This window comes from Dipodomys merriami, unplaced genomic scaffold, assembly GCF_024711535.1.
Source record: "Dipodomys merriami isolate MVZ:Mamm:240054 unplaced genomic scaffold, mDipMer1.0.p SCAF_53, whole genome shotgun sequence".
NCBI lineage: Eukaryota > Metazoa > Chordata > Mammalia > Rodentia > Heteromyidae > Dipodomys > Dipodomys merriami.
In genome coordinates this window covers 7396787-7540965 of record NW_027206102.1, presented here as the reverse complement: position 1 = coordinate 7540965, position 144179 = coordinate 7396787, and the positions used below count along the sequence as shown (strand labels likewise).

The following is a 144179-nucleotide window of genomic DNA, read 5'->3' as shown; positions in this document are numbered from 1 at the left end:
AAGAAAGGGAAGAAGAGAAGAAGGAGGAGAAAGCAGGAGGAAGAAAAGAGATGTGAAGAGGGGAGAGGAGAAGAGGAGAAGGAGGAGGAGGAGGTGGAGGAAGAGGAGGAGGAGGAGGAGCAGGAGGAGGAAGAGGAGGAGGAGGAGGAGGAGGAACCTTAACAAGCACACTATAAGATAGAGGACAAATGTAGATCTGAGCCAATCTTCCCATGTCTTGATGTTTCAGCCAGTGACCAGAATTTTTGTGAATGTCCCCCAAGCCTCTAAGTGTGAGGAGAGCCACAATTATGCCATGTCCCCTCATCCAGCCATGTAGCCCTGGGTGCTCTCTTTCTCAGAAACCTTGTGACACACTACACACATTGGCAGATCTGTAGAGCACACTGTAGAGCACACCATCTCCACCCTGTCCCCAACCGTCACAGCCTAGAGATCATAGCAAGTCCAATGTGAAGCTTCTGGTAGCTCCAGAGTGCCCCCCTCTCGGGCCTGCTCTGAGCCCCCTCCTCTCCTCCACCTCGCCCCTCCCCATACAGCCTCAGGTCCTTGAGCTTGCTCTCACAGACAGTGTGGGTCTGCTTTCCAATGCTGTGACAAGATCTAAGGAATTGAACTCGAAGGAAGAAAGGTTTCTTTGGGCTTGTCTCCATCTGTGGTTGGCTGGAGCTATAGCTTTGAGCTGAGGTAGGCAGCACATGTGGCAGCAGAAACACAAGGTGGAGAAAGGAGAGGGGAATGGGCTGGGAAAAGTTACTCCATTCAAGGTCACATCCCCCACCCTGTGGAGGCATTAATCCATAGATGAAGGTAGCAACCTTGGAATCCAATCCCCTCTCAAGGCCCCACCTCCTGATAGCTCACTCAGCTATGAGGTCATCAGTGGATGAGCCCGTTGCTAGAGCCAGAACCCCATGATCCAATCACCACTCAAGGTCCCGCCTCCTGACAGCCCATTCAGCTATGATATCATCAATGGATGCCCAATGGTGGAGCCAGATACTTCCTGAGGAGATCCAATCACCTCTCAAGGCCCCGCCTCCTGACAGCCCACTCAGCTATGAGGTCATCAGTGGATGAGCCCATTGGTAGAGGCAGAGCCCTCAGGATCCAGTCACTTCTCACTATGGCCACCAGCTGGGGAGCAAGCCTTCAACTCAGGAGCTTTTGGGGATATTTCAAGTACAAACCATACCAGAGGGCATCATTGTTCAAGTACCCCAAAATCCTCCACCCCACCTGGTACCCTCCTACAGTGGGGCACCCTAAATGGAACACAGTGTGCCACTGTGGATAGCTGAACACAGGATCCAGGACTCCCTTACTGGAATGTTACATTTGCATAAAAACAGTCTGAGGCCTTATTATGGTTGTTGACAATCATTGTGTTTGTCTAATTGAGCTTGTAAGAACCAAGAGGTTCCCCCAAATCCTGACCAGCTGCTCTGATGGATTTTAAAGCAGGAGCTCTTCTTGATATTCAATATAAAGAGACCATATTTCCTCTCCAGGGAGACACTAATGACAGAGAAATGTGATTTCCTGCTGCAAACTTACCAATCCTACTCCACCTCCACCAAGCCATGTGTTAAACCCTTGGTCCCAACAGTGCTCTTTCCCCTTCACCACAGTAACTACTTGCAGAAAACATCGTCCTCCATCCAGCTGTTTATATTTTTGCAATATCAATTTGTGATACTGATTGATATTCAGCTTTGGGTAAGGAGAAAGCACAGAGAACCCCTAGGATAGGAGTGTGGCTCTGTCACAAGTCAGCTCTGTGTTTTCTGCCAGTCACTTGACCTTGACTTGGACCTTCCCTCTCAATGAGAGAGGTTCCTCATCTGTAGACTAGAGATAACAAAAGCACACATTGTGGCTGTGAAATTCAAGGGCAAAGTGCATATAAACTATTTGGCATGGGTGTCATACATCTGGTGGGTGCTCAGCTGACCATTTGGTCCAATTACTTGGTGGTAATTGAAAAGGTGGTCCAATTACTTGGTAGTAATTGAAAAGGGGAAAGGGGACATTATTTCAAAGTCTTGAGATCCGTGGCCTGAACCAGGCCCCTCTATCTTGCTTCTCCTCTGACCCTCATTTCCCACTCCGCTAATGCAAGGTAACAGCAACAATATTCTGGAAGTATTGAGTGACTTCTATGACAACCAAATAAAATGTCCAACCATAAAACATACCTTCTTCGGTGGGTTACTTTTATGGCTCCCCACTCAGAGTTCATCTCCTCTGTGGCCTGTCCCTTCTATCATAGGTAATGGTGAAATAATTCTTCTCTCGGCTTCATCTCCATGTCCCACCAGTCTGTAACTGAGGAAAAAGGAGTTGCCACATGATGAGAATCAATCTGACTCCATTTTCGGTTCTAGATGATGAATATAAATGATTGGAAAATTAAAAAACCATTAGGCTATTAAAAATAACTTCCAAGAACCATCTCTCAATAAATTATTTTCAGTCTTAAAAAACACACCTGCAAAGAATATAAATGGTAATGCCAAACATCTGAGAAGTCAGTAATCAGATATAATGGTAAATTTCTCTGATATTATTGTCTAATTAAGCAATTTGGCTTTCGTGGAGATTGTATGGAATTGAGTCAGTATAGTCTAAAAGGGATGTAGAACCGATTTCTTTTGAGCTAAAGACAAAAAAAAGTATATTAAAACTTTAGTACAAGGAAGAATAGGTTACAATTTATGTTTTCTGCTCAATTGGCTGCTTTTCCAAAGCATAATTCAAGAGTTAAAAAGAAGCCTGACAGATGAACTGTGAGGGGAGCGGGACTCCATGTAGAGACCCCGACCCTGGGTAGGTACCAGTGCTCTGCATGGAGGACAGGTCTTGAAGCCAGTCTCAAGCAGATACCAAAGGGGCCTGACATTCATTCAGAAGTATGGCTGTAACCAGGAGAGGAAAATTGAGACAGACTTCAGTCAGCTCCGTGAGCCTCAGAGTGATATAACAGAAATGATTTTAAATAACAGCACTTCCGTTGTCACTTTTCTTTCTTGGATACTTCTCCTTTTGCACCAATGGATTTGTTGCTGCTTCTGCTGCTGCTGTGGAGACAAATACAGGAGACAGAAGTTATTTAAAAGGTACAGAATTTCATCTTAGCTCATGGTTTTGATCCAAGGTTTACCAGTTCGACAACTCTGGGCCTGCACTGAGGCAGAGCATCATGGCAGCACATGAGAACCTGTGCAGGGGGAAGCTGCTCACCTTATGGCCTGGGAGCAGAGAAAGAAAAGGAGGAGGAGCAGGAGGAGGAAGGGGAAAGGGCAGGGAAACAATGAGAGCAATGAAAGCTTTCTCCATCGGCTGCTGGCCCAGGGAGGAGGAGGGAAGAGAAGAAAGGAAACATGTGGTTTAATCCCATTTTGGGTCAGCCATGCTGCTGGCCCCAGGCCAATGAGTTTTACGTCTGACCACATTGAGACAGGTAGAAAGAGGGAGATGAAGAGCTCCAATGGAGACACCACTTGGTGGCTCTCATTTGTGTCAGCTTACAGCAAAATGACTGGGTCCCCCACATGCATAGCCAGAAACTGCAACACTCCCTCTGGCTGGAAAGGACAGTGGGACCACTGGGCCAAGTACAGTTCCCTGCATCCAGGACCTTTAAGGCAGCCTGGAGTGTCCTTCCATGAGGTGTTGGAATGTCTGAGCTAGCTAGCTAGCTGTGTGAGCCTGCAGGAAGGTTACAGCCAGCACCGACAGGTGCTCACTGCTCACTGGCCATTCTGGGGCACCAGCTACACTGGCTTATCCTTGGCCCCATGAAACAAAGACACATGCACTCACCTATTTACACATGAGCAAAGACAGGTACAGAAAGATTCCATATCAGCCTAAGGCTGCAACAACTGGATTCGAACCTGGCTGGATGCCACAAGGAGTGCCTCCTGCTAAAGCCACACCTGCTGAAGTTATACCACTGAGGCCCTACCCCTTGCTGAAGCCACACCCCAGCTGAAGCCACACCTCCTGCTGAAGCCACACTCCTAGCTGAAGCCACACCTCCTGCCGAAGCCATACCTACAGCTGAGACCACACCCCCTGCTGAAGCCACACCCCCAGGTGAATCCATACCTCCTGCTGAGGCTATACCTACAGCTGAGGCCACACCTCCTGTTGAAGCCACACCTTCTGCTGAAGCCACACTTCTACTAATGCCATATTATCCACTGAAGCCACGCCTCTAACAAAGGCCATGCCTTTAGCTCATCTTCAAGCCACCCTAGAACTATGTTGCACAACGGTAAGGTTTGTAGAGGAAAGTACAGCAGTTTCTAAAAGTCTTCCACTTTTTATCCAAACTCACAGTGATCTGCGAAAATGAATTACATGATAATTGGGCAGTATGGGTTTTCTGACTGGTAATTGTTGTAATTAATTCAGCCTCGGTGAAATGCAAGGAGTTAAAAAAATGCCTGTATGAGGGAAACACTCATCTTAATACAAAGTACTTAACCAAATATGACGTCTTCTAATAAATCCTCCTTATGCGTTGCCAGCTGCATACGCAGCTGTCAGCAGAGCAAGAGCACTGCAAAATTGCTCTACATCTCTCTCTAATTTCCTCTTGGTATGGACAGCTCATTTGGCGATAACCCTTCCCTCTGGGCTTGGAGGCAGTATTTCCCAAGAGGGCTCCATGCAAGGCCCAGGGCCACATGCTGCCTCATCGAAGGTTCTAGAAACATCCACTCTGACAGTAGTTTGGGGAGATCTGCCAGGAGAAACACTGTGCTGGTGTTGGGCAGCCACTGGGTTCAAACCTCTGCTCAGTCGCCCAGGACTGATACTCATTCTGCCAAGGAGGCTCCTGACTTTCAGACATAACCACACAGCCCTCTCCCAGGACCACTGCTGGGATTTAGATTTGCTGTTCCAATGCTATTATCAGGGTCTGAACCAAAGACACCCCCAGAGGCTCATGGGACAAAGGCCTGGTTCTGTACGATAGGATTTTGAGAGCTGACTTAGTCATAAGCTCTCATATTTATCCCTGGGTAACACTCATGATTGGACACTGGAACTGAAGCCCTGTTGGAGGAGGGCACAGTCACTGTGGAGTATCCTCCCAGCGTGGGTCTTTTTCCCAGAAACAACTTGTCTGCCTCTACTTCTTGGCAGCCAGGCAGTGCGCAGCTCAGCTTGGCCCCAACGTAGCCCTCATCACAGGCCCAGAAATGAGATAGTAGAGCTTGCCACCAGCGTCCAATTACAGTCACCCCCTGCTTAGCTGCTTTTTGTCCAAAATTTGATCACAATTGGTGAAAACCCAAAGCCACGATAATCTGCTCAGATATACGGCTAAAACAAAAGGCAAAAAACTTTGTGTATTATTATTATTTTTTTAGCATTTCCTTTCCTCCTGAAGACCACTGTTGGCATTTGAATGGGTGAATGAACTGGTCTTGTTGGCCACACAATCATTGACAAGATGGAAACTTCACCCTATAGAAAAAGTCATGAAATCAGACAGCACTGGGCATTTGGCACAAGTAGCCTAGCGAGCTCAAAGACCTGAGTTCAAATCCCAGGCCAAAGAAGAAAGGAAGGAGTGAAAGGGAGAGATAGAAAATTTGGTTTTATCACCTCTTTTGCCTTTTCTGTCCATAAATCCGCATTTAGATGACAAAGGTGTCTAGAAACCTTGAATCCAGAAAATCCACCTTTCTGAGAAGAAATCCCCCTGGATTTGGGAGGAGTGCATGAGGCAGTGGTGAGGTACAGGAGTACCGGGTGCTGAGCTCCTGGGCAGGTCAGCGTTCCTGGTCACAACAGGAGATACACCTGCTCTGTCCACCCCAGTGCTAAGGTTGGTGTCTGCAACCTCACTGACTCTTGACAGAGACTCTGGAGGGTGGGGACAAAGGCCGGTCTTCCATGGCAGGGGAGAGGCTAGGACAAGGGAGAGACCTCTCCAGAGGACCCAGCCCAGTACCAGTGAAAAGTGTACATGGCCAGCAAAGGGCCCATCAAAAGGGAGCCGGGATTCCTGAGGCTACACGGCCTGGTCCCTAGTCCCCTTGGCCAGAGTTACCTGAAGAAGCAGAGCCCCTCACCAGTGTGGGATAGGATGGTGAACTGCAGTGACCCCTAGGCCCCAGTGCAAACACAGGACAGTGACCTACAGTGACCCCTAGGCCTCTTGGTGCCCGGAAGCCTTGGCAGGAGGCCAGTCTAGCTCTACTAACTGCACATGAGCAGTCACAGCAAACTTGGGCATGTGCAGTTGCACACCAGGGGCGTAAGTTCTACCTGTCGATCAAGCTTCCTATCAGTTCACACTCAGTGAGGGACGGTTCACCTGATCCCTACCTGAAAAATCTCAGCCAGGCCCGCGTTCCCTGCAGCCGACTCACTGTCTCTATAATAACCTCTTGAATGTGTTTTTCTCCATCATTTTCCTCACTGCACATAGCAAAGCAGAGCAAGTATGCTAGCCCAAGTCTGTTCTCTCTTTAGAAAGCCAGGAATTCCTTCCTGGGAGCGTCAGGAAGGACCCATCCTCACAACAGCTGCCTCTCATCTCCAGACAAACTAGGAGCACACCACAAACCTCACCCTCCTGCCACCAAGTCAGCAGCTGAGGACTCACCAGATCTGAGCTGGGAGCTCCCTGGCAAGCAGGGAGAGTGGATCAGCGTATTCTTCCCCAGCTGTCTAACTTCCAGCTGACTACAGTTCCCCCACACACACTGGAGTTGTGCGAACACAGCCTGCCTCTGCAGTTGTGGCACACAACAGCACCCAGTGGGCACCAGCTGTCTCCACGGCTTGTGCCAGCCTGGCTGGGGCAGAGAGAATGTGTTTGCCTTCTCTGCCTCCTCCCCCCACCCCGTACCTGGCTACAAGTCACCTCTGTTTCTGATCAAAGATGTTCCAAATTACAGCCTGTCATATCTACAGCACATTAAAAACAAGCTCCTCTCTCTTCCGTATCTATACATTCTCATTCCAATTGTTCGAGAGAGAATGTGCTGGAGTTGCTTCTGCTTCTCTGCATTTGAACATCATCTCTTTTCTCCACATTCCCAAAGGCAGGGTCCTTGGTTAGCATGCTGGTTACCTCTCTCTCCCTGTCTGCACCTACATGATCTAATCTGCCTGGGGCAGGCCGGTTGTTTGGCAATCAAACTTGGTGATCTAACAATTGGAAAGACAGATTAATTAAAGAAGAAAGGATTTTTCTTTCCTCCTTTCTCGCCTTTCAAAGGCTTTTTGAATAAGAATCAACAGAAATCAAAATAAAGGAGTGAGAATACCTCCCCGCCCCTGTCCACCCCCAAGTCCATCCCAGCCCCCCACAAGAGTGTGCTCTTGACATTCATCTGCTTAGCTTCCATCTGACACCAAAAGTCAGCCCTCAGCCCTGGGGAATCAGAGGGACAGGAAGAACTTTGAATGGGATATTTATAAATTCCTCTGATAACAGCACAAAAGAGAAGCCGGACAGCTTTATTGATTTAAACATTAAAATTACATGTGCTTTTTTCTTCATTTTCCCAGAGGTGATAATGTTTCTTATTTTTAATGTAGATTGAAATCTCAGAGACTTTCCACAAGCTCCTTGTGGTGATTACGAAAGATTAGTGATAACACGTCTAATTAGTGTAGAGAGACATAAAAATCAATGGCAGCAGTGTGGAGAGTTAAATTGATGGACTCAGAGTGTCCAAGCCAAGATGGGCCTGCAGGCTGGGCTTTGCCAGGCCCCAGGCATGCTCCTATCCCCAGGCATTGTGGAGGCCTTCCAGGCTCCCAACAGTCCTTCTACTGCTTGCTGGAAATGCAAGGAAGAACAGAGCCCCGTTCATTGCCAGAAAAACACAAGCCAGGCCAGCAAGTGTCCCATGCTCAGAACCACGTGCTAGAGAGACCCAGGTGGTCACCAAGGTCCTCCAGGGGCTGATCCCCCCCACCTTGACCCAGAGGTCAGGAGAGCTAGGGGGATAGAAGAGGCCCAGGGCCTTCTCTGAGAGTGGGGATAGATGTGGACCTGAAAGGCTTGCTCCAAGACAGCTGTGCTCCAACTGTGCCACTTGTGGAAATGGCTGAACCACAAGGGCTATGACACCACTCATGGGGACAGAGCTCTGGCTGGTCCTCAGATGCTCCCCATGGTATCCCTGGGACTTTGGGCCTGCCCAGCCTGAGAGGTGGACGTAAGGTCAACAGCGCCACCGTGTGTCTGTAAAGAGCAACATCAGACTCTGACCAGATCAACATGGTGGTTTTTCAGTGTAAGAGAGATAGGAACTTCAAGAGAGGGATCCTAACTTCCTGAAGGAAAATGTGTTTTAATCAATTGCTTAGGGGAAATGAGAAATAAACTCAAGAATCTGGGTGGTGGTATTTCACACCTGTAATCCTAGCCACTCAGAAGGCTCACATCTGAGTATCGAGGTTCAAATCCAGCCAGGGCAAGAAAGTCCTTGAGACACTTATCTCAAGTGAATCTCCAGAAAACTGCAAGTGGTGCTATGGCACAAGTGGTAGAGTACTCATCTTGAGCTGAAGAGCTAAGGGGCAGTCAAGGCCCATAACTGACAAGAGAGAAAGAGAGAAGAAGGAAGGAAGGAAGGAAGGAAGGAAGGAAGGAAGGAAGGAAGGAAGGAAGGAAGGAAGGAAGGAAGGAAGGAAGGAAGAAAGAAAGGAAGGAAGGAAGGAAGAGAGGAAGGAAGGAAGGAAGGAAGGAAGGGAGGGAGGGAGGGAGGGAGGGAAGGAGGGAGGAAGGAAGGAATTCAACAGAGCTATACCAATAAAACAAATAACTCATAACTGCCATGTGTGCCATTTACCCCTGCTGGCCTCACACTGAAGATCCTCCTGTCTCTACCTTCTGAGTAGCTGAGACTACAGCTATATGTCACCACACCTAGCCCAGAACCTGCGTGTTTGTAAGAGCTTTAAGAAGATAACAAGGAAGAAGTGCGATTTGTACTGTGAGCTCTTCACTACATCGTCCTGTATAATCTGTGCCTAAAGAACAGAGCAATGCAGTGAAGATGGCTGCTGGGTGCTTGTACCTCACACCTGGCATCCCAGCTACTCAGGAGGCTAAGATCTGAGGACCTTGGTTCAAAGCCAGCCCAGGCACTTATCTCCAATTAGCTGTGGCTCAAGTGGTAGAGCACTTGCCTCGGGCAGAGACAGGACCTAGGCTCTGAGTTCACTTTTCTTATTTCCAACCAAAAAGTTTAAAATGTCTGAAGAAAGCTGAGTGAGAAAGCAAGCGTTTGCCTCTGCAGCCAATCCGACTGAAGTGCATCCTGTGTCTCTGCTGACAGGGAGAGAACGATGGCAAACCCAGTCAGTCCTCTGCCTTCTATCTTCTGTTCCCTTCTTTAAGTGGGGGCGCTTCCTAACCTCCGGCACTTCTCCTGAACAAGGATGTGTACTTTTCAGGCTCTGAAGCTTGCCTGCCTGCCTGAATGTGTCCCTGGGAACTGAGCCACAAAAGACACTCGAGGAGCAAATGTTCCTGCCTGTGGCAGGTGGGAACACAGGGACAGGGAGCGCTCTTCTCTGTTGTGTTTTAAAACACAAGAAGTTTGCCATCTTTCAGGACCAGATGCTAATGTGGTTCATGGCCGAGGTTGGCCTGAGCAACCAAGATCTTGGCAGGTTTCAGGATGAGGCTACAAACCAGCATCAGGAGAAAACAGGGCATGGTGTCAGTTTTTAAACAGGCCAGAGGATAAATCTCTTGTGTGTTGTTTTTTTTTTTTTTTATGAAATTGAATATCTTTTAAAAGCATACGCAGGGCTTACCATGGTGACTGACTCACCTGTTATTCCAGCTACTTGGGAAGTGGGAACAAGAGGATCAAATTTCAAGACAAACCAGGACAGAAGAGTCTGAGTCCCCCATCTTGACCAGTGGCTGACTGTGGTGGTGCAAATATGTGTAATCCCAGCCAAAGATGAAGCACAATGGCTAGGCATGGTGGTACACACTAGGCATCCCGAGCAACACAGGCAATACGTGCAGGAGGACAACTCAGGCCAGGCCAAGCCAGGCATAAAGTGAGACCCTACCCGGAAAATAACCAGTGCACAAAGGAGCTGGAGGCCACTGGCTTAAGTGGAAGAACACCACGTGTAGCAAGTGTGAGGCACTGTGAGGCACTGAGTTCAAACCCCAGTGCTGGCACACACACACACACACACACACACACACACACACACACACACACACACACACACACACACACACACACACACACACACACACCCCTACACCTCAAGAATAAGTTCTGGTGTAATTTTGGAATGGAAAGAAAAATAAAAAGGGGGAAAATTCCTAGCCGTTGACTTCAATTTTTCTACAAATTGGTCAAAAAGAATTGCAATTACTGCATATATAGGAACAAATCTTTCCTTTTAATACAGACCCGACCCCCACTGCAGATGCACAATAAAATCTATGTGGAGGCAAAAAAAGCCATCCATTTACATCGCTGTAAATCTCCTGTTTGAGTATTTTTTCCTAAAGGAGACAGGAAGGGAAGGCTCAAGAAAATAAAATTTATTTAGAGATTAATGTGGTTCAAGAGATTTGACATTGTTCATGCTCCACAACATTTGTTCCAGCTAACATCAGTGAACTCAAGTTTCCCCATGCATTTTAGGCTGGCCTTTGCTTGAAGTGTTTGCCCTGCCTCTTTGGGAACACCAAATTTATAGTAAATGCATCTTGTTTCCATTTTTATTTCCTTAGTTGGAAACATATTTTCCCACATCTTGGAAACTGCAAATTACCATTTGTGTCTTTTACCCACTATTTTGACAAAGGTAATCAGCCTTCATCTTATTGATTTGTAAATGCTCTTGATATATTATGATCACACTTGCTTTCTATGATGGATGCTACAAACGGATGACAGCCCAGATCTTGCTAAGCTATTTTTTTGTTTAGTCTATGGTGGTGATTTTCCAAACTAAAAGTTTTTAAACATATTAAGTTGTCAAACTTACCTATCAGGGGTTGAAGGTGTGGCTCCATCGGTAGAATGCCAGTCAATGAGGAAAGTGCCAGGTTCTAGTCTCAGTCTCAGACTTAAAAGAGAAAAAGAAAGTTACCATCCATATTTAAATTTCATGTTGGACTAGAACATAAAAGTAAGCACATATACTGTTCCAAGGTTTGTATGCTTACTCACATATATATATATATATATATATATATATATATATGTGTGTGTGTGTGTGTGTGTGTGTGTGTGTGTGTGTATGTGTGTGTGTATGTGTGTGTGTGTGTATATATATATATATATATATGTGAAGTATATGTACATATATATGAATATATACAAATTAAATATATTAAATATATACAATAGAATTAAATTAAGAATTATATTATGTCTTTCTCAGGGAAACAAGTAGCCTGTGGAGTGAGTCAAGCTCAGAGGACAGATGTGGAAGTTAGATCTAAAATGTGACCATCCCTGAAGGCACACACTGCACTACAAACGCACTTCCACAACCTCACTGCTTACGCAGGGAGGATTTCCATGGTGTGACTCCTCTGAACAATGACCTGACAGTCTTCCAGATGAAAGCTGCAGAGCTGAAATATGTCCTGTCTGAGGGGCTGGGACGAGGGGAGGTGGGCAGACAACGTGAGAGGGAGGGTGAGCCCTGATCATTTTGGAACCCCACTTGCTCCTCAGCCCCAGTCAGCATGTAGAGCCTCTGAGGCCATCCATGCCTCAGTGGATCCTTGAGAGTAAAGGTGGCTGTGGCTGTGGTTGTGGCCATGGAAGTGGCTGTAAGTCCATCAGTCAGGTAGGCTGCTGTACCCACAGGGTTCAGCTCCATCTCCTCCCCAAGCACCAGACAAGGCTGTGGAAAGCCAACCAAGCCTCCCAGTCATTCACCCCTACCTCAAAGCGATGGGAAGTGAAGAGGCCAGAATTACATCCCCATTGTGTTTCCAGGGAGATGAGGAATTCTGCAGGAAGGGTTTCTGTCTGTCTGAAGGAATTGGGGGTGTCCCATCCCAGCATCCCAGAAGCAACATTGCTCACTGCTGTGGAAGATCTGGGGGTCACAGCCTCTTAGACATAAAAGCAAAGAATCTTGGAGCCCCATTCACTTGGGCCTCCCAACCTAGAAGCCAGCCTTGTGGAAGCAGTGGCCAGGACAGGCCAGGACAGGCCAAGCATGGACACGGACTTGGAGGGTCCTTGCACCCCACCATGCCATCGTCCTTCTTGCATGGAGGGTGAAGGTCGTCAGGAAAGCAACGTGGAAGTGCACCTTGTCCCTGTCTCTGCGTCTCATGGCTACAGGACTGGAAAGCTGTATAAACTCAGTGTCAGGCCCTGGCTCAGATTACACTACTGCCATCCCAACTGCTCAGGAGGCTGAGGTCAGAGGATTGCAGTTCAAAATCTGCCTCACCAGAAAAGTCTGAAAAACCGCATCTCCAGGATAACCAGCAAAAAGTGGGGCCAGAGACATGGCTCATGTAGTAGTGTGCCAGCCAAGCAAAAGTAAAATACTGAGTTCCAAGTCCAGCAGCCCCAAAGAAGAAAAAAGAAAAGAAAAAACACCAGGACCATTCAGAGAGTGGTGAAGTACTTTCCCAGAAAGTGAGAGGCCATGAATTCAAACCCAAGGCCTGTCAGGAAGGAAGGAGGGCTGAGTCACATTGGACAGCAGGGATTTCCACTCTCCTGATTGCCTCAAGGTGAACACAGGTGTGGGGGGACGAGGCCACACTTGTCCTGATAATCCCACATCTCATTTTCTGCCCCATTTCCAATGCAAGTTTGCAAGTGTGTGAGTGAGCGGGATGCCTATACTCAGATTTCTGGTCCTATTATGTAGAATGCATGATTCCAAGCCAGAAACAAGGCTTAGAGAAGATGAATGCAGACTTGGGGTTCTCTGAGTCATAAACCTGCTTGGGGGAGTCATGTCCTATGGTTCTGTGCACATTTCCACCTCTCCTCATTTCTCTCCCAATTTCATTATGATTTCCTTTCGGGCCCTGTCCCGTACTGGGCCTTAAACGTCATGCCCAGCTCTCATATTTGTTACTGTGAGTCAACAGCAGAAGGGAGGTGTTGAGTCCCGGCCTTGAACTCATTGGATACAGTCCCCAGAAAAATATCCCTCACTGAGAACGAAGCCTCAAAAGTGTGGGGGGTGTCTCTCTGTCCCCAGGGTGACACTGGCCATTTCCCAGGTCTCTCAGCATCATGTCATCAGGGAACCCAATGGAGAATGTCAGCAAGGCTGCGCTAGGAGGGTGGAGGACCCCAGCCGACAGAGCCATCACCTCAGGCCAACTCACTGACTGATCCACAATCCCGGCTCCGGGGCTGGCTTCTGTCTTTCTGAGCACATGAATCCCAGCTGAGATTTCTTCCTGCAGCATCTCTGTGCTGAGGCTGGGGGGGGAGGGGCGGTCTTCATGCTTGCCAATTCACTTGTTAGATTCACACCAAACACCTCACAATTCAAATTTCCCGCAGATCTCTCCTTCTGGTTGACCCGTGGCCTTGAGAGAAGGAGTTTGGTGTTGGCCAGACACAGTTGGATGAGGCTTCCCTGCATGATAGAGAACAGTATTTTGCTTCTTGTTTTGAGCAGGCTGATCTACCCCAAAATGAAAGACGAGGTGGACCCCTGGGAAGCAAACCCTATTAGTGGTGACAACTTCACTTGTTCCATCTGACCTTGCCTAATACACCCCAAAACACACAGTAGGTCTACTGACCCACCCTTGACTAGCATACCCAGGAGCACACAGTAGGTCTATTGGCCGACATGAACTGAACTTCCCAAGAGCACACAGTGAATATAAAACATTCAAAGACACACAAGGGCATAGTATGCCCAAGCACACACTAGGTCTATTGGCTTATCCCTGATTAATATACCCAAGAGCACACAGTGTGCCTACTTCAACCAAAAACACACCGTAGATGTTCTAACCTGCCATTCACACCCAAAAGCACACACTGGGCCTAGTGACCAAGCCTTTCTTAACACAACCAGGAGCACACAATGGGTCTCAAATGCATAAGAAAGAGTACACAGTGTGTCCAGACTGGAGACCAGCCTTCAAGAATGAAGAACCTACTCCATTCCTGGGCCATGTGTGGATGGGTGTTCGAGGTTTTGAAAACTCAATGTAAGTGCTACTCCAGGGGTGAAAAGAGCCAGGAAATCTCACTTCCTCCAATGCTCAGTGGAGCCACTTCCCTGCTCTGTGTCCAAGGGGAACTCTTCCTCCCGGGGGTCCGGCAAGGAGCAAGCACCACCACCCCACAACCTAACACATACGTTCCCAACCCATAACACCCCAGCCTCCCTAACCATCTCCCCATTTTCCAGCCAACTCCATCCTTGCTCTGATAGCACCACCACACTCCTAAACCATTGCAGGATCCCCAAAACAGAGTTTCCGTTGCCAAAGGATTCCCTAACACCTAGCCATGAATATCCACCCATGAGCCCATTAGAGATTACGAGAAGCCCAGCCATATCCAACTCCACACTGCCCGCTGCACTTGGCAGCATACTTTCCTTTGTCTGTCTGGTTTCACCAGCTGACCCCGGCCACCCCTGTTTGCTGGGACACATGGGTGGAGAGGAGGCCCCCCTAGATTTACAAAGCCAAGATCTGAGGCTCCTGGAGGGCCCTGGGCACATTTGTCATTTATTTCATCCCTGCCCCTCCCCTCCGGGAGCCCAGTTTGGCAGTCCTGGCTGCTGGATGGAGGGTCCCGTTGCCTTGACAACCAGCACCGAGCTGCTATTTCGGGACTTTTTCTCTCCATCCTTGGAGCCCCAGGAAAGCAGGAAATGCCATAAGGCATTTGTCTGAGTGTGTGAAATTTTCAGCAAAGCGACATTAATAATGTCATGGGGTACCTCAACATCTAGGGCTCTCCCAAGATGGGCAAGCAGAGACAGGATGCCAATGGCGACATTTCACCCAGCCTGTCACCTCAAAAGCCACTACTAATGGCGACAGCCAGGCAGTGTAGTGGGAGTTTGTTCCTGAGGGAACCCCCGGCCCCCATCATGCCATGTTCTGTCATAATCAACAGCTGCTATGTGCCTGCTGAGCACTGTACAGCAGCACCATCTAAGCCTGGGGGGGCAGGGGGTTCTTCAGGACCCTCATTATAAGAACATAATTTCCACACAGTCCTTGGGAAGAGAGGCAACTGTGCCTTCCTCCACACACTCAGCCATCACCTGCCAGTCTGGAAGGAGCCCCAGGGCCCCACCAGGAACAACGAGATGCACAAAGCTTTGTCCTGATGACACCCATAGCACTAAAATGGCCCATAGCACTAAAATGGTAAGCTCATGCAGGCGGCAGGGGAGTGGGGGCTTGGGAGGGGGGGGTTGGGCTCACAGGGATCTGTGGGCCAGATGAATAGCAATGGTGACAGATAAGCCATGTTGGTGTTAGAATGGATTTTCATAACGGCTTTTGCATGATCCTGTGATCCTTCTACAATCACTCTGGAGTCCAGCATGCTGTTCTCACCATGTGACGTGTGTTTTCCAGCTAGCTGTGGCTCTGCTACAGACTACCCCAAGATGGAGGGTTGCTATGGCTTGAACAGGTGGGGAGGAGAGGGTGGAGAATGTTGCCTTTTATAGGTGGAGCCTCCTGGATGGTAATTAGCTTATGAGGACCGTCCCTCATGGATGCATTAAGGCTGGCCTTGGAGTAGTGTGGGTCCCAGAAATGGATTTGTTCGCAGCCACCGCTGCCCACTTACTTTGCCCTCAAGTAGTGGATATGGACAAGGCCAGGTCAAAAGGGTGTTCCATTGTGGACACATGGAATGCCTGATGGGCAGCATCTCCTGGACTCCAAGTTGGCACATGCGTTCAACATCACAGAGGTGCTAGCTGTCCTCTGGTGGCTCTGGGTAGAGTGAGGGCCCCAGCTCCTTCCCAACGGGTCCCACAGGCCGCCTGGGCATCCTCATAACATGCAGCCAAGGACATTTGGATGATTTTGATAGCAAGATATAAAAGCTGCCATTGTCTTCAGATTTGGGCCCAGAGGTAGAATATGAAGAATAGACATCGTCTATTCTTCATAAGTTGCCAAGGCTCAGACACATGGGAGCTACCAGAGACCCCCCTCTTTCCATGGGGTTCATCTTTAGTCAGTGTGATCACTTTTAATCTAGGAATCCCCTGGGAGCACTATCACCCACAAGGAACCTTCTCTGAGCTTCTTGCCAGGGTGACACCCATCAACTCATTGTGCCCTGCTCCTCTCACCATGCCAACTGAAGAGCTGAGCTGAGAGTAGTTTTTTAAAAATCCCCAGGGTCACACAGCTAGGAATGGGTGGAGTCGGGATTGGGCTTCCCTGCAAGTGTCCAGGCGAATCCCCTCCTCTCCGTTCCCCATACAAGTCTGTCATGGAGATTATAGCACAGGCTGGTTGCCTGTGCTGACATTTGCTGCCCCCATTTCCCTGCTGACCTCCTGCCCTTCAGTACGCCTTCCCCCGCTCTATCTGTGCCTCTTGAATCTGCCCCAAAGCCTCCCCTTTGCCCTTGATTCTCAGGCCAAACTTCCTCCCAAGTACTCCCAGCATCCTCCCAGCAGGGCCCCTACAAAAACACCCATGGTCCGCCCAGCCATGTGGAGGCCTGGCATACCACCTGCCATGTGGTGGCTCACCATCAATGTCAGCCTGACACCAACACATCTGCCCCAAGCCCTCACCAAAAGCCAACTGTGCTGGCCTTGAATTCAGACTTCTAACCTCCGCCTCATGAAGATCTTTTCTATTGCCCAAGTCAAACTGCCTAGCTGGGCACTTTTCTGTCATGACAGACTGCCCAGGTCCCAGGGTCCCAAGAGATGCCCTCCCCTAGGGAGAGTCAGATATCTTTGCCCTGCAGCCACCACCACACAAAGCTAGCATGAGTTGAACCAAAGGATTTCAAAAATCAATGCCTTTCCTTGATTCTCACTGCATCCCTCTTACAGGAATGTAAAAGCTAAAAATGACTTATGAATGCATTTATGAGAGGTACAAGATGCAGATAAGGAAAGCTATCATATTTACTAAAATCCATAAAGCAAATTCAGGATGTAATATGAGGTCCCCAAATTGTAACAGATAATTTGACACAGTTCTGCTCTCTGTTGATCTGTTTCAACTCTGAAATTGCATGCATATTTTAAACAGTCATTTACTGGGTGCCAGTGGCCCATGCCCATAATCCTAGCTGAGATCATGGCAGCCCAGGTGGAAAAGTCTTTGAGAAGCTACCTCCAAAACAGTCAGCCAAAACCCAGGCTGGAAACATAGCTCCATTAGTAGAGCACCAGCCTAACAAGCAAGCTGAGCAAGTGCAAGTTCTTGTGTTCGAGCCACTTGATAAGGAGAGAAATCAGAATGTGATGCCCTTTGTGTATAAATACTAAATTATGAAAAGATTAGTCACTTAGTTGTAAAATAAATACTGGATTCTTTATAAACTGTTGGGAGACAGTGCATTATCAATCAGAAAATTTTGAAAGAGGAACCTCATCCACTTGTAGGATAAAATCAACATTACATATAGATGAAGACATACATGTAAAGTGAAAAACCACAGGCCTAGTGTAGCAGCACATGCCTACAATCCCAGCTATATGGATGGCAGAGATAAGAGTATCACAGTCCAAGGCTGGTCTCAGACACAAGCATAAGACCCTAGGTGGAAATCAACTAAATCACAAAATGCTGGGGACCTGCCTGGCAAGCACAAAACCCCAAGTTCCAACCCCAGAAAGCCTTTCCAATAAAAGTGTAAAAACCAAAAACTGCAAGAAGATCACAGGTGCCATTAGGGAATTAAACAAACTTTCTAAACAATACTGGAATTCCTCCCACCCTAAAATTAAAGATATACATATATGAATGATTAAAGGAGTGAAGTTGATTGACTTGTCTGCATGAATAACCCCTTGGCATAACTATTTTAAGATAATTTTAATAATTAAATATGTATGCCTACTTAATTATGTAAAAATGTAGAACTTCACCATGTAAGAAGGACCTAAAGGAAGGTGATTTGGGTCTAGGAAGAGCTTTTGTATACAGATGCGGGACACAAGGTGAATAACTAACTTGCAAAGAGCTCTGGGGAATTCACAGGAACTGCTATACTTCAGAGGGTAAACATGGAGTTGGGCAGGAAATGGGCTGGCACATGCCACTAGTGAAAGAGATGTGAATTCCAGTGGAACTCTGTGTCATCAGCACCTGGAATACACTGACACCCACGGGGGAAGAAAGTGCTGCCCCACCTACAAGGTGCTTTTATCTCTGAGAAATGCCACCAAGTGGCATTCATCACAACATTAAAATTAAGTATCTTGAACCCAGGATTTCCACTTTGAGAAGCCATGACACAGAACTGAAAATAGTAATGGATTTCCAGCCACCTTCTTTCTGTGGTGACTTATGCACACACAACAGATTGTGAAATGAGGAAGCAGAACACATAATAGTCCATTCAGAGTGTGAAGTAGTATGCAGTCTCTAAAAAGGTAACATCAGACTCTGTCCAAATGGTTAAAATGTAATGTCTCACACATTTTGTCTAGGTTATACCCACCATGAGATTTTTATCTCAACAGATAATCAAATAGAGCTGATCTTGGAAAGGTCACTGATCATTGAAGACCCAAATAAGGTTTCTTTCCCTTCCCAAAAATATCCTCTCTGTTAAAAAGGGATCTCAATCCAGTCAGAATGACCATCTTCAAGAACACAACAACAAAAAAGGCAATAAAGGGACATAAAAGAGATTCATAGAGGGAAAGAAGAAATCAAACTATCCCATTTGCAGATGATATGAACTTATACCTAAAGGACCCAAAAACTCCATCCCCAAGCTCCTAGAGCTGATCAACTACTTTGGTAAAGTAGCAGTAAACAAAATTAACCCACAAAACATCAGTAGCTTTTCTGTATGCCAAAACAAGGTACAATCTGAAAGGGAAATCATGAAAACAACTTCATTTGTAATAGCCTCAAAGACAAGTACCTAGCAATCAAAGACCTATAAGATCTTTACAATGGAAACTATAAAAATCTGAAGAAAGAGCCAGGTGCAGTTGGCTCACTCCTGTAGTCCTTGATACTCAGGAGGCTAAGCTATAAGAATCATGGTTCAAAGCCAGCCTGAGCAGAAAAGTCTCTGTTGAGACTCTTATCTCTGATAAACCACTCAAAAAAGCCAGAAGTAGTATTGGGGCTCAAGTGGTAGAGAACTACCTTGAGTAAAAAGAGGCTCAGGGACAGTACCCAGTTCCTGAGTTCAAGCCTCAGGACCAGCAAAAAAATTCTGAACAAAGAAATCAAAGAGGACACAAGGAAATGGAAAGATAGTCTATGTTCATGGATAGGTAGAATAAATATTGTGAAAATGGCCATACTACTAAATTCAAAACAATACCCATCAAAATCCCAATGATGTTCTTTACTGAGATAGAGAAAATTATCCAAAAATTCATATGGAACAACAAAAGACCTAAAATAGCCGTAGCAATTTGGGGGGAGATGGAGCAATGTGGTGGTATCACAATACCAGATTTCAAGCTCTACTACAAAGCCAAAAAAACCCAGCTTGGTATTGGCACAAAAATAGATCCAAAGATCAATTGAACAGATTAGAAGACCCAGAAATAAAATCACTATAAAGTCATCTGATATTCAACAAGGGAGCCAAAGACATACAGTGGAAAATACATCACCTCTTCAACAATTGGTATTGGGAAAACTGGGCAGCTATATGAAGAAAACTAAAGTGGATCCCTGCCTTTCACCATGCACTAACATCAGTTCAAAGTGGATCAAAGACCTCAACATCAGACTCAAAAACTGAAACTACTACAAGACAGAGTAGGAGAGACATTAGACTTTCAGGTATAGTCAGGAACTTCCTGAATAGAGTCCTAGGGGCCCAACAGATAGGAGAGAGACTGGACTACATGAAAATAAAAAAAGTTCTGCACAGTTAAGGACAGAATCACCTAGAAATACAGCCAAACAATTGGGAAAAGATCCTTACCAGCAATACATCAGGCAAATGCCTAATATCCAATATATACAAGGAGCTCAAGAAACTAACCCCTCCCCAATCTAGTACACTAATCACTAAATGGGCAAGGGAGCTAAGGACAGATTTCTCAGAAGAGGTGAGAAGCGGGCACCGGTGGCTCACACCTGTAATCCTAGCTACTCAGGAGGCTGAGATTGGAGGATCATGGTTCAAAGCCAGCCCATGTAGGAAAGCCCATGAGACTTTTACCTCCAATTTACCACAAGGAAACTGGAAGTGGTGCTATGGCTTAAGTTGTAGAGTACTTGCCTTGAGCTGAAGGGCAGTGCCCAGGCCCAGAGTTCAAGCCCCATGACAGACAGAAGAATAAGGAGAGGAGATGGGAGGAAGAGGAGAAGGAGGAGGAGGAGGAGGAGGAGGAGGAGAGGGGGGAGGGAAGAGGAGGAAGAGGAGGAGGAAGAAACGAAGAAGAAGAAGAAGAAGAAGAAGAAGAAGAAGAAGAAGAAGAAGAAGAAGAAGAAGAAGAAGAAGAAGAAGAAGAAGAAGAAGAAGAAGAAGAAGAAGAAGAAGAAGAAGAAGAAGAAGAAGAAATGGTAAGCAAAGAAACATAGAGGAAATATTCATCATCCCTGGTCATAAAGTAAATTCAAATAAAAACAACCCTGAGATACTATCTCACCACAGGTAGACTGGCCAACATTTTGCATTCCAACAAGAAATGTTGGGAACAGAACCCTACTGTACTGCTGGTGTGAATGTAAACTAGTACAACCATACTCTGGAAAGCAGTCCCAAGGTTCCTCAAAAAACTAAACACAGATTTCCCTTATGACCCAGCCATCCCCCTCCTGGGCATCTACCCTGAATATCATGAGCCAGGATATGATAAGGACACCTGCACATCCATGTTCATTGCTGCACTATTCACATTAGCCAAAATATGAAACGACTCAGGTGCCCACAATAGATGATGGCATCCAAAAAATATGGTACCTTTTCACAATTGAAATTTACACATCATTAGAAAGAATAAAATAATGTCAGTTGCAGGAAAATGGCTGGAACTAGAACAAATCATGTTAAGTGAGGTAAGCCAAGATCAGAGACAAATGGCCTATGTTCTCCCTAGTATGTGTTTTTAGTTTTTGATGATTCAGTCGTCTTTTCCTTATGTATGGTATATTCACGTGTATGTCTTTGGAAGAGTGTGGGAAGGGCACAGAACTGGAGGGGAAGAAGGTGACAAGTGCAATAGTGGAGGGCACTAGACACTGGTGAACGTGAACTACGCAACTCTCGGGTGGAGACAGAAGAGAGGGACTGGGAGAGAGCAAGGGAATGGAAGACACTGTAGGAAAGGAAATGTACTTGTTACCTGACTCATGTAATCAGAATCCCACTGTAGATCATCTCTAGAAGAACAGTGAAGTAAATTAATGTAAAATAAATAAATGAATTTTAAAAGATGTAGGATTTAGAGGCACTTCCACTGGTCCCAGTGGAATCGGCAAGGCACCGTGACCTGTGAGGAAGGGCGAGGCCAGAAGTTCTTCTGTGTGGGGCTGCGTGGGGCCACAGATGTGGGCCCAGGCCACTCAAACCAAATCTCAGAAAAGTCTCATCTCTATTTTATTTCATTTCTTGTGTGTATGTGGTGTGTGTTCATACTTGCATGCATGTGCATGCACATGTGAACAAGTCCTGGTATTTGCTGTCCCTGAGATTTTTTCACTCAAGGCTGGTGCTCTGTTATTTGAGCCACAGCAGTACTTTGGCTTTTTGGTGGATAATTGGAGAGAGGAGTCTCACAGACTTTCCTGCCCAGGCCAGCTTCAAACCGAGTCCCCAGATATCATCCTCCTGAGTAGTTTGGATTACAGGCATGAGCTTCAGTGCTTGGCTTCATCTTTCTTCTTTGCAGTTTTTCTTCTCACAAGTATTTGTCACAGAAATGGTAACACTCTAACTCGGCTCCATTGTCCCAAGCCCAGTCCAGCACCGAGTCCAAAGCCAAGACCTCAAGAATATTTGTTAACTGACTGGGGGGAGGGTGAGGAGGAGGTCCCAAAGCAAAGCTTTCAAGGGTATCCCTAAAACCAGGCAGGCTGCAGAGCAAGCAGGAGGCACTGTGGACAGTAACTCTTCTGTCTCAGCAGGGCTCTTCCATTCTTCCAAATCAACTTAATAATGAAAATGTCTTTAATGGGGGCAAGATGGTGAAAAGTAATGAACTCTCTAATTGAGATCTAGAACTTTAAAAGTAATTAGTGACAGGGCTAAATTGTCCTTAACAGGAGTGCTGGAATAGACCAGGCAGCGGCTGGGAGGGCAGAGACCAGCTAGGAGGGGATATGTATCATTAGCTTCCCTTAACCTGTGCACAGGTGCCTCCCACCAGGCTGGCACCCTCTTAGAAGGAGCTTTAACAGAAGACCAACACAAAGAAAGAGAGAAGGATGGATTAGCTAGACAAACAGATAAGACAGACAGATAGATGGATTAGAAAGAGAAGATAGATAGATCAGACAGACAGATAAAATAGACTCATTAGATAGGTAGCTAGGTAGCTAGGTAGGTAGCTAGCTAGCTAGGTAGGTTGATAGATAGATAGATAGATAGATAGATAGATAGATAGATAGATAGATAGATAGATAGATAGATAGATAGATAGATAGATAGATAGATAGATAGATAGATAGATAGATAGATAGATAGATAGATAGATAGATAGATAGATAGATAGATAAAGATAGATAGACAAGTGAGCTAGTCAGGCAGACATTTCCTCCACAAGGAGGCCCTGGTTCAGCCCTTGGGTGAAGCCTGCAGGTCTAGGCCTCCGGTCCTCCAGGCCTGTGTTTTGCCCTGGCCCCACAGACACCCCCCACCCAGCAGCCGCAGGAAGTGGTTGTTAAATGGGCGATCAGTGATTACAAGTTAGCTGGCGTCAGATGGCTTCTATATTTAGAGGAGGAATTAATGTGATTGAGAACACATCACAGGCCAAGAAAATGAGTGCAGTGAGGGCTCCAAATGGCTCCCAAAGGGGAAACAAGGGGCAAAGAGAGCCTTCGCTTGTCCTCTATTGTGGCCTGCCATGTCTCCCCAGACCTCTCCTTGTCTCGGTCCTAGCATCCAGGGTGGGTCGGGCTGTGTGTGCACCCCAGGATGAAGATGAGGTCTGGCTTTGCTGGCCAGGGACAGGGAGGGAGACGTGTGTATGGGATCCCAAAGACCAGGAACCTGAGCACCTTCTGTCTCTCCCTCCTGATCCCAGACATCCAATCTCCAGGAGATTCACCACCTTCTCCCTCTCTACCATAGCTGGCAACGGTACCCCTTGCTAACCAGCCCCCACCCACCCCTCCAACCCTCTGCCTCCTGTGCTCCCACTGTTCTAATCACTTCTAAATACCCAGGGCTGGCCCCGACTGCAATCCTCCCACCTACCGCTCCTATATAGCTGGGTGATAGGCATATGCTACACACCTGGCTTGTTTCATTGAAATGAGGTCTCACAAACTTTTTTTTTTGCCTGAACTAGTCTTGACCCATAATGTTCAAACTAAGAAGTATCTGGGAGGCCAAAAGAAAATGTCCAAAGATGGGGGCTGCATCCTGAGGTTGATGCAGGAATCAGATAGCAAGGTGGGGTGCAGGCTCACCCACAACTGCTCAATTCCAAGACCCCAGGATACACTCAGTCTCTGTGTTTGTGTGAAATCATGGCACAGTGGGCCCAGTCAACTCCAGATGCTTCTATTGTGTTCCAGATCCCTAGGAGAAATGAAAAAGCTCTAAGGTCAGTCATTAGTTGAGATGCATCTGTTCTGATTGGTGGAAACTTCTCCCTCACATAAGTGTGCACACACTCACCCAGGCACATATTTGCACACACCCCTGTCTTTTCTTGGGAGAGCTATGTGTCCCATTATTTAGCTTAGGGAAGAGCTATGAGGCTTCAAGTGGAGGATATGAAATTGAGGGGCAAAGGGCCAACACTGGGACGCTGTCAGCTGTCAGCTGCTGCCGATGCAGATTTTACCCCGCCATTGCCAAAAACAAAAGACCACAGCCTGCCACATCTCCATTTGTCAACCTGAACCTCTGATAGAGCCAGAAGGCACCGTCTCTGAATTCTTCATTCTCCAAGAAGCCCAGGCCTGCTCCATCCCAGCGAATGGAGTCATGATCATAGGCTGTGTGGCTCTCCCACTGCCATCTGAAAATGTCCACAGCAGGGAGCAGCAGGCAAGGATTGCTCAGGACGACACATAGAAAATTCCACAAGTCTGGGAGATGACGCTCCTCTACCTGAAAGAGAAAGGAGAGCCTGCAAGTCTAGGAAAGTGCTGGATCCAGGTGGAAGCAGCTCCTATGTGCCCTGCGGAGGCAGTCCCACCACACCCTGAGCAGCCTGGCCTGTGCCCATGGCAGCAGAGCATGGAGATGCACAGTGCCCACCTGTCTCACAGGACCCCGATTTCACTTAAAAGCAGGAGGAGACAGCATTTCCCACAAGGTGTCACTGATAACACAGTCCTCTGTGCAATGGGAATTTTGTTTGTTTGCCTTTGTGCCGGTCCTGGGGCTTGAACTCAGGGCTGGGTGCTGTTCCAAAGCATTTTCATTCACGTTCACAGCTCCACTTCTGGCTTTTGGTTGGCTCCATGGAGATAAATGTCTTGAGGAGTTTCCTACTCATACTGGCTTTGAACCATTATCTCAGCCTTCTGTAGTAGCCGGGATTACATGTGTGAGGCACCAATGCTGAGCCAACATGAATTTCAGATCTCCTCTATCTGACAGACAAAGTGGAAGGGTGGGGTCTCCAATACAACAAACACTTCTGTACCATGGTGCCCTTCCCAGGAGGGGTTCCCAACCCTGAGGTGTGGAAATGGGGGTGCTGACATCGACAACCCCGCTCCCCTCTCCCCTCCCCCGAGCTGTTTTGATCATGAAGACCCTGCAACAGGTTGCTGCATACAGAGCCAGACCCCATAAAGGTTCAATGAATCACAGCTATTACTGCCGTGGCTCTCTTCCCTCATCAAATATGGAAAAGGGCAAGAAAAATAAACAACTCACTTGGAATCTCTCTACAAAAATAAAAACTTTAAATTAAAAGAAGAAGAAGAAGCCTGTGACCTCAGTGCATTGGTAGCGTGCGGCTCGGATGGGGCTTGGGCTCACTGATCGCTGGAGGTCCCTGTCAGGTGCTCGGCAGATGCCACGTGGAGCCCGGTCGCTCAGATTCCCCCCACTAACCCATTGATGTTTTCGCTGCCAGCACAGACACGTGGGAGTGATGGACCCTGAGCCAGTCCACAGACAGGGGGTGGACCCAGGATTAGGAATGGTCTGCCCTCAAACAACATCCCTCATACTACTCCAGCTCCCCATCTATACCAGAGGCAGACTGGACAAATGGAAATCAGTCCTGTATTCTGGCTATGGCTAACAGGAGTCACTAGCTTTCAGGCTAAACCACTCTAGTTTCCTGAAGATGAATTAAAAACTTTATAAGAAATCAGTAAGTAAGCCAGAGAAAATACTCACATCCTTCCATAAAGCAAAACAGACCACAGAACACCTGTAACACCTTCAACAATTGGAATTCACAGCTCATCTTCAGGTAGAGCTTGTTTAATTTCCAACATCTTAGTCAGTTTCTAAAAGCTTGGCAGAATGTCAGAGGGTTCCGAATTACATTAGAACAACCCATAAAACAAGCTCTCAATGGAGGTAGGGATCAGGAGGATTTAAATTCAAGGCCAGCGTAGCAAACAAGAAGATTCCCCATCTCAACCAATAAGCCAAAGGTAACTGCATTCCAGCTCCTCAGCAATCAAAGGAGGGAAGATCTTGCTCTGAGTCCAGCTGTAAGCAAAAACAAGAGATGCAATCTAGAAAAGAAAGCAAAAAAAGCATGGAGGGAGTGGCTCAACTGGTAAAACACTGCCTAGAAGGGAAAGGCCCCGAGTTCAAAACCCCAGCAATAGGCAAAAAAAAAAAAGTCACATCTTGACCTGCTGCCCTTCATAGAATGAGTCGTGACATACAACGAGGTCTTGCCATTCCCACAGTTTTGGAAGGGGACAGTCCTAGTCTGACCATCAAGTCCTGCCCAACATGCCGGTGTTGGTGCTGCACAGCCCTGAAGTTATGGACATGGGTTACCAGACATGACCACCTCTAAGTTCCCGGAAAAGATCGAGGGTCCTTGGACCCTCAAGGCCATTAGTCCTTCATTATTCTGCCGCCTTCGCCCTTTGCCTTCACTTTGTATTAGTAAGCCTGCTCCCACTAGTGTCTCCTCTCCATCTATCCTTAAATTCTTTCTAGAAGCTTCCAGCCCCTCTGACCTGGCAACAGCTACAGCTGCCATACAACAGATCTCTAAAACATTTCCTTAGTCCTCCATCCTCTGCTTTTCCCAGTGTTGTACAGAGCAGTGGAGAATTCCTGGGGCCCATTGTTCCAGAAAGTGTGGACACTGATAAAAGGCCATGGGCTTTGAAGTTCTTAGCCCATGGCAGAGCAACTGAATAAGAGAATTCCTGCTGAGTTTCCTCAGCTTGGAATTGTGTTAGGCAAGAAATAATCCTCAAGCCGGGTGCCAGTAGCTCATGCCTGTAATCCCAGTTACTCCGGAGGCTGAGATCTAACGATCTCAAACCCAACCTAAGCAGGAAAGTACATGAGACTTATATCCAATGAACCACCTAAAAATTGGAAGTAGAGCTGTGGCTTACCATGGTAGAGCATTCGCTCTGAGCAAAAAAATCTCAGAGGAAGTGTTTAGGCCCTGAGTTCAAGCCCCATGACTGACAAAAATAAGAAGAGTCCTTAGTTGGAGGAAGCCACTCAGATTTTTGGAGATGTTTCAACAACTTGTTTAATGATTCCTTTCACATCTGGCTAGGGAATCTCACTTCCTGAATTCACTCCCTGCACACCCTCCCACACGCACTCTGCCCTTTGCACGTGCACTTTTCTCTGGCTATTGGGCCATCAGCAAATATAAACAGAAGCTTGAAAGGTATTTATGCATTGCAGTTTACCCCCCTCTTCCTGGTGAGAAGTCTTCCACCAAGTGAAGACACTTAGATTAGCCAGCCAGCAATCAGGACTAGTGTCAGATCAATGCAAAAAGCCGTATTGGAAAGCTGAGCCTCAAACCAGCTGCCAAGTGAAGTTAGCTTTACGCCCACCTTTGGTCCTCAGCTCCACCCAGCCCTGAGCTACTGTCTGCCCTGGAGTTCCCGCCCTACAGCTGGCCACTCCCTCTCTCCACCCAGACCCACCTGAGCAAACACCCACCTCACTTCCTGCTCCCAGACCCTCCTGCTACCTGAATAGGGACGGATGCCATGTGCTCCCTCTTTGGGGAAATATGGCTTCTCTAATACACCTTGTAGTAATCTTTCTCTTGTGCCTGTTTGCCTTTGGGTGGTCCACTGGGATGGGCATGAAGGATCCTTTCAAGCAGGACACCTGTAGCTCCCCAAACACCCAAAACTTCTGTCCACACAATACATGAGTCAATAAAAGGGATACAAAACCAGCAAAAATAAATAAATAAATAATTTTAAAAAATAAATAAACAAAGAAGAAGAAGAAGAAGAAGAAGAAGAAGAAGAAGAAGAAGAAGAAGAAGAAGAAGAAGAAGAAGAAGAAGGAAAGAAAGAAAGAAAGAAAGAAAGAAAGAAAGAAAGAAAGAAAGAAAGAAAGAAAGAAAGAAAGAAAGAAAGAAAGAAAGAAAGAAAGAGCTGTAGATTGTTGGGAGCCAATAGCAAAGTTTAAAGGTTATCTTGACCCAAATGCTCAATGTGGGGCATGTACAAGAAATTGGCTTACTTAAAGAACACTAGGTGCCTGGGATTTCTTTTTTATGTCTGCAGAGTTTGTTTTACTTTCTAACAGTTGACCTTGTCTTTTTTTTAGTGCACTCTGTTTTTACTGAAATTTTCCTTGTTTTTCTAGACTTTGGTAACCTTATGTTACCTCTTGACTTATATTAGTATATAATAGAGAAAGTTAAAAATAAATGGGGCTGCAGTCTTAAGCTGCAGACCTCCCAACCCCATCCTTTGTCTTATGTCTTTATTTTTCCACATCCTCACCCCCTAATTCAGGATTCCCTTTTGTTGCTGGCAGGCTCTGGCAGGATATAGCTGCCACTTCTCAGTGTTGAGCATTTAAAAATAATTTTTAAAGCAAGGGAGGCAGGCAGGCTGGTGGGAGGGGGAGGGGAAGGAGGGGAAGGAGGGAGGGACGGGTTTTTGGAAGGGCAGACAGCATAGATGGGCCATCAGGAGCTTCTCACCGTGCATCCAGGGTGGCTGCCAGTGCCACCAGGGACCCATCTTCCACTAGAACTAGATGTTGCTACTTGGCGAGGAATCCATGCCTACAGCCTAAAGAGCAGAACAAATTCTTTGTCACCACATGTTTGGTTTTTTTTTATTCCTTCCAAGGGAAAGACATTAACTCTCAAATAACAGCACCACACTGGGCCTCCCCAAACCCACAAGCACAACAAGAGACACCTTCATGGAGATGCAGGGGATGGGGAGGGAACACTGGGGTGGCAGGGGCTCTGACCCTTTGCTCCATCCTAGTCCATCCTTGGTTTCTGACCCCTGGGGCTCTGAGCCAGTAGGGACCCTGGAGAAACGCTGGGGCTGGATGTCCAGTGTAGGGCTGCATGCACCGGCTTCCCAGCACTGTGACCAGATCCCGGTGTGGGATCACTCACCACAAGAGAAGGTTTAGTTTGGTTCACTGCCGCATAGGTTTCCATTTAAGGGCAGCAGTCCCATTGCTGTGGGTTTACCTGTAGCAGAGAAGACTTCTTACCTTCTTACCTCATGGCAGCTAGGAGAGAGAGAGAGAGAGAGAGAGAGAGAGAGAGAGAGAGAGAGAGAGAGAGAGAGAGAGAGAGAGAGAGAGAGAGAGAGAGAGAGAGAGAGAGAGAGAGAGAGAGAGAGAGAGAGAGAGAGAGAGAGAGAGAGAGAGAGAGAGAGAGAGAGAGAGAGAGAGAGAGAGAACAGGGTCCCAAACCTCACTCCTCCTGGAGATGCTTAAATATTAAATCATGTTCTTCTGGCAGCTCCCAGACAGAGGACCAATCTTTCCATGTGTGGGCCTTTGGAGCATCTTCTACACCCAGACCATAGCTGAGAGTCAGCTCACTTGGCCCCATTCCCTTAGAGAGTTCCCCCAGGCCCCTCTCCCACCCTCAGGTAAGAGGGTTGATCACCATCACCTCTGTCCATGATCACGGGGTTTAGTCGAGTTCTGGTCACTGCCTGTGTCCTCAGCATCCACACTCAAAGAACCACCATCCGCTGCCTGGCAGAATGGCTCCCCATCTGCATGTCTCTTTTTGTCTAGGGACCAGGACAAGAATGGACCAGGTAGACCCAGGGACAGACATGGCAGAGCAGGGCATCTGGACTTAGCCTGTCAGTGCGGTGCTCTGCCCACCCTCACAGTTAAGGCCTTTTTATCTGCCCTTGCATGCTGTGGTGCTGTCTACTGCAGTGTCCATGGCCATGTTCCGGGGCTGAGCAGTGTCTCCAGCCATGGCAGAGCCCGCCAGGCCCAAAATCATCACATTCCAGTCTTGGCAGAGAAAAACCGCCCACCTTCCTCCCAGACAGAAGGGAAGCAGACACAAAGGAACCCTGGGGTGCCTGGGTCATGGAAGGCCATAGGGGGAGGTCTTCTTCACCTCCTTGTACCAGGAATACAACACCCCCCCAGACTAGCTGGGCACCAGTGGCTCACACCTTTAACTCCAGCTACTCAAGAGGCTAAGATCTCAGTATCCTAGTCCAAAGCCAGCCTGGGCAGGGAAGTCCATGAGTCTCCAGAGAACCAAGAGGACAGAGGCTGAGCTCTGGTTTAGGGGTTCAAAACACATGGGCAGCCAGGTGCCAGTGGCTCATGCCTGTAAGACTAGCTACTGAGGAGGCTGAGCTCTGAGTATCATGGTTCAAAGCCAGCCTGAGTACGAAAGTCTGTGAGACTCTTATCTCCAATTTTCTGTTGAGAAAACCGGAAGTGATGCTGTGGCTCAAGTAGTATAGTGCTAACCTGTCGTCGGTCATGGGGTTAGAACTGTGGGCCTGGGTTCTGCCCAAAGCTCTTCCGCTCAAAGTTAGCCTCTACTACTTGAGCTGCCCTCAATCAAATTGAAGATCCTCCCATCTTTCCTCCTAAGTACTGGGATTGCAGGCATGTATCCCTGCACCTGACTGCTTTTTTTCTTCTTAGTGAACATACAATATTTGTACTTATTTATGGGGTACTGTACATAAGCCAATACATACACATGATGTGTAATTACCAAACTGTCATTAATCCACATCTCCATCTCCTTAATCCCCTCCATGTTGTGACCCTCCAAACTTTCCCCTCCACTCATTCTGAAAGAGGTGAGAAACTGTCATAGACAACAGATACCAAAATCGACTCCCAAGGATGGAATTGTCAGAAAGTTCTAGAAGAAGTCCATATCCAAGGTAGGAATCTTGAGAATGTTCTGGAAGAAGTCCACATTTACTGATTTGGGGTAGAAGATAAACTCAGGACTGTCAAAGCAGCCATACCCATGAGTGAAAGAAACAAATTAGCCAGAGCCCATTCATAACCAGTCATGCAGAACCTTGAACCCAGTTCCATCCAACAAGATCTGAGTCCCAAGCAGGCACGAGGAGGATGAGCATGAAACCCTGTCCTGTTCACTTGCAGAATACTGTGAGGGCCACAGCAGTGCATCACCAGGAACTCAGCAAATTAATTCCCTCATATTCTAACACACACCTCCAAGCTGGCTTCCTAAATCACGGTGGTGTCCCCTTGCATTACCTCTGCTCAGATAATTCTATTTTATTTCTTGGATTAGCGCGGTCTAAACAAGTTTCATAAGTATTTAAGACAAGAATGGGGAAAGGGAAAACACTGCATAATGCATGAAGAGAGCCAGCTGGCCAAAGCAGAGCTGTCCCTGAAAACTAGCTCTGGAAGCTTCCGAGGCTTTAGTACCCACATTCTGCACATCACAACAGGGAAGATGGGATCATGCCATCCTCTTTTGATTTGTTTTCCATTTTATTGCTAGATTTTTTTTAAGCCACTGCTTGAAATACACTAAGTCCTTTCTGAATTCAGTCTTTATGGTCAGGAGGTTTTTTGTTTTGTTTGTTAAGTAATTTTGTAACTTGGCAATCTGTGGTTTCTTTAGAGAATGTGTGTAATTGTGTGACTAGCTGGTTACCTGCCCAAACCCCATGTCACCCTCATTTTGGTTTCAAGATAAACCTAAGGGGGAAACATGGGAAGCATTTGTCACTGCTCATACAGAGTTATACCCAGCTGGAATGGGAGCTCACACCTGTAATACCAGCTGCTTTGGGGGCTAGGGTAGGAGGATCACAGTTTGATGGAAGCCAAAAAATCTCTTGAGACCCCCCCATATCAGTCAATAAGCCAGTCATGGAGGCTCCTGTCTGTCATTCCAGCTACACAGAAAGTATAAACAGGAGGATCACAGTTCAGAAAGGAAAGAGCAAGGCCATGAAATCCAGTTAAAAAAGAAGAAGGCAAACAGAACCAGGGTTGTGACTCAAGTGGTAGAGCACCTACATAGCAAGCTTGAGCACCTGAGTTCAAACCCCAGGACCCCCACAACAATTTAAATACACAGAATCACCAAGGCAGTGGGGCAGGAGGTGGAGTGAATTTTGAGGAGACATACACATCCTGCAGAGCGTGTTACCAGTGCACTTGCCAGGCTCCAGGCATTTCTACTCTCAGCAGAGTCCATCTGTGGCTCCTTCTAAAGAATCGCTGTGGGGGAAGCACCCCCTCCCTCCCTGTAAACACCTGGCTGGTGAAACCAGCCCTCACCCTCACCTTCCAATCCATTACTCATTTATCAGCTCACTCATGCAGTTCCCAAAACACCCTCAGACCACAAGAAAATGCAATTTCACTTGCAAAGCTGATTGCAAATTATCTTCTGATTACAGATTGATTTTGTTTGTGACAAAATGTTTCCTTCTTGCTGCTAAAATAATCTTGGAGCGGCTCACCGTGGAATACCTCAGTTATTAACCCACTGTAGCTTTCCCTAATCCCTGTTTTCACCTTTTTTATTTATTTTAAACACCTATTTACAACATCATTAATCCTCATTAATATTGTCTAAGTGCTGGTAAGCACCCCAAAGAAAACTACAGTCAGCCAGGCACGGAAGTGCAGCCCTATAATCACAGCGATGAAGAGGCTGAAGCAGGAAGTCAGTAAGTTTGAGACCAGCCTGGGCTATGTACCAGGAAAAGGAAGAAGAAAAAGAAAAGCACAGTGGTTCACACTTACAATCTCAACTACTAAGGAGGCAGAGATCAAGGAGTGTGGTTTGAGGCCAAACCAGGGCAAAAACTTAAATCCACATTTCAACCGACAAGCTGAGCATGATGATGGATAGCTATAATACCAGCTATGGAGGAAGCATAGATAGGAGGATCATGGCCTCTGTGCTCTACACTGGGTGAAATGAAAATGGTTGAGCCAGGTGCCTGTGGCTCACACCTGTAATCATAGTTACTCAGGAAGCTGTGATCTGAGGATCTAGGTTCAAATCCAGCTCAGGCAGTAAAGTCTGTGAGACTCTTATCTCCAATAAACCACTAGAAAACCAAAAGTGGAGCTGTGGCTCAAGTGGTAGAGCACTTGCCTTGAGCTGAAGAGTACAGGGACAGCACTCAAGCCCAGAGTTCAAGCCCCATGTCCGATAAAAAAAAATGGTTGAAACATAAGTTCTTCACAGGGAGTTATCAGTGTGTATATTTGATATTTGATATTATTCTTGTCTTTGTGATTATCCCTGAGATAAACACATTGAAGAAAGAATGGTATCTCCTGCTCACAACCTCAGAGGGCTCCATCCCTGGTTGCTCAGCACCAGGTTCCCAAACATCATGGCAGCTGGGGGGGGGGGAGGACTTCATGTCTTGATAGACAGGAAGTGAGGAGAAGCAGTAACAGGAAGTGGCCAGGCAAGATACAACTCCCAAGGAGACATTCCCAGCCACCCATTTCCTCCACCCAGACCCCATCATTTCCACCAGCTCCCAAGGATCTAATCAAATCCTGAATCCATCAATAATCAGATTCACTGATCACATCATGATCTGATGAATTCACTGATGATCAGATCTACACTGATCACTTCATGATCTGATGTATCCATCCACAATCATCACCCTGATGTGATTGGATCATTTCAAAATCCATCATGGACTTTGGCAGAAGTGAGCCTCCCCAGTCTCCCCCAAGTCTCTCCATCCAGTCAAGTTGACCAATCAGGGCTAGGACTTCTCAAGCCCTATCAATGGGAGAGGAGGGCGGGATGCGGGGGTGGTAATGAAGAGGATGGAGAAGAGGATTTACACAAAATGGTGTTCAGTAGACAGAAGTGGAGGAAAAATCCTAGGAACAATTAAGAATCAGGAGACAAAACCTATAGATTCAGAGCCAAGTCAATGACAGAGTGGTGGGAAGTAAGGGGGCAGAGGGTCTGCAGTTCTGGAATCCCAGGCACGCAGTCCAGAGTGAAACTGCTCTAAGCCTGCCTGAGAAGGATAGGAGAGGAGTTTAGTCTACACAGCTCTCCACCACACTGGAAAACATGAGTTTGAGCAGCTCAGGCAGCCAAAGCCATGTTCCACCCCACTTGAGATGGAGGACTGCCGGGGATCTATGGAGGACTCTTCCAAATGCATCCCCCAAGGCCAGCACGGAAGCTGTGGCACAGCCAGGGCCCCCTGCTAAGCCTTTTCCATAAGAGCTATTGGTCCATTTGGCTGTCCGCAATGTAGTATTCAGTATGTATCGATAGAACAATTGTCAGCCCAGCAGACATTTCCCATTTTAATAGTTCTCATGAGATGCTGTATTATTGAGCTTACAGCACTAAATAAAAAACTCCTTTGTCAAGGGAACACGAAATGGCTTTTAATGCACACAGCCAAACACCTGCTACTAGTTTTGGGAAGAAAAATAACCAGCCTGATAGAGGAGATTTGGAAGTGTGTCGAAATCCTTTGGCTTGGGGATTTTTTGGCTTTTTGATGACACTGAATATTTCTTCTCCAGCTTACTATCCAACGGCTTACTCTCAATGAGAGGAGAAAGAGGAGCCATTGGCCTGAACTTTGCAATGTGCAAGTGGCATGTTTTCTGTGCCTCATCTTCCATAGGTCTCCCCACCTCCCTGACAGCCCCAAATACATGACTCTATCCCCAATAAAAGCAGCTAGGCACTGCAGACATTAACTTCTCACTCAGACAAAATCTGTTAGTGGATGGTTCCAGGATAGGTATTTTCACTCCTTAGGTTTAGAGTTCTGAGTCACCATCTCTGCTGTCCTCTTGATGTGATCAACTGGTCCATTAGGACTGCAACCAGCCATCCCTGCTATCCCGTTATGTCATCTTCTTCACCTGGGAAGCATGAATATGGTCCAAAGGCTCCTGGGTTGAAAGCTTGCTGCAATCTGGAGACAAGAGAGAGGTGATTGGGTCATAGAGGTTCTGACTCCACCAATGGGCTCATCCACCAATGACATCATAGCTGAATGAACTGTCAGGAGGTGGGGCCTTGATAAGTGATTGGATCGTGAGGGCTCTGGCTCTACCAATGAGTTCAGCAATCAAGGACATCACAGCTGGGTGGGATCTAGCTCCTCCTTGAAAGACAGGGATCAGGAGGCTTACAATTTGAAGCTAGCTCAGACATACACACTCCCACACAATTTCAATCAATAAGCAGGTTGTAGTGGCAGCTATGCATGTGGGAGTATCATACAAACAGGAGGTTCACACCAGCCCTGGCAACAACATGAGACCCTATTTCAAAAACAAACACCCCATCCTTAACCTAAGCAGTAAGAACTGGAACAGGGCTCAAGTAGAGCATCTGCCTAGCAGGTGAGGCCCTGAGTTCAAATCCTAGTACCACCAAAATATAATAATAACAATAAGTTAAGGTACCCTTGAAAAGTCTTTATCGATGTATGTTCTTCCTGGACATCTCTACTGGGCTCCTCACTGAGGATAGGGGACAGCTTGATTTCCTGAGAAGGGATTAAGAGTTGTGCAATCTCCCTGGTCTTACTAAAAAAAGACACTGAGCAGATAAATAAATCTCATCATTAACAAGTGGTGGCCATATATTTCCATGATAAATCTCATCATTATAAATTGTTTCTACTCCTTATGGAGCTGTTGAATCATAACTCAGAGCTGAGGCTACATGTGGGACATACATAGGACAACAACGGTCCTCACACCTATTTCCAAATGGAAGAAAACTGACAAGGACTCTGGAACTTTACAAATACAAATAGACCCCCTGAAGCAGGAGAAATGCTGAGACAAGGAAATCATGTCATTTTTAATAAATAATAAAACTGTCAAACTCAGAAATCAGAACAAAAAGTAGTTAGTACCCTTCCACCAACTCCATTTAGATGTCAAATCACAGCCAGGGCATCTGTGACTCACACCTGTAATCCCAGCTACTCAGGAGGCTGAAATGTGAGGATCATGGTTTGAACTTAGCCCAGGCAGGAAAGTCCATGAGATATTTATCTCTAGTTAACCACCAAAAAGCTGAAAGTAGAACTGTGCCTCAAGTGGTAGAGCATCATCCTTGACCAAATTAAAAAAAATAAATAAATAACTAAGGGGCAGCACCCAGGCCTTGAGTTCAAGCACCGGGACTGGCATGAAGAAGGAGAAGGAAGAAGAGAAAGAGGAGAAAGAGCAGAAGGGAGGCGAGGAGGAGGAACAGGAAGAGGAGGACTGAGGGATCCAGTGTAGTTCAGACCATAGGCAGGCTCAGCTGACTCCTTGACATAAGAAGGACCGTTCAGACCTCTTTTTTAATTTAATTTAATTTTATTTGTGAACATACTGTACAGAGGGGTTACACTAAAGCTACCAGCACAACAATGTTTATTGCAGCATTATTTACCATAGCCTCCATCAGAAAGAATGACATTGCCCCATTTGTTAGGAAATGGAAAAACTTGGAAAAAATTATATTAAGTAAAGTCAGCCGTTCAGACTTTTGTAAGTAGCCCAGACTGTCCTAGAACTCTTGATCTTCCTGCCTCAGCCATGCAAGTGCTAGGATTTCCAGTGAGTGCTATTAAGCATAGCCCCAGCCCTCTTCCCTCAGAATGGGTCACCATAAGCAGTGAGACAGGCTGGGCCCATACTAGCATCATCAGCAAGCGGCTCCGTGGAGCGCTGGCTCCCAGGAAGGAGAAAGGATAAAGTGTAAAGGTCATTGTGGACCCTGGATCTCCCACGGTCACACAGTGCTTCAATCAGAGCCAGGGACCCCAAGCCACAGCACCAGATGCCCCACATTCCATTGGGCCACTTGCTCCTCTGAGCCAAATAAAGATGTGTAGCAAAGGACAGAGAAGGGGGTCTGTTACAGGTAATAGATAAGGACAGCTCTTCTGTATTTCTTTGGCTATCTTTGGAGACAGATGTTTGCTTTAGGTTCAACAGGAAGGATGAGGGTGAGAGTAGAGGAGGTGAGCAGAGGGAAAGCAGGGCCTGGTCACCAGTGCATTCAGATCTGGCCAGAGGTGGCTTCTGAAGTGGAAGGACAGTTTGTGGTCTTAGGAGAGGTCAGGTGATGGTCCATGGTCTCAAGAGGGGTCAGGTGACAAGCAGCTGCACCTCACTCTTCAGATGTGGGGAGCCAGAGCCCTGCTGGTCATTGTGAAGGACTATCCCTATCCACTGCAACGGCCACGGTGCTCCAGACTCTATACCCACTGTCACATCATGACCTCACTCTCCCAACTCCCGACCCACTGCCATGGCCAGAGCACTTCTGATTCCCCAACAGGTGACCATCTTCCCTGATGGCTGTTTGCAGCCATCGGCTCTGACCACCAAGTCCACCCCAATCCCAGCCCCCCTGTGGGCCTCTGTTTCCCATCGCCAACCCCTGCACATGGAGTTTCTTCTGGGCAGAGCTCACCCCTTCTCCCCGGGCAGTGGCTCTGAGGACCCCATCTGGACACAATGGATGCACTAAGCAGACACCGAAATGCATGCTCTGGCTTTCCACAGATATCATTTATCCTAGTGGAGCTCTATTATCCATGTTTTAAAAGTGAATACTGCACTATGTATCTGCATTAGCTTGCTGTGAGCAGTGAGCACATGAAGGACATGATCTCAGGGTATAGAAGGAGGAGGAGCAGAGGAAGAAGGAAGCCCACTTGTGGGGGAGGGAGAGGCTCAAAAGAGCGACATAGAAAACTCCTGGGTTTCATTACTCTAACCTCGGGGCCTTAAGGACCTTCTATCCTTACAGGAACTGCCAGTCTCAGCAAATTCTCCAGCTGCTGTTTCTTGAAAGTATATTTTAATACCAAAAATATCTCTTAGCAGGGGTAAGAACACAGAGGCCCACGGGCCTGTTCACTCACCTGCTGGCTTGGGGCTGGGGGGGGTGCTGTTTCATCTCCGCTATTGCATTAAAGAAGGTAGAAAAGAAAAGGGTGGCAAAGAGGGGACCTCTGTTCTATCTAACTGTGTGTGTGTGTGATTGCTCCCACCCATCACTCCAAGCAAAGCCTCATTATTTAGCAGGGATAAAAAAAGAAGCTAGATCAACCTAACAATAGTCTATAATTACTTGGCAAGTGGTTTCACAGAGCAATTATGCCATTAGTCCAAGTGCCTTTGATTTCAAAGATTTCTCTCTGGCTATCCTCCACACTGGGATGTAAAGGTCAATTCTTCCATGGTGGCCATGGGGTGAAAGACAGCTTGGGCACATCTTCAGCTATCTTTGGGGTACAGACATTTGTCTTAAGTTAAATAAGGAGACTTGGCTGGGAATGTGGCTTAGTGGTAGGGTGCTTGCCTAGCATGCATGAAGCCCTGGGTTTGATTCCTCAGTACAAACTACACAGAAAAATAAAAAAAAACAGTACTGTGGTTCAGGTTGTAGTGCACTAGCAAAAGAAGCTCAGGGACAGTTCCCAGGCCCTGAGTTCAAGCCCCAAGACTGGCAAAAATTAAAAAATAAGGAGACTTGAGGACAAAGGTATGCCATGTTAAAATGGCCACCAGTCCCAGTGTGGCCTGGGTGGTGATAATTCTGGTCCTTGTTTCTGGTGGATTCTGGAGAGGCATGATGGCTGTCACAGCTGGTCAGGATCAACATGTCCTGTGTCCTGCGGGGTGAGCTGTCCTGGGGGGCTCTGCCGGCCCTCAGGGGTGGCTTCATCCCTTGTCATTAAGAAGTTATCAATTTGTCTGGTCCTTCCTGAACCCCAAGGTGATTGCAAAGCAATTGCTGGAAAAATGGTTCAGAGCAGAGACACATACAACATGGGTTAGCAGCACGAGACTCTGCCTCCACTTATAGTTTATTTGTGGGCCCAACAAAAGTGGCTTTGAAGCACCTGTCACTTGATGCACAATGGGAATCAGTCATTTTTCTTTCTTTCTTTTTGGCTGGTCCTTGGGCTTAAACTAAGAACCTGGGTGCTGTCCCTTCACATTTTTGCTCAAGGTTAGTGTTCTACCACCTGAGCCACAGCTCCACTTCTGGCTTTTAGGTGATTATTTGGAGATAAGAACCTCATGGATTTACCTGCCCAGCATGGCTTTGAACTTCCATCCTCAGATCTCAGCCTCCTGAATAGCTAGGATTACAGTGCACCAGGGCCAGTAGAATCACACACACACACACACACACACACACACACACACACACACACACATATTTAAATGGGGTTGTCTGAAATGTTTTTGAGGGCCATACTGGGGTTGTACTTAGGGCCTCATGCCACACTCAAGTTCTCCTCACTCCAATTATCTTTGAGATGTGGTCTCAACCAATCAGCTGGCCTGTTATAGTCAGTGGTCCAGCCCATGCAGGCCACCTCCCAAACTCCTTTAAACCTCCTTTAACCCTCCATGGACACTATCTGAGGGCTTCTTAAACAGGGGAAACTGATCCTTTCTCTCTCAGCTGTACATTTGAGTGAACAAGCTGAGCAAGACTGAATTTCCCACAGCCTCATGGAAGGCAGCCTGGGAGACTACTTCCTACCAGTGGCCTCAGGGGGACCCTGAAGCAGCCATGTCCTTTTGGCCACAGCCCCACACAAACCCCTCTGAGAATGTCTCTTTCCCCTCCCTGTCAAACCCCAGGCAGTCCTGGAATCTGAGCTAAATTGCCTGTGCCACTGTGATGATGGACTCATTCTGCAGGAATTGGAAATCAATTCTTGTCATCACCCAAAAGAGTTTCTTTATCAAGCAGTTCCTGATAATGCAACCGACAAGGAGCTGAAGGGACATGGAAATGGGGGGAGGGGCGGGAGGAAACAAGCCTTCATGTGTGTGTGTACATGTGTGTGTGCATGAACTGCATGTATGTTTGTGTCTGTGCACATGTGTATATGGATGTGTATATGCTCATATGTGCATGTGTGCATGCATATGTTTGTGTGTGTTTGCATGTTGCATGTATGTGTGTGTATCCCAAACACTCCCTGATCCAATGCTATCCCACGTGCTCCTCAGCCTCCCATCTGTAACATAACACCTGAGGTAATTGGCCTACAGGATGAAGGGTTTCTTCTTGTTCTTACCCACTTGGCCCTGTTGCTTTGCGTTGTGGAGGGGTAGAACACCGAGGTGGAGATCACCAGGTGGGGCAAAATAGCTTCATCTCGCTGGAGTCAGTCAGAGGAAGAGCAGGGCCAGGCTCCTAACAGCCCCTGCACGGCCACCCTCCAATGACCTCACTTCCTCCCTGTGGATCACGACCCCATTAGCCGTTCTTCTCTAGGCCACACCCCCATGGCCTTACTTTCTTCTCTAGACTCCAATGCTCTTACTTCCTCCCTCTACGCCATGCCCCAAATGCACTGCATCTCTAGGCCACTTTCCCAATACCATCACTTCTGCCTCTAGGCCGTGCCTCTTACAGGTTCCACTGCCTGCCCATGGTGTGGGGCTGCTGGCCAGGCTGTCAGCCCTGCGCCTTTTCAGGACTAGGACTCAGGCCTTGCACAGCCTCCCCAAGTGACACCTGGTTGGTGTGGCCCACGCCCAGCCCACTGCAGAGCTGGTGTCTGGAAGCCACCTGGGCTGCCCAGGCAAGCATCGACGCCCCATGCCCCACTGCTCCTGGGAAGCGGGGCAGGGCCGGACGCCAAATGTCGGGGCCCATATGATCTCAACTACCGGCTGAGAACCCTGAAGCCGAAGGTGAAGGCATCAGCCAAGGTCAGCCAGGATAGGAGCTGCAGGGACAGTGCCCAGGCCCTGAGTTCAAGCCTCAAGACCCGTTCTCCCCCCTCCTCGCCCACAACTAATCTCCCCTAAGGTTCATTAGCTGCTGTACTTGGATAAGTAATTTGTCTCCATTGTGCGTGTCATGCAATCCTGGTGGAGCTGTGTTCATAGTAGGTCTGCAAGGAACGTCCATGACTCAATAAAGAAGAGTCCAGGCTGCAAAAATAAAAATAGCAACACACACAGGGCCAGGGCCAGGGCCAGCCTTGGCTATTCTCCTCCTACACACACACACACACACACACACACACACACACACACACACACACACACACACACACACACACACACACATGGATAAGCCTTCCAGCCTCCTGAAGCAAAATCTGTAACCTAATAATGTCAGTCCCAACAGAGGGAATGAATTTGATCCAGGAAAAATACCATCCCTGGCAACCCTGAAGAATATTAAGGTCTTAACAGCCCTCAGTTTAGAATTTTCTTGAAAGGAGAGCTGGAAATAATTACACACCTGTTACTCAAAACTCAGGAGTAAAAAGGAGTTTACATGAGTGTATAAATTACCTTCCCAGCAATATAAATTAGGATTTGAGGCCTGAATGACAACAGTGCAGGCTGAGATTTCCTAGGAAGCCAAGTGGCTGGGGCCCATCCCCAGGCACCTGAGGACCTCAGCTGAGGAGGGAATCTAAAGGCCACTGTCACCAGCCCTGCTGGAAGGTTCCACGGCTCCACAGACCACCCTTGCAGAGGAGTGCTGGCCCCTCAAAGTCCAGCCTGAGCTTTACAGAGAACAAAGCAGTCTTCCTCCCTCTCCTCCAGGCTCTCCTGGACAGAGATTCTCCCAGGGTTTTTTTTTTTTTTGGGGGGGGGTCCAGTCATGGGCCTGAACTCTGGGCCTGGGCGCTGTCCCTCAGCTCTTCAGCTCAAGGCTAGCGCTCTACCACTTGAGCCACAACACCACTTCTGGCTTTTTTCTTTTTGCTTATGTGGTGCTGAGGAATTGAACCCAGGGCCTCATGCCTGCAAGGCAAGTCTCCCAGGGTTTTTTCCAGCTCTAAGTTCACATTATCTACACTTCCCTTACAGATGTCTGGAGACTGTCTCCTGTGGTTCGAGCTACCATGATGATAGGGTACTTGAGGTGGGCTGGTTTAGAAGACATGGAAGTTTCTTTCTCCAGCATTCAAGGTCAAGGGCAAACTTGCTGCACCAGGCCATGGCAGAAGATGCCAGATCAGAGAGCAGGATGGAGGTGAACCTCAGCCTCAGGAGCCCTCCTGCCATACCTGACCCACTCTGCTCCATGGTAGCAGCATTTAACCACACCACAGAGCCACTCTCCTCACTTGGGATTCAGTTCCCACCTTCAAACCTCAGCCATGACACCAACTGCCTCTGGTCATACTCATGGCAAGCATGGACCAACCAGTTTGGAATCCCAGACAGTCTTTGCAAGAGCTTCGGAGTCTGCAGAGGCATTTCCACTGGCCCTCCTTGGGTCTGTAGGAGACATTCACATTGGTCCTCCTTGGGTCTGCAGGAGAAATGCCCATTGGCCCTCCATGGGTGAGCAAGAGGTATTCCCATTGGCCCACCTTGGGTCTGCAGAGGCATTTTTATTGGCTCCTCTTGGGCACACACCCATCTCCTGCACCAATCACTCTTTTTTTGTTGTTTATTTATGTGGTACTGAGGAATGGAACCCAGGGCCTCATGCAGGCTAGGCAAGTACTCTACCACTTAGCCAATTTCCCAGCCCCCAATCACTCTTTTTTTTTTCATTAAAAACTAATTTTTTATTGTGAAAATACTGTATAGAGGCAAGATACTGTAGATGGGCAACATAATGAGTACATTTCTTATCAAGCATTGTAGCCTCCTCCTTTGTTTCCTCTTCTCATCCCTTCCCATCCTCCCCCTGCCTCCCCACACAATCCTCCCCGCCGCTCACATGCCCCCCACAAAAGTTGTAAAATTCGTTTTCGACATAACGTCTTGTACATCTCATTGTTGCAATAGGTGCACCTGTATCCCTATTTATTTTTTTCCTTTGCTGTAACTTCTTTTTTTTTATTTTTTTATTTTTTATATTTTTTTGTAAACACACTGTACAGAGGGGTTACAATTAAATGAACAGGATAATGCGTACATTTCTTATCAATCATTGCAGCTTCCTGCTTTGTTTACCCTTCACATCCCTTCCCAGCCTCTCCCCCCACCCCCCCACCCAATCCTCCCAGCCTCCCCCCCAAAACAATGTTGTAAAGCTCGTTTTCGCCATGAAAACTTGTACTTCTCATTGTTGCAACAGGTCCACCTGTATCCTTAAACGACTTGTTTTTCCCCATCTCCACTACAAGTTATACTGACATCAAATATAGTGAAAGCAGGGGTTATATTGTGGGAGAGGGACATACAAAGCAACAAAGAGATAATCTTATAAATATGTTAGAAACAAATTCATGAAAGAAAAAAACATTAAAATACATATCTAAGGGTTCATTTTCCTAACATCACATTATCTGACCTTTTCCGCTTTACTCATACATATACTAGATATTGCAAATAAGAAAACCATGGGACCTATGTTTCTTTGGGCCTGTCTTACGTCACTTAATATAATTTTTTTCATGGTTTTCCATTTCCTAACAAATGGGGCAATGTCATTCTTTCTGATGGAGGCGTAGAATTCCAATGGGTTTATATACCACATTTTCTTAATCCATTCATCTACTGAGGGACATCTGGGTTGGTTCCATATCTTAGCTATGGTAAATAATGCTGCAATAAACATAGTTGTGCTTGTAGCTTTAGTGTGGTCTTGTTTGTAAACATTTGGGTAAATGCCCCAAAGTGGGATTGCTGGGTCATAGGGGAGCTCTATGTGAAGTCTTTTGAGGAACCTCCATACTGCTTTCCAAAGTGCTTGAACAAGTTTACATTCCCACCACAATGAAGTAAGGTTCCCTTCTGTCCACATCCCCTCCAATATCTGTTGTTAATAGAGTTCTTGATTTTTGCCATTCTAACTGGAGTATCTCAATGTTGTTTTGATTTGCATTTCTTTTATGGATAGGGAGGTTGAGCATGTCTTCATGTGTCTATTGGCCATCCTTCTTTCTTCTTCAGAGAAGTTTATCTTTAAGTCTTTACCCTACTTACTTATTGGGCAGTTGTTTCTTTGAGGATTTGCTGTTGGGGGATTTAATTTTTTGAGTTCCAAGTGTATTTTAGATCTGAGACCCTTGTCTGTTGTATGGCTAGTGAAGATCTTCTCCCAATCCGTGGGCTTTCTATTGTTCTTGCTAGCTATTTCCTTTGCCATGCAGAAGCTCTGCAACTTCATGCAATCCCATTTGTCCAAACTTTCTTTCATTTGTTGTGTTTCCGGTTCTCTATTCAGAAAGTTTCGGCCTGAGCCAAGGAGACCTAGGGTTTCTCCTATTCCATCCTGTAATGTTTTCAGAGTGTCTGCTTTGAGTTCGAGGTCTTTGATCCATTTATAGTTGATTCTGGTGCAAGGTGATATATAAGCATCTAGCTTTAGTTTTCTACAAGTAGTTAACCAATTTTGGCAGCACCATTTACTGGAGAGGCTGTCTTTCTTCCATTCTATTGTTTTAGCTCCCTTATCAAAGATTAGATGGCTATAGGTCTGTAGGTTCATTTCTGGGTTTTCAATTCTATTCCATTGGTCCTGAGGTCTCTTCTTATGTCAATAACAAGCTGTTTTTATTACTTTGGCTTTATAGTAGAGTTTGAAAATTGGTATTGATATTCCTCCAGCAGTGATCTTTCCATTGAGGAGCGTTTTTGCTATTCGGGGTCTTTTATTGTTCCATATGAATTTTTGGATTGCCTCTTCTATTTCCTTGAAGAATGAGGTTGGAATTTTGATAGGTATCACATTAAATTATTTGTAGATAGCCTTGGGAAGTATTGCCATTTTCACAATGTTAATCTTTCCAACCCAGGAGCATGGGAGGTTTTGCATTTTCTAAGTTATGTTTTAATTTCCTTTTTCAAGATTTTAAAGATTTCATCATAGAAGTCCTTCACTTCTTTGGTTAAGTTAATTCCTAGGTATTTCATTTTTTGTGGGGTTATTACAAATGGAGTTGCTTTCCTAATTTCAGCCACACTTCTCTCATTGTTGGCATACAGAAAAGCCATTGATTTTTAGGAGTTAATTTTATACCCTACTACTTTGCCAAAGTTTTGAATCAGCTTGAGTAATTTGTGAGTGGAGTCTATGGGATTCTTTAAATACAAGATCATGTCATCTGCAAAGTGGGAGAGTTTTATTTCTTCTTTCTATATTTGGATCCCCTTCATGTCTGCATCTTGTCTTATTGCTCTAGCTAGGCATTCTAATACTAGATTGAAGAGAATTGGAGAGAGTGGACATCCTTGTCTTGTTCCTGAGTTAAGAGGAAATGGCTTTAGTTTTTCACCATTAAGTATAATGCTGGGTGTAGGTTTTTCATATACAGCCTTTATTGTATTGAGGAATGTTCCATGGATTACTAATATTTCCAAAACCTTCATCATAAATGAGTGTTGGATCTTGTCAAATGCTTTTTCTGCATCTATTGAGATAACCATGTGGTTCTTATTCTTGCTGTTGTTGATGTGATGAATAATATTAATTGATTTTTGTATATTGAACCAGCTTTGCATCCCTGAAATGAATCCTGTTTGATCGTGGTTTATGATTTTTTGGATGAATTGTTGAAGTCCATTGGCCAAAATTTTATTGAGAAGTTTTGCATCAATGTTCATCACCCCAATCACTCTTGAGAGGGGCTGGAGTGCTGTGATTGTCTGGGCTTATGTCACATGCCCCTCACTGGTGATGCTGGTGATGGGAAGAATCGTTTTGTACCACCACAAAGGTGAAGAAATGGGACAGGACAACACTCAGAGGAAATGGGGCTCGTCCTGAGGCAATGGCCAACCCAGGTGCTCGGAGCATCAGTGAAGAAGGAAGCACAGGCCTCTGCCCTGTGGCAGGTTCCTTTCCCCTGCCATGGCCACAACCTGGGGCCTGCCTGGTCTGAGGCAGCCAGTCTCTTTCCCAGGTATCCTGGTGAGCCAGAGAGTAGCCCTGAGCTTGGGCAGTGGTCTGTGACCTTCAGCAGATCCCCAGGATGCCCCGGGACAGAGCCATGTGGAAGTCCATCCAGTTAAGCCCAAGGTCCTTCATGCATTGCCAGTGGAAGGGCAGACTGTGGTGTGAACTTTCCTGGGAAGCTCTCCACAGAGCTGGGGGCCTGTGAGCTGGGTTGAAAGGGGCAGACTGGACGTCTTACTAGGGGTTACTTACAGAGCAGGAGACAGCTATGAGCCCCTGGCCTGTGCCATCCAGAGACTCATTACCAGGACCCTGGAAGACAGACACCCATATACTACCACCCCCAAATTCTCCTGTCACTCTGTCTTTAACAGAAATCTAGGTCAGAGCACCACCTAGTGTCATGCCCGCAGAGTAGCTGCAGGTGAAATACTGGATGGCCTTCTTGCACCCTGCTAGCTGTCACCCAGGATCCAGCCAAGGGAAGGAGGTCTTGTGTGCTGCAGTTCACCTGGTCCAACAGCTATGTAATGGCTTGCTACAAGATGGCGTTACTCCAACTTCAGCAAGGACCTATCCACCTAGAGATCAGTGCTGTGACCTGGAGCTCAGCAGTCCTCATGGATGAACAAACCCCTGAGGGTTCACCTAGCCTCACAGAATGACCTCTCTGGGAAGAGAAGGCTGGATGGTGAACCCAATTTCAGAGGTGCAAGATAAGCAGAGCTTAGTTAAGGTCATGCCAAGGACATGACTGCAGTGAGACTAGATTCCTTCCTGAAACCCATCTGCAAAACGGGAGAGGAGCTGAGCACATCAGGGAACTCCTGTTATCCCGTTTACAGAGAAGACATAGGTAGAAGGATCTCAGTCGGAGGCTGACACTGGGCAAAATTTCAAGGACTTTCTGAAAAAGTATTTATAGCAGCTGGGCACTGGTGGTTCAAGCATTTCATTCTAGCTAATCAGGAAGCTGAGATCTGAGGATCATGTTTCAAAGCCAGCCCGGGCAGGAAAGTCCATGAGCTCTTAACTCCAATGAACCACTAGGAAGCCAGAAGTGGTGCTGTGGCTCAAGTGGTAGACTGCTCAACTTGAGCTGAATAGCTGAGGGACAGTCCCCAGGCCCAGAGTTCAAGCCCCACAACTGACAATACAAAAAACAAAAAAACTTAATGAAAACTGTTGCTGGTGTTCCAGTGCTTCTCGCCACCATCCCCAGACTTCAGCCCACCAGTCCCTAGAGAGATACCAATTATCTCCCAAGGAGGATGTGAAGTGTTCAACATGCTCTCTCCTAAATGACATGAATCTTTAACATATTATACCTAAAAAATAAATTCATATAGCACTTTTCTGAGAAAAAGAAATGCCCCAAGTTTGAATCGATGGATGGATGGATTGTGTACAGATGGAGAATGAATGGATGGATGAACAGATAGTAAAGAGGGGGATAAGGGATGGAGGGTAGAAAGATGGATGATAGATGAATTGATGAGTGGGTGAATGTATGGATGGGTGGATTGTGGATGGATGAGATGGATGATGGATAGATTATGGGTGGGTGGATGGATGATGTGTAGATAGTGGATGGGTGAATGGATTATGGATGACTGACCAGTAAAGGGGATTGGATTAATGATGAATGCATGGGCGGATGGACAGATGGTGGAGAGATGGATGAGGAATGGATGGTTAGATATATGGATAATGGATGAATTGACGGGAGGTAGATGGAAATATATTTGGTCTTTGCTCCTCCTAGCACAGAACTTCAAAAATCTTCTTCAAGAAGATATTAAATTGAATCATATTTTCAGGATGAGATTCTTGCTAAGCTATCTTGACAGGATTCTTGCTAAATCTAGGTGATGTAAGGATGAGCGAGCTACCTGGAGAGACTTCAGAAAAGCCCCTAAACTTTGGTGCCATTGGGTTATTATGGGGGAGCACTGCCACCTAGTGTCAACAGAGGTGAACAGCAGGAGCCTGAAGAGACCATGAAATGGTCAAAGGAGGGTGGTTGCCAAAATGCAAAAACTCAACAGAGAAACCACAGATCAAAACAGCTGCATAGATCAACTAGACTTAACAGACTTCTACCGAACATTTCACCCAGCAGCATCAGAATACACATTTTTCTCAGCAGCACATGGAACGTTTTCTAAAATAGACCACATTTTAGGCCACAAAGCAAACTTGTCTAAATTCAGAAACATAGAAGTTATACCTTGCATACTCTCTGACCACAAGGGAATAAAATTAGAACTCAACACCAAAAGCCACCAAAGAAAGTCCAGGATCACTGAACAACACACTGCTGAATCATGAGTGGGTCATGGAAGAGATTAGAAAGGAAATTCAAATGTTCATGCTATTCAACAAAAATGAACACACAAATTACCAGCTCCTCTGGGACACAGCAAAGGTAGTACTCAGAGGCAAGTTTATAGCTCTGAGCTCCTACATCAACAAATTGGACAGATCGGAAACTAACAATTTAATGCCACATCTAAACCTCCTTGAAAAAGAGCAGCAAGATAAACCCCAATCCAGTAGATGGAAAGAAATAATCAAAATTAAATCAGAATTAAATGAATTAGAATCCAAAAAAACTATAGAAAGAATCAACAAAACAAAGAGTTGGTTCTTCGAAAAACTTAACAAAATTGACAGACCCTTAGCAAACCTTATCAGAAAAATTAGAGAACACACCCAAATTAATAAACTCAGAGATGAGAATGGAAACATCACCACGGAAACAACCAAGATTCAGAACATAATAAGGGAATACTTCTCCAAAATTTATGCTAATAAGTTTGAGACTTGACAGAAATGGACCTTTTCCTAGCAAATATTGACATGGCAAAACTAAACCAAGATGAGTTAAACTATCTTAACAGGCCCATATCAAGCATTGAAATAGAAACAGCAATAAGAGACCTCCCAGCTAAGAAAAGTCCAGGACCAGATGGTTTGACAGCGGAATTTTACAAGGCCTTCAAAGCAGAGCTCACACCAATACTCCTAACTCTTCAATGAAATGGAAAGAGAAAGCTCACTACCGAACATATTCTATGAAGCCATCATAACCCTCATTCCAAAACCAGGCAGGGACTCATCAAAGAAAGAGAACTATAGACCCATTTGTTTGATGAACATTGATGTAAAACTTCTCAACAAAATTTTGGCCAATCGACTTCAACAACTCATCCAAAAAATCATACACCACTATCAAACAGGATTCATTTCAGGGATGCAAAGCTGGTTCAATATACGCAAATCAATTAATATTATTCATCACATCAACAGGAGCAAGAATAAGAACCACATGCTTATCGCAAAAGATGCAGAAAAAGCATTCGACAAGCTCCAACACCCCTTGATGATGAAGGTTTTGGAAAAATTAGGAATCCATGGAACATTCCTTAATACAATAAAGGCTGTATATGACAAACCTACACCCAGCATTATACTCAGTATTGAAAAACTAAAGCCATTTCCTCTTAACTCAGGAAGAAGACAAGAATGCCCACTCTCTCCAATTCTCTTCAATCTTGTATTAGAATGCCTAGCTACAGCAATAAGACAAGATGCAGACATAAAGGGGATCCAAATATAGAAAGAAGAAATAAAACTCTCCCTCTTTGCAGATGACATGATCTTGTATTTAAAGAATCCCATAGACTCCACTCACAAATTACTCAAGCTTATCCAAAACTTTGGCAAAGTAGCAGGTTATAAAATTAACCCCCAAAGATCAATGGCTTTTCTGTATGCCAAAAATAAAAAAAAGTGTGGCTGAAATTAGGAAAGCAACTCCATTTGTAATAGCCCCACAAAAAATAAAATACCTAGGAATTAACTTAACTAAAGAAGTGAAGGACCTCTATGATGAAAACTTTAAAATCTTGAAAAAGGAAATCAACGCAGAACTAAAAAAATGGCAAAGCCTCCCATGCTCCAGGATTGGAAAGATTAACATCGTGAAAATGGCAATACTTCCCAAGGCGATCTACAAATTCAACGCAATACCTATCAAAATTCCAAATTCATTCTTCAAGGAAATAGAAGAGGCAATTCACAAATTCATATGGAACAATAAAAGACCCCGAATAGCAAAAACGCTCCTCAATGGAAAGAACACTGCTGGAGGAATATCAATACCAAATTTCAAGCTCTACTATAAAGCCATAGTAATCAAAACAGCTTGGTATTGGCATAAGAACAGACCTCAGGACCAATGGAATAGAATTGAAAACCCAGAAATGAACCTACAGACCTATAGCCATCTAATCTTCGAAAAGGGAGCTAAAACAATAGAATGGAAGAAAGACAGCCTCTTCAGTAAATGGTGCTGGCAAAATTGGTTAACTATATGTAGAAAACTAAAGCTAGATCCTTATATATCACCCTGCACCAGAATCAACTCCAAATGGATCAAAGACCTTGAACTCAAAGCAGACACTCTGAAAACATTACAGGATGGAATAGGAGAAACCCTAGGTCTCCTTGGCTCAGGCCGAAACTTTCTGAATAGTGACCCGGAAACACAACAAATCAAAGAAAGGTTGGACAAATGGGATTGCATAAAGTTGCAGAGCTTCTGCAGGGCAAATGACATAGCTAACAAGATCAATAGAAAGCCAACAGATTGAGAGAAGGCCTTTACTAGACATACAACGGACAAGGGTCTCATATCTAAAATATACTTGGAACTCAAAAAATTAAACCCCCCAACAACAAATCCTCAAAGAAACAACTGCCCAATAAATAAGTGGGCAAAAGACTTGAAGAGAAACTTCTCTGAAGAAGAAAGAAGGATGGCCAATAGACACATGAAGAAATGTTCAACATCCCTAGCCATAAAAGAAATGCAAATCAAAACAACATTGAGATATCACCTCACTCCAGTTAGAACGGCAAAAATCAAGAACTCTAACAACAACAGATGCTGGAGGGGATGTGGACAGAAAGGAACCTTATTTCATTGTTGGTGGGAGTGTAAACTTGTTCAACCACTTTGGAAAGCAGTATGGAGGTTCCTCAAAAGACTTCACATAGAACTCCCCTATGACCAAGCAATCCCACTTTTGGGCATTTACCCAAATGTTTACAAACAATACCACACTAAAGCTACCAGCACAACTATGTTTATTGCAACATTATTTACCATAGCTAAGATATGGAACCAACGCAGATGCCCCTCAGTAGATGAATGGATCAAGAAAATGTGGTATATATACACAATGGAATTCTATGCCTCCATCAGAAAGAATGACATTGCCCCATTTGTTAGGAAATGGAAAAACTTGGAAAAAATATATTAAGTGAAGTAAGCCAGGCCCAAATAAACATAGGACCCATGTTTCCCTTATTTGTAATATCTAGTATATGTATGAGTCAAGCAGAAAAGGTCAGATAATGTGATGTCAGGAAAATGAACCCTTAGATATGTATTTTAATGTTTTTTTTCTTTCATGCATGTGTTTCTAATGCATTTATAAGATTATCTCTTTGTTGTTTTGTATGTCCCTCCCCCACAGTATAACCCCTGCTTTCACTATATTTGATGTCAGTATAACTTGTGGAGGAGATGGGGGAAAACCAGTTGTTTAATGATACAGGTGGACCTGTTGCAACAATGAAAAGTACAAATTGTCATGTCCAAAATGAGTTTTACAATGTTGGTCCAGGGGGGGTGGAAGGGGGGGAAGGAGAAGGATTGGGATTGAGGAGGAAGGGGGAGGCTGGGAAGGGATGTGAAGGGTAAACAAAGGAGGAGGCTGCAATGCTTGGTAAGAAATGTACGCATTATCCTGCCCATGTAATTGTAACTCCTCTGTACAGTATGTTCACAAATAAAATAAAATAAAATTAAAAAAAAAATCCAATGAAACACTTCTTGCCATGTTTTTGGGGTGTGTGTGTGTGTGTGTGTGTGTGTGTGTGTGTGTGTGTGTGTGTGTGTGTGTGTGTGTTTGTGTGTTCTGAGACTTGAACTCAGAGCATAGGTGCTCTTCCTGAGCTTTTGTGTTCCAGACTAGTGCTCTATCATTCAGGCCACAGCTCCACTTTCAGCTTCTTTGAGTGGCTAATTGGAGAAGAGTCTCACAGGTGTTCCTGCGCAGGCTGGCTTTGAACCGTGATCCTCAGATCTCGGCATCCTGAGTAGCAAAGATGACAGGAATGAACCATCAATGCCTTGCTTTTGCCACCTTTTAATATTTGCAACTGGTTACATTTTTTTTACTTTGTTAACTTAGAGGTGATATACAGTGAGATTACATTTACATACGCCAGGTAATAAGTGCATTTCCTTTCACAGAGTATCATCTGTTTCCCTCATCCTCTTCCATTCCCTCCCTTCTATCTGCACCCACGAGTTGCATAGTTTGCTTTCATCCATGTTTAGTACACTCCACTGCTGCACTTTTTCACCCTTTTTCCTCAGATTCTATGCCCTCCCCTCCCTTTCCACAGATGTTCATGTGAATACACTATCTATAAGGTAAAGAACACAGAGTCATCATATAAATAAAAAAACTAAGAAAAAAGTTAGTTTTCCATCTCTTTGGAGTTCATTGCAGTATGTGTATTATATAAATAAAAAGAGGTGCTTGGGTAATACACCTTTGTGATTCTCTCCTAAGGCGATCCTCTTTTGGTCTCACTGTATGTGAGTATCTAGAATTCTGTATAATTTGTCATATACCAGTGTGTTTCAGATCTAACCCACATATCAGGGAGAATATGAGCTATTTGTCTCTGTAATCTTGGCTTACCTCACTTAACATAATTTGTTCTAGTTCCATCCATTTCCCTGCAAATGATATTATTTTCTTCTTTCTGATGGTTATGTAAAATTCCATTGTAAACAAGTACCACTTTCGTTGTTGTTGCTGTTGTTGTTGTTGGTGGTGGTGGTCATGGGGCTTGAACTCTGGGGCTAGATGCTGTTCAGCTCAAGGCTAGTACTCTTACCACTTGAGCTACTTCCAGCTTTCTGGTGGTTTATTTGAGATAAGAGTCTCATGGACTTTACTGCCTGGGCTGGCATTTGCCACGCCGACCCCAGTAGAGTCTGCTTAGCATGGGAAACCATCTATCAGACCATGATAGGGGCCTCGAGACCTATCTCTGAGTTTTGGGACTTCACCGAAGTCTATCTCAGAGAATGGGGCTTTACAGAAACCTATCTCCAAGTTTTGGGACTTCACCGAAGTCTACCTCGGAGAATAGGGCTTCTAAGAGGCCTACTCCTGGGAAAAGGCTGGCAAAAACCCCTGGAAAAGATGTGTTTCTGCCTATCTTTTCCTCATAAGAGTGCCTATTAATCTTTTACTGTTTCTACTGCTCATTGTACTTACTCATTGTCAACGTTCCCTTATTCAAAGCTCTTTAAGAGTGTTGACGACTCCAATATCTGATGAGTGTCTTAAAAATATGACTAACTCACCAGAGTTAAGTGCTACCCTGAAACCCCTCTTATGGAGGCTAGTAGACAAGTTATAAGTAAATATAAAAGTATTGGGGGTTTCACAAAGTCACTCCAGCAGAAGGAATTGTAAGAAATTTACAAAAAGTTGTAGGTGCGGCTAGAACAGAAAGAATGTATGGCAATTGCTGAGATAACTACTTAGGAGAAAGAACTTCCTCATTTACTAAGAGACTTGCTAAATCTAAGTCTCCTTGGTGCTTACTATTAAAGAAGAAACAGGAAAGATCTTAATGGGACAGTTAAGGCCTCTATAGAAAAAAGTAGTGGTTAATTGGTGACAATCATCGAAACCCATTGTATTTCTTAAAAATAGAGGTAAATCTGGAAACAAGTGCCTATCAGGCGACCAGTTGGTGACCACCCAAGGACGAAGCCCTGCAGCAAGGTTGTGTAACCTTTTGCCCTTTCAGGCGACCAGCTGGTGACCGCCCAAGAATGAAGCCCTGCAGCAAGATTATGTAACCTTTTGCCCTTTCTTATGGAGACTTTTGCTATAAAAGTTTGTTATCCTCTGCATTAAATCGCACTCAGCACTCAGCATCCACTCCTAATGTGTGTGAGTTGTCTGTTTGCCATCTCCCCGTCCTATTCCAGGTTCCTCCCCTAGGTATCCTCCGTCGTCCCGACAGAACCCGGTCCGCGGCAGGCATTGAACTGTGATCCTCAGATTTCAGCCTCCTGCATAGCTAGGATTACAGGCATGAGCCACCAGCACGCAGCACCACATTTTTTTGATCCATTCATCTATTGTGGAGCATCTGGGCTGTTCCCATATCTTAGCTATTGTGAATAGTGTGGCATTAAACATGGATGTGCAGGTGTCCTAATCATGATGTTCAGGGTAGATGCTGGGTATGGCTGGGTCATAGGGAAGGTCTACATTTAGTTTTTTGAGGAACCTCCAGATTGCTTTCCAGAGTGGTTGTATTAATTTACATTCCCACCAGAAGTACTGTAAGGTTCCTTTTCCCCACATTCCCCGCCCCCCCCCCCCCCGCCTCAGCATTATTTGTTGTCCAAATTCAGAATATTGGCCAGAATAACCAGGGGTGAGATGATATCTTGGTGTTTTTTTTTTTGTTTTTGTTTTTTGGCCAGTCATTGGCTTGAACTCTGGGCTTGAGCACTGTACCTCAGCTCTTCAGTTCAAGCCACAGTGCCACTTCTGCCTTTTTCTGCTTAAGTGGTGCTGAGGAATCGAACCCAAGGCCTCATGCATGCCATTCAAGTACTCTACCACTGATCCACCTTCCCAGCCCATAGGGCGGTTTTGATTTGCATTTCCTTTATGGCAGGAGGTGATGAGCATTTTATCTATGGACAGGGATGATGAGCATTTCTTCCTGTATTTCTTTGCTATTCTTACCTCATCTGAAATTTCCTCTTTTGCTTCCTTGCCCATTTAGTGATTAGTATATTAGGTTTAACAGAGGTTGGTTTCTTGATCTCCTTGTATTTTTTTGGCTATTAAGCCTTTGTCTGATGTATTTCTGGTAAAGATCTTCTCTCAGTCTGCTAGCTGTCTTTCTAGGTGAATAACCATGTGCAGAAACTCTTTTATCTTGATGTAATCCCACTTATCAAGTCTCTCTCCTCTCTGTTGTGCCCCTGGGACTTTATCCAGGAAGTTTCTGCTGTACTTGTAAGTTGTAATATGTTACATTTCTTTAAAGACCCAAGCAAAGTCTTTTAAAAATGCAAACCTTGTTCTTGTTTTCATTTTGTATTTTGAGAGGATGTTTTGTTATGTAGCCCAGGCAGACCTCAAACTCATGATCCTCCTGCCTCAACCTCCCAAGTGTTAGAATTTCAGACGTGTTCACACCTAGCTCCCCAGATATTCCTAGGCAGGACAAGCCAGTGGTTTAGAAGGAGGTCTCTTGATTTGGGTTTGTTTGGTGGTTTCACAAAATATGAAGTCAGGCATGGTGGAGCATGCCTATAATCCCAGGAACCCAGAGGTGGTGGAGGAATTTAAAGCCAGCCTGGGGCTGGTAATGTAGCTCAGTAGGAGAGCACCTGCCTAGCATGCCTGGAGTTCTGGGTTCAATTTCCAGCACTAAAACAAAAAAGATAAAAAAGAGATCTAAGTGTTTGCAAGTAGAATGTGTCTTAAAGTTGTAAAGTGCTAGCTTTGAGCACAAAAGCTCAGGGACAGCACCAGGCCCCAAGTTCAAGCCCCACAACTGACTAAAAATAAATAAAAAATAAATAAAAACAAATCAAGCCAGCTTGGACTAACTGAACATTTCAATCCAGTTTCTATACCCCAGTTGGGACCAAAAGGTTTGTTGTTGTTTTGTTTGTTTTCTTTGTTCATTTGTCTTTACCAGTCCTGGGGCTGGAACTCTGGACCTGGGTTCTATCCATGAGCCTCTCTGTGCTCAAGGCTAGCACTCTACCACTTGAGCCACAACACCACTTCTGGCTTTTCCTTAGTGGCTTATTAGAGATAAGACTCTGAAGGACTTTCCTGCCCAAGCTGGCTTCCAAACATGATCCTCAGATTTCAGCCTCCTAGAGTAGGTAGGATTACAGGCGTGGGCAACTGGCGCTTGGCTTCAAGGATTTTTCGTTTTGTTCAATGAGATTGCATAATATCAAGAGTGGTAGTACATGCCTGAAGTATCAGCAACTCAGGGGACCAAGGTATAGTAATATTTAAACTCAAGAATTCTATGGCCTAGCCTAGACATCATAGGAAGATCCCTTCTCAAAAGAAAGAGCTTCAGGGTGTACCCATGTCTGACACTGGGTATGGAATGAGCCAGGCTGGTGAGCTACATGGATGGTGTATGTCTACTCTTCTAGACTCAGTGCCCCTTCCCCTTCATTTCATCCTGAAATGCATTAGCTAAACTCAAATGCTCCTGACATCACTAACAGCATGTCTAGCAGCAAGGGACCAACTTAGACTCCTAAATACTTTAGGATAGCACCCAAAGAGGAGATCCAAATGCTCAACATCAGAAAGTCCTTTTTTGTGCCAATCTTGGGGCTTGAACTCAGTGCCTGAGTGCTGTCTCTGAACGTTTTTTTTTCTTATGTTTTGGCTGGTGCTCTACCACTTCTGGCTTTATGGTGGTTGATTGAAGAGAAGAGTCTCACTTTGGTTCCCCAGCTGGCTTCAGGCCATGATCCTCAGATCTCAGCCTCCAAAGTAGCTGGAATTCCAGGAGTGACCTGGCAGCTCCAGACTGAGCATCAGCAATTCTTAAGACACTTCCTCTCCTGGGGGACTCCCTCGCCAGATGTTAGCTGTAGCCACAAACCAAACAAGCAAACCCCATTCCTCCCCCTGTATGCGCCTCATAAATATTTTATGGAGCTGTTCAATTGCAGAACGATGTAGACAATTAACCTCCATCCTGGTTTTATTAAGGGAAGATGTTGCAATTGCAAGAACAGAGCGGGTTCAGGAGGCAGGGCCGCCAAGCCCAGGGGACAGGCTGAACAGGTGCACACAGGCTGGTGGCTCGTGGCTAATGGGCTGCTGGCATCTGGCCCTCAGAAGGCTGGCACGCAGCTCTGGCAAAAGTAATGGACAAGCTGGACTGAGCCACCTCCCCACGTAAGATGGGTGAAGGTGAGTTCACCCCCAGTGGGGTTTGAGTCATAAAAGTCTGCCTTGTTGCCATTCTGGCATAAACTCGTGCTGGCACACATCCCTTCCCCCCATGCACATGCAACTTCATGTCAGATGTATCTACAGGGAAGGGGAGGGAGAGGGAGAGAGAGGAGGGGGGAGAAAGGTGGAGAAGTGGAAGGAAGGAGGAGAAAGGAGAAGGAAGGGAAGGGAGAGGAGAGGAAGAGAGGAAAAGAGGGAGAGGAAGAGGGGAAAAAGGAAGAGGGAGACAGGGGAGAGGCAGAGGAGGGAGAGGGAAAAGAGGGAGTGAGAAAAACAAGAGGGAGGGAGTTAAAAGAGAAACAGAGAGAGGGAGAAGGAGATAGAGGAGAGGTAGAGAAGAGAAAGGGAAAGAGGGAGGGAGGGAGAAAGAAGAGAGAAGGGGAAAGAGAGAGAGGAAGAAAGAAGACAGGGAGAGAGGAAAAGGGAGGGAGGGAGAGAGGGAGGGAGAGAGAGGAAGGGAGAGAAAGGGAGGGAGGGAGGGAGGGAAGTAGAGGGAGGGAAGGAGAGAAAGGGAGACAGAGGGAGAGGAGGAGGGAGTAGGCACAAAGGGAGAGAAGAGAGGAAGAGAGAGGGAGCAAGGGAGGGAGGGACGGAAAGAGGGAGGGAGAAGAGGAAAAGAGACGGAGAGAGGGAGAGGGAGAGGGAGAGGAGAGAGGGAGGAAGAGAGAGGAAGAGGACTTGAGTCCCTAGAAAGCTGAGCTCTGAGCCAGGCCAGCTGGGAACCCAGCCCCTCTCGCTGTAATTTGCATAGGTGTCCGTTTTCCTAGCAACAGTCTCTGATTGGCCCCAGCCCTGTCTGTCTGCCCACCGCCCTCCCCTCCCCTAAGGCAGGGCTCATAAGGGTGACTGACAAAGAAACTGGGAGGCCCAGCCCTGCCCCAGAGTCCTGGATGCAATCACCAAGAATCCAGCCAATTCCGCAGGATGCAGCACCTCCTCCTGGCTGTCTCCTTTTGGTCGAGCAAGGGTCTGGATGTGGGGGGAAGGAGGCGCCTCCCTTCCTGCTTGGCCCAGGTTGGAGTGAGGCTTTTTGGGAGGCCCAGCGGGGAAGCTCAGCCAGGGAGGCCAGGCAGGGGAGAGGAAGAAGAGGGGGACTTTGCTGCGGTTCCAGAGGCAGAAGTCGGGGGCCTGGACTCCCACCATGCCCTCGACCTGGGATGAGCAAGTGAGGCAGTGACAAGCAGAACCAGGACCACCGGAACAGGGGCAGTGGAGAAAGAAGGTCCACGTCAAAGCCCCTCTTGAAAACCTCTTCCCATCAAGCCAAGGGCACGAGACACTTCTCCCAGTCCGGGACAACTAGATGGCTATCTGCTATTAGAAGTGTGTTTGTGGGGGGGTGGAATTCCTGGGCCAAGCTTGGTAGCACATGCCTTTAATCCCAGTTACCATTGAGGAAAAGGGTACTAATGCTCCCCAAGCCAAAGCAGGAGACCCTATCTGAGAAAGAATCTCAAATAAAAAATGGCTGGAAGAATGGCTCAAGTGGCAGAGCAACTGCCTAACAAGCAAGACATCCTCAGTTCAAACCAACAAAGCAAAAAAAAAGTCTGTCACATATGATCTCCTGGTTCCACCCTCTTCTTACCCTGTCAACCCTTTCCTGATGCACCCATATAGTTCTGCAGTTCAAGAACACTGCTTCAGCACCCAGAGCAGACACAAAGACACTGGCTGTGTTCAAGGCCAGCTGCCAGGTGCTCATCCAAATCCACACTTTGGAAAGATGACCACAGCCATCGTTCCTCTCCAAAAGTGGCTGTGGGGTTGCTGTCCGCTCAGAACTGTCTGCAGCTTTACAGACCCATGCCACACTTAAGACACAGACCACTGCTTTCCCTTCAGGACTTGATGGCACCTGGCTTTGCTTTTTATTTACCTTGACCAAGACCCAATTCCCAGGCTGGGAATTCAGTCTCTTCCCGTCTCTTCCTCAAAAATTGGTTTGACCTGAAGCTTTGAAAATATTAGAGGAAACACTTCAAGACCACCAGGTAGGTGTGGTGACTTCTGCCTGGAATCCTGGCTACTTGGAGGCTAAGAACAGGAAGACTAGACAGAAAAGTTCAAGATATCCTACCTTAACCCATAGCAGGGTACAGTGGCATATGCCTGTCATCTCAAGCTACATGAGAGGCTGAGATTGGGAGGATCATGGTTCCAGGCCAGTCAAGGCATAAATAAATAAATAAATAAATAAATAAATAAATAAATAAATAAATAAATAAATGCCCTCAAAACTCCATCTGTACAGAGGGAAGTGGAATGGGGCAGCCTGTTCCTGTGGTTCCAACAACAACTAAGCACCTAAAGCCGCCAGGACATGGGGAATGGAAAGCCTGCCCTATAAACAATAAGGAAAAAATAAAGATGGAGGTGTAGCTCAGCAGTATTATGCCAGCTTAGTAAGTATGGATCTCTGAGCTCAAACACAAGCACAGAGGAGGGGGCAAATGTAGGCACAGGCAATAATTTCCTAAGGACTCTCATAGCTCAGGAAATAAAAGCAAGAACTAACCGGGTACCCGGTGGCTCACACCTGTAATCCTAGCTACTCAGGAGGCTGAGATCTGAGGATCATGGTTCAAAGCCAGCCCAGGCAGGAAAGTTCATGAGACTCTTACCTCCAACTAATCACCAGAAAACCAGAAGTGATGCTGTGGCTCAAGTGGTAGAATGCTTGCCTTAAGCTGAAAAGCTCAGGGACTGTGCTCAGGCCCAGTATTGAAGCCCCACCACCTACACACACACCCTCCCTCCAAAAAAGCAAGGACTAACAATTGGGATTGCATCAAATTAAGAAGCCACAGAGCTGGTTTGTTTTTGTACACCTGTAATCCCAGCACACAGACTAAGGAAGTATTGGGTAACCTAGTAAGATCCTGCCTCTAGAAAGAGGTAAGCTTTCAGAGCAAGCAAGGCCTGCTGACACCTGGTTTGAACAAAGAATAAATCTCTGTTATTTAAAGTCACCAAGCCCATGAGAATTGGCTGTGGCAGGCTAGAAAAGTACTACTATCCCCTACCGTCTCCCTCTCCTCGGGTGTCATGCCTTGTTGATTCTCTGTGTCACCTTGACTGGGCCACAGGGTGCGCAGATATGTGGTTTCTGGCCTCCCTACGAGTTTCTGGATGGCATTGGCATTTAACTTGGTGGGCAGAGTACAGCCAGGTTGGGCTATGCAGGTGGACGTCATCCAACCCAAGAATAGAGCACAAAGGTGGAAGAAGCTTGATTCTCTCAGCCTGCCAGCTGGAGCTGACACCTAGCTCTTATCCCCTTGGACTGGGACTGGCACCTCTGGCTCCTACAAGTATCAGAGAATCTGAACTCAGGCTGGAATTCACCCTCTGCCTTTCTCAGGTCTCCAACTGACAGATAGCATACTAGATTTCCATAACTCAGGAACAAATTGCTGACGATAACTCTTACTATAAACAGATGCTCCATGCACAGCCTACACCCCGACTTCCCATAGGGTTACATCCCAAGTCTCCCATCAAACATTTTGACAGACTGTAAGTCAAAGATGCCTTTCATCCACCTCCTCCCAGGCATTGTTGCTTAGCAACACAGCACACCACAGTGGGTCCACTGATTTCCCCGGGGATGTGTAAGCTCACTGTCACCACGCAATGTCCTGGACATCACTAGCCAGGGGACCAAGCAAGACCTGGTGAAAGTGAACTGCTCTTGTCTTTGTCCCATGGTGGGATAGTGCCATTGAGAGTTCAGCCATCATAAATCAAGGACTGTCCACTCACCTACAGATCCATCCTTTGCATCGCCAAGGAAGATGACATAGATCTCATCTAAACAACAAACACAACTGCTACAGCAGGGAGAGGGCCTTCTCTGCTCCCCAGGAGGATGGCTGTGGCTGAGCCAGGTCATGGGGACAGAGGCAAATGAGAGCTTGTGAGCCCCTGGAACAGAGGCCCATGCCATTCCTTAAGGCTCCTCTCAGTTGTTCACTCCCTAATATCACCATTTTGGATTCAATGTCAACAGATAAATTGGGGAAAAGAGAATCTGGAGACCCTGCCTGTGCCTGTCACACTAACCGGTGGCTCTGCACACTGAGGTCAAGGTGGATCTGCAGACACCAGGAAGGCAGGGCTGGATGGAGGTGTCCTAGTGCTACTTGCTGTTTATATTTGAGGGACAGCTTATAGCCGAAGACCTGTGCTTTTATTATTGGTGTGTGTGTGTGTGTGTGTGTGTGTGTGTGTGTGTGTGTGTGTGATTGGTACATGCACACACACTGGTTCCAGAAGCTTGAACTCAGGGACCCACTCAGCTGCTTGGCTTTCTTGCTCAAGACTGGCATTATAGCATTTGGACCACCCCAGGCCCACAGGCAACCCACCAGGCCACACATAGATGGATCCTTTTCCACTGCAGAGATGGGCCTATGCAAGAGGCAGAGGCCCCGTGTACTCCTTCACCCCAAGACAAGGAATGTCTACTCTGTTTCCTACACCAGGCACCTAAGACTTGAGGAACACAAAATGACCTGTGAGGGCTATAAATCCTTTGATGTTCCTCTCCCCTCAACATGTAGTGAGATAAGGCCCCTCCTCTTCTCTCTCTCTCTCTCTCTCTCTCTCTGTCTCTGTTTCTGTCTCTGTCTCTGTCTCTGTCTCTCTGTCTCTGTCTCTGTCTCTCTGTCTCTGTCTCTCTGTCTCTCTGTCTCTCTGTCTCTCTGTCTCTCTGTCTCTCTGTCTCTCTGTCTCTCTGTCTCTCTCTCTCTCTCTCTTTCTCTCTCTCTCTCGTTGGTCATGTGGCTTGAACTCAGGGCCTGGGCACTGTCCCTGACCTCTTGCTCAAGGCTAGCACTCGGCCATTTTGAGCCACCAGCTCCACTTACACTTTTCTGGTGGTTTATTGGAAACAAAGGGACTTTCTTGTCCAGTCTGGCTTTGAACTGTGATCTTCAGATCTCAGACTTCTGAGGATTACAGGTGTGAGCCACCCATACCCAGCTATGTCCCATCCTTTTGATCCTAGGCTAGCTGCAGCACCAGGTCTGTGCAGGGCAAAGCCATGCTGCGATGCACTGCTAACTCCACTTCTCCTCAAGAACATGCATACTGTAGTCCTGTGCTGCCTTGAAGACCATGTGCTGGAAAGAAATACACACACACACACACACACACACACACACACACACACATACACACACACACCCTGCATATGACCTGAGCCAGCACAGCATGGCAGATGGCTCCAGCCGTTCTACATGCCTCCACCTCCACCCCCAGCCAGTTCCAGCCTCTTGGGGCCTGAAGCAGGTGGCAGAACTACGTGAATAAGCACCTCTGGGATCCTGCCCCACACAAGTACATTGGGGTTCCACTGCTCATGTTTGGGGCTAATCTATGCGAGCAATGATGCTCTCTTTGAGTTCCCTCAGTAATTAAACTTGACCTTCTCAGGGTCACAAGCAAGGCAGGAGTTTGCCTCTGTAAAATTCTAGAACCTTTTATATCATTATGGATCATGGGATCATGTGACTCAGAGAGAGAGAGAGAGAGAGAGAGAGAGAGAGAGAGAGAGAGAGAGAGAGAGAGAGAGAGAGAGAGAGAGAGAGAGAGAGAGAGAGAGAGAGAGAGAGAGAGAACCAGTTAAACACAAAGAGAATAAAAATAAGAGCCAGGCACTAGTGGCTCATGCCTGTCATACTAGCTGCAACTAAGGAGGCTAAGATCTGAGGATCAAAGTCTGAAGCCAGCCAAGGCAGGAAAGTCCATGAGACTCATATCTCCAATGAACCAACAAAAAAAAAATGGAAGTAAGGGATGTGACTCAAGTGGTAGAATACCAATAGAATACCAAAGAAAAAGCTAAGAGACAGTGCCCAGGCCCTTAGTTCAAGCTCTAGGACTGACAAGAAGGTGTAAAAGGAAGAGAGAGAAGGAAGGGGAGGGGAGGGGAGGGGGGAAGGGAGGAGGGGGGAGGGAAGAGAAGGAAAGGGAAGGGAAGCTGCAGCTCTGCGGGACAGGGGCAAATGCATCATGCTGACCACAAAGGGCAGGCCTTGGAGGCCAGAGGCAGCCAGAGAATTCTGTGAAGCCTGTCCCAGGAGGGAAGGAGAGGGGAGGGGAGGGAGGGGAAGTGAGGGAGAAAGGAGAGGAGGGGAAAGAAGGGAGAGGAGGAGAGGGGAGAAGAAAGGAAAAGAGAGGGGGAGGAAAGAAGGGGAAGAAGGAAGAAAAGGGAAGGGGAGAAAGAAGGGTTATAGGAGAGGAGAAGGGAGGAAAAGAAGGGAAGAATGTAAAGGGGCAGCGAAAGGGAGAGAAGAAAAGAAGGTAGAACAGAAGGACTGAGTTGCATGAAGGGAGCTGATAGGAGGAAGGAGAGGGTTGGGCTGCAAATGTGGGGTCAGTGACCTTAGAAATAGAGACACAGTTCAGGCATGGTGGCTAGTATCTGTAATCACAGCTGTGTGAGAAGTGTAGGTTTGGAAGATCTCAATCAAGCAGAAGGGTGAAACCCTACCGGAAAGAAAGTAAGAAAGGAAAGGAGGAAGGAAAGAAGGAAGGAAGGAAAGAAGGAAGGAAGGAAGGAAGGAAGGAAGGAAGGAAGGAAGGAAGGAAGGAAGGAAGGAAGGAAAGAAGGAAGAAAGAAAGAAAGAAAGAAACGGGGCTGGGAAGGTGGCTCAGTGGTAGAGTGCTTGCCTTGCATGCCTGAGGCCCTGGGTTCGATTCCTCAGCACCATATTAAGCAAAAAGAAAAAAGCCGGAAGTGGCGCTGTGGCTCAAGTGGTAGAGCGCTAGCCTTGAGCTGAAGAGCTGAGGGACAGCGCCCAGGCCCAGAGTTCAGGCCCCACGACCAGACCCAAAAAAAAATAAAAAAAATAAAAAAAATAAAAAAGAAAGAAAGAAAGAAAGAAAGAAAGAAAGAAAGAAAGAAAGAAAGAAAGAAAGAAAGAAAGAAAGAAAGAGAAACAAAACCTTGTTATGGCTGAGGGGAAGAGGGCTTGGTTCAAGGATGTTCCAATGGCAGCTGTGTTGACCCTGGACTCCGCAGAGTTAGGAGCCATGAGAAGCTAATGTGTTCAGTGCTAAGCCAACCTCTGACCTTGTGACAGGAGCCCCAGCTAAGAGACCCCATCACATGGGGTAGTGCTTCTCCCAGAATCCATTGGGGGGGAGGGCAGGCAGAGGGTAACATGACCCAGAAGGATCTCACAGTGAGGGGGGAAACAGAGCTATGGGCTCTTCTTATCTTCAATCAACCAGCATAAAGCCAGAAGTAGAGCTGTGGCTCAAGTGGTAGAACACCAGCTTTGAGCAAACAAGCTCAAGGACAGCACTCAGGCCCTGAGTTCAAGCCCCAAGACTTGCCCCCCCCAAGAAAAGAGAATAAAAGAATCTATCACAAGAGCTCCAAAATTGACCTGGGCCCCCAAGAGCAGCAGACCCTGGAGTGGGAGGCAGACAAGGCCAGGCTGCCCTCCAGGGCTGCCACTTTGGGACAGGCCCTCCCTGTGCCTGGGGTGGAGGGGAAAAGGCTCCTATGTGCCAAACACATCCATGGTCAGGGATTGCAAATCTGCTTGACATTGTCACTCATCAGTTTTTTTTGGGGGGGAGGGGTTGTTTGTTTTTTTCAGTCCTGGGTCTTGAACCCAGGGCCAGGCCACTGTCCCTGAGGTCTTTTTGTGCAAGGCTAGCACTCTACCATTTTGAGCCAATTCAATTTTCCAGGAGATGTGGTGTCCCATGTATCCCCAGCCCCAGCTCCACTTTGACTCTCTGGGGGTTACTTGGAGATAAGAGTCTCTTGGAAACCCTCAGATCTCAGCCTCCTGAGTAGCTAGGATTCTGGGCAGGCATGAGCCACCAGCACCTGCCTGGCTCCCTCCTCAGCATTTAGCACCAGGAAGCCACATGAGCAGGAACCCAGAGCTAGGGGAGTGCAAAGCAAAGGCAGATCACAGTCCAACACCAGCTCGCATCTTCTTTACATATGGAGGGCTCTGGCAGCCCCTCTTCAGCGTTTTGGGGGCCACCAGCTGTGCCAGCAGGCTGGGCCATAGTCTGGACTTAGCCACACGTGCTGGAATGGACTGAAGGGGACTTGAGCTGCCATTCCAGAGAGGCAGTAGTCTATCAAGTGGCAGATGTTTTCCTAGGGTCTTGATCCAGTATTCTAGCCCCCTGGAGCACAAAGGTACAGGGCCCTGGGAATCAAGCCCTACCCCCAGGTTTAAGCCCCACCCCTGTTCCTCTTAACCAATGACTTTTCAAATTAGCACCTACATCACTGCAAGTTTCGTTGTGACATTTCCACAGGTCTACAGCGCATCTTGATCAATATCTCCATCTGTCTCTCCCATCACTGAGCCCTTCTTAAAGAAATCTCAGGCTCCAGGGTTGTGGGTTTCATCTGTAATTCCAGCTACTCCGGAGACTGAAATCTAAGGATAGAGGTTGGAAGCCAGCTGAGGCAGGAAACTCAAGAGTTTCTTATGTCCCATTATCTTAACAATAGAGCTCCATCCTCAAGCAGAAAAAAACAGAGTTACAGGCCCTGAGTTCAAGCACCAGTATATATAAAAAAGTGGTCTAGGCTCCCAGAAATCATGATCCTATCTCAAAAATAACTATAGCAAAAGTCAGTATACACTGTGGAAAATGAACTGTGTAACTTGCAGGCAGGCTGGGAGGGAGAAACTGAGGAAAAGCAAAGAAAGGAGTGAAATGTATTCATTGTCTGACTTATGAAATAGTAACCCCTTTGTATAACATCTTAATAACTGAAAAAAATAACCACAAGCTGGGCCTGTAATCCTAGCTACTCAGGAGGCTGAGATCTGATGATCATGGTTCAAAGCCAGCCTGGGCAGGAAAGTCTGTGAGGCTCCTCTCTCCAATTAACCACCAGAAACCCAAAGTGGCTCTGTGGCTCAAGTGGTAGAGCACTTGCCTTGAGCTGAAGATCTGAGGGACAGCACCCAGGCCCAAGAGTTCAAGCCCCACGAAGACCACCCCCCCAAAACAAAAATTTTTCCTAGGGGCAGGGAATGTGGCTCAGTGGTAAAGTGCTTGCCTCGCATGCATGAGGCCCTAGGTTCGATTCCTTGGTACCACATAAGATTAATAAAAGAATCGTAAAAAAAGTTTTTCCTAGAGTTACAAGGATTTTCCCTTATGTTTCTCTCTGGATATATGTATTTGATCCTAGGGCATGAACTGGACCTGAATGCTGTCCCTGAGCTCCTTTTGTGCAAGGCTAACACTCTACACTTGAGCCACAGTGCCACCTCCAGCATTTACTGTGATAAATTGGAGATAAGAGTCTTATCTCCAAAGCCCAGGCTGGCTTTGAACTGCAATCCTCAGCTCTCAGCCTTCTCAGCGGCTAGGATTACAGGAGTGAGCTACCAGCACGCGGTTATATTTTATTTTCAGTTTGCCTTTAATTCTGTGATCCATTTTAAGATCACTGATCCAATTGTATAAGCTTGGTTACTGTTGTTGTTGATGATGATTAAGCAGATGTTTCGATGACCTGTTATCTTCTCTTCTGAACTTCCTCTGTCCCTACAGCCACACAGCTGTGCATTTATTTCTAATTGACTAACTTCTAATGCATGAAGAGCAGGATAAAGATTTGCCTGCAAAGATGAAAGGAAGGAGAATTTAGATTCAGAAAATTGTTGAATTTTTTAAACAAATATTCCTTGGGTACCAGTGTCCAAAAAGAAATATAGTCATTACCTGACTTACATAACTGTGACCCCTCTGTACATCACCTTTATAATAATAAAACCATTTATAGGCACCATGGCTCATACATGTAATCCTAGCTATTCAGGAGGCTAAGAACTCAGAATTGCAGTTCGAAGCAGCCTGGACAGGAAAATCTGTGAGACCCTTATCTCTGATAAACTACTCAAAAAAAGCTAGAAGTGGAAGAACGCTAGCCTTGAGCTTGAGCTGAGCAATAGTGCCCAGGCCCAGAGTTCAAGCCCCACAACCACCACCACCAACAACAAAAAATCCACTTCTAGACTCCTTATAGGGCTGAGACGGTGGCTCAGTGATAGAGTGCTTTGCCTTGTGTGCTTGAGGCCCTGGGTTCAATTCTTCAGCACCACATAAGCAGAAAAATCTGGTAGTGGTGCTATGGCTCAAGTGGTAGAGTGCCAGTCTTGAGCTGAAGAGCTCAAAGGACAGTGCCCAGACCCAGAGTTCGGGCCCTAAAACTGAACAACACAAAAAAAGCCAGAAGTGGCACTGTGGCTCAAGTGGTAGAATGCTCACCTTGAACAAAAGACACCTGAAGGAGACAGCACCCAGTCCTTGTCTCCAAGCCTGAGGGCAGACAAAAAAAGCAAAAGAATAAAAAAGAATAATAATTTTCAAAATCCACATATTTCAACCATTATCCTACTGTGGTCATGGGACGGAGATAGGACATTTATCAAGAATGCCCTCCATACCAAGTCCATGGAGAATTATTGGAAAATCTTGGCCAGATGCTGGTGGCTCATGCCTGTAATCCTAACTACTCAGGAGGTTGAGATCTGAGGATCGCAGTTCAAAGCCAGCTTAGGAAAAAAAAAACCCTGAAAGACACTTATCCACAATTAATGAGCAAACTACTGGAAGCAGAGCTGTGGATCAAGTGGTAGAGCACCAGCCTTGAGCAAAAAGGCTCAGTAAGAGCACAAGGCCCCAAGTTAAAGGAGATGGAGGGAAGGAAGAAAGGTAGGAAGGAAAGAAAGACGGAAAGAAGGAAGGAAGGAAGGAAGGAAGGAACTAAGGAACAAAGGAACAAAGGAATGAAGGAAGAAGGAAGGAAGGAAGGCTTATCAAATGTCTTCCTGAACAGAGAGCCAGGCAAGGTGGTGTGTGTCTGTAATCCCAGCAATCAGAAGGCAGAGGCAAGAGAATTATAAGTTCCAGGCCACCTGGAACTCCATAGCAAAACCCTGTTTCAAAGAACAGGAGAGGAAGCCAAGTCCTGGTGGCTCCCATCTATAATCCTTGCTACTCAGGAGACTGAGATCTGAGGATCACAGTTCAAAGCCAGCCAAGGAAGAAAAGTCTGTGACACTCATTTCCAATTAACTAAAAAGCCAAAATGGAGCTCAAGTGGTAGAGTAACAGCCTTGAGTGAAAAAACTCAGGGACAGCACCCAGACTCTGTTCAAGCCCCAGAACAGGCATGAGTGTGCGCATGTACGCTTGCATGCACACATACACACACACACCACCACCACCACCACCACCACCACCACCACCTCCACCACCACCATGATCGCCACCATCCAAGCCTCTCACCAGGCAGACACTTCAGACAGCAAAATGAAGCTGCCATCACTAGTGCTTTCTCTGAAACGCACATTGCTAAGTGGCTGGGTGTATTTTCCAAAGATGGCTACAAGAATAGTTTCACCTACATACTTTTCCTTAGTTTGTTTTGATTTTGAAACAGTGTCTCACTATATAACCCAGACTGGCCTGGAACTTCTGATTCTCCCGATTGCCAGCACATACCACCATACTTGGCTTTGAATATTTTTTACCAAGACCCATATTAAGAAATGGTTAGGCCGGGGACACACCTGTAATCTTAGCTGCTCAGGAGTCTGAGATCTGAGGATCATGATTCAAAGCCACCCCAGGCAAGGAAAGTCCAAGAGACTCTTATCTCCAATTAATCAGCAAAAAGCCAGAAGTGGCGCTGTGGCCCAAGTGGTAGAAAATTTGCCTTGAGCTGAAGAGCGCAGGGACAGAGTCCAGGCCCAGAGTTCAAGCCCCATGACTACCACCAACAACAAAAACACGTTTAGGCTAGGCAATGGTGGCTCCCACCTATAATCCTAGTTACTCAGAAGACTAAGGATCTGAGGATTGTGGTTGGAAACCAGCCCAGGCAGGAAAATCTATGAGACTCTTATCTCCAATTAACCACTAGAAAACTGGAAGTGCAGCTATGGCTTACAAAAAAGAAAGAAAAAGAAAGATGGATGTTTAGGCCAGGTGCTGTTGGCTCACACCTGTAATCCCAGCTACTTAGGAAGCTGAGGTCTGAGGATCAAGGTTCAACACCAGCCCTGGCAGACAAATCTGAGATTCTTCTTTTTTTTTTTTTTTTTTTTGCTGGTCATTGGTCTTTCTTTCGTGTATGTGTGTGCATGTGTGTGTGTGCTGGTAATAGGACTTGAACTAAGAGAATGAGTTTTTGCTTTGAATTTTCTGTTCAAGGCTGGCATAGCACAAATCAAGCCAGAGCTCTACTTCTGGCTTTTTGGTGATTAATTGGAGATAAAAGTCTCAAGGAATTTTCTGCCCTGGCTAGCTTGGAGCTACGAGTCTTACTTCTTACACTTTAGAGTAGCTCAGAAAACAGGCATGAGCCACAGGCACCCAGCTAGCTCCATGATATATTTATCTGGTTGGACAGTTTATGATGTTTCCAGGTTAGTTTTTGTTGTTTTATTTTTTTGCCTTTTAAAAAGGATCTGAAACAGCACAGTTGTAAATCAGTAATGAAAGTACATGCGATTCTTTCTATAGGGTGATTTCTTAGTGGTAGAATTTCTAGGCTAAAGGAGCAAATGCTTTTCTTAAACAAACAAACAAACTTATTTTCTGCCAGGCACCACTATAATCCTAGCTACTCAGGAGGCTGAGATCTGAGGATCACAGTTTGAAGCCAGCCAAAGCAAGAATGTCTGTGATGCTTGTCTCCAATTAACCACCAGAAAACCCGGAGTGGCTCTGTGGCTCAAGTGGTAGAGTGCTAGCCTTGAACTGAAGAGCTGAGGGACAGCACCCAGGCCTAGAGTTCAAGCCCCATGACCGACAAAAAAATTAATAATTCTATACTCTTCAGAAACACACACATATACATATCACTTACAATTTCAAAAGGGTGTTCTCATACTCTGTCACTAGTTCGTTCAATGCTCATGACTCCCCCAGAGAGAGGAGACCATTATGAATCCCAACTTTTCAGAGAATGCAAAGAGGTTTCATTGAGTGAAGCCATTCGCTTAGTGTGACACACACCACCAGCCAGTTGCTGAGTCTGCCTGCCCTTCATGTCACCTGTTCCACACTCCTCCATTCCACCACCTCATGTCCACTCCTCACTTATAACATTCCTGTGACAGAGACCTTCTAGACCCTTCTAGATCCACAATGGTACCTGATCTTGCAACCCCCATGAATGGAGCCAGAACGGTTTCTGTAAGAGCAATGGATCTTGGCCAATTAACTTTTGTAGGATGATGTTCAGGGGCTCCATTCAGCATGAAGTAGATAATTTCTGGGGGTCAGATGGTTCTAGCATTGCTTTCATGGAGCCCAGGTAACGCCCTTTGGTCAATAGATCCTTGTCAGTTCACTAGTATAAATTAAAAATTCCATCATAAGATTTATTTACTGATTTATTTATTTTTCCCCAAAGAAGATCATTGTAATTCTGGTTAAAATGCAAACCTGCACAAAAGGGCACAGAGTCTGACCATTTGCTTACACGCCTCTATCTCCTTCTAGCTTTATTGGTTTCCCGATTGTCAATGCTACAGCACTGGAGCCATAGTACCTGTCATACGTTACTGAAGGCAGTGCAGATGTAGCCCTCAGCAAGGTGCTCACAAGAGTCCCTAAGTACTAAGTAAAACCAGGTTTTCTGGGTGCTGCTTGGTTGTGGTGGCTGCAGGTGAAAGGAGCTGTAGGAGGGTCAGCACCTAAGAAATAGCAGTGCACCTGGGAGGAGCAGCTTGTGGGCCATGTGAGAAGGGATGTGGCCCTGGTAGGAGGTGGGGTTGGTAGAGAGGACAGATGGATGGTAGGGAATTCCAAGTGCTGTTGTCCTGCTGTCTGGAAAACCCATATAGGTGACAGACCAAGGCTGCTTTCCTCTTTCCTTCCCATCTCAGCAGGTGCGGCCCACTCTGGGTGGCCGAGGGAAAGAGGGAAGGAGGAGGAGGAGGAGGAAGGCAATCAGGTTCTGGCTAAGGATGGGTTCACACTCTCCAGGAAACTATAACATGGGCTCTAGAACAGCCTGGTGCAGAATTTGGAGCAATGCGGCCAGGCGGGGCGCATGGCTGTGGATGATAGCAGGCGTGGGTGTTTTATGGCTGTGGTGGTGCAGGTTTGCCGGTTTATATGACTTGACGTTTAATGTTCTGCATCTCAGGCATTGTTTCTGCAGTGCTCTCTCTTTCTCTTTCTCCCTCTCCCTCTCCCTCTCCCTCTCCCACTCCCCCACTCTCTGTCTCTCTGTCTCTCTCTCTCTCTGCTCCTAGTCATCTTCCCTTTGTTTCTGATCTTTGGAAATGCGGAGGCATCACATAGAAGTGCAGAAACAATGCAGTTCCTATGACATGCACCACATGTCTGTACACACAGGTCACCGCTGTGGCCCACGTCATCCTGCAGCTCAAGGATATCCACACATATAGGACCAAGGATCAGGCTTTGTTAAAGCATGAAGCAGGCAACTTGCAACTCAGACTTTGCCCTTCACCCTTCTCTCCTCCAAAGATCTATTAAATGTGCAGACACAGAAATATGTTTATGCTGGCAATGAGGCTTGAACTCTGGACCTCATGCACTTGCTTAGCTTGTTTTGCTCCAGACTAGTGCTTTACCCGCCATTCGACTGACCCCTCCAATTTTGACCTTTTTCTGGTTAATTGGAGAGAAATTTTCCATGGATTTGTCTGCCCTGGCTGGTTTTCAACCCTGAGCCTCAGGTCTCAGCCTCTTCAGTGGCTAGGATTAGAGACATGAGCTATTAGCACTAATGTGAGAAAAAGTCTTTTCTATAAAAGGAGTTTTCTTCATTTCTGTTAATATTGAGAGATTTTCTTTTCTTTTTCCATTTTGTCCACTATGGGTCTTTAACACTGAGCCTGGGCACTGTCTCTGAGCTCTTCAGCTCAAGGTGAGAGCTCTACCACTTGAGCCACAGCGCCACTTCTGGTTTTCTGGTGGTTTATTGGAGATAAAGAGTCTCATGGACTTTCCTGCCCAGGCTGGCTTTGAACTGTGATCCTCAGATCTCAGCCTCCTGAGTAGCTAAGATTACAGGTGTGAGCCACCGGTGCCTGGTGAGAATTGTTTTTCTGAAGGGTTCCTGCTTTGGCCAGGTGGCTCGGCCCTTGTTAAATACACTTTACTTACAAACTTCCTTTTCCTGAGCACCTGAGAAGCTCCTTGAATTTTAATTACATCTACTTCCCTTTCACATTGTGAGCCTGAGCTCAGCCAATGGGAGCAGAGGAGTGGTGCCTGCTGGATCAGGGATAGAAAGGGAACAGCCAGCCAGCCTGCCTGCTCTGTGTGGTTGCTTGCCAACTTTTTGACTGATGGTGGATTCTTCTGTAGAAATAAACTTAGCCTTGGTGAGTTCCTTTTGAGATACCCAGGAACTGAAAATCCACCCTACTGTCCAGATCCTTAACCTACACAACCTGGAAATCTGCATGTACACAGAAGAGTTAGGGCTAGCTGCCTGTCCTGAGCACAGCAGGGTTGCTCTATAACTGACCATAATGCACTTGTACTGAGACAGGAGACAGCATGGGCTAGACTAGAATCTCCATCAGCTCTGTGACCTTGTCTCTATCTCCTGGCTGTTCATTTGCCCATTCAAACAATAGAGTTCATGCTTAGCAATCTCTATGTTCTTCTCCAGTCCCGTTGGCCTTGTCCTCTTGCTTTTCCCAGGCTCCTTCTCTCCTATATATTTAAGACATTTTTTAAATTTGTTTATTCCTGGTGCCAGTTATGGGGCTTGAACTCAGGACCTGGGCAATGTCGTTTATTTTTTACTCACAAAGCTGGTGCTCTACCACTTGAGCTACAGCCTCACTTCTGGCCTTTTTTTTACCCATTAATTGGAGATAAGAATTGCACAGTCTTTTCTGTCCAGACTGGCTTTGGATAGCAAGCCTCAGGTCTCAGCCTCCTGAGTATCTATGATAACATATATGAGATATTAGTGCCCAGGAATCAATTATATCTCTAAATTAAGTGAAACATACATAAAATATTAATTTCAATGTTGGACAATAAAGTGCTATAACGAATCCTCCATATTAGACTGTCTCTTTGTCAAGCATATAACTTTCTACTCTGTCAAGTCCCTTAATAATGGCAGCCCTTATGGCCAAATGGTTCCTAACAGGTCAGAGCCCCCTCCCCCACACCAGGGAGGGATTCGAGGGAGACACATCTTTTGTAAGGCAGACATTCAGACAATGGCACTCATTCATGCCCCTAAACTCATGTCTTTTCTACTTGCAAAACACCTTAACTCACCTGGCACCAGTGGCTCACACTTGTAATCCTAGCTGCTCAGAATGAGATCTGAGGTTCATGGTTCAAAGCCAGCCCAGGCAGGAAAGTCCATGACACTCTTATCTCCAATTAACCACCAGAAAACCAGGAGTGGTGCTGTGGCTTAAGTGATAAAGTGCTTGCCTTGAGCTGAAGAGCTGAGGGACAGTGTCTGGACCTAGAGTTCATGTTCCATGACCAAAAACCCCCCAAGAAAACAAAATAGACACATTAACTTCATCCTAGTATTCCCCATCCCTCCATCCACAAAAAAGTAACCTTCGTCACTTATTCCAGCATTAACTTTAAAGTCTAAAATCCCTAGTATGACCTAAGTCACATACAGACCAGCTTTAAATCACACTTCCTTCTGAGTTTGTATGCCAGTGGAACCCAATGTATAGTTCTAAAACACAAGGGTGGATTGGCATAGAATGGACATCCCCATTTCTAGAGGGCTACATAGAACAAAAGAAAGGACTAGCCATTAAGTCTCCCAAATCCAACAGAGTAAGCAACATTAAATCTCAAGGATGGAGATGGGTCATCTTAATGAAATTCCATTTCGTGGACACTTAAGGCCTCAGGAAGACTTTCCTAGGTGACGCTCAAGTTTCTGCTCATGCTGAAATTTCATGCCTATGATTTCTTTAGATTGAGGCTGTACATTGTAGCTTTGTGCTTGTGTGTGTGTGTGTGTGTGTGTGTGTGTGTGTGTGTAGCCTGGTCTTCAATCAGTCCTCTCAATATTGTCCTAGCAGAGATCTTGATAAGACTCCATTGTCACAGCCTGCTCTCTATAGTAGCTCTGTGATAAAGCGCTTGCCTTGAGCTTAAGTCCTGAGGGACAGTGTCTGGACCTAGAGTTCAAGGCCCATGACCAAAAAAAACCCCCAAGAAAACAAAATAGACACATTAACTTCATCCTAGTATTCCCCATCTCTGCACCCACAAAAATGTAAACGTTGCCACTTATTCCAGCATCAAGTTTGTCTAAAATCCCCAGTATGACCTAAGTCACATACAGACCAGCTTTAAATCATGCTTCCTTCTGAGGCTGTATGCCAGCAGAACCTAATGTATAGTTTTAAATACAATGGCAGACTGGCATAGAATGAACATCCTCGGGCTCGGAAGGTGGCTCAGTGTTAGAGCGCTTGCCTTGCATGCCTGAGGCCCTGGGTTTGATTCCTCAGCACAACATAAGCAAAAAGAAAAAAGCCAGAAGTGGCACTGTGGCTCAAGTGGTAGAGCACTAGCCTTTAGCTGAAGAGCTGAGGGACAGCACACAGGCCCAAAGTTCAGGCCCCATGATTGGACCCTCCCAAAAAAAATTGCACATCCTCATTTCTAGAGGGCTACATAGAACAGAAGAAAGGAATAGCCATTAAGTCTCCAAAATCCAACAGAGTAAGCAACATTAAATCTCAAGGCTGGAGATGGGTCATCTTAATGATATTCCATTTCGTGGACACTCAAGGCCTCAGGAAGACTTTCCTAGGTGATGTTCAAGGTTCCGCTCATGCTGAAATTTCATGCCTATGACTTCTTTAGGCTGATGCTGTACATTGTAGCTCAGTGTTTGTGTGTGTGTGTGTGTGTGTGTGTGTGTGTGTGTGTGTGTGTGTAGCCAGGTCTTTCATCAGTCCTCTCAATATTTTCCTAGCAGAGATCTTGATAAGACTCCAGTGTCACAACCTGCTCTCTATAGCAGCTCTGTCCCTGAAGTCGGACCCTGCCTGGTCTTCAAGGCTTTTGCAAGCATCCTTTGAAATCTGGCCGGAGGAAGCCATGCCCCCATAGCTCCCACCTTCAGATTGCCTGTGGAATTCACTGTTTGTGGACAGTATACAAACAAGGCTTGCATTGTGGTGGCCTGAGGCACATCTTGGCCCTCAGAGCCACACCTGGGGGTGTGGCAGAGAAGTGCTGTGGCAGAATGTAGGGATCAGAAACTAGAACAACTCTGGGCAAGGATCCCCGTAGGTCCCACACGTACTCTGGGCCTGTGAGGGGATGGGTAACCCTAGAAATCTCTGAAATGCCTTCTAGAAGCTTCTTTCTATCCTTTGCTAATCTCCATATGATTACTTGGTCACAACTTTGCTTTTCTGTCCTCAGCACACTTTTTTATGTGTGTGTATGCGTGTGTGTGTATGAGCACACTTGTATGCATGCATGTGTGCATGCTGGTCTTGGGGTTTGAACTCAAGACTTTGTGCTCTCACTTAGCTATTTTGCTCAAGGCTGGTGCTCTCATTTTTGGCTCTTTGCATGGGTACTAGGCCTTGAACTGAGGACTTTGAGCTCTTGCTTAGCTTTTATGCTCAGGGCTGGTGCTCTAACACTTGGGCCACATCTCCATTTTTGGCTTTGCTTTTTGGTTGGTTAGATGAAGATAAGAGTCTCATAGAGTTGTATACCCAGTCTTGGTTTGAACCATGATCATCAGATCTCAGGCTCCCTGAGTAGCTAGGATTACAGGTATGAGCCACTAGTGAACCGTGATCCTAAGATCTCAGCCTCCTTGAGTAACTAGGATTACAGGTATGAGCCACTAGTGCTCAGCTTGGACATGCTTTTTTGACTCTTTACATGGACAGTCTCAGAACTTTCCAGATCTTTCTATGCTCATTCCGTCCTTAGTGTAAATTCTGGGCTTCAGATCATTTGATAATTCCTCTCTTCTTGCATTTTACAAGAAGCTGTTCAGAGAAGCCACATAGATTCCCGAACCTTTGCTGCCTGGAGAGATTTCTCCTGCCTGATTCCAGAGCATCACCCCACACATTCTGCATTCTATAGCATCTGAGGAGAGGGACAGAATTCACCCAGCATCTTTGCAACGTCACAGCAACGCTGGCCTTTCCTCTTGTTTCTTTCTCACACTTTGCTCAGCATGTCTAATTTCAGCTGATTCTAAGTCCTGACTGCAACTGCTGAGAACACAGTTGTTTTCCCTCCCTACCACTTTATTCTCACAGAACCTATTGCCTAATGCTTCCTTTACAAAAAAGCAAGACTCCTCATGGCATTCATCTCCAAACCCTTCTAGCTTGGGCCCTGTATCCAGCTCCAAACCCACTTCCACGTTGTTAGATATTTAGGAGAGCCACCATAGTGTACCACATGGCTCTGGGACTCATCTTTGTCATCTTAGTCCATTGGTATGACTATAACAAAATACCAGAGGCTAGACACTTTATTAACAAGAGAAACTTGTGTTTTATTGCCTTGAAAATGGAGACAAGTTCATGGCCCAGCTGTCAGAGGCTCAATTGTCAGATGATGCTACAGTTGGCTTCCAACATGGTGCTTGGAACACAGCATCTTTGGATGGGGACGGACACTTGCTGAACATGGACACCAGCAGTCAGACTCCCCTTAGATTCCTTTCTGATAGCATTAATCTCTCCACAAGGTCAGAGCCCTCTTGTCTTAAACACCTCCCCAAGTCACCACCTTCTAACACTGAGAGGATGGGGATTAAATGTTCAGCGTGTGAACTCGTGTGTGTGTGTGTGTGTGTGTGTGTGTGTGTGTGTGTGTGTGTATGTGCACTCAGACCACAGTGATCTCACTTTCCACATCTCTGCTATAAAACATTCTGAGTGCTAAACAGGTATATTAAGGAGTTCCATGTGAAATCATATGAGCACCAGGAAACATGCCACGAACATTAGATAGAGGGAGAAGGCATGATGGCTAGGATTTTTTTTTTGCCAGTCATGGGGCCTGAACTCTGGGCTTGGGCGCTGTTCTTGTACTTTTCAGCTCAAGGCTAGCGCTATACCACTTGAGCCACAGCACCACTTCCTGTTTCTCTAGTAGTTTATTGGAGACAAGAGTCTCACAGTCTTTCCAGCCTGAGCTGGTTTTGAATCATGATCCTCAGATCTCAGCCTCCTGAGTAGCTAGGTTTACAGAAGTGAGCCACCAGCGCCTGATTTTTCTAGGATTTTTTTATCCCTTTCTCCTGAATAGAATTAAACACACTGTGAACAAAGGTGTCAGTTTGTCCTCTGTATCTTGGTATTATTTCCAGGCCACCATTGTGATTTCTGAGTACTGGGATAAAAAGATTCATGAAGTTATCTTTCCAAATATATAGCATGGAGCTATATTTGGTGATGCCCATTCAAACAGCATAAGCACGTTTATGAATTCTAATTTGTATTTCATTCAGGAATCACATGGAATTAGACACCAGACTAAGGTGAGCTATATGGAAATGAAATGGACAGAATTCGAGACTTCAAAATTCTGTTGGTCAGGCAGGCCCTGTGGGCTTATGCTTGTAATCCTAGCAAGTCTGAGATCTGAGGATTGTAGTTCAAAGCCAGCCCTGGTAAGAAAGTCAATGAGACTCATGAACCACCACAAAACTGGAAGTGGTGCTGTGGCACAAAGTGGTGGAGTGCTAGCCTTGAGCAAAAAGAGCTCAGAGACAGCATCCAGTCCCTGAGTTCAAGCTCCACAATAGATCAAAAAGAAAACAAGACCATGGATACTAGCCAGGCCACACGATACTAGTTCAAGCCCCAGGACAAGCACAAAATAATAATAAAAATAGATGCAATCATGGTTCTAATGTCTGAATTAGCTCTTACTTGTTGGAATTCTCTTTATGAAGGGATCGAGCTATTAGGGGACACTGAGAGGAGGTGAGGAGTACAGAATTCAGGCCATTCTCAACGTTTTTGTGTGACCCAACACTCAGTTCCATAACCTTGATGGCTGAGCTGTGGGGTGAGTTTTATAGTCCTTGCCTTCCCTCTCAGGGGTGCAAAGCATTCATTGAGTTCTTCAGGTAATAATGGTAGTGTGCATGCTCTTAGGAGGTCTCCTCATCTCTATAATCATGTGAAGTAAAAATGGTGTTTCCACAGCCCTGCAAAACCACCTCCACCAGCACATTGACCCTATGGGAAGGTAAACATATGGGAATTAAAAACACTCAGGCTGAGTCTGAAGCAGTGAGACAGAGGGCCTGCACCATGCACAGCTCCTCTAGGGTGGAAATCTGCAGCTGGTGGGTTACCATTTGAGCCAAAGCTCCGCTTTCAGATATATATATATATATATATATATATATATATATATATATATATATATATATATATATATATATATATATATATATATATATCTGTATATCTGTATATCTGTATATATACATGCTATGTATATATACAGATATATATTGAAATATATATTATGAAACCTTTATTTATTTAATATATTTTTTGTAAATATACCGTACAGAGGGTTACAGTTACATGAGTAAGGTAATGAGTACATTTCCCATGGAAGCATTGTTACCTCCTCCTCTGTTTTTCCCATACCATCCATTCCCTCCCTACCTCCCCACTCCTCCCTCCCCACCCTCCACCAGAAGTTGTAAACTTCATTTTCAACAAATTTCTTGTACATCTCATTGTTACAATGTGTCAACCTGTATCTTTATTTCAGCATTTTGTTATTTCTCTTCCCTTCCCCAAATTAGAAAATTGTATATCCAAGATGCAGGGCACTACAATCAGTGAACCAGGGGTTATACCATGGGGAAAGAACAGACAAAAGAAACAAAAAAATCACATAGTACATTATACATACATTAAAATAACAGCAAGAAAGATAAAACCCTTGTTTCCCCATCTTGGGGTGGGGGGAGTTCATTTCATTTAGCATCATCTTATATGGTCATATGACAGGCTTTTTTTTTGGGGGGGGGTCCGGTCATAGGGCTTGAACTCTGGGCCTGGGCGCTGTCCCTCAGCTCTTCAGCTCAAGGCTAACGCTCTACCACTTGAGCTGCAGCGCCACTTCCGGCTTTTTTCCTTTTGCTTATGTGGTGCTGAGGAATCGAACCAAGCGCCTCAGGCATGCAAGGCAAGCGCTCTACCACTGAGCCACCTTCCCAGTCGCGACAGGCTTTTTTATAACCTGGGCTTTGAACTACGATCATCAGATCTCCGCTCAGATTAAAGATGTGAGCTACCCATGCTTGGCTTTGCTCAGAATTTTTATCCCAAGGGTCTTCTGCCAGCTCTCATTTGGCTGGGGGAGGAAGAGACACCAGTGGGAAAAGGAAATGTGAGCTTTTGGTGGAGGGGGCTAGTGGAAGCTCAGTAGAACTTTCTGGAAGATGGAGTTCTGTATCACCATCAGGGCTTCAATGCTTTGGACTTCCAGTATCCACAATCACTTTTTTTTGTGCTATAAGTGGGGCTTGAACTCAGGGCCTGGATGTTGATCTTTAGGCTAGCACTCTACTACATGATCCATAGCTCCACTCTCATTATTTTGGTGTAAATTGGAGATAAGAGTCATAGATTTTCTTGCCTAGGCTAGCTCTGAACCTTCAGCCTCAGATCTCAGTTTCCTGAGTAGCTTGGATTACAGACCTGAGCCACCAGTGCCCAGCTTACAATGACTTTTTAACGAGAGGTAGCTATAGGCAGCCTGTAGGTAGCTGACTTGTTAGATGGGTTTGGTTTAGTACCAGCAAATTGTTCCTGGAACTTAAGCTTGGAGCTTGGGTGCTGTCCCTGAGTTTTTGTGCTCAGGGCTGCTGCTCTATCACTTGAGCCTCAAGTCCACTTCCAGCCTTTTGGTTAATTGGAGATTAGAGTCTCATGAATTTTCAGGATGGCTTTGAATCATGATCCTCAGATCTCAGCCTCCTGAGTAGCTAGGATTACAGGCATGAGCCACTGGTGCCTGACTTTAAAATGAGATATATTCACATGCAATTCATATGTGTTTCTGGCTCCTCTGGGACACCAGATTTTTTAATAACATTGGTCTTTTTTGCCATTCCTGGGGCTTGAATTTAGGGCACTGTCCCTGAGCTTCTTTTGATCAAGGCTAGCATGCTATCACTTGAGCCATGGCACCACTTCTGGCTTTTTCTATTTATGTGCTACTGAGGAATTGAACCCAGGACTTCATGCATGATAGACGAGGACTCTACCATTAAGTCACATTTCCAGCCAATATTGATCCTTATACGTCTTCAGTAGTATACTATGAGAAATTGGTGTGTGTGTGTATGTGTGTGTGTGTGTGTGTGTGTGTGTGCATGCATGCATGTGTGTGCATATGTGTGTGTACATATGAATGAGTATACACCTTGCTTTGCACTTGCCCAGAGCTCTTTAGTTCCATAACTCTTGACCTGTCTAGCCACTTTAATACTTGATGGCCCAATCATTTATGACACCTGATCCAGGCAATCATTTTACCTTAGAAGTAAGTACATGAGGCCCAGATAAGGTGTGTGACTTTATCAGAGTCACACAGCCTCCACCACAAACAAAGTAGGCATTGTTTACATAATATGAAGTTGCCCTGTGGCTCAAGTGGTAGAGTGCAAACTTTGAGCAAAGGAAACAAAAAAGCCAAGAGCAAGTGCAAGGTCCTGAGTTCAAATCCTAGTACTGGCACAAAAGACAAGGCTTTCTCTGCATCTCTATGTCATGGCATCTCATTTACCTCAGAGATGATCATTGTTAAGATTCCTGAGTGCTTACTTCAACATTTTATTTGGATGAATCTACTAAATTCTTTCTCCCCAGTATTTTAACACAACAGTAATTAGGCCACTCATGCTATGTGCAGACCTCCTCCATTTTTGCTTAACATTTCTGCTTTCATTTCAGCACACAGGACTCTTTTATTTATCTCTTTGATTGGCCGGTTGTGGGGCTTGAACTCTGGGCCTGAACACTGTCTCTCAGCATTTCAGCTCAAGGCAAGTGCTCTACCACTTGAGCCACAGCACCACTTCTGTTTTTCTGGTGGTTTATGGAATAAAAGAATCTCATGGACTTTCCTGCCTATGCTGGCTCTGCGACCCTCAGATCTCAGCTTCCTGAGTAGCTAGGATTACAGGTGTGAGGCACTGGCTCCTGGCTTTATTTATCTTTGATGGCTGCTTATGACAGATGAACTTTAGGCTATTACTCAGGACCAACAAAGTTAATCCACCAAAAAGCACAGACAAGAAACATCGTAGACTTTGTGGATCCTAGGATGTCTGTACCCACTCTTCTTCCTTCCTCTTCTTTTGAAAACTGCTTTAACAATGCAAGGATTATCACTAGCACACACCAACAGTCTGATGCGGCTACTACCTCTGGTCTCGAATCACAGCTCATTTACTCAGGCCTAAGGTAGAAAAAACAATATGTATCTACCAGACACTTTGGGGGCACATTTCAAGCAAAATCATGACCAGTCTTGCCTCAACCTTTGCATCTCTGAGTAAGAGAAGAAATCATGTGGAGACAGTGATTCACAGACTCCAGGCTATTCAGTGGGTACAGCAGAGCTGCTGGAAGCTCTTCAGTCATTCCTTCAGAGAGCTCTGTCCATTGTGCTGAAGATTCGTCCCCTGCTAGAGGCTTACTTGGAACTTGTCTTGGAATACAGAATTGGAAAGACTCATCTTTTTCTCAACTTGAGAGGGAGGCTCAGAGAATAGCCGCACCCCTCCCCCAAATGCTGCTTTATCTCTTTCCTCCTTTTCTTTATTGGTCCCACTTCTGTTGTTCACAGTCTTTGGTGATAGCCCTGCTGCCCACACTTTTAGGGCCAGTGAGTGAATCCATGTGGTCAGGAGGGGAAAGGAGTTGTTTCATCACTTTGGAGGCTTCTGGCTACCATGAACAGAACCCCCTGGCACAAATGAATTTAAATAAAGAACATATACCACATCAGGTATATACCATGTGCAGGTACAGAAGGAGGGATGTGTCAAGGTAAGACGCAGAGAGTAGCTGGGTGGGGATGCAACATGGTTTATTTTGGCATATCTATTCAACATATTAAGTCCATCTTTGGGAATAAGATGGGTGGCCTTTCTCTAGGAGACATTGCCTGCCGCTGCTTCACAGAGACGGGAAACTTCTCCCCTCCTCCCTTACACCCTTGACATGCATTCCCTCATTGGCCAGAACTCGGCCACCTGGCCAATTGCTGAGCCAATCATTGATAAGAGGGATTTAGAAAACCAGCCCTGGCGGAGAAAAATTCTCTGGGGTTGAACAGATAGCTGTTTGGGCTGCCACTGCCCTTTTTAAAAATTCAGTGTATTTTTGTTTGTCAAGCAGATCACATATAGGACACTGGCAGAAAGGAAAGTGGGAAGAACTTTTCTTCTTCAGGGGAGAGATAGGAAGAGTTCTTTCTCTGCAAATCCCTTATCTGAGTAAACCTAGGTCCTGGGGATGAATGGACTTGGAGGAAGGCATTAGAGTGACAGAGAGGAAGAGGAAGAGGTGAAGCTTCAGAGTGAAGCCCGCCTCCTACTTCCTTTTCCATCTTTCTTTGCTTTTTCTTTTTCTAAAATTTCTGTTCTCTGCAGAGACCCAAGTATCCAGAATAGAAGCTCCCAATAGGTTTATCTACTCATTTATCCTTCTCTGGGAACATTTGCTTTGTTAGTATTGGAAAGATTTATTCACCCCATCTTTGTTTTCACCCTTGTGGGCTTTTTGCTTATTATTGGTTGTTTTTTTGTTTGTTTTCTTGCTTTTTCTTTTTTTACCAGTCCTGGACATTGTCCCTGAATTATTTCTTGTTCAAGCCTGCACTCTACCACTTGAGTCACATCTCCACTTCTGGTAGTTTCTTTTGTTTAATTTTTTTTTGGAGGGTCCGGTCGTGGAGTCTGAACTCTGGGCCCGGGTGATGTCCTCAGCTCTTCAGCTCAAGGCTAGCGCTCTACCACTTGAGCCAAAGCGCCACTTTCCAGCTTTTTTCTTTTTGCTTATGTTGTGCTTAGGAATTGAACCCAGGGCCTCAGGCATGCAAGGCAAGCACTCTACCACTGAGCTACCTTCCCTGCCCTTGTGGTTTCTTTTGGTAGTTAATTAAAAAGAAGGGTCTCACAGGCTTCCCTACCCAAGCTGTCTTTGAACTGCGATCCTCAGATCTCAGCCTCCGGAGTGGTTAGGATGACAGGGGTGAGCTACAGGCACCTGGCTCTGCTGATTTTATTTTAAGTTTAAAATGGAAAAGATTCTCTTTGAAATCTTTGCTTATGTATATCAAATGTCACTGGAGAGTTGGAACCAATTTACCAAGTGTTTATATCATTTCATTCATTCCCTAATGCATTCATTCTTTCATAATCCTGTAATATCATAAGCACAAGTCCAATGCTGGCCCTTCTTTCTTGCCATAGGGAGGATTTGGGTATGCCCTTTGAGGCCAGACTCCCAGGAGAGTCAAATGAAGAAATACCAAGGACTTAGGCAAGTACTGAGAAATATAGTCCCCAAATTCCTTCCATGGAATTTTGCTCCAGGATCCATGCTGCCTGAATCCTGGAATAGGTCACCTGCCTAATCTTGTTTCACAGACAAAGATGGCACAGGTCAGCTGATGCTTTCTGTTGATCTCTCCTCCACATCTTCAGAAAGGAAACCACATGATTGCATGACCAGAAGATCATGTGATCGTGTGACCACACGTCTCTTTCACTGCTCCAAAGATGGCAGACACGTGGGATGGGGAACCACATTGGTTTCTGCATCAGGCAGACTTATTCCTTCCTTCTCTACTCCTGTTCTTCAGTTTTCTGGTCTACCTAATGGGAACAAAAATAATGTTTACCTCACTGGGTGATTGCAAAGATAACTCATGGGAAGTCTCTGGTCTAGGCCCTGCCTCTAACAGTGCTCAATACAGTGTATTCTTTTACCTACCTGAAAGTGTATTTTAGTCCCAAACAGTACTATTTTCATAAGCAGAGAAGCATGATCATATGCTGTTGCTGTTTAGAAGGAGGTCATCAGCAAAAGGTTGTTGCTCAGACTGGGTCTCTGTCCTGCCTGGGGGCTGGAGTTGTTTGGTCACCCCATGCCTGTCGCTCCCTCAACATGTTAGAATTGAGCTGCATGCATCACTTTGAACTATGATTACTGCCAGTAAACATTGGGCAGATGACTGCATTGGAAATGATTCTTGAAGAGTTCAGCAGGACAGAATATACACAAATGCAGAACATAGACAACTAGACTAGGAGCCTTGACCATTGACAAATGTAGAGTAGCAAAGAGATCAAGGAGAAAATTCCATGATTATTTCATCCAAAGAAATACCAACTGGTTGTGGAAGTTTGGGTAGATGGGTCTCTCTGCCTTCTCTTGTGTGTGTGTGTGTGTGTGTGTGTGTGTGTGTGTGTGTGTGTGTGTGTGTGTGTGTGTGTGTGTGTGTGTGTGTGTGTGTGTGTGTGTGTTTAAAAGAGACAATATTATGATGATATTATATTGTGCTATAGATCCCCCAGATTGTTAGCCACAGATGGTTTTGCTTGACCCACAGAAGATTTTAGACTTTCAAATTAGTTTGTCAGCTCTGGTGCCTCTGGCTCACACATGTCATCCCAGCTACTCAAGAGGCTGAGATCTGAGGATCAAGGTTCAAAGCCAGCCTGAGCAGACCAATTGGAGAGGCTCTTATCTCCAATTAATCAGCAAAAAATCCAGAAGAAGAGGTGTGGCTCAAGTTGGTAGAGCACCAATCTTGATTTTTTTAAAGACAAAGCTAAATCAGAGCATGAAACCCTGAGTTCAAGTTTGAGTGCCCACTACCACACACAAATTAGTTGTCATCATTTAAAGAATAGATGGTTTCATTCTGCATCTGGAGGAACAGATAGCTGGAGTTGAAAATTGCTACCATTAAAAAATGTCATTGTAGCCGGGGGCTGGTGGCTCAGGCCTGTAATCCTAGCTACTCAGGGGGCTGAGATCTGAGGATCTCGGTTCAAAGAAAGCCCGGGCAGGAAAATCTGTGAGACTCCTATCTCCAATAAACCACCAGAAAACCAGAAGTGGTGCTGTAGCTCAAGTGGTAGAGCGCTAGACTTGAGCTGAAGAGTTGAGGGACAGCGCCCAGGCCCACAGTTCAAGTCCCATGACTGACAAAAAAAGAAAAAAAAAATCCTTGTTATTATAAAGATGATGCACAGAGGGGTTACAGTTCCATAAGTCAAGTCATGAGGACAGTTGTTCTTGGCCAGTGGTCTCCCCTTCCCTTGCTCTTCTGCAGTGTTCCCTACCCTCCCATCTCCACCAGTAAGTTGGATAGTTCATTTAAAAGTGTCCTTTGAGTACCGTTACAGCATTGGTTCACCCTTTGTCCCTCCATTTCTATGCCTCCAACTTCGCAACATTTGAAAGGCCAAAAAGGTGATTTGGGGGGGGGGCGCAGGGGAAAGGGGGTGCTACATTTCCTGGAACTTCATCTCCACTCACCCAGATGGCTCAGTGGAGTTTGCTGCCTGCATCCCTTAGCAGATCATCTGGTTAGCATGATCCAGATTCTCCTGAGGGTTCTACCTACAGCAAGGCTTGCTCCGTTCTTCCAGCCAAAAGGGGAAATAAAGGCAGATTGATATTTTTCTGTCTGTCTGACATTTCACCCCCTCTCCCAGAAAGAATGTGTATCATTAACTTTATTGATCATAACAGCCATTATTTAGTAGAATTTAGGATGATTTCAACACCATCTCTCAATGGATTCTTTTGAGTTGTACGCATTAACATCTCCCACTTGGTAGAAGAGGAAACAGAGGTTCAAAGAAGCTAAGGAATTTACCGGGCCAACCTCTGATGCAGATTGACTGACAAAACACAACCCCCTGCCCTGGAACCACTAGAATCATCCAACAGCAGAGATAGGGCCAACTGCTCATCCAATTAAATAACACCAATAAGGCGAGTTTTCAAAGCAGGAAGTTTCCATCTGGGATAGATTTCTCATTTCACATGTCATAGGAAAGAATCCTCAGCCCTCTGAATATACCATCTGTGGGTTTGGGAGGAGACAGTGTCCTCCAGAGAGGTCAAAGTTTGGCATTGTGATGAGATACTAGCTGTCAGGCTGAATGTAGCCAGGAAGTAAAACATTGCTTCCAAAGTCAGGGAGAGGTGAGAAAAGAGCTCAGCTCCGTGACACTGGCAGAGACCTGAGGCTGGTGAGCTGGGCAACATTTGGCTCAGCAATCTCTGGTAAGATTAGACCAGCTGGGCCTGTGCAAACATTGCACAGTTACAAAACTAGGAGATGTTATAAAGATCATCTGGACCCATAGATATAGGGAAGATTTTCTTATAAAAGCTCAGCAGTGGGCTGAGAAACTCAGCATAGCCTGGTGCTGGTGGCTCACACCTGTAATCCTGGCTAATCAGAAGACTGTGATCTGAGGATCAAAGTTCAAAGCCAACCTGCAAAAGAAGGTCCATGACACCGTTAACTTTAATTAACCCTGCAAAAACCTCCACCTGTAGCTGGGCACTGGTGGCTCACACCTGTCATCCTAGTATTTAAGAAACTGAGATCTGAGGATCATGGTTCAAAGCTAGCCTAGGAGGAAAGTCTATCATGAGATTTTTTTGGGGGGGAGGGAGCGGTTGTGCTGCCTGAACTCTGGGCCTGGGCTCTGTCCCTCAGCTCTTCAGCTCAAGGCTAGCACTCTACCACTTGAGTCACAGTGCCACTTCCGGCTCCTTTTGCTTATGTGGTGCTGAGGAATTGAACCCAGGGCCTCAGGCATACAAGACAAGCCCTCTACCACTGAGCCACCTTCCCAGCCCCATCATGAGATTTTTATCTCCAATTAATCTCCCCAGAAAGCTAGAAATGGAGTTGTGGCCCAAGTGGGAAAGTGGTAGCCCTGAGCAAAACAAAACAAAAAAAAGCAAAAAAGATTCAGGGACAACTCCCAGACCCTGAGTTGATGTCCCAGTGCCAGCCTCCAGAGAAGACAACAACAAAATAAAGCAATATGCTACAGCACACTCTTCTACAGATTTGGTAGAGATGTGCTTGACCTTCATTGAAATGATGAGAACTCTGCTTGATGCTGCTCAGTGGAGCAGAGGGGAACCCTCCTTTCTCTGCGGGTGTCAACCATTCACGTTGTACGTTGAAGTTTCTATTCCCACTGGTTACCATTCCTCGGCCAAAGCTGTTCTATGTGATTGAGTTTTCAGCTCTCGCCAAATATTTGTCTCCTGGGAGATTGGTCCTTCTAGGACACTTCACCTGGATGAGTTTTGCTGGTTGGTCTCACATGGAAAGGAGCCAGTGAACTATTACACTTGGATGTGTTTTGATGGGGTGGGTCAGTGGGAGGCAGGAAGGAGGCCTAGGCCATTCTCTATTGCTTTCTTGATTCAGTGTGACATTGGTGATCATCATGGCTTCCATCTGTGTGGTCCCTAATGGACGGTCCCTTGTGCACAAATCTGACTCTCTGTGGACTCTTATAACACTTCTTCTGAGCTTTCATCTCCTTTGGCCTTGGGGAATCCACAGCTCTCTTTTGCTGCCAATCTCCATGTGGCTCAGTGGCCCTTGTTTATTCTTTAACCTCCTACCCATCACTTCTTTCATCCAGTTGGTTCACACAAGTGAACTGAATTTATGTGTGTGTATGTGTGTGTGTGTGTGTGTGTGTGTGTGTGTGTGTGTGTGTGTGTGTGTGTGTGTGTGTATGTAAGTACTTAGACTTGGGTCTCTTTGCTTGTTTTGAGTCCACTCAAGACTTGTGTTCTACCCCTTGAGCCACAGCTCTACTTCCTGCTTTTTGGTCAATTGGATATCAGAGTTTCACAGACATTTCTGCCCAGGCTGGCTTCAAATCTTGATCTTCAAACTTCAGCTGCCTGAATAGCTAGGATGACAGGCATGTGCTACTAGTACTGGGATTTCCATGTGGCATTTTGTTTCCTGCTTAGACATGGAGCAGATGCTCCTGCTGAATTCACTCCTATGTGTTCCAAGTTGTTTTTTGGTTATTTCACAACCAATTACGTCCAGACCATCACCAAGATCATCACATTGGCTGCCTGCCCCGGCACATATCGTTGCCCCTCCCTGAGTTCTTGGTCAACTAGAAATGTGAAGTCATTATGATGAGGTCATTCTTTTTGGAACTTGATTTCAGAACTAGGTTACCCAGGCTACAGGCTTGCCGCCATCTTAAGGACTGTTTATGAGTGAGCTACTGTATTCCTTCATTCTCAACATTCTGCTCTTAAATAAGGGTATCATAGCATTCCTTTCAAGCTAATTACTGATAGGATGAAGTGAATTGACATACATGGCAAACTTTTCATACAGGACAGTGCTTACGGGTGGCCTTCATTGTCAAGGTAACCATGCTTTACATACTAGAGCAAACATTTGATCAAAACACATCACTTGTCTTTTATTGGATGCCGATTGTCTCATGGGCACTGCAAACAGTGATGCTGTGGTGCTTTCTGGAGCCAGGTATCTTGGGAAGGAAATGGTGAGCCATTGTGTGTGTATGTGTGTGTGTGTGTGTGTGTGTGTGTGTGTGTGTGTGTGTGTGTGTGTGTGTGTGTACACGTCTGTGTGCATGCATGGGTGCATGTTCTGGTCCTGAGGCTTGAACTCAGGACCTGGGCACTGTTTCTGAATTTTTCTGCTCAAGGCTAGTATTCTACCACTTGTGCCACAGTTCCATTTCTGGCGTTTTGGTGGTTCATTGGAGGTAAAAGTCATAGGGACACTCCAGACTAGGCTGGCTTTGAACCATGATCCTGAAATCTTAGTCTCCTGAGTAGCTAGGATGACTGTTGTGAGCCATCAGTGCCCGAATTGTAATTGTTTTTTTTTTCTTTTTTCTTTTCCCCAGCCTTGTTTGAGTTTTCTCAGGTGCTCCCTAATGTGTGATGGAGATGTATGTGAAAAGATGATTATAAGCAAAAAATATTGTGTGTTGGAAAATGTGTTTAATTCACCCTGGCTACTGGATATCTTTGCCTAGCAACAATGTGCTAGAGTGGTTATTTATTAACTCTCAGAATTGCTGGGCTGATCTGAACTGTAGGTACCATCTCTGGTCAGCTTTGCAGGAGAAAATCCCATTCATCAGCCTGAGAAAAGATTCACATTGAAAATTCAAGATATGAGCCAAGTACTGGTGGCTCATGCCTGTCAACCTAGCTGCTCAGGAGGTTGAGATATGAGGATTGTGGTTCAAAGCTAACCCAGGCAGGAAAGCCCATGAAACTTTTATCTCCAATGAACCACCAAAAATCCAGAAATGAAGCTATGACTCAAGTGGTAGAGTGTTAGCCTTGATCAAGGGACAGTGCTCAGGTCCTGAGTTCAAGCTCCAGGACTGGCAAACGTGTGCATGAACTTACCCTTCAAACCCCTTACCCACAAATTCAAGATATGATTTCTACTAAATGGTTGTCATTTTCTGCCATCTATTACAATAAAAAAATAATCCATAGTTGGGATAATATAGGGAGGGTAAGGTGATAGGGAAGCTAGAAAATATATTCAAAAAATTAAGCTGGAATTAGGAGTGAGGGTATAATCAGGCTAAAAAAATAAACAGTCTGGCTGGGTGCTGGTGACTCACATCTTTAATCCTAGCGACTCAGGAGGCTTGAGATCTGAGGATCCTGCTTCAAAGCCAGCCTGGGCAGGAAAGTGCATGAGACTCTTATCTCCAATAAACCAAAACTGGAAGTGGCACAATGGCTCAACTGGTAGAGTGCTCGGCTTGAGCTGAAGAGCTGAGGGACAGCGCCCAGGACCAGAGTTCAAGCCCCACATCATCAACAACAACAACAAATAATAATTGGTGGAAAAATCATTAGAACCACAAGAAGTTGAATCAAAAACTGTTTCAAGAACCCACAGACCTGCCTTCTTTCTAACACTTTCGTTTTTTTTTTCTTTTTTCCATATGTAGAGTAAAGATTTCTGCTCCAGAGAAGTAAATAGGTGTGGGAATAAAAAGTGCCATTTTTTGGTAAATCTATGACCAGAAAGAATATCTTAAATACGATCATGAGGAGCAGACTTCCATGTCACAAAACCCCTTTGCCAATCCAGATCCACCGTGCCAGTCTTGCATAATAGTAGCAAAATGAAGAAAAACAACCAAAGGATAATTGAGAAGTTGTTAGGCAACCCTTCATCCAGGTGACCAGTTTGTGAATAAGGGGCTCCAACCCACATAGAGACATGAAGTCATCTACGAAGGTCCTAATTCTCTGTTTGTCAAAAGCCGTCAAATTTTCCCAGTCCTGGCAACTGGCAAGATACTGTCAGCTAACTTGTGTGAGGTTTTGTGGATGATTTCAACCTTGTATTGTTAATCTGAGTTCCTCAGGGGTCACAGTGGGTCATGGAAAATCTTAGGGTTCCCTTTTCTTTCTTTTTCTATCTTTTTTTTTGTCAGTCATGGGACTTGAGCTCTGGGCCTGGGTACTGATCTTGAGCTCTTCAGTGCCCTACCACTTGAGATACAGCACACTTCTGGTTTTCTGGTGGTTAATTGGAGATGAGTCTCACAGATATTCCTGCATTGGCTGGCTTTGAACTGTGATCCTCAGATCTCAGCCTTCTGAGTAGCTAGGATTACAGGCATGAGCCACCAGTGTCCAGAGGGTTCTCTTTTCTATTCGGGAAATCTCTTTTCCACGTACCATTCCAAAGATACCTAAGAAACCAGAAACAGAACTTGATTATTTTGTGGCCCTTAGGATTGAATTTAAAGTCTCACATTTACCATGCAAGTACTCTACTATGTTTGCTATACCCTCAGTCCTGTTTACTTTTAGAGTTTCTTTCTTTCTTTCTTTGTTTCCCTCAGATAGGGGTCTCATGTTTTTACTCCTACTGACCTTGGACCACAGTCATTCTACCTTTGCCTCCAGAGTAGCTGGGATTATAGTCATGCATTATCATGTCTGGATTTTTTTTAAAGTATTTGTATTAAAGTTTGAATTCAGGGCTTTGAGGCTCAAGGCTGGTGTTCTACCCCTTGGGCCACACCTCTACTTCTTGCCTTTTGCTGGGTGGTTGGATATAAGACCCAGAGGATTTTCTGTCTTGGCTGGCTGAGAATTTGATCTTCAGATCTCAGCCTCCTGAATAGCTAGGAGTGCAGATGTGGGCCACCAGTGTCTTTTCCTTCCTTCCTTCCTTCCTCCTCCTCCTCCCACTCCTACTCCTCCTTCTCCTTCTCCTCCTCCTCCTCCTCCTTCTCCTCCTCCTCTCCTCCTCCTGATCCTCTTTTTCTTCTCCTCTTCCTCCTCCCCTCCTCTTCCTCCTCTTCCTCGTCGTCCTCCTCCTCCTCCTTGTCCTCCTCCTCCTCCTCGTCATCCTCCTCCTCTTCCTCCTCCTTTTTAGGTAGGGTCTCACTAAATTTTGTCTTGGCTAGCCTTCAACTATGGTTCTCCTATCTCTACCTCTAGAGGAGTGAGGCAGCATAGCTGGAAAGGAAATAGAACTTTTGCCTGACTCACTGGGGTGACAAGAGCAGCAGGAAATCATATCATCTCAACCGTCTCTGAACCTTTTCTAATTCATTTCTTCCTCCCTCTAAACTTTGTGTGTGAGTGTGTGTGTGTGTGTGTGTGTGTGTGCACGCGCGCGTGCACGCACATTTATAATTGTGCTAGTACTAGGGCTTGGACTCAGGGCCTGGAGCTCTCATTTGGCTTTTATTGCTTAAGACTTACTTTACCATATCGACCACAGCTCCATTTCCAACCTTTTTTTGCCAGTCGTGGGGCTTGATCTCAGGGCCTGGGCACTGTTCCTAAGCTTTTTTTGCTCAAGGCTAGCGTTCTACCACTTGAGCTACAGTGCTACTTCTGGTTTCTCTGTGTATGTGGCACTGAGGAATTGAACCCAGGGCTTTAGCCATGCTAGGCAAACACTCTACCACTAAGCCACCTTCCCAGCACCTGTTCCCAATTTTTTGCTGGTTGATTGGAGATCAGGCTCTCACAGACTTTCCTGCCTAGGCTGGCTTCAAACCGAGGTACTTAGATCTCAGCCTTCTAAAGAGCTAGGATTATAGGCACGAGCCACCAGCATCCAGATTCATGCCATGTTTTTTTGTTTGGTTTTTTTGTTTTTGTTTTTGATTCTGATCCAGATTATAAGCATGTCTTGGATGGATTTATATCCTGCTTAGGGCCATAGCCCACACAGTACAAAGTAGAGTTTATCTTCACATGAGGTGAATTCTCATGGGCATTTAGTGGTGAGGATTACATAGTGTGGGCTATTATAGGACCCAGGCAGTATGTGATAAAATGGGAAAGCACACAGCAGAGACCCTGACATCTCTTTGATGGCCACAAAGGGAAAGTCTGGATTTCCTCCTTCTTGACATAAGTTTCCGTTTTGGATTCTCCACATGTGAAGTTGCTCTGAAGCGATCCTTCTTTGATCTCCAACAGAACACGCTTTGTAGAGCATCTCCATCCCTGACCCCCTGTGCCTCTCCTTCCAACAATAGCCAGATATTCTTCAGAGATAATGCCATCTGCACAGTAGCTTTGTGTCTCCTTCATGTCCCTCAGAGGTAGGGGCGGGGAGGCTTCAAACTTAGAGACCTACCGCATTACTGAAAGGTATTTGTTGCTTTTCTTTGAGATAAATGGGTGTCAGTGTCTCTGGGCAAAAGGAATCAAACTTTGCACAGCGATTCTCAGATCTCAGCCTCCTGAGTAGCTAGGATTACAAGGTGTGTGTCACTGACACCTGGCTGGATTTTTTTTTTTTGTCAGACCTGGGGGTTGAACTCAGGACCTGGGCACTGTCCCTGAGATCCTTTTGCTAAAGGCTAACACTCTACCACTTGAGCCACAGCCCCATATCCAGCTTTTTCTGTGTATATGGTCCTGAGGAATCAAACTCAGGGCTTCATGAATGCTAGGCAAGCACTTTACCACTAAGCCCTGCATTTCAAGCCCTGCATTCATGTTTGAGAATGGTTTTCTTTCTCTTGTCAGCCCTTTTTCCTTCTTGTAGTTTCATGAGAACCTCAATTCCTTTCTCCTGAACACCACCAGTTTCTCCTCCAAGTGGAAAAGAGATGAAAAGGATTCAGAGTTTCGTAATGCTTTGTTTTGGCTTTATTTTTCTTCTATTGATTTCTTTGTAATTAAAAAGGTCATAGAAATGTGAGGGGCTGGGAAGGTGACTCAGTGGTAGAGTGCTTGCCTTGCATGCCTGAGGCCCTGGGTTCGATTCCTCACCACCACATAAGCAAAAAGAAAAAGCCGGAAGTGGCACTGTGGCTCAAGTGCTAGAGTGCTAGCCTTGAGCTGAAGCGCTGAGGGACAGCGCCCAGGCCCAGAGTTCAGGCCCCACGAACAGGCCAAAAAATAAATAAAGAAATGTGAGAGAAATGGTAGAAAGGTGGACGGGATCCTAATAGATGAGGTGGGTGGAATATGGTGAATAATGGTGAAAGCATGTGGTTGTAGAGAATGTGGACTGACAATCATTCCTTCATGCTGAGTTTTTGGCGTAGGGAAGCCAAAGGCCCAGGGAGGGGACTTGACTGGCCTGTGGAATTTCTGTGGGCAGGGCTCTCAGCGAACAGCGCCCCTGGTGGCCAAATCTAGTGTAGCAGCGCAAGTTATTTTGGGAAGCAAAGAACTGTCTGGCTCCCCACTCACCATGCAGAGACAGGAGAAATGAATACACCCGGGGACAATTTTTTAGATACAGCCATAGAATGCACACATCTCTCTAGAGAATCAGCCTCTGTGGGCAGCTGGTGGTTTAGCTAAGAAGTACAGGGTTGGAAAAGAAAGGAGGGAGAAAGAGCAGGGATGTTGGTTTCTTGTTTTTAGCTCTGTTAGCGTCTTCTGTCCCCTGTGCTAAGCAAGGTATTGTCAAGTGACTTTTTCAGAAGTGCAGTGTTGGATTGCTCTGCTGGTACTCAGAGACTCTCAGACAAGCATCTTCTTCAGTCCTCTATTCAATAGTTTTCCTGCTGACCCATAAACCACACATCATCTCTGGGCATGGTTCTGTTTCTCTCTCTCTCTTTTTTCTTCTTGGTGCTGGTTTTGGGGCTTGAACTCAGGGCGAGAGTGTTGTCTCAGAGTGCTGTCTATAACTTGATCCACAGCTCTACCTCTGTTGTGTGTTTGTGTGTGTGTGTGTGTGTGTGTGTGTGTGTGTGTGTGTGTGTATGTGTTTGGTGCTTAATTGACAAAAAGAGTTTCATACATTTTCCTGCCTAGGCTGAGCTTGAATGATAAGATCTCAGATCTCAGACCTCTCCTCAGATCTCAGCTTCCCATGTAGCTAGGATTACAGACATGTGCCACTGGTGCCCGACTATGGTTACCTCTTCTTCCTTTTCTCCTGTTTCTGTGGTTCCTTTTGTTCATTCCTGGCCACCTCCATTTGGTGAAGAATGTTTTAGCCATCTTCTTTTCAATCCCTTACCTTTTCAAGAATCCATGTGTGATATGATCACCAGATGCAATCTCTTTGATCATAAATGGGATCCCATTTTACTTCCTGAACTGCCTGTTACACAGTGGCCTCAACAAATGGCCTATCTCCTTCCGTTCTCACAATAAGCCTATGATCAAAGCAGTTGTCTTTTATAAAAATTGCCAAACTGTGGGTCAGTGGCTTATACTTACAATTCTAGCTGAGATCCGAGGATCATGGTTTGAAGCCAGCTTGGGCAGACAAATCTGAGAGCCTCTTATCTTCAATTAACCACCAAAAATAAAGAGCTTTATGTACAGCACCAACCTTGAGCTGCAAAAAAGCTCAGGAGCAGTGCCTAGGTCCTGAGTTCAAGCTCTAAGACTGTCAGATGCACATGCACATACACATACATGCACATACACACACACACACACACACACACACACACACTTGTCATTTTATAGTTAAGAAATGGAGACACAGGTTAAGCAGCTTGTCCAAGATTAACTCACTGACAAACAGCAAAGCTAGGGAATAGACTCATGCCTCATGGGCTCCATCAGTCACACTTGTTCTTCCTGGACTGCCATATCAGCTGCAGAGCTCTGCCTGGTTGTTGGCAACATGAATTATGGCATCTTGAGATGGGTGGCAAATTCCTGTGCATCACTTGGCAGAGCTGAGCCTGGTGAAGCTATCTGGGTAGCCCAGGTGGACATTGTCTCAACAACAGTGATATATGAGAGAGAGAGACACCAGGGCCTCTTCCTTCTTCTGATTTTGTGCAGGAGGAGTTACAGCTTCAAGGAGAGTGAGAATTTGTCTCTGGTTCCTGGGCTATTGCCAAACCTGCCTTGTAGAGGCTGCTTCTGCTTAGGGATTATCACAAATTGCTGGGCCCTGCACCTGACAGCCAGCCAGTTGCACGATGTGTTCAGAAAGCCAATAGAAGCCACCACTGCAGAAGCTGTCTGTTTATGTTCCGATCCTCCTCATCCATCATGCCAGACAATGGAATCAGTGTAACAGTCACCTTCGTCCCAGATGAGGATTCAGGGTTGAGGTGTCACGTCTCTGGGGGACAGAGGACCTTAGCTCCCTCGGGGAAGGGCGGTCACCTCCTTCTGGCACGTTTGGCAGGCATTTCCTCATTCAACTCACATTTGTTAATGCATGTATTGAGCAAGTTGCTGATGCCTAGCTACTGGTAGCAGCCAGTAGTCTCTGAACTTTTCTAAAAGATGAGATGAAACAAGTGCTACCATTCCTCCAGGGTAGTCAGCAAGAGTCTGAAAGTTTAGTTCCGAGATTGCTGCTAACCGTGTGTGTGTGTGTGTGTGTGTGTGTGTGTGTGTGTGTGTGTGTGCGCGCGTGCGCGTGCGTGCGTGCGTGCACGCGCACACACTTGCCAGTACTGAAGCTTGAACTTAGAAGCTTCTGCTTGCTCTTGTTCAACTTCGTTGCTCATGGCTGTTGTTCTACCACTTTATCCATACCTGTACTTTCTTGTGCTGGTTAATTGGAAATAACAGCTTCCCAGATTTGTCTGCCCAGGATTCTCAGGTCTCAGCCTCATGAGTAGCTAGGATTATAGGCATCAATGTCGGCACACAGCTTGTTGCTAATTTTTGAATAAAAGTTCAGAAAGCCATTTTCATCCTTGGAGCCAGAACTAATCCGTTGCTTTTCATGCATGATCTCTCTCTTTACAATTGCTGATTTAAAAATAAATAAATGAGGGCTGGGAAGGTGGCTCAGTGGTAGAGCGCTTGCCTTGCATGCCTGAGGCCCTGGGTTCGATTACTCAGCACCACATAAGCAAAAAGAAAAAAGTCAGAAGTGGCGCTGTGTCTCAAGTTGTAGAGCTGAAGAGCTGAGGGACAGCTCCCAGGCCCCAGAGTTCAGGCCCCTTGACTGGACCTCCCCCCAAAAAAAATAAAAAAATAAAAAAATGATCCTTAGTTATGGTGGGCCACTAAACCTTTCAAAAGGCTTAGAAGGGGACTGGGAATGTGGCTCAGTGGTAGAGCGCTTGCCTTGCATGCATGAGGCCCTGGGTTCGATTCCTCAGCACCACATAAGCAAAAAGAAAAAAGCCGGAAGTGGTGCTGTGGCTCAAGTGGTAGAGTGCTAGCTTCGAACTGAAGAGCTGAGGGATAGCACTCAGGCCCAGAGTTCAGGCCCCAGACCGGACACCCCCCTCCCACAAAAAAGATACATTTCAAAAGGCTTAGAAACCAAGCAAAGGCTGGAAGTATAGCTTGATGGTAAAGCATTTGTCTAATGTATATGAGGCCCGGAGTTCATCCAAAAGCACAAAACCAAATAGCAGCCAACCAAAATTCTTCCTCCTGAGCTCTAGCCTCTCTCCAAAGTGACAGCTTTTCCTTTCTGGAAAGCCGTTTGGGGACACGTAAAAAAATATGAGGGTGTTCTGTGTAGAACCTTGATTTTCTTAGCTAAACCATTTATCTTAGAAGCCTTTCTGTGCCAGTGCGATATGTTGAATTTATTCTTTTTAAAGATTGTGCAGGATTATATTGTAGGGATGTGCAATACTTAATGATGCAACTCAATGGATCTGTGTGTGTGTGTGTCAGTACTGTTGTCTAGCACTACCACTTGAGCCATAGCTCCACTTCTACTTTTTGTTGGTTAATTGGAGATAATATCTCACAGACTTTCCTGACTGGGTTAGCTTCAAATTTTGATCTTCTGATCTCAGCTTCCAGAGTAGCTGGAATTACAGGTATGAGCCACAGGTGTCTAGCCCCGTTTGATATTGACAGATGCTTGTCGGTTTTTTTTTTTTCTTTTCTGGTTGTTTTATATACAGCTCTACAATTTCCTTGGCATACTTTAGGCTAAATGCTTAGTGAAGAAACTGCTGATTCAGAAATGTGATTTAATTTGTTATAGCTGTTTCCGTATTGTCTTCTGAAGCATCCTACTATTCTATGAGACTATTTTTTCCTTACGATTTTCCTTCTTTTGGCCAATCTTGCAAAACCCATTTTCTAGTATGTGGAAGGAATATCCTGTTATCTCTAAAAATGACTTACAACTTCATTTAAAAAATTCTTTTGTGCTACTATATATGTTTGTATTCTGTCCTTTTTTGGAAGGGAGTTTAGTGAAAGTGTTATTGTTCATCTGTGTATTCATAAAGGTATTTTTGCTTTTTTTTTTTTGGTGAGTCGTGGGGCTTGAACTCAGGGCCTGGGCACTGTCCCTGAGCTATTCAGTTCAAGGTTAGCTATCTATCACTTTGAGCCACAGTACCCCTTCCAGTTTTCTGATGATTTATTGGAGATAAGAGTCTCGGAAACATGGAAACATTCATTCATGGGCTGGCTTTGGACCTCAATCCTCATATCTCAGCCTCCTGAATAGCTAGGATTACAGGTGTGAGCTACCAGCACCTGGATTATTTTTATTTTTTAAGTTGTCTAATAAGAAAAAGGTTTTAGAGAGAAAGTCCACCTATATGAATGTAACCAAAAGCTGCTTGGCTCTAATTGAGGAGGCCAGAAGGAAAGGTAAGAGTGTGAGAATCATTTGATTGTAAAAACAATCCCACCTCATTATTCTATAGGGACTTAGCCTGTGATGGCCTTGATCCTTTGTGAGTTCCTGTAAGTAATGTACTAGTCTGCTTTTCCTAGTACTTGTGCCTAATTTGCAATTGTCATAGAGCAATGGTGTTTGGGGTTGGAGGCATGGCTCAGGTGACAGAGCACCAGCCAATGAGCAAAAACATCACATACCCAATTTGAGTCCCAGTCTCAAAAGAAAATGTGTGAGGAAAATAAAGTATTACCTGATTGAAATATTACATATAAACATCCTAATCACACAGTTTCAAATCTTTATTTAAATCATGGACCCATTTGAGTTGATTTCTTCTTTTAAAACTGCTTGAGGTAGGGATCTGATTTTATTCATCTGCAGGCAAGATATCTAATTTCTCCAGTCTCATGTATTGAAAAGATTGTCCCTTTTCCAGTACCTTCCTGTCTTTTCTGGGCATGGTCAAAAATCACTTGGCTCTAGATAGTGGGGTTTATATATAAGCTCCATATTCAGTTCCATGCATCTAAATGTATTTTTAAATATATTTTGTGCCTGTCCTTGGGCTTAAATTTAGGGCATTCAGTTCCATTCATCTAAATATGGTTTTAAATATTTTTGTGCCTGTCCTGGAGCTTGAATTTAGGGCCTGGGTGCTGTCCCTGAGCTTCTTTTGCTCAAGGCTGGTTTGACCACTTGAGATACAGCTCCGCTTCCAGCTTCTTTTTGCTTCAGATTAAGATCCTCAGATCTCAGCCTTCTGAGTCTCTAGGATTAAATATATGAGCCACCGGTGCCTGGATAGTTTTTCATTTTGAAAAAAAGTTTACAGAATCAAATACTTCTTTCAAGGATAATTGAGTATATATAGTAATCAACAATTTGAATTTTGTACCTTTAAAAGGGTGTGTCAGCTAGGCACTGGTGACTCACATCTATCAGTCCTTGCTACTCAGGAGGCTGGAGATCTGAGGATCATGGTTCGATGCCAACTCAGGCAGAAAAGAAGTCCTTGAAATTCTTATCTCCTCTTAAACACCAAAAAGCTAGAAGTGTTGCTGTGGCTCAAGTCGTAGAGTGCTAGCCTTGAGCACAAAACCTCAGGGTCAGGGTCCAAGCCCCGAGTTCAAGGATCAGTTCTGGCACACATGCTCCACTAAAGAGAAATAGTAGTTATTGATCATCCCCAATACCCCTTTAATGCACAAATCCCATCTTCATCATTTGAATCCTTCCTGTGAGTACTACATAGGTGATTGCATGAATATTGGAAGCTTACTTTAGGTGAATGTCATTCTTTGCTAAGCCACAAAGACATGATTCTAATTTTATTTTCTGTGGACTTGCATATGTGCATATATACATATGTATATATGTATATATGCATATATATACATATATACATATATGTATATAATTTGTGCATAAATACATATATGTGTATATGATTTAATGTAATTATAATGCAATATATGTATAATATAATGTATAATATAATATATGCTAATGTATATGCATACATAAATTATATAAAATTATATAAATATGTAAGTAAATGTATACATAAAATTTATGTATAAATTATATACATATGTGATTTAAAATTAAATATAATTAAAAAATTTAAATTAAAAATTAAAGTATGCCTCCATCAGCCATACTGTCCTTATGTGTTCTAATTTCTCTTCACTATTTTCAGACATATTGAGTGTACAACCGATTGTAGAAAACATTGTACAATAGATTCTAGAATATATTCCAGACCCAATCCTGGAGACTATTCCAGTGCCTATTCTAGAACCCATTCAAGAAAATACTTTCTGGAAATGTTCTAGAACATATTTTTGGAGCTATGACCTTTTGAGTTTCTGACTTGTTTGAACCTGTATATGCCCCTATTTCTCTCTGTGTTTTCTGTCTGCTCTCCTATAGGGGTCTCTCCTGTTGTCATCTTTGTGAATTCCTTCTCTTCTTTTCCCCAACTGAACCTCATGTCCATCACCTTGCTTTTTTGCTCTTGTCATCTTGGTGAAGAGCTTGTTTTGTTTTTTAAATATATATTATTATTGTAAAGATACTGTACAGAGGGGTTATTGTACAGAGGTTACAGTTGCTTGAGTAGGGTAATGAGTACATTTCTTATCGATCATTGTTATCCCCCCTTTGTTTTTCCCCTATGGTTCCTTTCCTCCCCACCTCCCTAACTCCTCTCCCCACTGCCCTCCTCCGTGCCTGAAGTTGTAAAGTTTGTTTTCAACATACTGTCTTGTACATCTCATTGTTACAATGAGCCAACCTCTATCCCTATTTAAGCATCTTGTTTTTTCCCTTCCCCTCCCCAAATAAGAAAAATGTATATACAAGAATCAGGACACTAGAATCAAATACAGTGAAAACAGGGGTTATACCATGGGAAAGGAACATACCAAAGAAACCAAAAAACCCACATACTACATTATAAATATGTTAAAAACAATAGCTAGAAAGAAAAAAAAAACACTGTCTATCTTGGGGTTCATTTTGCTTAACATCATCTTATGGTCATATGTACAGAGCTTTTGACCATTGCTGCATGTCCTAGACACATACCAGTTATTGCAAATAAGAGAAACTATGGGACCTATGTTTCTTTGGGCCTGGCTTATTTCACTTAATAATTTTTTCCAAGTCTTTCCATTTCCCAACAAATGGGGCAATATCATTCTTTCTGATGGAGGCATAGAATTTCATTGTATATATATACCACGTTTTCTTGATCCGTTCATCTACCAAGGGCATCTCAGTTGGTTCCATACCTTAGCTGAGATAAACATAATTGTACTGGTAGCTTTAGTGTAGTCTTGTTTGTGATCATTTGGGCCCCAAAAGTGGGATTGCTGGGTAATAGGGGAGCTCTATGTGGAGTCTTTTGAGGAACCTCCATATTACTTTCCAAAAGTGGTTGAACAAGTTTCCACTCTCACCAATAATGCAGTAGGCTTCCCTTCTGTCCACATCCCCTCCAGCATCTGTTGTTATTAGCTTTCTTGATTCTAGCCATTCTAAGTGGGGTGAGGTGGAATCTCAATGTTGTTTTGATTAGCTCTTCTTTTATGGCTAGAGAAATTGAGCATTTCTTCATGTGTCTATTGACCATAGTGAAGAGCTTCTTTGGGGAGTTTTCTAAGAATAGACACACAGGAACAAACATTGTAAAGAAAATTGTTTTCTGAAATTTTACTGGTTTAATCTCTGCACTTCATTGACCTTTGACTTGGGAAGAGGACTCTGGGTTAGAAATTATTTTCTCTTCTCATTTAAAAGGCCTGGTTTCATTTTTAAAGTTTCATGAAGTTCTATTGAGTCAGCATTGGTATGTATTCACGTGGTTTTTTTTTTCTATAAGGGAATTTTTAGCTTTTTAACTATTATTTTAATATTAATATAATTTAAATTTTAATTAAAAAATCTAAATATAATTTTAATGTAATTTATTGTTAATATATTTTAATATAATTTTAATGTGTTGTACAGAGGGCCTACCATTTCATAAGTCAAGTAATGAGTACATTTCTTCTTTTGGAAACTCTCACCCCTTCCTTTACTTTCTCTGTTTCCCCTTTCCATCCCTGCCCACAAGTTATGTAAGTCATTTTCCACATAGTGTCTGCTGAATAACATGAGTTCATTTGTTTATTCTCCCTTCCTCCCTTTCTGGGCCCTTTCTTTACTCATCTCACAGAAGAAGAAAAAATCAAAAATACCATCACCACCAAAAACAACATTTGTATATTTTGCTCTTCATCTGGAGAAATCGGAAATTTCTTTGGTCATTGATTGTTGAGCACTAGCCTTGACTTATGTCTGTTTTATCCTGTACTGATCTTTTTGTTGTTGTTGTCTGTTGTGGGGCTTGAGCTCAGGGCCTGGACACTGTCCCAGAACGTTTTTATGCTCACAGCTACTGCTCTACCACTTGAGCCACGGCACCACTTCTGAGTTTTTGAGTTTTAGAGATAAGAGGCTCACAGGGACTTTGCTGACCAGGTTGGCTTTGAACAATGATCCTCACATCTCAGCCTCCTGAGTGTGTGAGCATGTAATTACAACTCAGCTTGGGCTGAGCCTCTCACTGTGGAAACTTAGGTAGGAAAGAATTAGAAAGTATTCTGTGATTACTGCCTTTCTATTCTTCCCCCATTTCTGTATCAGACTTCCTATTACACAGGTGCTGGAATTTCTGGATGGATTACCTGTCTTTCTAGTATTTTCTTCCTTGTTATCCATTGTTTACTCTTTTATGTATTTATATTTGCTAGATTATCTTCTACTCTGTCTTATGATCCTTAGGTTTTTTTTTTCCCCCTACCATCCCCTAATCCTTAGGTTTTTATTTCTCCAATCACATCCTTATTTTCCAAGAGTTCTTTCAGTTTTGTTATGACTCCTTTAATAGAATCATATTTTAACTTTATGGATTCAGGGTCTCTGGCTGCTCTCTCTCACAGGCTACTAAGGACAAATTTTGTTTTTCTCTTTCAGTTTTTCATCTTCCTGAATAGTGTATGTTCCTGTCTCCTCTCACCTCTGACCCCTCCAAAGTATATTTTTCCTGTCTTGTCTTTTTCTGTTGTTGTTCAAGTCTTTTCTCATACATCAATCTTCTTTGGTTATCTGCTTATATTTAAGCATGGATACCACTGATAGGGTTCATCCAGAGCTTTTTCTGTGCATGTATGTTTGCATTTTAAGAAGATTGGTTGTGATGACTTAGGAGAATTCTGAGGGGTATTTTCTTCTTGAGGTCGTTTCTCCGTGAGATGTTTGGGTTCTGCAGAAAACAATTTCTCATATCTTGCTGAGAAAATGTGGCTATCTCTGCTTTGGTATTCCAATTGGAAATAAATGCTAAGCCCAGCGCTGGTGGCTCATGCCTGTAATCCTAGCTACTCAGGTGGTTGAGATCTGAGGATCTCAGTTCAAAGCAGCCCAGGCAGGAAAGTCCTTGAGGCTTTTATCTCCAATAAACTACTCAGAAAACCAGAAGTGGTGCTGTGGCTCAAGTGGTAGAGTGCTTGCCTTGAGCTGAAAAGCTGAGGGACAGCGCCTAGGTTCAGAGTTGAAACCCCACTACTGACAAAAAAAAAAAAAAGACAGAAGGAAGGAAATGCTAGAGTCTCAGCAACCTCAGGCTTCCTTATCTACTCTGAGATCTTGGTTTTATTCATGCTTCAGAATCAATTGTCAGCATGGTTTGGGGTACAACTCCCCTAAGTTACGGAGCAGGTGTGGAATGGTTTTTCTTCTTTTTTTTCTCCAAGTTTTTTTTTATTATGAAAATTTTCAACCTTTGTTTTTTTTGCTGATCCTGGAGCTTGAACTCAGGGTCTGCTTGCTGTCCTTTAGCTCTTTTGCTCAAAGCTGGTGTTCTACCACTTAAGCCAGACCTCTACTTCTATCTTTGTGTTGGTGCATTGGAGATAAGATTCTCTCTAATTTTTGGCTTAGACTGGCTTTGAACCATGACCCTCAATATCTCTGCCTCCTGCATAGCTAGGATTACAGATGTTAGCCACCAATGCCTAACAATTGTGTTTTATATGACAACTCTTGGATCCTTTCACCCTTTTAGGTTTTATACATAAACCCTTGCAATCTCCAATTTCCATACAGGCACAGAGAGGCAGTTTTACACAAGAAGAGATTCATGTCATGGAGGCAAGGAGGAGGAACCAGGAATGGAGTCCCAGTTTTCTACTTCTGGATTCTGGCAGGTAATAGCTATTTCAGATCCAATTGTACAATAAACAAGCACATTTATTCTCACATGTTCGGATGACCAAACTGATGAGTTTTGGGGGGAAAATAGGAGGCTCCAACTGACCACTCCTCCAAGAGATTTCTATTTGCCTGAGGCACTGGATATTATATTTGCAGTCCAATGATAATGGGGTTAACACGGATATTCATAATGGCGTGCATTCATCTGTTGTCTGACCTCTGGAAACCTTCAGAATCAGAACAGGTTTGCTCAAATGAGTTCTATATTTAGTCCTCATCCAGATGTTATACAGAGTCCCTCAGAGTGCCCGATATTTAGTAGGGTCTTCAGTTATTTGTTGAAGGATTGCCATAAATCACTCAAGTCCTATTAATCAAATGGTCAATCTTTTAATCATTGAGTTGTCAAGTTGAAAGGGCCTTTTAGTCTGTGTCATACCTGAGGTCTAAACATTTTTAAAAATGAAGTCAGGCATTGACTCTACCCTCTTGTACTCTGTTATTAACAATCTTCTTTATCCTCCCATTGATCTCAAATGTCTGGCTCCAAATTCTATTTGTGTGACTGTTCTTTCCCCAAGAAAGCCCATTTGCAATTGCTCTTGTTTTATTCTATTTTTTCTTTCCTTTGTGTTCTTGAGCATAAGGTCTCCCTGTATAAGCCAAGTTTGACTTCTAAGGAGTCCCGAGTGGCCTTGAACTCATGACTTTCTGCTGATTGGGATTATAGACATTTACTATTTCATACCCACCCTGCAACAAGTTTTTCCTGCATATCAATTAACTAATGTTTATATCATCAAACATACCTGCAGAATGGCTTTTGATGATAATAGGAGTTTCAGGACCAAACAAGTAGCCATGAGCCTTAGAGATTTTGTGCTTTCTCCTGCGGTTATATAGCCTGATAAGCATTGCAGAAATCTTTGCAATATTTCTGCCCTCTAGAAACTCATAGTCTGGATGGAAAAAGTAAATCCAGACCAATTAGGGGAGCTTTTGTTGTGGTTTCTTTGAAAAGGGAACTAGTAGCGTGGGCTCAGATTGAGTGCACATGACAGGAAGTGCACACCCCAAACAGCAAATTTCTTCTTTATATTTGCCTAACTTTCCACCAAAATGTCAAGACTTTGCCTACTTTCATCACTTGTATGGCCAGTGTCTAGAACAGTACTCAGATATTTCAGGGAAGAAGAGGAAGAGGTGAAGGTAGATGCATGGGGTAGATTCAGAGACTAACAGCTATAATAACTTTTCTTCTGAGGATACGTGTTTATTGTTGCCCCTAGTAAGTTATCTCATGAACACATATCCAAAACAAAAGCAAACAAAAAATTCCCTTCCATCTCTGAAAGCATCTCATTCTATGACTTTATAAACTGTACAAGTGCTAGTGGTTAGTAATAGCAGAAGTTTGGTTATTTCAATAGCTGGTGGAGGACAACATAGTATGTATTTTTGAACTGGATATTGAGCTATTTTATTCCCTGAGGTTATACTTCTGTTAGTTTTTCTTTAATGTAGCCAAAGGTAGGGAGCGTCTCCTAGTCTATCACCAGGTTCTGTTTGCAGGTCTCAAGGCGGCTGCACACCGACCTACTAATATGGCTAAAGTCTATGATGTTAAGATAAGGACTAGAAGAAAGTCCGGCGGCATACCCAGAGAAATTACAGGGAGCTTTTTCACAATATAACCCTTATGATTTGAACACTCCCGAATCTACTCAAATGCTTATGTTTTCATACATAAATCAGGCTGCCCTGGACATAACGAGAAAATTACAGTCATTACAGAGATTAGGAGAAAGAAATGTGAGGGAATTAGTTGACATGGCAGAGAAGGTGTACAATAAGAGAGAAACTTCAGAGCAGAAAGAGGAAAGGAAGAAAGGGAAAGAGAAGTGGAAAGAAAAGAGAGAGAAAATGAACAAGAAAAGAATCTGACCTGGGTCCTGCAGCAACAACAGGCATTACATAGGAAGGAATTGAAGGAGATTCTGGCTGTGACTCATGTCGGGGATAGGGGACCCTGGAGACCCAGAAGGAATGGAAATGATTTCCAAAAACCCAGGCTGAGACTGGGGCGAAACCAGTGTGCATATTGTAAGGAATAAGGGCCCATGAGTGTCCCTTTAAGAAAGAAGAAGACAAGAAAACCAGGAACGGAAAGTCCTTTCCACCCAAAAGTCCCCAAGTCCTAGCAGCCAGAGAATTAGACTAAGACAGTGACTAAGGGGGACGGGGCTTGGAACCCTTCCCTGAGCCTAGGATAACCTTAAGAGTGGAAGGGAAACTTGTGACGTTCCTGGTTGATACAGGGCATAAAACTCAGTATTAAGGGCCAACAAGGGAAAAATAAAAAATAAGAAAGCTATAATATAAGGTGCCACTGGTATCAAAACTTATGATTGGACTACAAACAGGACAGTGGACTTAGGAAATGGCCAAGTGACACATTCCTTCCTAGTTATCTCAGAGTGCCCATATCCTCTTCTAGGAAAAGACCTCTTGTCAAAAATGACAGCCCAAATCCAATTTACTGGAGGAGGAATGAAGGATCTAAATGAAGCAGGAGAACCAATGAAAGTGTTAGTGACTTGTGCCCAGAGGAATATAGATTTCATCAGACTGAATCCCCCAAGAAAATTGAGTTTGAGGTTGAATTATGGTTGAGAGAATACCTGAAAGCCAGGACAGAAACAGCAGGAATGGGGTGGGCACAGCATATGCCTCCTATCTTTGTGGAGCTGAAATCAGGAGCAGATGCAGTTTAAATAAAACAATATCCTATGTCCATTGATACCTGAAAAGGCATAATTCCACATATACGGAGGTTGATAAAAGGACTCCTCATACAGACTCAATCAGCATGGAACACCTTTACTGCGCATTCAGAAGCCCAACAGCTTTGATTATAGGCCAGTTCAGGATCTGAGAGAAGTAAATAAAAGAGTAATGGACATTCATTCAACCGTGCCAACCCCTTATGCTTTGTTGAGTTCCTTACCTCTGGACAGGAAATGGTATTCAGTCTTGGACTTAAAAGATGCTTTTTTCAGCTTTCCCCTGGCCCTTAAAAGTCAGGTATTGTTTGCATTTGAGTGGTATGATCCTGAGGGAGGCGTCAGCAGACAGCTAACATGGACTAGACTTCTCCAGAGATTCAAAAATTTCCCTACTCTGTTTGATGAAACACTGCACGAAGACCTACGTGAGTATCAGGAAATGAACCCAGGTGTGAGTCTGTTGCAGTATGTTGATGATCTACTGATAGCCACTAAGACCGAATTAGAATGCAGAGAAGGAATTGCCAATCTGTTACAAACTCTGGGAGAGCTTGGGTATCAGGCATCGGCCAAGAAGGCCCAGCTTTGTAAACCAGAAGTACAGTATTTGGGATATATCCTCAGAGATGGGCAGAGGTGGCTGACTGAGGCAAGAAAAGAGACTGTGTTAAAGATACCAACTACAAAAATTCCAAAGCAAGTGAAGGAGTTTCTGGGGACTGCAGGATTCTGCAGAGTGTGGATACCAGGCTTTGCAGAAATAGCCCCTCCCCTGTATGAGGCCACAAAACTAACACAACAGCAGGCCTTTGAACTTCTGTAGTGACTCCTCTTGCAGGCTCCAGCATTGGACTTTCCAGGTGTATCTAAACCTTTTACCCTTTTTTGTGGATGAGGAGGGAGTGGCTAAGGGGGTGCTAACCCAGAAGCTAGGACCATGGAAAAGGCCTGTAGCCTATTTATCAAAAAGGCTGGACTCTGTGGCAACCGGATGGCCACTGTGCTTATGAATAATAACAGCAGTGGCTCTCCTGGTTAAAGATGCCACTAAGATAACGCTGAGAGAGCCCTTGACTGTGGCCACTCCCCATGCTCTGGAAGGAGTTCTTAAGCAACCACCTGATAGATGGATGAGCAATGCCAGGATGACCCATTATCAGACTCTCCAGCTCAACCCAGGACACGTAACCTTTTGCATGCCAACTTCCCTCAACCCAGCTACTCTTCTGTCAGATCCTGACTATGAGAAGCTGCTACATCAATGTGAGGAAATACTAGCTCATGTCCATGGGACCAGAGCAGACCTGCAAGACCAACCACTGCAGAATCCTGACCTGACACTGTACAACGATGGAAGAAGTTTCATCAGGGATGGACACAGGTATGTGGGAGCTGCAGTGACCAGGAAGATCAGGCAGTTTGGGCAGAAGCATTGCCCAGAGGGACCTCAGCCCAGTGAGTGGAGCTAGTGGCATTAACAAAAGCCTTAAACATGGCTGGAGGGAAAAGAATGAATGTCTATACAGACAGTAGGTACCCTTTTGCAACAGCCCATATACATGAAGCTATATATGAAGAAAGAGTCCTGCTAACAGCAGAGGGAAAACTATTAAAAATAAGGAACAGATTTTTGGGACTGCTTAGAGTTGTGTGGGACCCGGCACGGTTGGCCATCATGCACTGTACAGGGCATCAAAAAGGGGACACCAAGACAGTGAAAGGCAACAGATTGGCCGATCAGACTGCTAGACAAGCAGCAGCAGGAAAATTAATCGCCTTGGTGGCCAGACACATACATTCTGGACCTAGAATGCTACCAGTACAGGCAGACTACACTAAAGAAGAAGAGGAATGGGAATCAAAACTTCCTATGGCCCAAAAACTAGATGGATGATGGTGCCTAGCTAACTCAAAAAATTTAATTCCCTGAGTTCTAGGACTACAGATGTTAAAAAGAATTCACCGTGCCTCACACATGGGAACCAGGAGGATGCAGGACTTGCTAAGAGGCTCGAAGATCAAGATAAGAGAAGGAAATGAACTAATAGAAGACATTGTTAAAAAATGTAGAGCATGCCAGCTAACTAATGCCAGAAGGGGAAAAAAAGTTAATGGAAGTCGAATAAGGGTGACTAGGCCAGGAACGTACTGGGAGGAGGCTTTCACTGAACTTAAGAAAGGAAAGTTTGGTGACAAGTATTTACTAGTGTTTGTAGACATCTTTTCAGGATGAACTGAGGTTTTCCCAACCAAGCAAGAGACTTTGGGAATAGTGGCCAAGAAGATTATACAGGAAATTCTCCCAAGATATGGGTTTCCTGCAGTAATAGGGTTGGACAATGGGCCAGCCTTTGTATCCAAGGTAAGTCAGGGAATAGCCACTGCACTGGGGACAGAATGGAATTGCACTGTGCTTGTAGACCCCAGGGTTCAGGACAGGTTGAAAGAATGAATCAGACACTAAAAGACACCTTGACTAAATTAGCCTTGGAGACTGGCCCAGACTGGGTGACCCTTCTCCCCTTGGCCCTCTTCCGAGTTAGGAACTCTCCTTACCAGTTAGGATTGACTCCCTTTGAGATCATGTATGGCAATCCACCCCCAATGATCCTTAGCCTCCAATCGGAATTATTGGAGGAGCTGGGTGATGGAGACTTAATAACAACTGTTCCATTCTTGCAGAAGGTGCATGGAGAAATCTGGCCTAAGATAAAAGCCATTTACGAATCTGCTTCTATACCCAATCCTCACTCTTTCAGGCCTGGAGACTTGGGTCCTGGTCAGAAGGCATCACCCAAGGCACTGGAGTCTAGGTTGAAAGGGCCATATATGGTGATTCTGACCACTCCCACAGCTTTAAAGGTGCATGGAGTAACTGCGTGGATCCACCACACCCACACCAAGCCACCTGATCTCTTCAATCCTGAGGAGGAGGAGCCAGAAGCATCTTCAGTGTCAGCATGGGAGGGTGTGACTCACCCAAACAACCAACAACAAGATCAGATCACCCAACAACAAGATCAGAAGATTGTCCAAGGACTGTTTCTACTATTGATAAGTACTGTGGTAAAGGGAATTAACCCTCATGCCCCTTACCAACTAACTCGGCTGGTGACTCCTAAATGGGGCAAACCTATCCCTGTGGCAACAACAGAAGCCCCACTTAATACCTGGTGGCCAGACTTAACAATAGACTTATGTGATTTAGCAATTGGGAGTTGGGATATTCCCACCATTATGACCCTAGCAAACTGCATGAATACAATGGCCAAACAACTTGTACAGCAACAAAAAGACATTGTAACTCACATGGGCTAGACAATAGGCCAGGAGGATGTGCCACCCAAGCCAGAAGATATTACTTAGGGAGATGGCCTATCTATGTGTGTCCTAGGGATGGGAGGAGCCCAGATCTTGCAAAAGGTGCGGTTATGAATGAGACTATTTTTGCAAAGAATGGGGTTGTGAAACCACAGGAGATGGACATTGGAAGCCATCCTCTAACTGGGACCTTATTACTATGGCTAGAAAATGGACCTATCAGGGTGAAAAAATTTGTGGAGCAATTCTAGATGGACCGTGCAAAAAATTCCGGTGTAATCCTCTAACTATTATGTTTACTGAGAAAGGGAAACAATTTCCTGTTTGGGCGCCCAATGGAGGACATGGGGACTGAGGTTACATAAGGATGATTATGACCATAGATTAATTTTCAGAATAAACCTTAGACAAGAAGTCATTAGAATAGCCCCGGTGGGCCCTAACCAGGTTATTCAGCCTATTTGGCCCAAGAAAGCCCCACCTGTACCACCCCAACCAGAAAACTAACTAGCCCTATAGTTACAGAGTAACACCCTACATTATTAGGGCAGCAACCCCCAGAAAAGTAGAACCAGTGAACCTAGTACTAGCATTGCCTAAAAATCCACTAATAGAATTGGTTATAGGTTCCTTTGCATTATTAAATGCCTCTAACTCAGAATTAACTATCTCTTGTTGGCTATGCTATGACACTGTACCACCTTATTATGAGGGGATAGCAGTGGTAGGTAATGTAACCAGGACTGTGAACCAAAAGGAGTGCAGATGGACTAGTCAAGTTGGATTAACAATGGGCCGAGTTACAGGTCAAGGGATCTGCATAGGTGAAGTACCTCAGGATATGAATTAGATTTGCAACAAAACCATAAAACTGCCTGAGAAGGGGACTGAACAGATGAAATATTTGATTCCTCCTAGCAATATATGGTGGGTGTGTAATCAATCTGGACTAACTAGTTGTGTGCATATAAAAATTATAATGTAATGAGGAATTTTAATATTTATATGAAGCTCCAAAATTTAAGAAAGATAGATATAAAAGAGAGCCTTTCACAGCTCTTACAATTAGCCTGCTGTTAGGTGCAAGCATTGGAGGGTTAGGAACAGGAATAGCGGCTTTAACAAGACATGAACAGCATTATTCAGCCTTGAGGGAATCAATAGATGAAGATATTAAAAGAATAGAAAGCTCGATTTCCCACTTGCAAGATTCCTTAACTTCTTTAACAGAGGTGGCCTTACAGCACAGAAGAGGACTAGACTTCTATTTTTACAACAAGGTGGACTATGAGCTGCATTGGGAGAAGAATGCTGTTTTATGTAAATCACTCAGGGGTAGTGAAAAATAACATAACAAAAGTTAAGGAAGGATTAGAAGAACGAAAGAAAAAATGAGAGTCTGGACAGAGATAGTTTAATTTTTCTCCTTGGACAACTACCTTAATTTCTATGTTAATTGGACCCTTGCTTATATTACTGCTATTGCATACTGTTGGGCCTTGCTTGCTAAACAGATTGTTACAATATATAAGGGAAAGTTTGGAGACTGTAGAATTAATGGTACAACACACCTATAGTCCTGTAAACATATCTGATGTTGAAACTGAGATGTAATTTCATCAAGATTGATAACTGTGTCAAAACTCAAGGGGGGAATATCAGAACCAAACTAAAGCCATATTGTGATAGCTTCAAAAGTTGACTTGTGTCAGTCTTTAATTCCTGTTCCAAGTTAATGTTGCAAAGGTTGCAAAAATGAGATGAACAATAACATGTTTGCGCAAAATTTTTGAGAACTGTTATTTAAAGATTACAGAACACCCGAGAACAGGATGGTTTTATGACCCAGTCAGCAGAAGATTAACCACAAGAGTTGTCTGCCTTGACGGCTCAAGCAGACACCTGGTCCTGACCAATCAGAATCGAACTTGTCCCTAAACCATAGCATTGCTGTAATTTTGTGGTTTTTGCCTTTATAGGCCCAGCTGTACTGTTGCTCGGGCCCCCCTCCCTTCCTCTGCTGCGTCCGGGGGTACAGGACGAGGCCTGAGCCTTGGCTTGTTGAATAAACCTTGCATTTTGCAGTTCGGGTTGCCTGGTCTCTCGGTAGTCGTCAGAGGGTCTCTGGGACTTGGGTATAACACCTTCAAATGGGAAAGGGAAAGAGGAAGTAATAGTGGTGGGAGAGATAGTGGCAAGTGCTTTTCTAAGGCATGCCTGTGTGCAGCTGAGTGGACACACCTCAGCCTCCAAGATACCACCTGGTTTCTTGGAAATAGCTGCATTCCATCCCCACTCTTCTTGTGTTGTCTTCCTTGGGCCACCCTTCTGAGGGGACAGTGCTGTCAGCTGTCAGTTGAGTACCACAGACCAAGCACATCAGCCATGCTAAGGACATTCAGGTTGTGTCTGCTGGACCTACTGATCCTGTGTCCATCCTAGGAACACATGCCTGGTCACAGCACGGTCAACTACTTTCCACATTCTGGGTCTACTTCCCCTTCACACCTCAGGAACTGCACAAACCAGGAATACATAGGGCCTCTCACACAGACACTTGTGACTTCAGTGGTAACCTCCCAAGCCTCTTGCTGCCCATTGGGTCTGGGATTTGAGGCAATGAGTAGGGCTAGACCCCTATGCCCACTGCATGAGGGATGGTACCCAATGAACACCTGAAGTTTCAGACTTAAAGTCTCCCATCTGCGGTTGTTTAAACAACATCTCTATATGGGCACTGTCATAAATAGGACTTTGTAGCTGGGCGGCAGTGGCTCGTGCCTGCAATCCTAGATACTCAGGAGGCTAAGATATGACATGTTTGACACCAGACTGAGCAGGAAAATCAATGAGACTCATATCTAATTAACCACAGAAAGCTTGAAGTGGAGCTCTGGACCAAGTGGTAGAGTGTTATCCTTGAATGAAGAAGCTGAGGGACAGCACTCAGGTCATAAGTTCAAGCCCTAGTTAGGCAGGTGGTAGGGATCGAAAGGTGGTGTAAATAGTTAGCAAGGCCTAAGATAAGCTCATTATCAAAAACGCGAAAGAGATTAAGAAAAACTAGTACGAAGAATGGGAATGAAGAACGACATACCATCATTGAGTATCCTACAAACAACACCAATAGCTCCAAATATTAAACACCATGGAAAAATATCTAGAGGTTACAAAAACTGACTTCAGAAATTTCAGAACATCTGGGTGGCTTTAATTAATAATGCATGACATCCTTTTAAAAACAGAAGAAGTGTGGCACACATTTGACTTCTTGATGGATTCTACCAAATATTTATGAAATGAAATTTGTAAAGATGAATTTGAAAGTTACCTGGGTTAATGGTTATGTGAAGAGACAGACATATTGATGAACATAGAAAAGATAGCCAGGCCCAGGGGCTTTTTTATCTTTTTTGTCGGTCATGAGGCTTGAACTCTGGGCCTGGGTGCTGTCTCTCAGCTCTTCAGCTCCAGGCTAGTGCTCAACCACTTGAGCCACTTCCGGTTTTCTGGTAGTTACCTGGAGATGAGAATCCCGCAGACTTTCTTGTCCAGGCTGGCTTTGAACTGCGATCCTCAGAACTCAGCCTCCTGAGTAGCTAGGATTACAGGTGTGAACCACCAGCGCCTGGCCCCAGGGGCTTTTACCTGTCATTTTAGCTCTTCACGGGTGGGGTAGGAGAGCTTAGGATCACCATTAGGATAGTTCATGAGACACTTACCTCCATGAACTACCAAAAGGCCTGAAGTGAAGCTGTGGTTCAATAGTAAAGTACTGGCTTTTAGGAGAAAGGGAAAGGACTGTGCTCTGAGTTCAAGCTCCTGCAGTGGCACAAAGCAAAACAAAACAGAGATCAAAGTAAAAAAAGTAAATAGTGGGAAATGTGTGCTTATGTAGACCTCTGACATAAGGACTGGACAGGCCTACGACAAATCTTGGCGAAGTCACCTTTGCCAATACACTGGCAGGGCTGACCATGGCCAGTGCATGGTTCCTTGAACTAAAGGCAGAGGTCCAGAAGCAGAGGTCCAGAAGCAGAGGTCCAGCTCCTGAGTAGCTGGGATTAAGCACACCAAGCTAAGAAATAGGCTAGGATTTGAGCCAGAATTAAGTGCAGCAAAGAGGTTAAGTGCAGCAAATCCGTCTGCCTGACTGAGCGTACATGGCATTTGACTATTTTCTCTGCCACTGCTTAGCTGTATTCCAGAAAGGATTGCAGAGGGAAAAGCAGATTGCAGAGGGAGAATCAGATAAAAAGCTGATAACCTGAACGAAAGCTCCAATGAAATAAAAACTACCTCTGAGTACTGGTGGCTCACATGGGTAATCCTAGTTACTCAGGAGGCTGAGATTTTGAGGATCGGGTTCAAAACCAGCCAAGGCAGGAAACTCCATGAGACCGACCCTTCCTTATCTCCAATAAAAAAAACCACAAGAAAACCAAAAGTAGTTCTGTGACTCAAGTGATAGAGTTTTAGCCTTGAGATGAAGAACTGAAGGACATCGCCCAGGCCCAGAGTTCAAGCCCCACCACTGACCAAAATAAACCAAAAACAAACAAACAAACAAAAAAATCCTGCCCTTGCTCACTAACCAGCAGGCTCACCACGAATGGGTGCCTACATTTTCAGAATAAGTAATGGGAGATGCTTATGATTCAATGCTTAAACAGAAAATTAAAAAACAAAAACAAAAACAAAAACACTTGAGAATTAAAAGCAGGCCCATCATGAAAAAGAATGAAAACAGAAAAGTTAGAAGATAGGCACTGAGTTAACATCGTGCTTCTTGCTTTTTAAGACTTTTGAACCTTGTTAGCACAGTCTATATTCTATTTTGTGTACGTATTTTGCTTACGATCATTTATGCAAAAGAAAAAGGCAAACAAGTACACTCTGGAGCAAGAAGCAGCTAGATGGAGAACAGGAAAAGTGAAAGTGATGGAGATGAAGATGATTGAAATGCATTATATAAAGTGTGAGAGTGGCCATAAAGAATGGGAAGAGTGAACAAATTCTGTTTTAAAAGTACACTTTGTATATTATTAGCTTGTGCTTTTCCAAAGCTATCCCAAATAAGGAGTTAAGTGCATCAGAGCAGTTGTTGGAAATATCTTGGTGTTTTCTTCTCCTATATGACATCTCATATCCCAACTCGAAAGGAACCCAGCAAGGCATAAGTTACTTCTGCAGAAGAATGTGCTACTGGCTGGAAGCCAAACAAGCATGTTGAGTAGGCAGTCAACCATTGGCTCTCACAACCTTGGGATCATAATCTTTCTTGCTCAAACTTTCAAACTAGACAAAACCAGTATATCTGGCCAACGTTTGTCAGAAAAGCAATCTTAACTTCTTGTAAGAGAGCAGCTATCCTTTAAAAGGCAGTGAATATGTCAAGCACTTTGGCAGATTCTAACTCCTACAGTTCTCCCTTCTTTTATCTTTTCTTCAAACCTGGTCAGCTTTAATAGACATTCCGATTCAGCAGTATCCAAAGGGAGAATATTTAAGAAATGGGTGTTGTTTGCTGTATGAATGAGGGCAGTTTACAAAACAAACACAGGCATTACTATGAAAACAAGTACTAGAGGCAAATATGGACTGCAGGATTCCTTTGTCTTTCAAAGTATTAATCAACAAGCTAGTAATTGTTTTACCTATTGCCAGTCTTCAATCTTTGTAAGACCTTTGCGCAGTATTGGTTTCTAATCACCACAGACACAATTCCCTTTCCTGCTAATATACCTAGATCTAGCCTTTCCATGCCATCCTACTAGTGGCATTTAGTTGTTCTGTTATTGCCTTGATTATGTATAATTATCAAGTCTCTGGTGATAAGAAATCGAATCCAATCTATTTATGTGTAACAAAACCTACATTTTATAGGTATTACCAATTTAAAGCTAGAAATCAAATAGCAGGTTATGATTAGGAACTCTTTGGAAGACCCCAATAGCATCTATGTAAATATGAGGATTGGAAACCCTCTGGGGATAAGATCTTTCTCCTTACCTGGTGTTAGGATTTTATTAACCTGGCCAGCCCAAACAGCTTGAATGCAATGGGTGTACGTTGAACCAAAATGCAGTTTCCAACCCAGTTGGCCAGTAATGTCTTCAACACTAATCCTCTGCAATACCAGGCATCTTTCTAGGACTTAAATAATAAAGTTGCTTTTGGATTCTATTTGTCCTTTAATGAACAAACATTGCTCATAATAGTTGGTGGTTTTGAGCTCCCTGATTAAGTTGTGGGACTGGGTCAACTGAGGTCATGTGGTTCTCACCTCTTCAATTACCCTGGAAGATCCAGGGTATAAACAGAGAGTTTATCTTTATCAAAAGGAAGGTTCTCACATGTCCAGGCTGAACTTTTCTCGCTCTCTAAGTTTGACAGTCATGCTTGATAAAATATGACATCAGCTCTCCCATTAAAATTTTTGTTGGCTTTACACAATTGCTTAGATGGTAAATCATCCCTCCCACCACCCGCATTCCTCACCCAAGGCTGTTTGAAACATTTTTTTTCAGTCGTGGGGCCTGAATTCTGGGCCTGGTCACTACCCCTCAGCCCTTCAGCTCAAGATTAGCACTCTACCACTTGAGCCACAACACCATTTCTGCTTTTTCTGCTTATGTGGTGTTGAGGAATCGGACCCAGGACCTTATGTATGCATGGCAAACACTACCACTGAGCTACCTTCCCAGCCCTTGAAACAATCTTATATTGTTTATATAAGATTGTTTATTACATAACTATTATTACATAACTATTCCAAAAGCATGTACTCATCATTCCTATGTTTCCCCTATTTGCTGGTCTTTAAAACCTTCAAACTTAAATAACATCCTTTTAAATAAAATATTCAGGAAAATAATCCTATATGAAGTTTTTTTTTATCAATAGTCATAAAAAGAACTTTTTAGAGCTGGAACATTGTAAATAAACAAATTTCAAGAGCCTTTTGCTACTAAGTCGGTTAATTACTGAATGTCTGTAACAGATCCTTCTGAAGATATTTACACATAAACAGGCATATAGAGGATTCAGTTTACCAAACGCACATTAAAATTAGATCACAAAAATAAAAATCAGGCTTAACGCATATTTTCATATCTTTCTCCACATTCTCCCTAAAAGACGACAATATTAAGAATGTCTGATGGAGCATTCTTAGCTCCAATTTTCTTGGGCTTCCTAGGTTTAGAATTCTTATGTTTAGAATTCTTAATTCACAGAGACATGCTGTAATGGGAATAAGAATTTTTGGTGCGCTTTGCCCTTCAGACTGAGTTTCTTATTCACTGCTTTTCTCAACTCCCTTACTAGAGAATTTTCTCAGAGCTGACTCCATCTCCAACTTTTCATTCTTCTCAGCTGGACAAATGAAGTTGTAGATCAAGACTCTTAGAAACAAAGGATTGAAGATCCAGAATCTAAGACACTTCTCTCATACACAGTCTCTGCAAACACACAACTACCAAAGCAATATTTATAGTTTCATTTTTTTTTTCTACTAAGGCCAATGCATTAGATTGCTTGCTTCTGAGGGTACATGTTTGGGCCCCTTCCTGATGTTGTGGATTAACTCTACATCTTAGGTCCATTGTCAGCAACAAAGGGTGGCAGGTTTAGCCCATCCTGGAGGTTGGCTTAACAGGGCAACTGGATGTCTCTCCTCTGGAGAGCTCCTAGGATCCTTCATGAATGACATGGAAGATCTGTGTTGGAAATACCGGGGGAAATTAATGTATCCTACGAACACCAACTTAGCAAGGCAAAATTTACTCCTGCAGAAGGCATCCTGTCTTTCGCATGCCCAAGTTCAAAAAGCACATTGGATACGCAGCCCACCACTGGTTCTCACGAATTTGAAATTTGGGATCATCTTTCATGATGGCTCAAACTTTTGTCCCCTTTAAAACTAGTCAAAAGCTTTAATAATCAACCAAATCCAGAACACCTGTCCATAGTAAAAAAAAAAAAATAACCAACTTTTACCAAGCTGGTATTCTACCGATAGTTCCATGTCTCTCGCCTCTAGCACTTCTCTAAAATAGCATTGGTAAGGTTGTGATTATCTTTACTCGGGCAGTGCTTATATTAGTAAAGCACTCCATGATTTAACTTCTACAATTATCCTATATGATTTTACTTTCTTTTCTTCTGACCTAGAAAGCACTAACTTTCCTGTTCAGCAGTATCCAATATGATATTTTCAGTTAAAAAAGTGTTTGGTTAGTGTTTGTTTAAGGCAGTTTTTCAGTCACAACAAAACTTAAACAAGAGATAAAGCACACATCCACACATTATTCTGAAAACAATTACTAAAGAGGTAAATATTGACACCATGACTCCTTTTTAAAATGTTTGTTCCATCATGAAACTAGTAACGGGTCTGCCACAACACACAGACACACAAACTTTTTTTTTTAACTGACTGTGGGCTGGTCTTGGGTTTGGTCTCATGCTCTGGGCATTGTCCCAAAGCATTTTTTCTCAAGGCTACCATTTTAGCGACAACTCCAGTAGTATCTTTTTGCAAGGTAATTGGAAATAAAGTCTCATATTTCCTGCTTTGTTTGGCTTCAAACACAGCTCCTCAGAACTCAGCTACCTGAGAATCTAGGATTACACTTAGCTTCATCTCAGTTTTTTTGGTAACTTGTTTGCCAGAATTCAATTCTTGTAAGATGTTCTGTAGCACTGGCCTCCAACCACCACACAGATTCCCTTTCAAGTATATTTATTATTTTTAACAGTTTTTTTTGTAAAAATACTGTACAGAGGGGTTATTTACATGAGCAAGGTAAAGTGTACTTTTCCTATCAAGCATTGTTACCACGTCCTTTGTTTTGCCTGTACCATCCTTAACCTTCCAGCTCCACAACTACAGTATACACTTCCCCCCACCCCTGCCTAAATTGTAAAGTTTGTTTTTCAATATTGTCTTGTGCATCTCATTGTTAGAATGGGTCAAACTCTATCCCTATTTAAGCATTTTGTTTTTTCCCCTTTCCCTTCCCAAATTAGAGAACTGTATATACAAGATGTAGGGCACCAACCTCAAACACAGTGGAAACAGGGCTTATACCGTGGGGTGGGGGATACAAAGAAACAAAAATCATATGGAACATTATAATATGTTAGATACAAGAGGAAGAAAGAAAAAAATCACTTGTATCCCTATCTTGGGGTTCATTTCACTTATCTTCATCTTATCTGGTCAAGTATTATATTTAGACCAATTTTTTCCCATTTAATCCTACCAGTGGCTCCTACTTATTTTTCCTTGGTGGCATTTCCAATTAACAAACCCTGAAGATGAATAAAAGCACATATTGGAATAATTTGATTGTGGAGAACATACATTGTGGAGATTAGCAGAATACAACTAATTTGAATTGCTGTTTCTGGTTTCTGGCTTTAAGCTCTTTGGGAGATTTTCAGGGGCCCCTAAATAGCATAGTTGTAAATATAAAGTTTGAATGACCCCCTAACTATGAAGTCTCTCCTTACTTAATGTAAGGTGTTTGAGAATGCTCAAGTGTGGGTTGGCCAACTGAACCAAAGCACAGATTCCACTACAGTTGGCCAGTAACATCTCCAATAGTGGTCTTCTTCAATGCCACCATACATTACCCTGGCTATGCTTAGTACTTACTGCTCATCTCAAAGGGTTGGCCTTCACTACATCCAGGTAATTTTTCCAGAAATATCAAATTTTCCAGACAGAATGGAGTCGGTCAGTTTCAGGGGCTTTTGAAAAATACTTTTGCTTTTGAGAAGAGCAACAGCGTATTCCAAGTTGTCTCAAAACACATTTTGCTGACCTATCATGAATTTCATGCCCATGGGGTCTGAGCTCCATGACAGCACAAAGAGGACCTCTTGTGTGGCATCCCTGCCACATAGTCATAGCAGTACTCAGTATGTGGGCACAATGATCACGGTATTTACCTGGTTTATCCACTAACAATTTCAATCTGGGTAGACTCAAAATTGGAAGGCATACATAGAGTGTCTGCTCCATGACTGAAGTTGCAATCACACCAAAGGATTAACTTTAGGGTCCATTGAGGCCCTGGAACTAAGCAAGTTCACTTTAAGGGCATTAACACTGGAGTTGCCCAAGCCGGATGTTTTCACAAGTCAATACCTGACAAACATTAGACACTTATCTGGACATTATGAAACTGGATGATGTTTTTGACCAATTTGATCATTAACACCCTCCTTACTAGAAGGCAATCCCCCTCCCCACTAGAAGGGAAACTTGCATTTCTGCTAGACAGAAACCCCCCAAACTCCCTCCCACTTAGTAGGAAACCCTCTGTCCTACTTGGTAGGAAACCCTTTAGGAATAGCTTGCATTTTTTTTGGTCGGTCTTGGGGCTGAACTCTAGGAGTGAGTGCTGTTCCACAGTTTTCAGCTCAAAGAGAGTGCTCTATCACTTGAGCCACAGCAACATTTCTGGTTTTCTGATTGGTTTATTGGCAATAAGAGTCTCATGGACTTTACCTGCCTGGCCTAGCTTTGAACTTCCATCCTCAGATCTTAGCCTCCTGAGTAGCTAAGATTAGAGGCATGAGCCACACTTGCCCTTGTTTTTTTCTTTTTCTTTTTTCTTTGTTTTGGGGGTTGTGAGGCCTGAAATCTGGGCCTGGACAGTGTCCCTCATCTCTTCAACTCAAGGACAGCACTCTACCACATGAGCCACAGCACCACTCCTGGCTTTTTCTGCATACGTGGTGCAGAGGAATCGAACCCAGGGACTCATGCATGCAAGGCAAGCACTCTAACGCTGAGCCAGCTTCTCAGTCTTTCATCTGATTTTTTTTCAGATAATGTTTCTAGAATTAATTTTCCAACCCTACTAGAGCATTTAGTTTATGGATTTAAAAAAATCTTTTAAGTGAAGTAAGTCAGTCCCAAAGAACCATATACCCCATGGTTTCCCTTATTTGCAATAACTAGTATATGTCTGAGACAAGCGAAAGGGTCAGATAAGTTGATGTTAGGCGAAATGAACCCCAAAATAAGGATTCAAATGTTTTTTCATTCATGTGATTGTTTCTAACATATTTATAAGATGATTTCTTTGTTGCTTTGTATATCCCTCCCCCATGATATAACCCCTGTTTTCACTGTATTTGATGTTGTTATAATTTGTGGAGGGTAAGGCAACAAAATCTTTTAAATAGGGATACAGGTGGACCCATTGCAACAATGAGATTTACAAGTCATTATGTTGAAAACAAACTTTACAACTTTGGTGGGGGGAGGGGTGAGAGGGGGGACTATGGGGGCTGACGTGGGGATAGGAAGGGGAAAGGAAGGAGGAAGCAACAATGGTTGATAAGAAATGTACACATTATCTTGCCCATGTAATTGTAACTCCTCTGTACAGTATTTTCACAATAAGAAATCATAAATAAAATCTTTAGGTATAATTAACAAACCTCTGTTGATCTTATTCTACTTTACATTTTATTTTTGTCAATCCTGGAGCACCCGGAGCTTCTTTTACTCAAGGCTAGCACTCTACCAGTTGAGCCACAGTGCCACTTCCACCCTTTTCTGTTTATGTGGTGCTGAGGAATAAAACCCAGGGCTTTATACATGTGAGGCAAACAATTTAAAAACTAAGCCATATTCTCAGCCCCCAAACTATATTTTATTTATACTAATTATCAGAATAAAGCTGATTCATAAGCTGCTCTCTGAGTTCTGGCTTTTAACTTTTTGGAAATTTTGGGAAGATCCTGAATAGTACCTTTTAAATATGAAATATGAATGACCTTCTAGGGAAGGGGTCTCTCCTAACTAATATAAAATATTTTAGAATGGACTGGTGGATGAAGTGCTATGGTGAAAGGGAAGGCCAATTGAACCAAAGCACAGGTATTACTCTAGTTGGCCAGGAACATCATCAACACTGGTCTTCCACAATACCATTGGACATTTCCTCTGGCTATGCTTAGTGCTTACTACTCATCTCTTCACAGATTCGGCCTCCACTGCATCTTGATAAGTTTCCCAGAAATGGCAGTTGTCCCCCTACCTAGAAAGGCAAGAGGTATTGTTGGCCTTGGGAAGATAGGGTTTTTGTCTCAGATCCTTACTTTTGTGAACAGCAACAGAATAGTCTTACAAGTTTCCCCAGGCTGTGTTTGACAGACAGATAATGCATTCCATGCCTTGGGGGTCTGAGGTTCATCACAGTGGAAAGTGGACCATTTGTTTTTCTGGTTTCTGTCCCACACAATCTTAACTGTAATGGTGGGCAGAATATTTAATCCATTTCACCCAAGCATTGTTTTTTGTTGGTCATAGGACTTGAAATCTGGGACTGGGTGCTGTCCCTGAGCTCTTCAGCTCAAGGCAAAAGAAAGCCTTACTACTTGAGCCTAGCGCCAATTCCAGCTTTCTGGTGGTTAATTGGAGATAAGACTATCAAGGATTTTCCTGCCCTGGCTGGCTTTGAACCACAATCCTCAGATCCTGACTAGCTAGAAATGTAGGTGCATGCCACTGGCACCCAGATTTGAATTTGAATTTTAAGTTTACCCAGAGAGTCTGCTTCGGAAACAGGTTCCAATACCATACACCCTTGGATCAGCTAGAGGATCAATCCAGGCTTCAGAGTCAAAGTGGGCAGCTGAAGTTGTTTAGTGAGTAGGACTTTTTTGAGTTCCCCTTTCAGGATATAAGATTTAAAACACACACTTGCAAGCACATATGCATAACAAATTTTTTGGACAAGTGCACATTATGGAGCTCAATAACAAAAAGCATCCATTATTTAATAGTGTTCTCAGATCTTTTTCACCATTCTCCCAGTGGATTATCAGAAGTAGGTCCCTGGATCATTTTTCTTTGGCTCCTTAGGGCTATAATTCTTATTCTCCATTTTAGCAGGTCTCTTGTGGTTTTAGTTTTTGGTGCAGTTAATCCTCCCTATTGTAAGTTTCTTGTGCACCCCTCTCATATTCAGTTCTCCCTTTACTGGAGATTTCTCAAAGATGACTTCCTCCAATTCTCACATTTTTATTCTTGGGCCAGAGAATGAAAACAAACATCAAGACTGAAGTTCTCCTTGTGCCTAAGGCTCACTCAGCCCATGAAATTCCCCAACCAACAAGTTAATATGCTTTAGTCCAATTTTTCCTCTCATGGCCAATTCATGAGGTTACTTTTTATTGGAGTGTTCCTTGGGCCCTTTCCTGATATTGCAGATACACTTTCCATCTAACCACAACGAGGGCTGTTTAACCCAACCTTGAGCTACGTCAACAAGACAGTTGTGTCTCCTCCTGAAGGGCTCCCCCTATCCCCCTTGTATAACAAGGATCCTGGACAATATTCCAGATGTTGGGAATACTCCCATAGCATAAGCCAATATCCCAAGTAAAACCAGTAAGTTGAAAGGAACTTAGCACGGCAAAGTTTAGTTCTGTTAAAGGGCATGTTAATGGCAGGAAGCCAATTAAGCAACCACTCTGAGTAGGAAGTCTGAGGAGGAAGCATGTTTTACCCCTAATGAGTTTCTACTTCTGGTATTGATCAGAACTTGTGTTCACAATCTTGCTCAATTGGCTCTTTGGAAGCTCAGCTGGCTAGTTTGAAAGGGGATAGCAGTTTCAGAGAAATTCACTAAACCAAGACAACCAGGCCAGAAATGGTTAGAAAATTCTTTCTAAGCTTGTGTTCTATGAGTTAAACTATGCCTATGTGTTAAACTATGTACCTAGAACGATTTTAGTTACAGGATATACTTTAGTTAAAATAGCTTTTTATAAGATGATGGCTATACTTAGTTAATGCTCTCTCTCAAGCAATCACTTGCAGAGAAAAAGATTCTAACTCCTACACAGTCCATTCCCAGTCAGAATTTATTATCTGCAGCTCCCTCTTTGGAACAGAGGCTTATGAGCTTCCAGTTGAAAACACCTTATTCACATATTGGCTCCCTTAGGCTAACTCACCTCAACAAGTGGTAATGAAACCAACAGCTGTGTGTGGCTGCTTCATTATAAAGAACCTGTCTGGTACTTTTGCTCCTACCACTAATAGAAAGAGGAAAGCCTACTCTCTCTAGAGGCACCTAGCTATGGACTTAATCACACATATTGAACCCTGAGCACAGGGCACAGATTAGGCTGCAGCATTTTCAGAGCCATGGATGAATCAGCCAGATCCCAGCTGCTTGCCTGACCACAGAGCACACTTCTGATGCCACATTTCTGAGGCAAAGCAGTTACAAGCTGCCAAGACACTATGGTAGGAAGAGGCCTGAGGTAGAATTCTTGGTGGGAAGGAGAAGGTGAAACTTTGGATTTAGGTTTTAGAAAATGCAAGACACTTTATGAATTGCTTGAGGCAGTGAGCAGATCAATCTGTTTTCTAGTCCTCTAGATGCAGAGTATGAGAATACTTTCCACATCTTACACTAAATCCCTCCTGCCTGGCAGTCTTCAATTCCCTATTACAAGACTTAAACAGTTTTTAAGAAAGCAAAAGTCAGTGAACATGATCTAGTTAGTGAAGAAAGCATATCCTTTGCCTTTAGAATAGATAAATTTCTCTCGGAATAAGTATAAGAGAAGAAACCACATTCTACAGAATTTAATACCTTAATGATACTAGTTGGCTACATTAAATTTTCCTTGTTAGCTTCATGCATGAAAAAAGGAAAGCTGATAATTTCTTGACCCTTTGCTAGACTAGTACTGGGTTCTTGTGGTTTTTGTTTTTTGTTTTTCCTAATTCTTTTTTTCTTTTTTCTTTTTGCCTCTCTAATGTTTCCCCTTACCGTCCCTTCCCATCTCCCTCCTCCCACCACCACTCTTCCTCCTGAGCCACATTTGTAAAGTTCGTTTTTTTGACATAATGTCGCATAATCTCATTTCTAATTCTTTTAGAGATTCTAGTAAGAAGACGAGAAAATACAGTCATTAGCCTGGTTCAGATTAATTTGAAACCACAGCACCTAAGTTATCGAATTCTAAATCAAGTCTCAAAGCTGAAGGCCAAAGCTTCCTTCTCCCCAGCATCTTCAGAACAGCAGTATTGTCTATGTCTCAGGTATGTTTTCTTTTAAGAATTCAAGAGCAGAAATGTTTTTAAAGCACGTTTCCTTCATAGCAAAAGCAGAGCAATGAAACAGATTCCTCATCAAAATGAAAACAGAGCTGTGAGACAGACTCCTTAGCGAAAAGGGGGACCAAGAGCTGGTCAGAAGGGGACCACATCCCTCAGGTATATGTAGAACTCTTTTTCTCTGCCTCTGGGGGCATGTTCCTGGATTGATTGGTCAATGGATGGGCTTGTGCTACGTTGAGTCTCATAATTTGTTTCCCAGTATTAGAGCATAAATCATGACCATGGAATTTTCCTTATTGGATACCTCAACTCAGAGCACAAGTGCGGAAAACACTGTTGATTGGAGGGAGGTAGAGGGACACTCCCCAGACCATAGTCAGAAACAGCGCATGTGTTAGCACCTAAAGATTGATGGGAAAAAGTTGTGTATTTTTTGCTGTCTCATTCATGCCTGTCATGTTGGAGCCAGTTCCAACCATCACATTTTATCCATAACTACCCAAATGAAGAGGTTTAACTCCCTCTGAGTAGCACATCTCCATTTGTTACTCACAGGGCACTGTACATTATGGGGTCCTGTGAAACACTATGCTGAAAAAGAGATTGGATGTCTAAATTGCTGTTTAAAGCAGCAAAGCCCATTGAGTTAAACTTGCACACTTACCTTGAATGCAATTTGATTTCTACTTACAGAAGGCAAATTCAGTTCTGCTTTGAGCCAACATGGTAAGATACCTTTAGCAAATCTGGGGCAGAGAAATAACTGTACTGTATTTCTAAAGTCAGTTGAAGTAGGAGCCCCCATTCCCCGAGTGCTCGTATTATCTTCAGAGACCAATATTTTGTTGTGGGAAGTAATTTCTCGTGAAGGTACATTCTGAGCTGCATTCAGGGCGAAGATCATATTTGTCCATCTGAAAGCATATACTTAGGAATCTAAACTGCAGATGAAGCAAGTTCTTAGTAGCAGAACAGTATGTTCAGTATATAACTGGTAATGACATTTTAATGAATAAATGAAAGAAAACTGATACAAGAAGTGTTATCGATCAAGCTGCATTGTATTTATTAAATGACTTGTTGAATGATGACCCTTTGTACAACTACTTAAAGGATTGTGTGTGTGTGTGTGTGTGTGTGTGTGTGTGTGTGCAATACTATGTATTTTCTGTGAGTGCATATCAATCCACAGTGTAAGTATCTTAAGGACAGGAGAACTCAAATGATCATAACAATGTAACTAGTAATGGCTTAGTTTCTTATCTGTTAAAATTCCAGAGGAAGACAGTACAGGCATGAAGATTCCAAGAAGATACAGGCATACTCCAGCATTAGGATATAGCCCTCACTGTCTTGGCCCAAAGTGACCCCTAAATTGCCAGTAATCACTTCCAAGTTCCAAGAAGTGAGGTGAAGGAACAGAAATAAGGAAATAAAGAAATACAGAATATGTGTGGACTGTCCTTAAAGCAATATCCTAGATGCTATCAGATAACATTTTTATATGTATTATGTAAATACTATCACTGTTGTGAAATGTTATCACTATTTTACTTAGCCTGGACTTCAGTTAAATCTATTGATTTGGAAGGGAATGGTGCATATTATGGTAGGCACCTGAGATGTTTTTTCTATGGACATCAAGGGCTCTAGACCTCATGTGTAATGTTTTACTATTTTCTATAGGGAATAGATGATGCATTTATGTGCAACTAGAAACTACTTTCAAGCATATGAAAAAGAAGAAACATATATCATATGCTACATATGCTATTATATATTGGAAATATGTATGATAACATACAAATTATGGCAAATTGATGATCTAGTTTCTACAAAAGGGGTGATTTCTCTGAATGTGCTCTCATTACATTAGAAAAGAGTCTGCACTCAATGGAGAGAAGCCAGGAGGAGGAACACAATGAGTGGGAAACAGAACAACACACAACAGAGAGGCTCATGAGCTCCACTGGTCATAGAAAGAAAAGAACTACACAATACAAAGAAAGAGATGGGAAGGGAGGAACAAGAGGGAAAGAGGGAATCGTCTACACTAAGCAAAAGGCAAGAAATGTAAACATCACCTGATATGGAAGAAGTACTTGGTATTTTCAAAGCTCATAATATTCAGAAACTTTATAGACTATGATAATGATAATGTTCCTTGTGATGGTAAAAATATGTTTCTGACTTTAAGAATCATGATTCCACAATACTGTGAAATATATGAATATTATGTAATCACCTATTTCAATTTTTTAAAAGTGGCAGAAGGGTTGGCTTGGGAGGGATGTGTGATAATGTTGTCAGACATCTTGCATTCATATACTGTTTTATAGAATACAAACTTGTTTGTACAACTACTTAAAGATAATAATAAGAAGAACATGTTTAATAAAACAACCTCACACACGTAAATGAGATATAGTTTTGAACCCAGGTTTATTGAATGCTGGAAATTTAAATTGTTTCGCAGACTGTTGTAGTTGGTTTTTTTTTCAATAATTGTGGTCAAATGCAAACAATTAAAATTTTTATCTTTTTTAAACTGTGTATTAGCATTACCTAGTTAAATAAGTGGATTTTATTTTGGTATATTTATCCACATAGGCATACAATGTACCTTCATTATACTTACCCTTCATCATTCTCCTTCTCCTCTCCCAGGTTTTATTATCGTAATCATTTTAAGAATACAACATAATCGTAGTAAGTACATTTACAATATTGTATAAGATCAATGTCCACACTCTTTTCATCCTTCACGATTCAAATTCTATATTAATTAAAACAATTTTCCACCCTCCTCTGCTTCAAGATAAGCATTAAATTCGATTTTGCTTCCTCTCTATCAATTTGACTGTTCTATGTAACTGACATAAGTAGAATCATGTAATATTTGATCTTTTTATGACTGGTTTATTTCACTTAGGACAGTGTCCCAGGGATTCATATATAATATAGCATCTGTCACAACATAATTCTTTTTAAAGTTGAAATGATATACCACTCTATGTATAAACACATTTGCTTTAGCTATTCATTGGTTGGTGGCCACTTGGATTGCCTCCATGTTTTGAGTATTGTACAAAATGAATGTGAGTGTACAAAGATCTCTTCCAGACCTTGTTTCTAGATCTTTGGAGTATATGCCCAGAAATGGAGTCATTGGATCATATGAAAATTCTCTTTTCTTTCTTTATGGATTTTCTTTCATATGCATTGAATTCATAGCAGGGTCACTGTCACTGAACTTTTCCTCAAGGGTAGTGTTTTACCACTTTAAACCACAGATCCACTTCCTTGAACCGCGATCCTTGGATTTCAGCTTCCTGTCCTGAGTGGTTAGGATGACAGGTATGAATAATCCTGTTTTAAATTGTTTGAAAAGATGCTCTACTGTTTCCCATAGAGAAGTTTCAATTTTATCACACTTTTGTCAACATTGTTACTTTATTTTCTTGTAGTTATTCTACCTAATTCATATTAAGTGGTAATTTTCTTCATTATTTTGACTTACACTTTCCTGGTGATTAGTGATGTTAAACACCTTCGTGGGCTTGTTAACACTTTGTCTTCTTTGGAGAAACATCTGAGTTCTTTGCACATTGTAAAATCAGGTTGTGTTTTGTTTTTGGGATGATTTGCTTGCAATGACTTTAAATATTTGCTTGCAATGACTTTATCCCATTCTGTGTTGATTTTAGGACACTGTTGATTGCATCCTTGGGTGCATCCTGATTTGTTTTCATACAATTAATGACCCTTCTCTGATGTCAGTTTCCAATATGTCTTCTGGTCCTGTAACTACAAATCATATTGATTTGCACTCCTGTTATTGTAACAGTGAACTAAATCTACATAATTATGCTCTGGTCACCTATCTACTTCCACTTTTGGATCTCTATCCCTCAGCTTTTAGTAAAGGTCTTGGAGCATATCCACAACTTATTAGGTCCTTAAAACCTGTAGAAACTTACAGCCACTAAATTTAGTTAGTTCTAATGGAAACACATTACATCCACTTTCATTTTTTTTCTTTTTGTATGTTTTTGATTGTAATAATACTGTAAAGGTGATTCAGTTACGTGAGCAAGGTAAAGAGTACATTACCTATTGAGCATTGCTGCCTCTTCCATGCAAATAAGATGAAAATTGAGAGCTTCATAATATAAAAGCTCACCCAAACTCTTGATGTATATTTTTCTTCATATGAGTATTTAGAATTGTGTGAAGCTAGAGATATAACCTACTTGCAAGTTAATAATGAACATGTCATTTTCATGGATGCTAGACGATTTATGATGCTCTTGGGTTAGAGACAAAAAAAGACTTAATTTTTACAGCAATAGTGAAAGCCAGTGAGATATTTGTGGGTATGTGTGTGTGTGTGTGTGTGTGTGTGTGTGTGTGTGTGTGTGTGTGTGTATTTATATATTTGAAGTTAATCTTCCAGGCCTCACTGTCACTGAGTGAAGTAAAGATAGCCATGTGAAACCTACACCAAAAATGGGTTCTGATTTTGAGCAACTGCAATCTATATAATGAGAAATATACATCCATGAACTTTACTCTGGAGGATGACAATAGCTTAGAAATAGCTTGTAAAAATATTCTTGCAAATATACTACAGAATATAGTGCAGCTAGTGTTCACTTGAAGATATGCAAATATTTGACAATGCAATAAAATTGTTCTTTTTCTTTTGTTTCTTGAAGGTTCCTAGCTACCAAGACGGATACATATTTCTCCTAATAAATACATAGCTCTCCTTAAAAATGAGGCATGAAAATTTGTTGAGAATATTTATTCTTTTTCTAGCCCTAAGCCTTAAGATGAAATAGGGTTTGCAATCCTATCTAGAGTACAACTCAACAAAAGAAATAGATGGAGTTCAAATTTTACACATCTGGAAGCTTTTCTCTCAGAGCCATTTCTTAATGGAGATGTGGAAGAAATTAAGGAAAAAATAGGTCTCCGAATATATTTTAGAGAAGATATTCTATGTATTTTAACAGTAGTAAAGAATTACATTTCTGTTTTTTTATTGTGTAAATATTTACAGCGTATGTGCAAAGAACCAAAGTTCATTCCAGAGCCTATCAACGAATAGAACGTAGCAAATTTTCTCTATATTGTTTGTATATTTATAGAATTCACCTGTCTGACTTCTCTCCCATTTTGATAAACAGAGCACCTCTTTGACATAAGGAAAACAAACATTATTTTTCTACCTAGAGGATTCTACACACTTTGCTGCCTACAAAATATAGAAAAGATTCATGCACAACCCTCATCTTCAAGGAGCAATTGTCAGTATGCCAAGTAGCTTGTTTATATCTCCTACCCCTTTGCTCCCAGCTGTCAAACTAGGTGAGTGATGACTGAATTCTATAAGACAGAAAAGCTCAGATAATTCACAGGCATGTAGTTAGTATCCAATTGAACCTTCTTCACTGGGATTATGTTTTATCACCACTATTGTGAGAACTTCAACTTCCTTATTTGAAAACTGCTCTACTACGCTGTCTAGTTAACAGATTAGATGAATGTCATTATTTGAAATTTCATTTAACTGAAATTGGAAGGATTAATTTCTCAGATACTATTCACATTTGAAATTCAGTAGCCAGATATAGTCAGTGGCTGGTTTGTTAGACAACGCATATATAGAATATTTGCATTATCATAGATGTTTTTGTTGCGATTGTTTTAGAGTGTGTTTCTGCTTGTTAAGGAATGGTCCATGTTCATAAACTACATATGCTCCATAGTTGGTACTCAAATGGAAGATCAGACCAGAAAGACTAGACACCCATGAGGTTAAGATATAGATATAAATTGTTCTACATGGAACATTTATTTGTGGGGAGAAAGAGGATCAAACAGTCAATGTCAGTAAAATCAACCCTCTCAATTCTAGGAATGAATAGATGAAAATTTTAGCAATTCTTTGCAGCTTTGCTTCTGTGATTGGAACTGGCTATGGTATTCTCAATGGTGATTTTGTTGGAACGTATAAATGTGTAATCATCACATTAGCTCACAGAAGAATTATGGTTTGTGCTTTGTAAATGTCATTTGGTATTTACACATGACATTTTAATTTTTCTTGGTATCAATATACCACAAAAAATTTATATGGTTTCTGAGTGTTTTGTTTTTGTTTTTTTTTAATTTTTTATTGTGAAAATACCATACAGAGGGTTTAAAATTATATGAGCAAGGTAATGAGTACATTTCTTATCAAGCATTGCTGCCTCCTCCTTTGTTTCCCCTTATGATCCCTTCTCATCTCCCCCCTCTCAGCCCCTTTGCCCCCCCCACGCCAAAATTGTAAAGGTCATTTTTCAACATAACAACTTGTACATCTCATTGTTGCCTATTAAATATTTTTTCCCTTCCCCTCCACATATTATACCAACATCAAATACATGAAAATAGGGATTATACCATGGGGAAGGAACATACAAAGCAACAAAGAAATCATCTTATACTTATGTTAGAAACAATAGCAAGAAAGAAAAAAGCATTTGAATACTTATTTTGGGTTCATTTCACCTAACATCAACTTATTTGACCGTTTCAGCTTGTCTGAGACTTATACTAGTTATTGCAAATAAGGGAAACCATGGGACCTATGTTTCTTTGGGCCTGTCCTACTTCACTTAATCAAGTCTTTCCATTTGCTAACAAATGGGACAATATCATTCAATAAACTCCAAATTTATCAAATAACTCAGAGTCAAAGTAGACATTCTGAAAATATTACAGGACGGAATAGGTTATACCCTTGGTGTGAGTTGTTTCTTTCGTTAATTTTGATTCTTCTTACAGCAGACATTTTAAAAATTAGTGGAAACCTTATGACGTTCTCATGTTTTATAGTCCCATTAGTACTCACTAAGTTTAATAAAGAATGAAAATCCAAGAGCTATGTGAAGAAATTGTATCTCCAAACACCTGTACCCTTTCATTAATTTCTGGAGCTAAGAGAACTGGCTCCCCAGAGTCTGACCTTCAGAATTCAAGAATGAGGTGGGAATAAGACAAGGAAAGAGAGACAAAGTAATTCGCACTGGAGTTGCTGTGCTGTCACAATGAACACCTGTTCTCAGGGAATCTTTTTGAATCCCACAGTTAGCTTTTTTTTTGCTTTTTTATTAGTATGACAAAGATAACTGGCTTAACCAGATTTAGAGGGGAAACAAAGGAGGAGGCTACAATGCTTGCTAAGAAATGTACTCATTATGTTGCCCATGTAATTGCAACCTCTCTGTAGAGTATTTTCACAATAAAAAAATAAAAAATAAATGGGTGGGATACATTCCTTTATGTGTGGAATCTTCCTCAAAATTGTGTGTCATTAACTTTGTGTCTCGGTGCCTTTTCCATCTTTGTTGCAAGTATGTATTTCTACAAATGGAGAAGTTGATTCACCATTTGCCTTTAAATGATTAAGTTATTTGGATTTGGGGGATTGCTGTAGAAGTAAGGTATTATGGATAGGACCCTTTGGTTCATGTTGACATTTATTTGTGGAATTTTTATTGGTGTCCTTGCTCATGGACTCATGTCTAAGTAATTCTTCCTATATTCCAGTATAATCTAGTAGAGTGGGGCAATGCATTAGAAATTTAAAACATGCTTATAATTTTTAAATATACTTTTAAATATAACATCATAAATAAAACCATTGTTTTTTGTAATTTTAATATTATTTTCCAGGTTATGTACAGAGGGGTTCCAGTTACATAAGTAAGGCAGTGATAATATTTCTTGTGTAACTTGTTACACCTCCCTCATTTTTCTTCTTCTTTCCCTGGCTCTCTCAATCCAGCAGCCCAAGTTGTATAGATCATTTCCAACATATTGTCACTTTTGATTTCCTTTAAGTAAATGTTTGCGCTGTTCCCATCCTAGAGCTCCACAATGTGAATACTGAAACACCACGGTTATATCCCTCTGCCTTGCATATATATATATATATATATATATATATATATATATATATATATATTTGCCTACAATTTGGGTTCATATATTTGTATGATTATTGATTTGTTTATTGCCAAAATTGGAGTTTGAATTCAGGGCTTGCACATTATTCTCTGCTTTTTGTCCTTCAATGCTATCAGCATCTCCATTTCTGGCATTTAGTGGTTAAATGGATTTTCCCCCAGGGGCTGACTTTGAACCATGATCCTCAAATCTCACCCTTGTGAGTAGGTATGATTACAGGTGTGAGCCAACTTTATACTTTGACTTTTCATCTCATTGTATCATACATATATTTTCTACCCAATAACATCTTTGAAATTTCATACTGTTCTAAGAACATCACTTATAATGATTATATGGGAATCCAATGCTTATACATTCCATAATTAATTGAACTATCTCTATCACTGAAAATATTTGTTGTCTCCAAAATATTAAATTTATCATCAAAGTTCTTTTGGATTTTTCATTGTGGTATTCATTTTTTATAAATACATAAGTATCTGCTAGTTAGAAGGAACTAAATAAAACTTTCTTCTTACATAATGATCCATCTTAATGTGGCTCATCTAAAACAGTAAGTTACTCCTCCCTGTGAAGTTATTCTTTTTCCCAGCATTCAATTCCAGTTTTGAAACTTTTACACACCTTACCCACTATAATGCCTTTGTCAGAAATCCCTCTTGCTATCATCCAGTTTTTGTAAAAACTTTTTCCATGGTATTTCATTAATAGGAAGGCATATGTAAATAATACTAACTTAATGTCATCATTTCTACGGGTATTTGCATTTTAGCCTGGATCAGAACTTGATTCTAACAGGATTTTATTTTAATGGTAGAATCAGAGCATCAATCGGGAGGCTGAGATTACCCTTATGAACAAATTTTTTCTTTCATTGCTTATTTTTGTTTTGGAATTTGAAGACTAAAGATTACCAACTCATATATCCTCTGTTGTTACTGTATTTGATTCCAGGTTCCTGCATTTTCTATATACATTTTTTCTAATTTGGGGAGGGGAAAGCTAACAAAATGCTGAAACAATGATAATAGTTGACCAACTGTAACAATGAAATATACAATATACTATGTTGAAAATGAACTTCACAACTTTTGGGTATGGAGAAGGAAGAGTTGGGAAATTAAGGAGGGAAGGAAATGTAGGAGGAAAACAAAGGATGGGGTAACAACGCTCAACAGGAAATGTACTAATTACCTTCCTCATGTAATTGTAACCCCTTTATACAGTATTTTTAAATAAAAATATTTTTAATGATAACAAGCTCATACTCCCACAGTGAACTTGCTATACACATTAAATGCTTCATATGGCTGAAAATGGGAGACCAAAAAGAAAGCAACTTTCAATATAGATTGCCTATTTTTGTAGCACCAAGGTTCCAAATGCAGTACCAAGTGCACAGGAACCCAGAGTACAGTCATTAACCTCTAGAATTCTGAGTTGTTTTCTTTGGCTGGAAATCTCTTAATTTTATTATACAAAATATGCAGAAATGTCCTGAAAATTATTCATGCAGAAAAACCAAGTCTACAAAATCTGGAAAATTTGAACCGAGTCAAAAGAGTAAAATAAGTCAAGAAAAATTCTATTCCTGTTTATATGAAAGCTAGGATTGAACATGGATCTACTAATAGTCTGAAGAGGAGAAACAATTATTTAAGTGAATTGTTATTATAAATGTAATATTATAATGATATGCATGGTAAAATAAAACCTGTTGATGAACCATGAACTTTGACTGGGGAGTTGAAAAAATCCTTCTTGCACAGTTTCTTGATACATAGGAAGGGAGAAAACAAATATTCTGTAAAATAATGTAAAGCTTGGGAATTTCAGTAATCTCCAAATACTATGACTAAGGAATGTAAAGTATCAGGAACAAAGTAGAAGTGAGTTGGAGAGTGAAATTGAAGAGATGGAAATGGCCCTATATCTTGGTATTATGGCACTTTCTTAATATGCATAGGGCTCTCGGTTCATCCGCAGCACTAAATATGAAGGAAGGAAAGAGACCAAGAAAGATTTGTTAGGTGGTCCTAGCATCATCATAGAAGTTTTATTCTCTCTCTCTCTTTTCTTTTTTGGTCAGTCATGGAGTTGAACTCTGGGCTTGGGCGCTGTCCCTGTGCTCTTCAGCTCAAGGCAAGTGCTGTACCGCTTGAGCCACAGTGCCACTTCTGTTTTCTAGTGGTTTATTGGAGATAAGAATCTCATGGACTTGCCTGCTCAGGCTGGCTTTGATTCATGATCCTCAGATCTCAGCCTCCTGAATAGCTAGGATTACAGGCTTGAGCCACTGGTGCCTGGCTAGAAGTTTTATTTTCTAGCCCAGGATTTCATAAGGTTAATTACACATTATAACTGCATGGGAGATTTTTAAAGTACATTTGCCAAAGTTTCAGCTGTTTTTATTTGAGTGGGTACAGATATATCAACTTCAGCTGATATGACTTGGAGGCAGCAGTAAAGTACTCAGGATAGAGATATCACGGTAGCATATAAGAGGCTAGAAATTTAAACAAAGTTCTGTGACCCTTTTATTTCTGCAGAAAAATAAATGTGCATGGTATGTTAGCCTAAGTATGGATATAGATTAGTCTGAATTTCAATGAACCAATATACCAGTTTTGCAATCTCTCTTTTATCCTCAGTTTCCTATTTTGGACATGGCATCCCATGAGACTACAGTGAAAGAATGTTCATAACGTGTTTTCTGGCTACGCATTTTCAAATTTATTTTAACTACCATTAGTTGATTTGTTTATATAGTGTAAATTTGCACTAGGTGCTGATGAGCAAAGTGTAAGATGATGAAATATCCTGTCTTTGTTCTCTCGGATAGTTGATGTCATTCCTTACACTCCAAAATTTGTGAAGTCATAGTTGGACAAAAGGGCAGTTTTAAAACATTTCTCTATGGAGCTTTAGCGTTTTTCAATATCAGAGAAACTCTGGAAAGATGGAAAAATAAAATAGAAAAACTGGCGCTGGGAAGGTGGCTCAGTGGTAGAGTGCTTGCCCTGCATGCATGAGGCCCTGGGTTCGATTCCTCAGCACAACATGAGCAGAAAAAGCCGGAAGTGGGGCTTAGGCTCAAGTGTTAAAGCGTTGGTCTACAGCTGAAGAATTGGGGAACAGTGTCCAGGTCCAGATTTTAGGCCCCAGAACAAAAGAAAGAAAGAAAGAAAGAAAGAAAGAAAGAAAGAAAGAAAGAAAGAAAGAAAGAAAGAAAGAAAGAAAGAAAGAAAGAAAGAAAGAAAGAAAGAAAGAAAGGAAGAAAGAAAGGAAGGAAGAAAGGAAGGAAGGAAGGAAGGAAGGAAGGAAGAAAGGAAGGAAGGAAGGAAGGAAGGTAGGAAGGAAGGAAGGAAGGAAGGAAAAAAAGAAAAGAAAAGAAAGAAGCCACAACAGTCCTTTTCAGCTGGCTTACTGTCAGTCCTTTTGACTATGTTGACAAATTACCAGAAACTGAATTGCTTATAAACAACAAATTTATTTCTGCATTCTGGAGCCTGTAGGTCCAAGATTACAATGCCAGCATAGTCAGGATATTTTATTTCTGAGTAATGCCTTGTATTAAAGATCAGGAGTGAAATTTATTTGGTTTTGTTTATTTAATTCCCATTCATGAAGTTTTGCTTCCATGACTTAATTACCATCCACGTACACACAACTTCTGTAACATTACATTTGAGATAGGATTTCGATATGTGAAACTGGATGAAGGGTGTAAATAAATGTATTGGACTTATACATTCTTTTTCTTTTTCCATAAGATTGTGGATCTAAGAACAGTAAGATCCAGACATTGAATGATCGGAAAGCTGACATCTTAGCCATTCTATGATTCTTGAGTTTTATATTGATCTGGCTTATTTAATTCTCTGCCTTCACTACACGATTATTTGGAGAATACATATGATAATTACACTAAGTGAGTAGTTATTTTGAGAATTATTTCAGATTGTTTACTTTTAATTTTTTTTGGTAAGTACTTGGATTCAAATTCAGACCCTGGCATTTGCCAGGGAGGCACCTTACCACTTGAATCACGGTACATCCAGCAAACTTTGCTTTGATTGTTTTTGAGACAGAATTTTGCATTGGTTTATTCCCAGGATACCTGGATAGTGAAGTTAATAGTTTTATGTCCAACGTAGGTAGGATGACAGCCACACATTGGCACACCCAGCTTTTATTGATTGAAATGGAGGTCTCTTGTATGATTTCCAGCTTGACGTTGAACTGTGACTATGCACACTTTCATTTTCAGAGTAGCTAGGATTATAGGTATAAACCACTTTATTTGGCTTCTATTATTTATGTTTATGAAAAGTCTGAAAGTATGAGAAAATTCTCTAGAGTGTACTAATCATACCCAGATTCTAGGTGATATACTTACGTTTATTCTGTCACAAACTATGCTTTGTGACAAACTATTTTATATTAAGATATTTCATATCAAGAAAACAAATATGTATTGTTCATGCCAATTCAAAGAGTTGTGATGATCTAATTTCTATGTGTGGATTTGTTTCCTGGCAAAGCATCATGAGTACCTAGGCCAAAAATTTGATAGTCCTAACAAGCAAAAATTTGCTTCTAGTATCATCGGCAGTTTGCAAACAGGGGTTCGATGCTGTACAGGAGACAGGTCACAGGACAATTCCTTGCTGTGAGCCTAAAATAAATCTACCCTTTTCAAAATAGCACAATGGTAAAAATTTGTCAAAATTATTATATGGGAACTTTCTTGACCTGATAAAGAGTACTGCATAAGAATAAAAGTTATCCCAGTTGCTCTGAAATCAGGTAAAGATGTCATCCATTTGTATTCAAATATATAGCAGGCATATTTGCTAACATAATGAAACAAAATATAAAGTTCTTGACAAATAGCTTTTATTCATAATATATAAAGAACTCTTTAACACACGAATATGCCAATAAATAACCCAATTAAGAAGAAACTCATACATTAAAAGACTGTTGAAGAAATTCTTCTCAAATGTGTTCAGATAATGCTTTCTGGAATGGAAGGAATGTAAATAATTTCACTATCATGATGCTTCCAATAATAATTTTAAGAAAAATGCATAAAGAACTTCAGAATTCATGGAATTCTTGTTTCATGTTCTATTGAATAACACCTTACAAAAGGTATATTCTTTAATTCTAGAAAACACCAATATTATTACCTGTTCACAGAAAAAAAAAGCAACACATGACAACTCTAAAAAATATGTCCAATGTCACCTAGTTAGCACAAAAGTTTTAGGTATTAGTATAGTCACGGGGTTTGCAAGTCATGAATTGAAATTGAGCCATGGATTCTGGTTTCTGCTTAGTCTTAATTGTCATCTACACATCAGCCTTCAGAAACACATCAAGTCTCCTCTTGCCTTCATTTCTGTATTTGGAAAATGAAGATAATATTCTCCTAACCCTACATGATGAAATATGTAACACCATCAGATGATACAGAACATATATTGGCATTCTTGGGATTTATCCAACAATTGTTGAATAGCTTCTATAAAAAGCTATGAAACAGTTGTCTTATAGCTTTTATAAAAATCTCAACCATAATTTTATTTGCTTAAAACCTTGCTTAAAAGTGTATCCCAAATACCAAAGTATTTTACCCTAATTTTAAAAATTAATATAAAATCAACAAAATCCTTCTTCACATTCTGACACAGCTATGAAGTACATTTTCATGAAACCATTACCTCTCATTTTCAGGTCATTGAACTTGGATTTACAGAGTTGTTCTGTTACAAAACTCGTTGCAAAGAATTTCCTGTGATTTCCCCAAATGATGGTATTCAATTGTGTAAATGACTTCACAAAAGCTTTAAGGCAATTGAAGAAGGAAATTGTAGCCGAAAATTGCATAGAAAATATCTTGAAAATTATATCATAATCTTTTTCCTTTTTCTTGTCTCCTTTTCTCAGGAGAAGGGATTGAACTCAGGACCTCAAACTTCCTGGATAATTGCTCTTGATCCATACACCTAGCACTTCGTTGAGTTTTAGATTGCTTTTCAGATAGTTTCATGTTAACTATCTAGACTGGCCTCAAACCTTGATCCCCCTACTTCTGTGGCACCAGTTTGTTTTAAATATTGAAGTCCCAGTATTATATTTTTACCATACCAACAGCAAACCTCTGATATTTTCCAGTTTCTAGCTCTTAAGTAGTTAAAATTGTAGGCATGTACCACTACATCAAGCTGAATTTTTTAAACGAAATCTTCCGCAGCTCTGCTAACAAAGAAATATTCACTAACTTCTCTTTAGTCTCTGATTGTCTGCCTCTATAACTTCTTTCTCATTTTTCTCCTCACTGAAGCCGGCAAATGTGTAAGTTCAGTTTTGTTAATGTTTTCAAAATATTCCATTTTAGTCTACATTCTTCATGCCTCATGTTCCATATCATAGTGATTTTCCTTACCAAAAATATTTGTCTCAGCCAGGAGAGGTGACTGATTCCTACAATCCTAGGTACTCTGGAGGCTTAGATGTAAAGATTTTAGTTGGAAGCCAGCCAAATATTTTCTATCTAAAAGGAAACTGGGTGCCTACTAGTAACCTAAAAATCATTATTTAATATTTGTTATAATAACATCTTACAAATTTAATCTATTCATTTAATAACCTTAATAGAAACAAGAAATAAACATGAATTTCTCTCAGGAAATCCAAGTCATTCGTTACAACCCTAACTTATTTCGGGAGAGAGATGAAATCTCGTGCAGAAAACATAACTAGGTGCCATTGTAAAATTCTCCTTTCTGTCATTATCAAAGATGCTTCAGAGGAAACAGATATAAACCGATATGAGTCCTGGAACATATTGTAAATGCCAGCATTGAATGATCTCTCCATGGTAAGAAAGACAATGTTCATAAATTTTCACGCACCTGAAAAACCCATCCTGTTGCTTTGCTCTGAGCCTGGATGAGTTTTCTCATTTGTCTTTCTGTGGCACTGCTTCTGTGGCCGATGTGCATCTTTTTCTTTATTTGGCCTATATGAAGTCATGTTTCTTCTTGCAAACAGTCTGAGAAGCTATTGCCAGGCCACAAGAAGTACAGATAAAATTTGTATCCCATATTCTCCCTTCACAGTTCTCCTGTCCTGAAAAACTGTTTACTAAACAAATGGAACAATAATTGCACAGTGATATAAACCTGAGTGAGCATTATCACACTAGTCATAACACCATATTTTGATTTCATAAGATCAAAATATGCTAATTTTATATGCATGTTTTATGTGTTCAAAATTCAATTAAGTAATTCACTATCCTGGAAATGATTGGCCAGACCTGAGAGCTAAGTGTCTTAGGGGCTAGAGACAGTGTTTTTGTAAGCTTTATCCAAAGGGAGGGAAGAAAGTTAAAATCTATTGTTTATTTTATAGAATCAAAGTGATATTACAAAATGAGAATCACAAAAACATTTCTGCCCAGTCTATATCTCCGGTCCTTCCCTCAGCATGGCACTTTCTGTCTTTTCTGGCTGTGGTTAGGTCCAACTGCCCAGTGGTTCAGGTGTCTTCAAGGCATCTTGTTCCTAAAGTTGGACTTGGATTACCCAGTGGTGGTTGTGACCTGGCCAAAAACAGGACACAGACCACTTCCATGGCATGACTTCTTTGATGGCTGTGCAAGTAGGATTACAAGTGGAATTTCTGTGAATTTGACTCCAGAATGCAATCACTGAACCAAAAGGCCACCAAACTCTTTCTCCCCTCCTCCATTCATACCTTCCTCCCTCCTTGGGAAAAATCAAAATAATTTTGCAGCTTTTGATACACACACAAACCACCCACCATCTCCCCTGGTAAACTAGGCTGCAAGTGACTAAACCATGTAATTGCATAATGCTTCACTCATTATTCTTGACAACATCTTCAGGTTGTTTGATACTTTCAGTTTTTTTTTCTTTTTATTGGTCGTTGAACTTGTACTTCAGCTCAAGCCAAGCTCTCAACCACTTGAGCCACAGTGCCATTTTCCTGTTTTTTGGTGATTAGTTGGACATCAGTGTCTGAAAGACTTCCCTGCTAGGGCTTGCTTTGGAACATGAGTTATTTTTTGTAAGTTTTTTATTGCAAAAATGCTGTACATGGGGGTACAGTTACATGAGCAAGGTAGTGACTACATTTCCTATTGAGCATTGTTGCCTCATCCTTTGTTTTCCCCCTACCACCTCTTCCCTTCAACCTTCACAACTACACCCCCTCCCCCATCAAAGTTGTGAAGTTCATTTTCTTTAATATATATATGAATATATATGTATATGCATATATATGGTAAAAATGTACAGAGGTGTTACAATTACATAAATAGGGTAATGTGTACATTCCCTAGCAAGCATTGTTACCTCCTCCTTTGTTTTCCCTCTACTATCACTTCCCTCCCCACCTCCCCAACACCTCTTGCCTACCCCCCACACACATTGTAAAGTTCATTTTTAACATAGTGTCTTGTACAACTTGTCATCACAATGGGTCAGCCTGCATCCTCATTTCCACGTTCCCCAATATCCCTTCCACTCCCCAAATTACAAAAGTGTATATACAAGGTACAGAACACCAGCATCAAATCCAGTGAAAAAAGGGGTTATGCCATGGGGCAAAAACATACAAAAGTTTCACATAGTGCATTTTAAGTACATTAAAAAACACTAGCAAGAAAGATTTTAAAAAACACTGTGTTCCTGTCTTGGGGTACATTTTGCTTAACATTATCTTATGTGGTCTTAGGTACATAGCCTTTGAACTCCTCTGCTTTTAATGGACATGTACTAGTCATTGTAAACAAGGGAAAGCATGGGAACTATGTTTCATTGGGCCGGGCTTACTTCAGTTAATATAATTTTTTGCAAGTTTTTCCAGTTCGTAACAACTGAGACAATGTCATTCTATCTGAGGGAGGCATTGAATTCAATTATATATATTTATATGGCATTTTCTTTTTCTTTTTTTCTTTTTTGGGTGCGGCGTGGGGCCTGAACTCTGAGCCTGGGTGCTCTCCCTCAGCTCTTCAGCTCCAGGCTAGTGCTCTACTACTTGAGCCACAGCGCCATTTCTGGCTTTTTTTCTTTCTGCTTATGTGGGGCTGAGGAATCAAACCCAAGGCCTCATGCATGCAAGGCAAGCGCTCTACCACTGAGCCACCTTCCCAGCCCACCATATTTTCTTGATATATTCATCTACTGAGGGGCATCTGGGTTGGTTCCCTATTTTAGCTGTGGTAAATAATGCTGTGATAAACATGAATGTGCTGGTAGATTTGGTATTACCTTGTCTGTGATCATTTGGGTAAATGCCCAAAAGTGGTATTGCTGGGTCATAATGGAGCTCTAGGTGGAGTTTTTTTTTGTTTTGTTTTGTTTTGTTTTATTTTGTTGGTTGTGGGGCTTGAACTCTGGGCCTGGACGCTGTCCCTCAGCTCTTCAGCTCCAGGTGAGTGCTCTACCACTTGAGCTACAGTGCCACTTCCAGTTTCCTAATGGTTTAGTGGAGGTAGGAGTCTCATGTTTTTTCCTGCCTAGTCTGGCTTTGAACCGCGATACTCAGATCTCAGCCTCCTGAGTAGCTAGTATTACAGGCGTGAGCCACCAGCTCGTGGCAATGTGGAGTCATTTGAGGAACCTCCATACTGCTTTCCAGGGTGGTTCAACAAGATTACACTCCCACCAAATATACAGTAGGGTTCCCTTCTAGCCATATTGCCTCCAGCATCTGTTACTAGATTTTCTGATTATAGCCATTCTAACTGGTGTGAAGTGGAATCTCAGCTTTGTCTTGATTTGCAATTCTTATGGCTAGGGAAGCTGAGCATTTCGTCATCTGTCTATTGGCTATTCTTATTTCTTCTTCAGAGAAGTCTCTCTGTAAGTCGTTAGCCCATTTGTTAATTGGGCTACTTTGTTAATTGTTTGAGTATTTGTCATTAGGAGATTTAGTTTTTTAGTTCTAAGTATATTTTAGACATGAGACCCTTGTCTATTGTTTGGTTAGTGAAGATTTTCCCCCAATCCATGGGCTTTCTGTTGATCTTGCTAGCTATGTCCTTTGCTTTGCAGAAGCTCTGGTGTTTCATGAAATACCATTTGCCCAACCTTTCTTTGATTTGTTTTGCTTCTGGGTCTCTATTACGAAACATTTGGCCTGTGCCAAGGAACACTAGAGTTTCTCCTATTCCTTCCTGTCATGTTTCCATGGAATCTGCTTTTCTTTCAAGGTCTTTGATCCATTTGGAGTTGATTCTGGTGCAGGGTGTTATATACAGTCCTAGCTTTAGTTTTCTGCAAGTTTTTAAACAATTTTGCCAACACCATTTACTGAAAAGGCTCTTTTTTCTTTCCATTGCATTTCTTTAGCACCTTATCAAAAATTAGGTAGCCATCGGTATGTGGGTTCATTTCTGGGACTTTAGTCCTAAACTATTCATCCTCGGTTCTGTTCTTGTGCCAGTACCAAGCTGTTTTGATTACTATAGCTTTGTAGTAGAGTTTTGAAATTTGGAATTTATATTCCTCCAGTGCTGCTTTTTCAACTAAGGATTGTTTTTGCTATTCAGTGTCTTTTTTTTTGAGCTTAGAATTTATTTATTTTTTTAATTTAATTTAATTTTTTTGTGTGAACATACTGTACAGAGGGGTTACAATTACATGGGCAGGATAATGCGTACATTTCTTATCAAGCATTGCAGCCTCCTTTGTTTACCCTTCACATCCCTTCCCAGCCTCCTCCCTAACCCTCCACCCAATCCTCCCCCTCCCCTCCCCCCACCAACGTTTTAAAGCTCATTTCCACATGACAACTTGTACTTCTCATTGTTGCAACAGGTCCACCTGTATCCTTAAACCACTTGTTTTTCCCCATCTCCTCCACTAGTTATACTGACATCAAATATAGTGAAAGCAGGGGTTATACTGTGGGAGAGGGACATACAAAGCAACAAAGAGATAATCTTATAAATGCATTAGAAAGAAATGCATGAAATAAAAAAGCATTAAAATACATATCTAAGGGTTCATTTTCCTAACATCACATTATCTGACCTTTTCCACTTGACTCATACATATACTAGACATTGCAAATAAGGGAAACAATTTTTGGGTTTCTTCTTCTATTTCATTGAAGAATAAAGCTGGGATATTGATAAGTATCGCATTGAATTTGTAGATAGCCTTTGGCAGTATTGCCATTTTCACGATGTTAATCCTCCCAATCCAGGAGCATGGGAGGTTTTCCCACTTGATTAGTTCTCATTTAATTTCTTTTTTCAGGTTTTTAAAGTTTTTTCTCATACAGATCCTTCATCTC

At 43.4% G+C, this 144179-nt stretch overlaps 1 pseudogene; it reads left to right on the top strand.

Moving 5' to 3' along the window:
- Window positions 1-41866: 41866 nt before the first annotated feature.
- LOC138811457 (uncharacterized) lies at window positions 41867-108278 on the top strand (annotated as a pseudogene).
- Window positions 108279-144179: the final 35901 nt, after the last annotated feature.